This window comes from Sorex araneus, chromosome X, assembly GCF_027595985.1.
Source record: "Sorex araneus isolate mSorAra2 chromosome X, mSorAra2.pri, whole genome shotgun sequence".
NCBI lineage: Eukaryota > Metazoa > Chordata > Mammalia > Eulipotyphla > Soricidae > Sorex > Sorex araneus.
Genome location: NC_073313.1, coordinates 249301929 through 249445018, shown reverse-complemented (window position 1 = coordinate 249445018; position 143090 = coordinate 249301929). Strand labels below are relative to the sequence as shown.

General features: G+C 50.8%; 2 protein-coding genes and 1 pseudogene across 2 annotated transcripts; 2 read left to right on the top strand and 1 right to left on the bottom strand.

Annotated features, from left to right (window-relative positions):
* Positions 1-33246: 33246 nt before the first annotated feature.
* On the top strand, positions 33247-51895 carry IGFBP5 (insulin like growth factor binding protein 5). Its single transcript, XM_055122079.1, has 4 exons — positions 33247-34525; positions 45430-45659; positions 46280-46399; positions 47995-51895. Exons 1-4 carry the CDS (start codon positions 34192-34194, stop codon positions 48124-48126), a joined length of 816 nt encoding a protein of 271 aa, XP_054978054.1. The 5' UTR covers positions 33247-34191; the 3' UTR covers positions 48127-51895.
* Positions 51896-58022: 6127 nt separating this feature from the next.
* On the bottom strand, positions 58023-82725 carry IGFBP2 (insulin like growth factor binding protein 2). The gene is made up of 4 exons (XM_004601438.2): positions 82197-82725; positions 60281-60501; positions 59845-59985; positions 58023-58574 (listed from the first exon to the last, which is right to left on the bottom strand). Exons 1-4 carry the CDS (start codon positions 82624-82626, stop codon positions 58410-58412), a joined length of 957 nt encoding a protein of 318 aa, XP_004601495.2. The 5' UTR covers positions 82627-82725; the 3' UTR covers positions 58023-58409.
* An 8181-nt stretch (positions 82726-90906) lies between these two features.
* LOC129400089 (U2 small nuclear ribonucleoprotein B''-like) lies at positions 90907-91565 on the top strand (annotated as a pseudogene).
* Positions 91566-143090: the final 51525 nt, after the last annotated feature.

Below are 143090 nucleotides of genomic sequence, written 5' to 3'. Positions count from 1 at the left end.
GCTTGCTTTAGGAAATACTTGGCTTAGGAAATTGCTTTAGAAAAAACTAATCACAATCTTTTCCTGAATTTATCTAGAAATAAGCAATAAGCAGACAAGGCAAGAATGTTCATTCTTTCCACTATATTCATTGCAATTCCTGGTCACAGAAATAAACATAAAAAAGATGAAAGGAATTCAAATTATAAAATAAGATAAACTAGGAATGATCTCCTCTGTAATTGCTCACACCTTAACTTAGGGTGTGTAATTCGCTTCTTCTGTTTTTGGTATTCCCTCTTCTCTCTATCCTCTAACTCATATTTCATAAATGAATCTATTTTAGTTGAAAAGAAAATAAGTTAAACAATCAATATTTGCAGCTAACATAATAAAATACATAGAAGTATTAGCTCTCTTGCAAAATAAATAAGCAAATAAACAGACAGTGTTAAGTCAGCTTTTTAAGCACTGAATTCTCCTTTGAGCCATAGTGATTAATTCAAGTTGCACCAATGAGTGACACAAAGGATTAGAGTCCACACAAAGGCACGACACCTATGATGTACCTATGTAGTTGATCTCCATGGGACCCCACACTTATTAGGATTCTGTAATTGGTTGAATATTCTGGTATTGCCTTCTCTGTCTCTCCCTGTCTCTCTCTATCTCTCTATCTCTTTCTCTCTCTCTATCTCTGTCTCTCTCTTTTTCTCTGTCTCTCTGTCTCTGTCTCTGTCTCTCTCTCTCTCTCTCTCTGTCTATCTCTCTCTTTTGGTATTTTGGGTTGCAGCCTACAATGATCAGGTGTTACTCCTGGCTCTGCACTCAGGAATTACTTCAGGCAGTGTTTGCTTAGGGGACTATATGGAATGCCAGGGATAAACCTGGCTTGGCCACAAGCCAAGCAAATGTTCTACCCACTGTGCTATCACTAGCCTTCTGGTATTGCCTTTTTAAAACTCAGTAATTCTTGAATCAACAAGATTCACAAATTTTCTTTTTACACCCCCCTCTCAAAAAGTTTATCACTGGTTCTGCCCAGAACTCCAGATTGTTGGTTGAAGGTAAAGCAGAATAAGGAAGTGAGTAGCCAAGGTTGTCATAGGCCACCATCTTGCATCTAGAAAGAAAGCTAGACTGGAGACAAAGCCAAAACTTAAGAGGAGGGCAGAGCTGGAGAATTACAGGAAATTGAAACTTTGATTGAGTCATGACAGAAGTCTATCACCAAGTTGAACTTCTTGGTTATATAGGCAAAAATTCTTTCTTGGTTTGAGCATATTACAGGGAAATTGGGCCTTCCTATCCATATAATAACCAAGAACAACTTTCAGTATAATGACAAAAACATTTAAAGCAATACCTCTGGAGTAAAAGTGGAGCTTGTCTACCTCCTCTATATACTCTGAAACCTAGCTCCATCTTTTCCAACAAGTCTGACTGACCTACTGACTCTGTCTCTCAGGAGATGCCCTCAACAAATAGTCGCTACTCAATTCAATGAACCTGATGTCCATTTCTTTGGCATGAGGCATCAGACTTCCTCAGGACTGAGCCAGGCTACACCATTGTGTATTTAGTAGCACCTGTTTATACTAGATATATAAACATAAACATTTAGAACCAAGAAGCAGAGTCTAATCTTTTACAGATGGGAACAAAGCCCTAAGAGAAAATGACTTCTCCAAGGACACAAGTCCAAGGCTGATTGAATTCCAGGATTCACCCTTCAGTCCTAGCTCTCTCCACCTACTGTGCCTTAGGAACCAACCAAGCATTTTAACATGTAAGTTGAAAAAAAGGAATATTTCATTCTTCTGAAGTAGAAAGTGCCATCACACTGTAGTCACAGGAGATTGGTGTGCAAGAACTCTTCCAAACCTTCTCCAAAGCTGACATCCTTCAGATATGTACAAATAGTGAATCTGTCGGACATAACACCACCATGATAATGATTGTTCTTCTCCCTGTTGCAATGTTCCATTAACCAGAAAAAAGAAAAAATGTATATATCAACCATTGACCTTTTTCAGTCTTGCTCGTAGCCCCTCCCCACTTTTCCTGTAGTAATCTCTTTTGTTTGGCCTTTTCATCTTCATTGTTGCCTTATATTCCACAAACAGATGGAATCATTCAATATTTGTCTTTCTCTTTTATTTTGTTTTTGCATAATCCCTTCCGGTTCCCTCACCCTGTTGGAATTCAATCATTAATATTCTGGTACTAAATTATCTGAGCTCACTGTGGTTTCTTCCATTTACTAAATCCTGCTTGAGGCAAGTTTTTACACTATTTCTATGTATGATTCAGTTACCTCCTCTTTAAAACAGCATCATTGTTATTATCTCAGAATAGTACATTTCGGTTGAAATAAGTCAGTGAATATAAAAACATTTAGGACACAGTAAGCATTCAATAAACTTTGATAATAGTTTGTCTCCTGATATTGCTCATGGTTCTCTAATATAGACCTTTAACTCTTAAATTAAGGCTTTATCTTTTTTTTTTTCGCAAAATTTATCCTCTCCCAAAAGTTTCTTCATTAGATGGTCCTGCTGTAATTAATTAGCATCTTATATAACACAGAAACAAGGCTCTACATTCTGAGACTGGCCTTTTTTTCTCTCTAGCAGTGGGATACAAGAATCTCCCATCTGTCATCTTTAGAAAATCACAGATCTCTATTGTACAGAATGGAGAATTCAAACCATTAACTTCAACACTGGCTAGTTGAGGAAAGGTCCCAAGGTCTTCCTAAAGTGTAGGAATAAGATGTAACTGAGGATATAAAATATACTAGTATGAGGCTAATATCCAGAGCAGTAGAAACAAGGGCCAGGAAGACTGGTCCATGGTTGGAAACTTGCCTCAAGTGGTGTAGGGAGAGAGCAGTTAGGGTAGAGAAGGGACCACTATGACAATGACAGTTGGAAATGATCACTCTGAATAAGAGCTGAGGGCTGAAAGTAGGTAAAGGGACAAACATGATAACCTTTCAGTATCTGTGTTGCAAACCATAATGTCCAAAATGAAAGAGAGAGAGAGAAAGAGAGAGAGAGAGAGAGAGAGAGAGAGAGAGAGAGAGAGAGAGAAATGCCTATCATAGAGCATAAAGGCAGGCTGTGGGGTAAGGGTATGGTAGGGAAATTGGAAACACTGGTGGTGGAAAATGTACCCTGGTAAAGGGATGGGTGTTGGAATATGGTGTGATTGAAACCAAATCATGAACAACTTTAAAACTGTGTATCTCCAGGCTGAAAATAGACTATAGACTGAACAAGATGCCTATTTAATATCTCTGTAGAAAACCACAACACCCAAAAAGAGAGAGTGAGCAAATGGGAATGCCCTGCCACAGAGGCAGGGTGGGGTGAAGGGGACAGGGTGGGGGTGGTGGGAGGGATGCTGAGACCATTGGTAGTGGAAAATGGGCACTGGTGGAGGGATGGGCACTCTATGATTGTATGACTGAGACGTAAGCATGAAAACCTGTAAGTCTCACGGTGATTCACTAATAAAATTAAATTTTTTTTAAAAAACTGTGTATCTTATGGTGTTTCATTTCTTTAAAAAAAAAAAAGAATGTAATGAGATTAATGGTAAAGTACATGCTTTCACATGAAAGGCCCTGGGTTCAATCCTTGGCTCAGAAAAGGTGGAGGAAGAGGAAAGGGTGAAAGAGAAAGAGGAGGAAGAAGAATATGCAGGAGGAGAAAAGAAGAAAATAAGGAGGAGGAAAGGAGGGAAAGAAGGAAAGTGTCCAGGAAGAAACTTGGGTTTGGGCCAGACAGAGAACAGTCTTACTCTCGGGGACTCTGGTAGACTTCCAAAGAAGGTCATGATGATCTCCTGGATAAAGATGTTTAGAAAAAGTGGACAGCTCTTTATTTTCAGTGTGATTGGCATAGTGTGCTCACCGTGGATAAAGCGACATATGTCTAATGTTCTGTTGCTGGACTGGAGTGGATACAGAGCAAAGACAGGAGAGATTTGGGACTGACTCTAAAAGTCAAAATGCCCACACGCCAGTAACTCCTGCCATAACTCCACACCTGCCAGGGACAATTGCCCGGGACTGACCCCTCCCCTTCTCTCTTGTGTTGTTCCTCCCCTCCCCCCCAAAAAAAAAGCCCAACTAGGGGGAAGGGAGACAGGGACAAGGTTTTGAGCTTTAATGACATCATTTCCCTAAAGCAATCTGAGCTTCTTGGAATAAAGGTGTGGTATAAATACTAGGTATTACTGTTATGAATCAGAAGGTCTTCTCTTTAAATCCCTTCCTCACTTAATGCTCTTAAACATGAACCATTTCTAGGAAAAGGGAACAGGAGACTGGAGAGATGGCTTTCCAATTGAATGGAGTGTTGTGGATGTTTTTAATCAAATTTTTTAACTCCCCCACACCCCACCCAGGATCCAATGTCTTCTACCGACCAGACACTGTTCTGTCTAAACAGGAAATTCCCTGTCCCAGACTCTGACCTTCTCCCCCTCCTCCCCTCTCTTAATTTACCCTTTGACCTGAACATAATATAAATATTTAGTGTCATTTATTACCTGAAAATTATCTGTATTTATTCTGTTTATTTAGAGAGGGTTGCTTAAAAACAAAACACAAACTACAGGATTGGGTCAAACAACCAGTTTGTCTGATTTTTCCACTGAGGTAATCCCTCATGGTATTTAATTTAGATAATTGGCTGGTTGGTCCCCAAACACACTGTAGATTTTCCCAGATATTTTGTTTCTGGCCCTTCCTCACTCCCCCCTTTCTCTCCCTGGTTCTTCCTTACCAGGAAAAATCCCACTCACCTTTAGAAGCCTGTTTCAAGCATTCTCTCCTGGGAAGACTCCCAGTGGTCACTATCCTCAGAGCTGGACTGGCACTGACTCTAGTCCATAGTGCCTTGGGTGACCCTGCATCCTTGGTCCTCTCCCAGGGTTCCTTTCTCCAGGACCTAGCAGGAGTCATAAACAGATGTGGAATCTCCCAGGAGATTCCAGAGTGATACTACCTGATGCCAACTCTACTGCAAGGGTTTCTGGTTTTGAGACCTAAGGCACCTGTCTTCTTTGAGTTTCTCCAGGCTGAAAGGAGCCTCTCTCAATTTCACTTGATAACTTCTGGAAGTGGCTCTGTTATGCAATTTTGAGGGCTAGATAAATAAGGAAGAAACCAGGACTAAATTTAGTGCCTACTAAATTAAAGACCAGGAGTGGGGGAGGAGAAAAGTTAGAAGAAACAGAGGAAGGAACATTTGTTAGGAATGACTTAGCTAGTAAATATCTAATCCCTAAGTTGGAATCCTATACCCCAACCTAAGAGTGTATCTCACCACTGGTGTGGGGGTGTGGGTCAATTTGTTAATGCGCTCTGTGTTCCTGCACATTAGTAAAGACTTCGGATTGGAGTCAAAACAGGATGAGACATGAGAGACATGTTCCCTGTCTCTCTCCTAGCAGAGCACCTCAAATCAGTTCTCTCAGGCAGAATCCAGCTTTGGAACCTTCTCCATGCTCCTCAATAGATCTGGATCCACCTTACCTGGAACTGGAAGGAGCCTGTGATCATGTCTAAGTCTGCTGCTTTGACCCAGTTAACCCCACCTTTCTTACCTTCATCACTCTCCTCTTCTCTGGCATCTGTTTCTCATGAGCTCTGCTGTTTATTTGCTTTTTATCTGCTTCCCCACCAATATGATCTGTGATTGCAGCACTGGTAGCTTGCCCAGTTATAGTCTACATAGCACATGATAAACTCTCAAGACCTGTAGTTGGAACTAAGAATTCCAGCTCTCCAGGTATGAACTTTGTGGCGCAGAAAAAAAAAATGTGCTTTGAACTTGAAACAGCGGGACGCCTGGGCAGTCTTGGGCCGGGGCCGGAGCTTGGGCTCCGGCCGAGATTCGACCCGGGTGGCCATGCCTTTGCACAGCCGAGTGGCTGCAGAACGAGCAGGAGCCAGAACCAGCTATATGATTTGGGGTTCCAGCGAGTGCTTGCAACCATGTATCTAGACTGTAAACTAAGCTTTTGCTCCATGCTGCTCCAGGAAGGGAAATGATTCAATTTCCAACTTAAATCTCCCTGGACTTAATTACTAAAATACAGAAATTGTAAACCGCACGGCGTCTACCACAGCCACGCGACTTTTTATCTCTTCATTCTCGTCAGTGGAAAACTAATTATCAAATATTTCCTTGTCAATAGGGCTATATTCTTGGGGGATAAATTCCAACAAAAATAGTGAGTCTGTGTTGAAACTCCAACAACAATAGTGAGTTTTGTGTTGGAATATGGAATGTAATCAAGGTAAAGAGAAAAGGAAGTGAAATTTATCAGTTACACAGGGGGGGGGTTGAGGGGTGAGGGGTGGGATGTATACTGGGTTTTTTTTAATTGGTGGTGGAATATGGGCACTAGTGAAGGGACGGGTGTTTGAGCATTGTATAACTGAGACATAAGCCTGAGAACTTTGTAACTTTCCACATGGTGATTCAATAAAATAAATTTTTAAAAAAAAAGAATTCCAGCTCTCTTATTCATGGTGACAAACCTGGAGCTCAGATTCACTTTCTCAAAGTCACATGCATGCTTGGTAGACCCTGAATTCACCTCCGCATCTTGCCACTCCCCCATGGAAGCTTCTGTGTCCCGCTATGTTGGTCCAGTAAGTGGCCCCTTGCACTCATCATTCTTCCTAACTTACCCCCAAAGTGGAAAGAGAAAACCTCACCCCCAGGTAAATTCTGAGAGGGGAGGCTTAATGCTGGGAGTCCAACACACAAGGGCACCCTCACTCTAGTAACTTCTTGTGCTGTGTTTGAGCTCTTTCTTGTCTCCTACCACACAGGGCTTCTGAATATGAATGTAAAAGTGCTTTAAGAACACAGGTCAAGGTGATAACAATAATGGATCTTATCCCCAGAAGGTAGTGTGGAGTGGGGTTAGAAGAAATCCTAACTATGAAGAGTGATCAAAACCGAAATGGGTTTTTTAAGACATGACGAACTGTGATTAGAATCCTTCAGAGAAAAGAAAAAAAAATCACATATAATCATTTATGGGCCATTCACATTCATCATTCATTCAGAAAACACTTGCTGAGTGCCTACTGGAGGTTTTTTTTTATTTGGAGGGGGTGTTGGTGGAGGGTGCTTTATTGAAAGAAGTGCATGAGAAGGTTGACCTGTGAGTCCTCAAAACTCCTGAAGTCTTTGTGTAAATTTTCCCCCCCCATTAACCTCTGTATAGAACAGCATCCTCAATGGCTAAAGTCCTGAGTATGGGGGCAAGAAAGAAGTCTCCAACACAGAAAATGACACACTTTTGCTCTTCCTCCGGGCTCTGCTTTGGTGACTTGGATAATGACGATGCTCACAGTATAGAGTCATGGAAGCGGGGCTCCATGACTCATTTTGTCCATCCCCCATCCCAAAGAATAAGCAGTACCTCCTTGGGCCAGGCTGAGGTGGGCCATTCTTGGAACTCCTCCAGCAGATTTAATATTCAGCCTCCTTTGTTCAGTCTCGGGGCCAGCACCAGAAAGAGCCTGAAAGCAGAGCTCACTAGAGAGCATCCTGCTACACTGTGGGGAGTTAATTCCCAAAGGTAATGTCAGCTACCATAGATCAGTCTTCAGATACCAGGCTCCCTTTTGCACCAATCACTAAATAATACATTTTAAAAGGGGCCAGGGAGATAGCACAGGGTTTGGAGATGCATGCTTTATATTCAGCCCATCTCTATCCCCTATCCTAGTACCTCATTGTCCCCTGAGCATTGTCAGGTGTAGAACGAGAAGAACCCCAAACACCACCAGGTGTGGTTCTAAAAAGCCTCAGAGCACCCCAGTGGTCCTACCACCACAGAGCCCAAGCAGTACTGTATTCTTGGACCCTTTTTTTTTTTAGTTTATTTTTGATTAGAGAGTCATCGTGAGGGTACAGTTACAGATCCATACATCTTTGTGCTCATGTTTCCCCCATACAAAGTTCGATAACCCATCCCTTCACCAGTGCCCATTCTCCACCACCAGTAAACCCAACATCCCTCCCCCCCTCCCCAGTCCCATCTCCCCCACCCCACCCTGCCACTATGGCAGGGAATTCCCTTTTGTTCTCTCTCTCTGATTAGGTGTTGTGGTTTGCAATAAAGGTGTTGAGTGGCCATTGTGTTCAGTCTCTAGTCTGTATTCGGCCCGCCTCACCCTTCCCCCACATGACCTCCAACCACATTTTACTTGGTGGTCCCTTCCCTGAGTTACCCAGAATGAGAGACCAGCCTCCAAGCCATGGAGACAATCTCCTGGTACTTATTTCTACTATTAAACTAAAAAGCTTCTGCACCGCAAAAGATACAGTGACCAGAATACAAAGACTATCTACAGAATGGGAAAGGATATTTACACAATACCCATCAGATAAGGGGTTAATATCAAGGGTATATAAAGCACTGGTTGAACTCTACAAGAAGAAAACATCCAACCCCATCAAAAAAATGGGGCAAAGAAATGAACAGAAACTTTACCAAGGAAGAGATACGAATGGCCAAAAGGCACATGAAAAAGTGCTCTACATCACTAATCGTCAGAGAGATGCAGATCAAAACAACCATGAGATACCACCTCACACCACAGAGACTAGCACACATCCAAAAGAACAAAAGCAACCGCTGTTGGAGAGGATGTGGGGAGAAAGGGACCCTTCTACACTGCTGGTGGGAATGCCGGCTAGTTCAGCCTTTTTGGAAAACAGTATGGACGATTCTCAAAAAACTAGAGGTTGAGCTCCCATTTGACCCAGCAATACCACTGCTGGGAATATATCCCAGAAAAGCCAAAAAGTATAGTCGAAGTGACATATGCACTTATATGTTCACCGCAGCACTGTTTACAATAGCCAGAATCTGGAAAAAACCAGAGTGCCCTAGAACAGATGACTGGTTGAAGAAACTCTGGTACATCTATACAATGGAATACTATGCAGCTGTTAGAAAAAATGAGGTCACGACGTTTGCATATAAGTGGATCAACATGGAAAGTATCATGCTAAGTGAAATGAGTCAGAAAGAGAGAGACAGACATAGAAAGATTGCACTCATCTGTGGAATATAGAATAATAGACTATAAGACTAACGCCCAAGAATATTCTTGGACCCTTGTATTGAGCCATTGAACCTGGTTGGCCAAGAATTCCCAGGAGTGGGCCCCGGGATTCCCTGAGCACTGCTTGGAAAACCTCCTCACAAAGAAATGAGAAAGAAGACATTTAGAGGACAAATCCGCCATTAACTATGCACTGGGCATCAACAGTAGGCAAAACTCTGGACTTTGGGCATGGAAAGAGGGTCTGGAGACAGATGTTAAGTTGGCAGCACTGCTCAGACACTTGTGCCCACAAAGGCTCAAGGATTTATCATCTGTAAATGGGGTGAGCCCATTGTTGCTCTATCTGATGCCCCAGGCGGCTGTGCAGCTCAGTCTAAATTTTAATAAATAGGAGCTTCAGAATTTTTAAAAAATCTATGAGCACGTGAGTCTCATGCAATATAATTGGAAGCACATTGAACTTGGAGTGGCAGGGCTGAGGGGGGTCTGACTATGTCTTCCCAGTTCTTTTCATTTGCTTGCCCTGAGACTTTGGGCAGGTCACTAACCTTAGCAGACTTGTTTGTATAAAATGGCTTATTGAGCATATAGAAAATCCATCATTGGCTGCATATATTTGGTCTATCTCTATTCATTCATTTTCAACTGATGAGGGAGGAATAGTGCAAGCACATTTCTGGAAGAGGTTTTTAACAGCAATGAACACCCAGGTTTAACCAGGCCAAAAGGGTCAGACAGGGAGCACTTGAAAATGAGTCAGGAATGATGGTGGAAAGGGACAAAAGAGGAAATATGGATGCCAGATAAAGAAATTGGAACTTTAGAGATTCGATTATGGACATAAAGGCACAATAATAGCTTCAGACCTTCAGACCAGGGAGATCATAGTTGAAATTCTTCACTGGTTGAGAATAAGTGAGTAAGATGAACATGGAACAGAAATGATCTTTGTAGGAAGTGGTTACCAGATGGGAAATATTCTAGAATTGTTGGGAGTTTAACCTTCAGTAAGAAAACTCAGGTTTAGACTTAGTTGCTAAAATACAGAAATCTAAAACCACGCAGCCACGATAGCTATAGATAGATAGGTCTATCTCTCATATCTCTTCACAACAGGTCTGACTCTAGTAGGGAACTCCTAACAATAATGGTGAGGTTTTTGTTGAAATATTGAATGTAACCAAAGTAAAGAGAAAGTAAAGTGAAATTTATCAGTTGGGGGGGGGGGGGCGCGCGCTGGGATGGGAGGTATACTGGGGTTTTGGTGGGTTTTTTTTTTTTTGGTGGTGGAATATCCGCACTGGTGAAGGGATGGTTGTTTCAGCATTGTATAACTGAGACTTAAACCTGAAAGCATTGTAATTTTCCACATGGTGATTCAATAAAACAAAATTTAAAAATTAAAATAAAAAAAAGAACTCAGGTTTAGGGGATCATGGTCTGATTGGTACCTTTTTTTTTAAATTGAATTACTGTGAGATAGAGCATTACAAAGCTGTTCATGATTTGGCTTCAATCACGCATTGTTTCAACACCCATCCCTCCACCAGTGTAATTTCCTAGCACCAATGTCCCCAGTTTCCCTCCCACCCATTCTACCCCCTCCACAACTTTTCACCATCTCTGCCTGCTTCTATGGCAGGCACCTCTTCTCTGATTGGTACCTCGTTTGACATAATCAAACCTCAGAGCCTAAGGAGAAGGATTGGGGGGAAAGAGGGGAAAGGGAGGATCCGAGACAAGATAATGGGGGAAGAGAATGCATATAAGTTGCTTCAAGGGAAATCATACCCCACTCCCAGGCGAAGAACCATCCGTACTCTGTATGTTCTGGAGCTGAGCCAGCTAGACACACAGAGTCGGGACCAAAGAAGGGTGGTCAACACAAAACATGAGGATGACAGAGCCCTTCCCAAGTTGAGCTGGCTGCCAAGTTCACAGGCCCTTCCACTTGACAAGAAGTAAAGTTGTACTTGCCCGTTCCTTCTGCAAACGTATTTCTCCCCTCAGAGAAGGGAAGAGAACAAGAGAAGGAGAATTCGTCTCTGAATCTTTGGAAAAATCAAAGGAGGGAGAAAAGAAGAGGACTCTCACAAGGTTAATTGTTCTTTGACTGAACACTTCTACCTGCTGCACAGGGACCACAAGAAAGTCAGATTCGTGTCTTTTGGCCTCTGTTTTGTCAACTCTATTAAGGATGCTGTGGTGAAGATGGCATCAGAGGGGGCCTGCAGTATTTCTACACCACCAGCTTTTCTCAACTGGGAGGTCATATGATATTCCAAGGGGAGCATAGGTGAAAATCACCTCAGTGTGTGAGGTCATGGCAGGAGAACAGGGGGGCAACACGTATGATGGGGGGTGGGGGACGGCCCACAGGAATGAAAAAAAGTGGAAGGGATATTGGAAAAAGGTCGAGAAACACTATTTGACAAATTAGGCCTACAATAAGCAGGTCATAAATATGAGCCATTATTTCAGTTGCATGGTTTTTGTTGTTGTTGTTGTTGTTGGTTGGTTGGTTGGTTTTTGGTTTTTGGTTTTGTTTTTTGTATTTTTTTTTCATTTTGGGTCCCACCCAGCGATACTCAGGGGTTACTCCTGGCTCTGCACTCAGGAATTACCCCTGACAGTGCTCGGGGGACCATATGGGATGCTGGGAATCGAGCCCTGGTCAGCTGCATGCAAGGCAAACGCCCTACCTGCTGTGCTATCGCTCCAGCCCCGAGCCATTATTTCAATTACCTGCTTCATTCATGGAATACTTAGGAAGTTTTGCAATGCATGTGGCAGCATAGACACTGGACACAGAAGATATATAGAACATTGGTTCTTAGTGAGAGACTAAGAACATTGGTTCTTAGCCTGATGGGAAACACAGCAGAGTCTGTGGGTCCACTTAGGACAGAGCAGAGAATGACAGGGTCTCAGTCTAATTAAACAAGAGTCCCACTAGAACTCACCACTGCCCCTTTTGAAGGAACTAGTGAGAACTAAAGAGGCACTCAATGCAAGTCAGGTCTATATTCCTGCTCTTATCTCCAAAAAACAGGATCAAAAGAGAGTATGAAGGGTTCTGGCTCTTGCCTTGAGTAAGTGACTGACCCTGGCTTGAATCCTGAGTATCATCCATGGTCCCCCTGAGCAGCACCAGAGTTTACTCCTAAACGCTGAGCAAGAAATAGCAATTGAGCACCACTGGGCATAGCCTAGCCCAAAAAGCCACTTCACAATGTCTCCATTCTATCGTTCCGGATGGGAGACGTGTGCTGAAAGTAGAAAAAGGACCAAAAGTGATAGCCTCTCAGTATCTATATTGCAAATTATAATGCCCCAAAGTAGAAAGAGAGCAGGGGGGGAATTGTCTGCCATAGAGGCAGGGGGATGGGAAGGGAGAGGGATACTGGTGACATTGGTGGTTGAAAATGTGCACTGGTGGAGCTATGGGTGTTCAATCGCTGTATGGCTGAAACTCAAATATTAAATCTTTGTAACTGTATCTCACAGTGATTCAAATAAAAAAATGACTTCATTCTGTGAGTTACTCTTACTTTTGTCTTTGCATTGTATCTTTAATATTACATTGTCCATGAAAATAGTTTAAGGTTCTTATGCAATTCTGAAAAGCTAGCAACACATTCCACTGTTTTGTACACTGATTTTTCTATAAACTGAAATAGGGAAAGCATTTTCCATGAAATAACAAAATAGTATTATATTTCTGAGGAGCAGTTATTACTTTTTATTATTATTTTTTATTGGTTGAGATTCCTTGATTTAGAATACTGTTAATAATGGTTTCTCATGCATATAATTCCAACACAACACCCATCCTAATGTACTCATGTCCCTCCTGAATCACCCATATGTCCCACCCTTTCACTCTCCCCCTAACTAACTCAATTGTGTGTGTCACTTCTTCCCATTGTGTTGCCTTTGGTTCTTTGTTGCTACTTTGCTGTGATTCTTTAAGTCCCACATAGGAGAGAGATCATTCTGTATCTATCCCTTTGCTTCTGACTGACTTTACTGAGATATTCTTATTCAGAAGAACCCAAGGCAGTTCTTTCTTCCAACCCTATTGGCACAATTACAAGCAGTTTGTAAGATTAAAGTGGCTGTGTGGCTTCCATTGACTAAGTGTCTGCTGGTCATCCATGAAATACGAATGACTAAGACTACTTGCAGAGCTGCTGTGAAGACAAGAAACATTAATCAATCATGATGTTCCTGGCACAGAGGGATCTCTCCATAAATCAGAGCCATCGCTGTGGGGGGTGGCCAGGACCATCCACAAAGAGAAGCCCTGCACACCAAAGGAAAATCATAGCACATGGAAGAACCTTCCTCAACTCTGTGACCTTTGCTGCTCACGTGCTCAGTAACTGAGCCCTTATTCCATGCCAGGCGCAGCTGGCTGACTCTGTGGGAGAGACAAGATTCCCAAGCCAGGGCCAGTGCCAGCCAGAACACCCCAGGGCCCTTGTCTCTTTGCAGCCACCTCCAGGCAGCCTCGCCAGTCACCCTGCTGTGGTTCAATGCAAAGTCAGCACCTCCACTTTCAGGAGCCGTGCCAACAGGTTACAACTGCAAGTTCTCCCTGGCTGAGGATCTCATCTTCCCCGTTCCTACTGGGCACTGGGTGGAGCCAGCAGGCAGATGTGGCCAACCCTCAATAAACTTACGTGGACTCCTGTACAAAGAGGGAGAACGGCAGCAATATCTCTGTTTACCTCATGTCTGCAGCAATAGGAAGTCACCTGGAGGAGATATATAGCCTTCCATCCAACTAGACAGATAAGGAAACAGGACAAAGGACTAAGGGCCTTGTTACAGTTGCCCAAGCAGCAAACCGAGAATCAAACTTCAAATCCAGTGCTCTCCATAGAAACAAGAGCCAGGAGGACAGGTCCATGGTTGGAAGCTTGTCACAAGTGGTGATGGTGGTGAAGGAGGGCAGGTAGGATAGAGAAGGGACCGTTATGACGATGATAGTTGGAAAGGATCACTCTGGAAAAGAACTGAGTGCTCAAAGTATGGCAAAGGGACAAACGTGGTAACCTTTCAGTTCCTGTATTGCAAACCAAAATGGCGAAAAGGAAACAAAGAGAGAGAGAGAGAGAGCAAGAGAGAGAGAGAAGAGAAGTACTTGCCATAGAGACAGGCGAGTGGAGGATGGAGGGAACCTGGGAGGGACATTGGTGGTGGGAAATGTACACTGATGAAGAGACACGTGTTGGAGCATGGTACGACTGAAACCAAATCATGAACAACTTTGCAAATGTGTTTCTCACGGTGATTCAATAAGATGAATTAAAAATCCAGTCCTCTGACTTCGGAAACCCTGTTCTTCCCCGCCAAAGATGCAAGTGCGCAGCCAGGGGCCTAGAGAGCCCGCAAACCACCCACGCAGATGGCCACAGACCCCCACAGGGGAGAGGAGACATATAACCACAGAGCTATTCTGCCATCTAGGGCTCCATGTGTGGACGGAGAGTAGGGGCGACTAAGCTGCCCTCTTAGGACCCTGGTCACCCTCCCTCCTCCAATCCGGTCTGCTGGTTTCCCCATAGGCCTTCTCTAAGGAGCTTCTGGAATTGCAAATGCAGATAAATCTGCTTTAACCAAAACACTTTCCAGTATCCTCCTGCCAGCCCTGGGGAATGGGTGGTGGGGAGAGAGGGGGGTGAAAGAAGGGAGGGGAAACGCTTCTTAGCTAGGATGCTAGAATTTTCCGGCTCACTCCAACCCCCTCCAGGCAGAGAATTCAAATAAAATGACAGGAGAGAGGAGGCAGGGCTGTCCGGGAAGTTGCTCTCCCCAAACACAGAGTGATGCTTAGGCCTCGTGAGATCTACAGCCCAACAAGTTGCGACTTCACATGCGCGCCATCCCTGCAGCCGCAACCACTAATTATAAGGGGAAGGTTGAAAGAGAGTTTCAAGCAGTTCATGACAATGCTGTTTGCTCTCTTTCTCTCTCCATTCCTGCTCCTCCATATCCCCTTCTTCATTCACTCTTTTCCTTCTTCCTCCTCCTCCTCAGGTTCTTTGGCATCACCCTCCTGCCTACAGGTATGAGCTGGCTGGGCTATGGAGCCCAGAACCACAAGGTGCAAGGACCGTTCAGAGCTTGGAGAACCCAATCCCCATCTCTCACACACAGTGACTGTGCCCAGCCTCGGCGGTCACAAGGCAAGAAGTAGCCTGAATCACTCCTTCTCAAGAGAGCCGTTCCAAGCAATGTTTCCCTCTCATTGTACAAGTGATGTAGATAGACTCAGGCAGGCAAAAGCTACTTAGAAGATATTTACAGTCATCTACTATCCCAGCAACCAGAGAAAATACATGTTCCATATTTTGATGTTCAATAAGCCCTTGCTTGATGCTCCCAATAACTATATCTCAGCATCTTTAAGAACCACCAAATTTTAGAATGTGGAAATGTTGGTGGCCACACCAAAAACATTTACAGTGATTCTTTTTGGTTTGGTTTGGTTTGGGTTTTGGTTTTCGGGACTATACTCAGATGTGTTCAGGGCTTCCTCCTAACTCTGCACTCAAATTGGTGCTTGAGGGACCATACATGGTGCCAGGGATCCACCCCAGGTCAGCAATAAGCAAGGCTCACCTTATCTGTTATAGTATCTCTGCCACCCCAGAGATTCTTAGGCCTAGTCTAATCTGTCTATATACTTACTAGAAAGACATCCTAATTTGGGACTGGGAGTAGAAGGAAGGAAACTAGGGACATCGGGGGTGGGAAGTGTACACTGATGAAGGGATGGATGTTGGAACATTGTATGACTGAAGCCCAATCATGAACAACTTCGTAATTGTGTATCTCGTGGTGATTTAATTAAAAAAAATTTTTTTAAGAAAAGAGATCCTGGGGGCTGGAGCGATAGCACAGCAGGTAGGGTGTTTGCTTTGCATGCGGCTGACCCGGGTTCGATTCCCAGCATCCAGTATGGTCCCCTGAGCACCGCCAGGAGTAATTCCTGAGTACAGAGCCAGGAGTAACCCCTGTGCAACGCCGGGTGTGACCCAAAAAGCAGGAAAAAAAAAAAAAGAAAAGAGATCCTAATTTGAGTCTGGGAGTGAATGAAGTGCCACCCACTTTACAGATAGGGAAAATGAGGTTAAGGAGATACATTCATTGGTCTGTAACCCCAAAATAGTTTGAATCCGAAGATGTAGCAAAGAAAGGTTTAGGCCACATCTATAGAGAACTGGCTGGTTTGTACGTGGTCCAGGAGCTTGGAAATGCAGAGAAAAACAGCAGGAATTTTGTCAGCCTGCCTGTACTAACAAGTTGAATCCTCCAGTTTGACCAAATCTAAGTTTCCCAGGACCACACCATATATATTGTCTGGGTGGAGAGAGGAGACACTGGGGGAGGGACTGAAGGATCGCCCCAGGCCAGGACAGATGTCTCTCTGGGAAAGGAGACATTCTCAGGCTTTTAGCTCTGTATTAGCAAAATAGCGCCAGAGAAGGCAGCCTCCATGGAGGATTGGACACCCACCCTGGAGGCTACAGAAACACTCGGATCCAGAGCAGATGTTTGATCCAGGGAAGAGCTTCCAGGAGCTGGAAATCTAGAACCAGCCCAGCTCCTCCTAGCTGCCCCAAACTTTAATCTTCTTGATCCAGGCAGCTTTCTCCGATAAGTAGCATCAGGCAGTACAAATCTACTTGGACCCAGGGATCCAGACACCTGAGGCTGGCAGTTGAGTCTACACCTCTGTTTCAGGGCAACCAAAAAGCTCTGAGCAATCCTTTGGAGTTCACTGCAACCTGTAAACGGTTTGCCTATCCCTCCCCTGCCTTCTCCAGCACTTAGCCTCGGGATAAAAGCCTTCTCTTGCCACTCCCCTTCCCTCTGCGCAGTCGGGAGCCAGCTGCGTAGAGTCTTCCATCATTCCTGCCTGGGACTGACTTATCCTATGCCAGATTCCTCGTGCCCCAGCCCAGAGCCTGCTCTCAACGCTCCCACAGGCCTTTGCTGGATATCCCCTCTTGAATGCACTGGAACCTCTAGGAGTTTTTTCTTTTTTTTTTTTTCCCTACCACACCCAAGCTCCTACCGCTTCTGTCTTCATGTTTTATTTCCTCAGTGGCTCATCAAAGAGAAGAAAGAGATGTATGACGAGAATACTCTCCCAGTAGGGATAAAAATCAGGAAAGATCTACATACGGCTCTAAGAATCCTTACCCGTTCAATCTTCCACATGACTTGGTGAAGACATTTCATTTAAAAGATCAATTGCCTGGTCACTCAACACCTTTATTGCAAACCACAACACCTAATCAGAGAGAGAGAACAAAAGGGAATACCCTGCCATAGTGGCAGTGTGGGGTGGGGGGAGACGGGACTGGGAAGGGGGGTGGGATGTTGGGTTTACTGGTGGTGGAGAATGGGCACTGGTGAAGGGATGGGTTATCAAACTTTGTAAGGGAGAAACATGAGCACAAAAATGTATAAATCTGTAACTGTACCCTCACGTTGACTCACTAATTAAAAATAAACTATAAAAAAAAATAAAAATAAAAATAAATAAAAAAAAAAAGATCAATTGCCGGCCAGAGAGATCATAGAGGGGACAGGATGCTTGCCTTGCAGGCAGTTCAGTTGAATTTGATCTCCAGCATCGTATAGAGACCCCTAAGTATGCCAGGAGGGATCCCTGAGGACAGAGCCAAGAGTAGGCCCTGAGCACCAGGGGATGTGACCCCAAAACCAAAAAATGAATGAATGAAAAATAAAAGACCAATTGCTCAAATTTCAAGAGGGCCTTTGGAACTCTCCATGGACCTGCAAGATCCTGGGAAGTATTTGGAAAAAGAGAAATAATAACTTTAGACACATCCAGAAAAAAAATTAATAAATAAAAGCACCAAAATGACCTCTGACCCAGATACTATTTTCTCCTAAGATCCAGGGATACTTCTAAATATAGACCCATCCTACTAGTTTTGGTACCCAAGCCAACTAGAAGCAGAGATATGCACATGCTCCCTTCACACCAATCTGAAGTTGCCAGGGTCTGTGTCCACCGCAGGAAGAACTGTCAAAGAAGAATTAAAATATCGGCAAAAATGCAATTAGGTGGTAGAGCATTTCTTTTACATTGTGAGGCCCTGGCTTCCACAAATATGCCAGGCCCCACACGAGTGTGTTTACACAAACACACTCGTGTGGGTGTGTAAACTCATGTGGGTGTATGTGTGTGTGTGTGTGTGTGTGTGTGTGTGTGTGCATGTATGTGGGTGTGTGTAGGGCAGAGAATGGAAATAATAAGACTATAGAACTCCAAGTTAAAGTTGAAATTCAGAAAAACAAAAGCACAATTTCAATGTAAGTATATCTCAAATATTGCACCATATATATTCATACTAAAATGGATTCTTTGCTCATCTGAAATTCCCACTTAATTGGCTATTGTATATTTCACCAGAAATCTCTAACCCTGAGGGATCTTCCTTTTTAATCCCCCATAGAAGTACTCTCACTAGCTCCACATAGACATTCCACTATGAACATGATCCTTCTGGGATCATGGTCATTTTCGTTCCCCTGACCACCACCAACAGGCACTTCCTTCTGTGCTTCCTTCTTCCAGTCACATTTATGAAAAAGAGAATCAGTGAACTCAAACTCACCCACGGGTGAACCTTAATGATTCTGTGTCTCTTACCCTGAGTTGGTCACTGCACCAAGCCAAGAGCAAAGATATAATCCATTGCAACTTGTCCTATTCTCATATGGTCCTTTAAAAATTACAGGTTGTTATCAGGCCCTTCATCATCTGCCTTACTCCTGATCTCACTCAGGAATGTGGTCAGTGACTCAAAGATCAAACTCACAAAATGTCAAAGACCTTTGGCATCCTAGAAGGTTACTAGCTTACTCATTCTAAAACTTCCCTACACCAGAGAACAGATTTGGGTTAAGAAAATGCTGAAAGAATTGGTTCATATGAAGAATTTAATTCCCGGGTGCTAGAGAAAAGCAAAGAAGTTACTTAGATTCTGATTCCCAAGGCAGTATCACAGAAATGTCCTCATCAACAGTGGTGTCAACTTATCAGATGTATTATTAAAAGTCTAGAGATGTATTTTTTGCCTATTAGGAAATGCACCCAGGTCTACATTCAATAGGGAATAACAGTGACTGAGAGTATGGGGTTTAAGATTACTCTAATCCTGCTCATAGCTTAATATAAACTCTTGTGGATGCAACCCCTTTCTAGCCAGCTCAATGTGGAGGTGGGGGAAGCATATGCCAAGTTAGTGGACTCTCCTATTGGAGAAAAACAAGATATCTCAAGTCCCTCTAGGGTCCTTGAAATATCTTTATTGGGAGCCTTTCCCTTGCTGGGCACATGTGGACAAGACTCATGTTTTTTACTCCCCCTAAAATGATCTCTTCTCAACATCCTGGTCACCCTAGCTGATAACTTGGCAAAGAATTTGGTAGGATAAGGGGTGGCAATGGGACAAGAGAGAAAGGCATTGTTCCAGATTTCCAAAGCTTATTTACCTCAGAGTGACAACAGTCTTCCTCTAAGCTTCAATTTCTAGGTTAGAAGAATAGCTAAATTCCCCCATTAATGTCAAGAAGACCAGAGAGATGATATCTGTGGCTATGTGGTAGATTCTCAGAAAGATGAGGTTGAAATCTGAAGTATATGGCATCTCTTAAGGATAGGATATGGTTTAATGCTTTCAAGACAGAGTTTTATATCTCCAGGGCTGTTCCTCTGAGAAATTTAAAGTCCTTAGGAAAAAAAAAACATTTTATTTTTTTCTAAAAAAATAACTTTCTAAAAAAAATTCTAAATAAAAATTTTTTAATAAATTTTTTTTGGGAAAAAAAAAATCTCCAGTCTCCCAGAACTCAAACAATCTGGTGAGAAAGAACTACAAAGCTGCCCAAAGGAATAAAAAGGATGAGAGGACGAGTTCAAACTTTGTGAAGAGGATCAATGCTTGACACCTCACCAGTTTCCTAAGAGCAAGAGATTTCTGTACATGAAAATAGAATTAACACTTAAATTATGCAGCATATTGTAGCCAACAATCCATGAAAATATACAATCCCAGCACTCCTGAAGGTATGAAAAAGAGGACTTCAGTGAGGACCCAACATCATCTAAAATCAGAAAATACATGAAGATGTTTTAATAAGAGTTCTCCTGGCTGAATAGAACAGAAACCCTCTTGGACCAACTCAAAGGAAGTGAGGGTTTGTTGGAAGGATACCAGCATTGTCATGGAATGAAGGGGATAGACCATGCAACAAGAAGTCCAAAATACTTGTGTTCAGGGTCATTGTCAATTGTTTGTAACTTATTGACTTTATCCCTTTCACTTGCTACTGAATATGTTGTTTACCTTGTCCCAATACCTCAGTCTTCTAATACATTTTAGTTCCCATGACCACCACCAACTGCTGCTTTCTTCTGTGTGCCTTTCTTCCAATCACATTTATGAAAAAGAGAATTAATGAACTCAAACGCATGCATGGGTGAACTTTGATGGTTCTGTGTGTCTTACCCTGAGACACTGCAGTAAGCCAAGAGGAAAAATATAATCATTTTTTCCTGGTTTAGAAGAGAAAAAAGAACTTATGGAAGGGAGGTGGGGGACTAAGGCTATCTTTTAAAAAATGAAATACTCTCCACACTCCACAATAAACATGAAGAATTGGGATTTCAGATCAGAAGCCCCATCCATTTGGAGAGCAGTATGCTAGGAATTCTATATTTATTATCCTGTTTAGTGTAATAGGCACATTATCCCATTGATTTTGAGAACTAAATTATTGCCAATGTCCAAATAAGGAAAATAGATGCTCAGTAAAGCAGCTCAGCAAGATCACTGGTGGAGGCAGCTCAGCCACCACACCAGGTTCTCCCTCTGCAAACGAAGCCAAGTGAAACGCAACCAAGTAAAAAGCAATCAACTCCTAATTTCCCCCTCATTGTGGGAGAAAAGGGAAGGGAAAGGAAAGCCTGGAGGGGAAATGGACTGTTTTTTATGAGTAAATGGAAAGGACAAAATGGGAGCAAAGTAAAAGGGGGTGATCTGTCTAGGGACTTTGGCATGGAGGCAGAGGGTGGCAAGAAAAATGAAACCCAAGGTTAGAGAAAAGTACTCACTTTAAAGGAGACTTTTTGTTGCTCTTTGATTCAGTACCAGAAGTTCCTGGAAAAGAAAGAAAAGAAAGAAGGAAAGGGAGAAAGAAAGAAAGAAAGAAAGAAAGAAAGAAAGAAAGAAAGAAAGAAAGAAAGAAAGAAAGAAAGAAAGAAAGAAAGAAAGAAAGAAAGAAAGAAAGAAAGAAAGAAAGAAAGAAAGAAAGAAAGAAAGAAAGAAAGAAAGAAAGAAAGAAAGAAAGAAAGAAAGAAAGAAAGAAAGAAAGAAAGAAAGAAAGAAAGAAAGAAAGAAAGAAAGAAAGAAAGAAAGAAAGAAAGAAAGAAAGAAAGAAAGAAAGAAGAAAATCCCAGCCGTTGCTCCAGCAACAGACAAAACCAAAGCCCTGTGAGGCCTTTGCCAGGTCAAGGACTTTTTTCACTCCTCCAAACCCCAATGTTTCCATTGTCAAGATGAGGGGCAGAGGCTTGCTGAAACACACCACTCCAAAGAGGCAATGCAGCAGACACCCGGCCCTCACTTGAACTAGAAGGGAATTTAAAGACATGCATCAGCATCAGAGTGGGTGGTGGGGGACACTGGGCTCTGCCAGATCAGACCTGCCAGGAGTGGGGAGCAGAATCAAGTACCAACACGAATCCACAGAGAGAGGAAGAAGAAGAGGGACAGAGAGAAATGCTCAAAGCTAAACTACACACACGCCTAAAGACCTAGAAACACACACAAACACACACACACACACACACACACACCATGCAGACTCAAAAACATTCTCATCTACAGACACACACATTAATGCCCCTAAAGGCAACGAAATACACACACACACACACACACACACACACACACACACACACATACACACCATGAAGATTCAAAAACATTCATATACGCAGACACACACGTTAATGCCCCTAAAGGCAAATAAGTGCACACACACACTTTAAACCCAGAAACAGTCAAACACACACACACACACACACACACACACACACACACACACACACACACTCAGAGGAGCAGAGACCAGAGCGGGAGGAAGGCTGTCTTGTTTATTCTTGTGAAAGGCATCTGGATTTCTCTGTCAGATCCTGACTTGGGTCTTTTCTTCATTTTCCAGCAGAACTAAACGGTAAAATGCCTGGCAGCGAGAGGCCGTGAGTCAGCTGCCAACTCAAGTTCGATCCCTCTGCCCCTCTGCTCTGCTCCTTGCCAGACCACACAGCCTTCCACCCCTCCTGCCAAGCATGGCTTAGCTCCCCATCCAGGTAACACCCTTCAAAGGCTTAGGGGTGAGATGGGCTGGGCCGGGCCAACCTCCGGAGGCACGCAGATCCCACTCCCTGCCCAAACACTCCTCACCAGGCTGCTCTCACACGCCTGACACTTTGCATAACCCCTGGAAATGAGGACTGGAAAACCTAATTTTTCACTGCGGCTGTCAGCCACTTTTGCTCTGTGTGACTGTGCGGCTTCATTCTTGTGGGGTTGACCAGATGTCAGCCAACGTTGAAGAACGGTCTGGCAATAACAGAGTTTATGTGTCTTTTTTCTGAAGCTGGTCACACTCCCTACAGCCATCGGAGAGATAAGGAAGTGCTTGCTGAAGTGATCAGAAACCACAGGACATCTATGAAGGTACACTGAAGGATGTCCCTCCCCACCCCACCCCCAGGATGGATCTGCTGGTTCCCAGACTGGTTACCTCTGTCTCTTAATGCTGCTGCCTTGTACTAAAATGTGTTCCATCTCCTATTGAAGACTACAAAGAATTCTACAACCAGGAAATACACTCTTATTATATCCCTGATCACGAAGTTAAGATGGCCAGGATGAGCTCTCGGGGCTCTCATTAAACATCTGTGGATTTGTGTTCCTTTGCTAGGAGCTTTTTTTGGTCCTTTAAGAAAAAAAAAATCACTGCAGAATGTGAGAAACATGAAAACAACTTAATGTTTCATCCTCTCTTAAATTCTTTCTCTCCCGACAATTAAGTCTGTGAACAAAAGTTAGCGTTGGTCCAAGAACTTGGAGTCCTATTGTTTTACTAGTGGGAACTTTGAAGATGACAATGGAATTGACGTGTCCTACACCATGGTAAGCAGAATTCTAAGATGACCCCCAATGACCCACAGTCTTGAACAATCCTTTGGGGATGGGGATATGAAGCTTGGGACATGAAGCTTGCTTTTAACTACAAGAATATGGCAACAGTGATGCAATATTGCCTCTGGCACGATAATGCACTTTTGGGTTCGGTTTGGGTTTTGTTATTTTGTTTGCTTGGATGGTTGTTTTAGTTTGGGGACCACACCCCGCAAGGTCAGGGGCTCCTCCAAGCTCTAAGCTCAGGGGTTGTATGTGCTGTTGCTCAGGGGACTATGTAGTGCAAAGAATCAAACCTAAGCAAAGTATGAAATCAACCCTTTCTCTCTAGCCTTGATTGTGTTATCATATAAGGTAAAGGGATTTTTGCGTTGCATACATGATAAAATTGCATAACTCAAAGCTGCCTTTGAGTCCATCAAAAGATAGCTGTGTTGGGTGAATCTAATGCATTAAACTTTTCTAAAGAGGCTCTAGATCTTCACTGAAGTTAGAAATGCAAACCAGCACCTGTCTCTGTCTCTCTGTCTTCTCTCTCACTCTCCCAATCTCTCTGTCTTTCTGTATCTGTCTCTGTTGCTCTTTCTCTTTCACTCTCTCTCTCTCTCCACTTCTCCTCTCACTCAGTCTGACAGCATGTCCCAGTTGTTTCTTGGTCCTCTCCACACATCCCAATGTCTTACCACATTGAGCAGTCCTTGACCTCCCTCAGCAAGATCAAACCAAACTAGTGTCCTGCCCTGATCTCTCCTCAGCACCACATCTGCTTCCTGTGAAAATGAGTTTGGTTCCTGACAGTACTGTGGACTCTCCACACAATATTGAATATTGAGGTGCTCTTCCCCCCATGACATCTTTCCTCTGAGAGTTAGCATGTCTAATGCCTTGTCTTCATGGGGGAGGCCCCAGATCTCCATTTTCCTAGGCCTTCTGTGCTTTCTGTGTTCAGGAAGTGTGAGTTCTGCATCCTTATCACCTTTTCCCTGTTCTTCCGGGCTGCATCACTCGCCTCCCACCCTCTCCTCCCAGAGAGCCAAAAAGTGGTTGATTCTCTCATACCCACCTTCCTAAAATATTTTTAATGGTGATCAATTTCTTCTTCCATATTATAGAAAAAGTATCCATTATTGAATTATTATTTAATTAACCATCTACTTGTATATGGGAAATGTACTAGTGAATTTTCAGGTGTCAAATGGAAGAATTTCCCAAAACATAATGATAGAGAAAAAAAAAACATGGAATCTGAAGTTATGCCTTTACTATATTTGAAATTCTGGGCAGTAGGAAGGGGAGAAGAAGAAAGGGTATGTAAATGGGGCAGGATGACTGTAGAGTGATGGTTCTTCAGGCTAGCAGGGGATTATGACACTACTCTATTACCTTTGTGTATGAAGAGTCTCCACAATTAAAATATTTTCTTAATAAATAATCAGTTCTGGAGCTGGAGCTATAACACAGCGAGTAGGGCATTTGCCTTGCACGCGGCTGGCCCGAGTTCAATTCCCAGTTTCCCATATGATCCCCTGAGCACCGCCAGGGGAAGTTCCTGAGTGCAGAGCCAGAAGTAACCCCTGCGCATCGCCGGGTGTGACCCAAAAAGCAAAATAATAATAACAATAATAATAATAATAATTTCCATCTTTTTAAAAAAGGGTCAGAGGAGGGTTAACCAATGACTTTTCCATCATCCCCAATGGTAAGAATCAGCTAAAAGTGAGTTGCAACTGCCCCCCTTGAGCCTGCATCTCTCTGTCCCCTGTCTAATCTGCTGTGTCCTTCCGTGTCTGGCCAGAGTCAGTGTGCAGTGTCCCAGAGTTCTAGACCACAGGCAGTTATACAGAAACATCTGTATGCAGATGTCGCTTGCCAAGCACACATTGTGTTTTCTATTATTTCTACTTGGATATGGGGGCATTGGATTCAGACTTCCACAGAACCACTTAACCTGTGAAACTTAAGTGGTTAACCTCTGGGTCTCCAGTACTCAGGGCTTTGTCACCTCACCTTCCATGGCCCACTTCCTGCCCGAGTCCAAGATTTACATAATTTATTAAACTCGACCTTTTTCAGTCTAGTAGTTATTTAACGGAAGCAGACATTGTTGGGGCCTCAGCTGTTTGTGGATCAGAAAGTCATTGTACTTGCTGTTGGTTCTCACATGGCCCAAGAAAGCAAACAATTAGAGATAAGTGATTAATTATCAACAAAGAAAAGAAAATGTGTTTGATTTCATTCCTTTTGCTTTTAATACACTGACAATCTAGGAAAGATCATCAGAGAGCAAGGCTGGTTACTGAGGCAAGGGAGAAAGGAAGGGAGGAAGGGAGGGAGGAAGGGAGGGAGGAAGGGAGGGAGGAAGGAAGGAAGGGAGGGAGGGAGGAAGGAAGGAAGGAAGGAAGGAAGGAAGGAAGGAAGGAAGGAAGGAAGGAAGGAAGGAAGGAAGGAAGGAAGGAAGGGAGGGAGGGAGGGAGGGAGGGAGAAAGGGAGGAAGGGAGGTGGAGAGAGGGAGGGAGGGAGGGAGGGAGGGAGGGAGGGAGGGAAGGAAGGAAGGGAGGTAGGAGGGAGGGAGGGAGGGAGGGAAGGAAGGAAGGGAGGTAAGAGGGAAGGAGGGAGGAAGGAGGGAGGGAGAGAGGAAGAAGGAGGAAGGGAGGGAGAGTGAAGGTGGGAAGGAGGAAGGGAAGGGAAAGGAAAATAGATACAGGCTACTTTCATTCATCCACAAAACTTCACTGTCAGCCACTGGCACATAACTGTTCTGAACTATGGACATCACAATAGTGAACACAACAGTCCAGTTGCCAGCTTTCATGGTACTTTCCTTCTAGACATAATCAAGGACTTGAAAGACAATGAGAATAAAAATGCGGATGTGAAATTTCTGACTAAAACACAACCCTGGCAAGGTGATCCAAGGAGGTTTTACGAATGATTCTTACCATCACCTGAGTGCTTTCTGTGTGCGACAGGTTGGACTGTGTCCCCCTCTGCCCTGTAAGTCCATATATTGAAGTCCCAAAAAGTGCTCTCATCTAGAAATAATGTTGTTATAGGTACAATTAGTTACAATGAGGAGCAATGGGACCCTTGACCCACTCTGTCTGGTGTCTTCATGAAAATGACACATCAGGGACATACGCAGCTAGGGGAGGCATGTACGGAGGGAACTGCAGGGAGGCAAGCCAGGAACTGAGGAGCAAGTAGGAGCTAGGGGAGGCATAAAACACATCCTTCCTCCAGCCTTCCCAGGGAACACCGCCCTGCTGACATTTGAATCTCAGTGTCTTGCCACCTCCGGAAATGTGAGGCAATACATGTCTGCTCTTTAAGTCATTTGCTTTGTAGGACTTTGTCAAGAGACCCTGTCAAGTTCAGATGCTCTGTAATGGGTGTTTTGCTGAGTGATTTAACCGTCACAACCACCCATTAATAGATTCCGTATCCCACTCTGTTGTGTCCCATATCAAAATAAACCTGAAGGTTAGCTGCTTTCATCTCAGAACACAGTGGGACTCAAAGCTGGAATTTGAGGAAATCCCCCTCCACTCTGTACCTACCCTTCCCATGCATCCCAAGTCTCTCTATTCATCCTTTCCATGTTGGCTCCTAACCTATGTTGTCTCTTCAGCTTAGGCTTAAGATGCCTTCTATGCCCTTCTTGGTGTGTGAGTTCTTTACCTATTCTAAGTGGAAGAACCCAGAATTGTTGTGTTGATGCTACTACTGGTACCTACACTCTTACCTCTTCATTTACCAACCAATAGCAGTCAACTCTTTCAGCCTGGTGCCATATCTCTGTACAACCTCCAATGAGCCTCCAACACACACACACACACATACACACACACACACACACACACACGCAGACACGCACGCACACCACAGAACAGTTCATTCACATTCTGCTTAAGTTGCGATGCCGTCTAAGACTCGGCACTCAGCTCATCACTGTGTGCAGACTTCTCTCCTTAGCTCTAGAATATTTTCCAACTTCAAAGGCACAGGAGCTGAGTCTGGGTTCTTTCACTGCAGTCTGCTAGCCCGACATGGGCCTGATGTTGGGACAGCACAGAGGAGCCACATGGAGGCTAAAAGACTTGAGGCTGCATCCCAGGGTGAAGGATTAGCAGGGCTGTTCTGTTTTGCAAGTGATTTTAGGGGTTTACTTGGATAATTTTGTTTATGTTCAATTTCTGGATTCCAAACTGACCTTAACCACGATATAAGCCATGACTCCACTGTAGTTTGTTTTTTTTCTCTACAGTGGGAAAATTAAATCAGCAAACAGGACAACAAATGTGCATGCGGAGTTCAAAACTCTTGGATGGTAACAGTCAAGCATAATCAAAGCATGACTAGTGATTTCTTTCCAGCAAACACCAACCAAACATCAACCAACATGCTAAATGAATGTTGTCATTCTGTGTTTTATAAGGTTTGTAGTTTTGATTGAGCTTATTTAAAGATTTGTTGGATTTTATGGAGTGATAAGCATATGGAGCTTATACCTTAATAGATTTGTACATATTTTGATTATACCCTGAGACATATTTAAGTTCAACTCCAGGACTCTACTGGAATTAATTTTCCTTTAAAAGAGTCCATAGCTGGGGCTGGAGCAATAGCACAACAGGTAGGGCGTTTGTCTTGCATGCAGCCAACCTGGGTTCGATTCTCAGCATCCCATATGGTCCTCTGAGCACTGCCAGGAGTAATTCCTGAATGAATGAGCCAGGAGTAACCCCCTGTGCATCGCCGGGTGTGACCCCCCCCAAAAAAAGTCCATAACTTACCCACATTTGAGCCAGAAAGTGTTGACCCAGCTAGTCCGGAAAGGGGCAAAATTAAAATACATCTGTATGGACATTTCCTATATCAGTCAAAATCCCAGAGGAGTAAAAACTAGAGTTTAGAAAGATACTGGAATATTAGGGAATGATGGTAAATGGCTGTTATTCTAAAATAATTTCAATGTCTTCTATGCTAGGAACTATATTCGTGGCCAATATAAAGGGGGAGAAAGAAAAAATGAACAAAGATTCCAAGATGAGTAAGACCTTGGATCTTTCAAGATTTTACATCTAATGGGAAGACAGAGCAACAGTGGGTATTGGGAACTGAGACCTGGCCAAGTTCACACCAACTGCCTCGTTCACAGCGCACAGCCACCCGATGGGGTGGGCAGTGCTCTCTTTCACTGCTGAGAACACAGAGGACCACATGGGATAAATGAAGCTGTGAAGCTCAGAGCCCTTAGGCAATCACTGGAGTCAGGGAACCCTTCCAGGGTAAGTGCGATTTCGTCAGCATCTTTAATGAGAGCTAGGAGCTCACTTGTTGGCAAGGAGGGGGATAGGCATTCTTGTCAGAATGAAAAGATCCTGCAAAGTCATGGGGGCATTGGGAGAGCAGGTGCCCTCTAGGACAGAGCTCACACCGGTGTAAATTGGCTATGCTGAGAACAGGGCTGGAGTCAACTGCTCCCAAGGAGCTCAAGCCCATCCGTCTACTTTGGCGATGGGTCAAACCAGGCTCTGGACTGGTCCTTTTCACACTAATGAAAGAGAGAGGTTCTGGGACCTAGGGAAATGGCTCATGGCAGGGCAACTGCTTTCCACGCATGTGACCAAAGATTGATTCCCTAGCAGGGCACAGCCCCACAAGCCACACACAATCCCAGCAGTGGCACTGATTTATGATGCCTGGAGTCAACAACAAAGCTGGTCACCTTCTATAGGGGCTGGAGCAATAGCACAGCGGGGAGGGTGTTTGCCTTGCACGCGGCCAACCCGGGTTCGATTCCCAGCATCCCATATGGTCCCCTGAGCACCCCTGAGTGCAAAGCCAGGAGGTAACCCCTGTGCATTGCCGGGTGTGACCCAAAAAGAAAAAAAAAACAAAAACAAAACAAAACAAAGTTGGTCACCTTCTATACCTAGTGTCCAAGTCCCAGGCATCTCAACGAGTGAAGAGAAAGGAGGAGGGGAAAAGTGTTTCAGATGGTTTGTGGTGAATCAAAGGTAGCTGTTATGTATGATTATTTGGAATATAAACACAAGATCTTAATATAGGAAAAAGGTGGGGCTGGAGTGATTCTGCTATGGGTAAGGCTCTTTCCCTAACCCAGGTTAGATTCCTGGCATCCCATATAGTCCCCCTGAGCCTGCCGGGAATGATCCCTGAGCACAGAGCCTGGAGCCAACCCTGAAAACTGATAGATATGGCCCCAAAGCAAAACAATAACAATATACACAGAGAGAAAGAGGGAGAGAGAGAGAGAGAGAGAGAGAGAGAGAGAGAGAGAGAGAGAGAGATTTTGTTTGTTTTAATGCATTTGAAAGACCATGGTTTTTTTTTTGGGGGGGGGTCACACTGGCTCTGCACTCAGGAATTACTCCTGGCGGTGCTCAGGGGACCATATGGGATGCTGGGAATCGAACCCGGGTCGGTCACATGCAAGACAAACGCCCTACCCTCTGTGCTATTGCTTCAGCCCAAAAGACCATGGTCTTGATTAGACTTCGTCAGAAAAGTTTTCAGCCATTTGTTAAGAAACCCAAAGCAATGAAGTTTTAACCCAGCCACCTCCTCCCCAAGGGAAAGCAGTCAGGAGCCGAGTTCCTGATGCAACTTGGGGGCTCTTTGGACTGTAGCTGGGCTGGGACCATCACAGCAAAAATGCCTAGAGCTGTGCCAAGGCAAAAGTGGCTCACAGGTTCCCCCAGGGTGTGTGGGGGAGGTGGGAGTGGGAGGTGAAGAGGTAGGACCCTCCTTGGGGCTTTTGCTTCCCCTTGCCCCCTTTGCTGCTGGGAAAGCCTTCCAACAGCTCCCCTTCTTTCCTTTTGTATAAGGAGGCCCGTTTTCAGCGACGTATCTACCCTGCCACCTAGCCTTCAACTGCGTCACTGCAACCAAGTTGCCCTAAAAAACGCTCTTCCACCTGGAGTTCAGCCTTGCTGCACTTTCTTTTTTGAAAGGGGGACCTGAGCCACAAAGGTACTCTGTTTCCTGAAAGTCAGGATACCTCCGTTTTGACCCTGGACCAGCATGGGTATGCCCCAAGTGTACCGGTCTCTGGGGAAATGACTGATGTCCAGCCCATCCTATCTCCTACAGGGAACCATTACTCACCATGTGGTTTGGGCAAGTCAAGTCAGCCCGAGCACAGTTAGAGTCCCAGAGAGGAGTGAACGGAGTCAGGACTCTTCACTGACATGTTCCCTGTCTCACCGGAGGCTTCCATGACCCTGTGAAGAGTCAAGCGTCCTCGGGCCAGGGTGCCCCCACACCTCCCAACCGCCAAAGCCACTTAGCAGCTCACAGAAAAAAAAAATGATCCTTAAGAACTCAAGTTCTGTCAAAACCAGCTGGCCCCTCTGTAAAGCTGCCCGTGTGACGTCACCCGTCTTGCACTCGGTGCTGTTTCTTGAAACTTGGTTTGGAGGTGCGGTGAGGCAGTGGTTCTAGTGATGGACCGGGGCGGTGGGGGGGGCGAGACCTCTGGGGACAGAGACCCCCCCTGGAGATGACAATGAACTTCTTGTTTTTCCACCAAAGATGTGGCTGAAAGGCATCTGTGTGCCCGAATCAGGGAGCTGGTGGCGGCCAGAGCAAGTGGGCAGAGAGAGGGGGGAGGGACGTGGCCTCTGATACTGGCATCTGGCATGGGGATTTAGCTGCTCCCAAGTAAACCCATTAACACCAACTAGTTTCCTAGAAGCAATCTGCTAAAAGTGATGGTGAACAGATCTGGACCTTCAGAGTGGAAGGGAGGGGCGAGGGGGCTTCAGAAGGGCTCTGAGCCTCCCCAGCACCCAACATCCATCCGCCAGCACACCCAGCCACCCCATTGCCTCGCTTTAATTATAGACTCCAAAGCAAAAGGGGAGGAGTGCGGAGAAGGGGTGCCCCCCCATCTTGGGGCAAAAACACTGTAGACAATCCAAGACCAGGGAATTCTTTCTCCCCGGAAGTCAAGCTCGCCCAGAGAGCAGCCACCCTCCACCCCTCCTCATCTGTGACTGCTTCCCTGCCCAGCTAAAGGCTGGTTGTTAGGGTCAAGGACCCAGCGTGCCACTCTTCCCAACCTCTCTGCTGCTCTGCCATGTCCTCCCCACTGTCGCCTGTTTCTCCCCTCTTCCCTTCACCTGCCTGCAAGCAGTTTCTCGACAAAAAAAAAAACATGTGTAAGTGAAGAGCATCTCTCTCAGGCTACGGGGTGGCTAGAAATCGGCAGACAGCCTTCTGTTTTGCAGAAGGAGCCACACACACTTCATCTTAAACGCTGCACGGGGGGCTCTGGCATCCAAATTTCTATGTATGAATTCCCCCCCTCCCCCTGCCTTGCCGAGCCCTTAGACAGAAGAAGAAGACCAAGGAGGACTTGTTAGGTTGTTGTTTTGTTTTTGTTTTTATTTTTTATTCATTGCACGGCTTTGCCTCCTTCTCCCAAACAACACCTAAAAACTCCTTTAGCAATAGAAAGAAAAACAGCACTTTCAACTCTACCCTGGTTTTAAAATGTGCCTCTCGGCTAAGAGATAAGTGAGGAGAGAGATGGAGATCACAGATTGTTAACAGCCCCACGATGCTGCAAAACCAGCCCGAGAAATATTTTTTCTTCCCAGCCGCTCTGCAGAAAGAATTCTTATCATAGATAAGGGTGCAGTCTAGTGGCAAGCTTTGTGAAATGCAGCCCCTTCTCCACAAGCAGACGAGAGCACTTCCAAAGAGACCGAGGCAAGCGGCAAAAGGAGGTACAATCCCACCCCCAAGTGTTCCTGACGGAGGCACCACAGTCCGAGGTTTCTCCCAGCGGTGAAGTCCAGCGTGTCTGTTTCAGAACAAAACTAAAAATCACAGCTGCCTTCTTTCCAGACTTCAGCATCTCCATTTACTGATGAGAAAAAGGACCCAGTGCTTTTCCGGAGGAATTGTCTGAGGTTTCAAGCAGGGAAACAATGTTTGGGGAGGAGAGCTCTTCAAAGCAAGCCCCCTGGCCCTTGCCAACCCACATTGCCCAGGGTGCCTGTCTGTGCCCATTAACTGTAAAGCAAGGTAGACCTCTGCTCTGACACTCTTTCCCTCCCGGGAGGTGGCCCCGAGCCACGGAGAAGTCCCTTGAAAAGAACAAGGCATTAAAGGAACTTTCCAGGCTGCCCCAAACTCCAAAGTAGGGTACAGCAGTTACCACATAAGCTTTTCACACTTAACATTTTCTCCAAAGAGCCAGGCTTGGTAACACACTGGTTCCTATAAAGCTGTTTTATAAATGTCCTTTCCTAAACACACACACACACATCTTTCATGGTGCCAACTGACCAAACTGACCAAAGATAGTAACTCCACCAGCAAAAGAAACAAGATTAAATACACCCCACCCAGGTTTTTTTTTTTGGGGGGGGGGAGAATCAGTGTTTTTTTTTCTTTTCTTTAATTTAACACATCTCCCATCACTGACCATCCTACACACACACACACACACACACACACACACACACCTTACACAGTAACTTAGACACCAGCAGACACCCCTTTTCCAAAACTTGGGAAGAAATTTCTTGAGCCCTGTATTTATCCAGTGGGCTAACAAGAAACTTGCTTCTCTCTTCAGCCCGGCTAGTCAAGGGGAGACAGTTGCATTGTGTCCATCGGGCTCCGGAGCCCCCCCCCCCCCCAAAGCCCCCACCCCAGTCCCAGCCGTGTTCCCCATGCCCCTTTCTGACATTCCGGGGGGAGGAGGGCATTGTTCAGGGAGCGAATGGGAGCCCCCCCTCCCACTCCCGCTTGTCTCGAAGGCCTCTCCCCACCCCCACCCCGTGTGAGTTTGTACTGCAAAGCTCCTTGGCATCTCTGCCTGGGTTGGGTGTTGGGAGCTCAAGTTGCAGCTGCAAACTGGCTGGTAGCCAGGGGCCGTCTATTTAAAAGCGCCCGCTCGGCCGGAGCCCCGTAGTCTCTTTGGAAACTTCTGCCGTGGGGGCAAAAGAGCTAAGAAGGAGCTGCAAAGCGGTTGGGGGTTTTCCTTTTTTTTTTCTTTTTCTTTTCTTTCTCCTTTTAATTACCCCCTCCGCCGATTGCACCCTTCTCCCGGCTTCACGCAGAACCTGCGAGTTTCCAAGAGGTGGTGGGAAAGTGGGCGAAAGGAGGTGTTAGGGTTGGGGCTGGGTTGGGGGGATTTTTTTTCTTCTTCTTCTTATTCTTCTTGATTTCAGCATTTTCCCCCATCCTCTCGGCAGCCGCCGCCACCTCTTACCTGTTCCGCGGCAGCGCTTCTGCCGCGCCGCTGGCGGCTGAGGCTTAGAAGGTGTCCTTTAGATTTTTCAACCAATTTTTGGACTCCAACCCCATTTTTCTCCACGCCCTCCCCCACACCTCACCCCGCACTCTTCTCCACCGCCTCTGAGCTCATTATTCCTGTAGTGGCTTGGGGCGAACAATTTTTGGGCTCCCCCCGCCCCACCACCACCACCACCACCGCCACCACCACCACCACCCCTGCCATTCTGCCGAGGGCCGGCGCCAGGGTCTGTCTCCCGGGTCTCGCCTCGCTCGCCCTGCACCTGGCGCGGCTCTTTTTCATGCAACCTGTTGCAACTGTTTAATCCTTGCAGCGGGGACTTGCTCGCGCGCACCCCCCACCCACCCACCCACCCACCCCGCCCTCCATCTCTGCCTGCGTTTTTGCAATTGTCTGGAGGAGGGCCACCTGCTCTACCTGTCAGACGTTTGTTTTTCCCTTTTTTTTTTAAACCCTCCACCACCTCCGGGCTCCCCTTTCTCCCCGGCGCTCTCGCTCTCCTGTCCCGCCCCACGATCCAAGGGAGAGACCCAGCGAAGATGGTGCTCACCGCGGTCCTCCTGCTGCTGGCCGCCTGTGCGGGGCCGGCTCAGAGCCTCGGCTCTTTTGTGCACTGCGAGCCCTGCGACGAGAAAGCCCTCTCCATGTGCCCCCCCAGCCCCCTGGGCTGCGAGCTGGTCAAGGAGCCCGGCTGCGGCTGCTGCATGACCTGCGCCCTGGCCGAGGGGCAGTCGTGCGGCGTCTACACCGAGCGCTGCGCCCAGGGGCTGCGCTGCCTCCCCCGGCAGGACGAGGAGAAGCCGCTGCACGCCCTGCTGCACGGCCGCGGGGTTTGCCTCAACGAAAAGAGCTACCGCGAGCAGACCAAGATCGGTGAGCGCGCCCGGGGGGGTGCGGGTCAGGGACCCCGTGCACGGGCGGAGAGGGGACTCGGGACCCGCGGGACCCGCGCGCCTCGCCCGGCAAGTGGCTTAGCGCCGGGGTGTCGCCCGCCAGTAGAGGGGTGGGGGTGGAGGATCCCCGAAACCTTGGAATTAGAGCCCAGACCGAGTCGGCTATGCTGAGCCACTTACTCCCCAACCCCGGTCGGGCCGGAATTTGGCTCCTTCTCGCCCTCCCCGCCCTTTCTCCCCCTCCCCTTTTCTCCCCCCCCCCACCCCCCCCCGCCAGCCCCACTACCCTACCGACCCCTCCCCACCGCTCTGGTCTGACAGCGGACTCAAGATCCAAATCCCCAGGTACTCCATCTTCCAATACGCTTTCTCTGAACTTGGGGAGGGGAGAGGGGGGCGGGGTAGGGGGGGAGAAAAAATACTCATGAAAATAGTGACCAGTAACCGGGGATCTGGAGAGGAGGCTTTACCAGTTTTCGAGGGTAAATTCCACCTCTGCCCCTCCCAGCACCCCTCCCAGTCGCTCCTGACGATTCCCGACCCCCGCGCGCAAGTGCGCGCGCTCATGCACACATGCACACAAGCGCGCGTGCACACACCCTTGGAAGCTAAGGCTTCGGCGGGGGGTGGGGGTGGGGGGGGAGGACGGTTGATACCCTTTCCGACTTGCTTATCTACTGCTTTTGACTCTAAATGATTGTGGTAGAGGTAAAACCTATCCAAATGTACACCACCACTTTTTCCCCCTCCCTGAAAAAGAAAGATTACTTTGGGACGCGCGTCCGGGCGATTGCGGGATTGGGAGCGGGGGCGGGGGTGGGGGGGGAAGAGATTTGGAAGAGTTTGATGTTCTTCAGTTTGGAGCTGTTGCTTCTCCTTCCCAATTCGTTTTTTTGTTTTATTACTTTTTATTTTTTAACCTAGGGAAAGGTGGGAGTGAAGGGGGAGGCGAAATTCAGACATCACAACTTCCCAGCCGGGCAAAAACCTCTCTTCCCCTCCCCTCCCCAACCTCTCTTCCCCTCCCCTCCCCAACCAGATCACCAGTGGGTGTGGTGAAAAGAGGGGGCTCTAGAAACACAAAACGCCAAATGCAGGGGGCGGAGACAGGAAAGCCAGCGCAGCGGCTGGCCCCGCCCCCAGGTCGCCCCGCCCCCAAGCTGCCCCGCCCTCAGCTTTGGGTGCGGAGAGGTTTAAAAGGGTCCCCAGCTCGCCGTGGGCTCCTTTCTCCCACCTCCCCTCCCCGCCTTGGTCTGGGCTTCTTTCTGGAGTTGCCAGCCTTGCTTTTTTTTTTTTTTTCAAATCTGTTTTTGGTGAACTACCCACGAAAGTGTGGGGAGGGGTTCAGACCGCTAAACGGTGTTGACTCTGTGCCTCTTCCTGGGACAAAGGCTCTCTCCCTCACCCCCTTCCCTCAACAGCAATCCAATCGGATTATTTTTTTAACGACACATCATCGTGTCGGACGGACGTTATCTTGTCGGGAGGCGTGTTGAGAAGCGGCCGGAGAGCCGACCCGGGCTCATAGGGGGCCCGCGCACAGCACGTTTCACCTGTAGCAGGCCCCTGTAGCTTAGCGTTACTCCTAACAACAACAAAGGTGTGGAGGAGGGAATGGGGCGGAAAGCGACGTGCAGGCCGCGAGGCCGCAGAGGCAGGGCTGTGGAGGTACATTGACTAAAAGCCCCTTTTCAAAAGCAGTCCAGACCGCCTTTTCCTTGGAAGAGATGGATTTGGAAGCTCTTAGCGCCGGAATAGATATATGCATTATATATATATATATACATATATATATATTATATGAATCAGTTTCCTGACTTGGAAGCGAGCGCTCTGGGTAACAATCTGATCACAAGGCAATCACTCAGCCGCCTTCTGGCCCCACTTTTATTTGCCCAACTGTGCGGTTGGAATGATGTGGTCAGTGCGGCGGGTGCGCGCTCAGGACGCGCGCGCGTGCGCACAGTGGCCAGAAAAAAAGAACCTACCTACCGCCTCCAACTTTCCAGATTAACCCGCTATGGGCACGCGCCACACACACACACACAGAGACGCACACACACCACACCACTTCGACTTTAGTTTCCATAAGATCCCCTCCCCATGCACACATACACAACACACACACACACACACACACACACACACACACACACACACACACACACCACTTCGACTTTAGTTTCCATAAGATCCCCTCGCCCAGCTCCACCCCCGACGCCGGAGACTCCGCCCGCCTTCCGCAGGTGCCTGAGCAGCTGCCTTTGCGGCTTGGCCCGCGTCGACCCGTGCGGGGACTGACGCCTTCCTCCCCGACCCCCGGACAGATAGGGTGGGCGTGGGGGCTCTTGGCCTTTCAGCTCGAAAACCGTTGAGTGGGTACCCCCAACATTGGAGATGGCACAGAGAACGAGAGAACATTATTAGGGAGAAAAAAAATACTGGGGGGCGGGGGCTTGGGGTCGGCTCCTTTCCCGAAAAATTCCTGCTCCCACTCTCCAACACACACACACACACACACACACACACACACACACACACACACACACACACACACCCCTTACTCCACCATGGAAACCATCCTTGCGAACTTGGCTTCGGCCTTCCCGCCCTTGCATGCAGACAAGCAGATGCAGAGTGTACATATTTATACATATGTATCAAACATACGTATAGAGACGGATACAGAGTCGCATTTTTTTAGGCAATTAAAAAGAAAAAGCGCATTAGTGGGATCAGAAGTGGGGAGCGGGGAGAGCGGGTGGCAGGCAGCCAACGCTTGGCGGAGGAGCAGCCAAGGGCGGGCGGGGCGGGGTATTTTGCAACGTATGTTGCTGCGCAACGCGAGCGGGAGAGGGCCGGGCGCTGGGAGCGCCGGGCACTGCATTTTGGCCATTTTGGGGAGCAATGGTAGATATAGAAACTGAGTGTGTGTGTGTGTGTGTGTGTGTGCGTGTGTGTGTGTGTGTGTGTGTGTGTATCCAGGAAGATGGGAAGCAGCGGTTATTTATTGGGCCCAGCTCAATGAACATCAGTGAGCGGGGTGCAGTGAAGAAGGACGGGGCTTTAGCTTTAGCCATTGTTAGGGGGAAGGAGCCTCTGCGGCTTTTGGCGCCGGCGCCTCCACGCTTCCTTGCGGGTCTTGGAGATCTTCCTCTCCCCTCCTCCCCCCCTCCCTCCCCCCCATCCCCCTCCCCCCAGCCTCTGTCTGGGCTAGAGGAAGAAGTGGATCTTGCTTTCAATTCTGAATTCTGTCATTGAGAAACCAGAGAGAAAGGATAGGAAGCATTATAGGAGCAGGAGGGCGGATTTTAAATGATTCAGCCTTGCTTTTTTCTTTGGAAGAGCTTGGCCCCAGCATCATGGCTTCCATGCCAAGGAAGGTCCAAACGCCAGGTGGACATCCAGTCCCAGAGCTGGGTTAGTGGCCTCATTAGGGTCGGGGTTGAACAAAATCATGGAAAACTGAAGGGGCCAGATCTAGCTTCCCCCCAGCCAACCAAAAGGAAGCTGGAAAATCCCTTCTAAGTCCTTTTCCCTTTCTTATCCACCCCCAATCCCCGCCCCCATTCCTGCTCTGCCCACCCCCTAGTTTATCGCCCAGCACCCAAGGAGGCCCCTGAGGGTTAGCTTTCTGCCAGGGGCACATCAGTCCTGCTGGGACTGGATTTGAGCAGACAGGTGGGCCAGCAGCTGCAGAGGGGAGGACCCAGCTGACCCCAGGAGGCAGAGGTCACCCTAGGGGTTACTGCAAAGGGCAAGGGGGGGCGGGGGAGGGGGGGAAGGCGGGCCCTGAGCAAGCCTTAAAGGAAGGAGATTTTGGTTTCAAGATTTTGCTTTGGAGTTAAGGGATGCCTTTGATAGTGTGTGGCAAATAAAAGCTGGGAAATTATATATATATGTATATATATATAATTTATATATTTATATATATAAATATATATTTTATATATATATCCTCTCACCGGGAGCCATCCTGGGCCATTTATTTATTTTTGGTTTGGGGTCCACAGCTGCCAATTCTCAGGTCTGACTTCTGGCTCTGTGTTCTGGAATTACTCCTGGCAGTGTTCCAGGAACCATATGGGACACTGGGGATTGAACCCAGGTCAACTGCATGCAAGGCAAGAGCCTTACCCACTGTACTTGTGTCTCCAGTCCCAGTTTTTTGTTGTTGTTTTTTTGTTTTGTTTTGTTTTTGTAATGTTTGCTCCTGGAATCCAAACGCACTTCCCAGAGACCTGGCTCAGTTTTCCAAAGCCTTCTTATAGATTTGTATAAAGTTGCAAGTCAGTTCTAGGCGTGTATGCCTCTAGCTCCCATAGCTAATGAATCCCCCACTACCAGTACTTGCATTTCCACTTCCAACACTTTCTCTTTTTTGTTGTGGCCTCCTTAACCTTCTTTAAAAAAAAAAAAAAAAACTTTTTTGTTGAATCACTCTGAGATAGACCCTTACATTGGGTTCCAGTCATGCAGTACTCCAACACCCATCCCTCCACCAGTGTCCCCAGGTTCCCACCCATCACCCCCCACCCCCTGCCTGTCTTCATGGCAGGCGCTTTTCTTCTCTTCTGTATGACAATAATAGCTGGGAATGATCACTCTGGACAAGATCTGAGAGTTAAAAGTAGGCGAAGGAATATTCTTGATAACCTTTCAATGTCAATATTGCAAACCACAGTGCCCAAAAGGAGAAAGAGAAAGAGGTATCCTTTTTAAAAAACTCTAGAGGAAGGGTTGGAACTCTAGAATGTTAACACTGCAAGGGACCCACTGGGATGGGACAGTACAGTCCTTATGTTGCTAGGAAGGTGCTGGGGCCAGGTACAGCCAGTGACCAAAGTAGGACAGCTTGGCCACAGATTGGCTAGGGTGGGCTCTTTCTGTGACCTGTCTTTGGGACACCCACCCCACCTTCAAAGACCCCTTCTGGGGTCAAGAGGGAGCAGAGAGAATGGATTAAGAGCTCTGAACTGGGGGGCCCCAAGTAGAAAATGAAACCCCCCACCCTCCATTCTCAATTCTTCTCAGTCTTAAACCTCCTTTTACACTGTTTTAACCAACAAGACAGGCCCAGGTGAGTGGGGAGTGAGGGAGGGGGAGTGAGCAGGTAGAAGGGGGAGGGAGGGATTCAGCCCAGGGTCCATGTGTGAAGCTTCATTTCCTGAATGGATTTGAGGGGGGTGGGGTGGGGGCTCAGCAGATGTGGGGCCCACCCGGTAGAGGGGCTCCACGGCCATCCAGAGTCTCTAGGGTGAACTTCGTCTCGCTTTGGATCCTCCAACCTCAGCTACCACTGCAGCCCCATGCCAAACTCTAAAGCAAGGCCCAGCTGAAAGTCAGATTCCAGCCGCTGTGACATTGGCATGTAAGTGACCTGAAAGTCTTTAGACTGGATCACTTTTGTGTCATAAGATATCAACTCTGCCTGTCACCGCAGCCAGGAAGATCCTTGCCAGGGACCCCTTAGGACAGCACTGTCCCGAGGACATAGGACACAGCCTTCATATTCCACTGCAATTTTTCTTAGGGCCACAGTTTGTCTTGCTAAGGTAAAAGGGTGACATTTTACCTCCCTGGACTTCACCCAGGCCATGGGGAGCCTCTCTCTGGCTTTCCGGGGAAGGGGAAAATTGTCTCCACTCTCTCCTCCTGCGCCCACCTCCAGGAGCCAGAAAAGGAAGCCTGTGCGCCAGAGGCCCCTAAATCCTGCTGGAGCCCCAAGGGGAAGGATAGAGGGTCCTTACCTTCTCTTCAGTCCCGGGCAGTGGGGGGTATGTGAGAGCCCAGATTTTCATGGGGGAAGCCGAGAAGACTCTGCTTTGACACGCATCTACCCTTGGGGGACCGTGCTTCTGGTACCTCTCCATCTTTATGGCAGACACCTTGAGTCCTTGGGCCTTTGTGCAGGGTGAGGGAGTGGGAATTAGAGGGAAGAATTCCAAACCCGTGGGGGTGCAGGGGAAGGGAAGCAGTTTCCCAGGAGGGTTTTGTGCAAAACCCTTTGGGCCTGGAGTTGGCAGTTGGACTCCAAGGAGACCAGTGGTACCCTTTCACAACACCTTAGAGCACACACGTGTGCCCGCCCTTGGAACACAGGTGTCCCACGCCCACCTGGATCAGCTTTGCTGTGCGTCTGAAGGCTCCTGCCCCGGGATTGGAGGGTGGGGGGATGGGAAGGCCACTCAGCCAGGTAAGCCTGTTGCCTCCACCCATCCCTATGAGAATCTGGACCCAGGCTCATCTACGCCCCGCCCCCCACACACACACCTGCAGTCTTCAGCTGCTCTTCCACCCTTCCTTCCGAGGATGTGTGGTGGGTTTTCTGTCCTCTTGCAAAACCCTTTCCCTCTTCAACTTGGAAAGAACCTGGAACAGGCAGGTCTGTTACTCAGCACAGTGGGAAAGGCTGGGGTTTGAGGAGAGGGGCAGGGAAGTCCTCAGGGTAGGGGTGGGGAGGTCTGGGAGTGCAGACCTTTCTCTATATGCAAAGGTACACACATAGCATACCTGAGTCATGGGGTGTCTGCAGCTGGGGACAGTCAGAGGCAGGGAGGCTAAGCCACATCCCAGGGTTTCTACAGACGGCTCGTTGCCCCCCCCCCCACCTCCCACCCCTACCCTTCATCCCCCAGCCTCAGTGTGCAGCTGCGGGCTTTCCAGACTAGGTGAGGTGGGGGGCAGTCTGGGTCTTCTCCCTTTCCTTCCCTGTCCTCTCGGACTTTCTGTGACACTCTCTGTCTGCCTGACCATCCAGTAGCCTCTAGCCATGTGTGCAGAGACCAAAGAGAAGACCCACCCCATCTAGTCCCCCTCCCCCTCTCTCCTTGCTCTGTTCCCCTGAGGCTGTTCTATCCCCTTGCACGGTTTGTGGCAGTTATTAAAGTCAGGGGGCATGGCGGGGATGGTCTTTGGATGCAACCCCCAGAGCGCCTTCTGGGAGCCACACATTTACAGAAATGCTCCTAAACTCCATGCTCTCTGTGTCTTGAGCAGATCCAGGCGTCTCTCTGTTTGAAAGATTATTTCTCGACTACTAGGGAGAGACAGAGATGAATGGGGAAGCTCTGCCCTTCAGAAGCCCAGCTGTTTTAAAATCCACAGGGGGTAGGGAGTGGGGGTGGGGAGTCATTGCAAAGAGAGAGTACAGCCAGAAACCAACTCAGGCTTGATTCCCCGGTACCCCATTTGGTCCGTGGAGCCTGCCAGGAGTAGATCTTTCAGCTCAAAGCCAGGAGAAAGACCTGAGCAGAGCTGGGGAAGTTGGGGGGGGGGGTGTGACCCAAACACCCAAACACACACACACACACACACACACACACACACACACACACACACACGAGATGTGCCGTGGTCATTGGGAGTCCAGCTAAACATTCCCGATTTGCCATCCTTACCAAATGAAGAGAGGTGTTGTATGTGTTTCTCTTCCAGGGATCATTCTCCAGTGGCAGGCTATTATTTATTTATTTATCTATTTATTCAACAGAGTATTATCCAGGGATCATTTTTCCAGTGACAGGTTTATTTATTTATTCAACAGAGTGCTTGCGGGGGGGGGGGGGAGGATGGTTTTTGTTTTATTTTTTTCAATTGAATCCAGTAGGTACACAGAACATTATTCGTCATTGGGTTCCAATCATATAAATTCCAACACCCGTCCCTTCACCAGTCTACACTTCCCACCACCAGTGTCCCCAGTTTCCCTCCCACCCCCACCCCCCCATTCCATGACGGGCTCCAGTGGTTGATTTAAACCCAACCCCCCCTACAGCCCACCTCACCTCCTTTAACCCTTTCGCCTACCCACCTCCTGAGGGGTTTCTCCAGCACTCTTGCCCCTTTCCCTGGCCCTGCCTGGTGCAGGCACCGAGAAGGAGAGGATTGGGGCGGTCCTCGGAAGGACAGGAGCGGTGAGCACACAAAACTCCAGTCTTCAACAGGCTGCCAGTCCCTAGAGAGTAGCCCCCTGGGCACGCCGTGTGTCCTGCGCCACCTACTGGCCACTTGGGGGTATTAATCCTCTGCCAGCCGCTTCCTGCCTATTTATTGGTTTTCTTCCGTGCTCTTCTCCAGAAAATTCTCCTTCCCTCCCACCTGACCCCTCTGCAGCCTCGGCCGATTGGCTAATGATGAAATAGCTCAGGAGTTGCCCATAGACTTTTTTCCTTTCTGTTGTATCCAAACCCGAAACCCTCCCGAAGTGAAAGTCTATTTAAGACTTGGCCCCAAAGCTGCTGGCTTGGGCCTCCCAGCACCAGGCTTTCTCGGGGCCCTTTCATCTGAAGCCCTGCCCTGGCTCCCCTCCAAGTTTCCATGGGCTCCCTGGAGCCTGCAGGTGACCACAAGGCCCTGGTGAGGATCTTTGATACTCCACTGTCCGGCTGCCAAAGTTGCAGGCCCCACGTGGATGAGCGGCACCGAAAGAGGGATGTCCAACAGTTCAGCCTGCCCTTGGAGAAGCCAGAAAGGCAGTGAAGCCAGAGGGGAGACCCTCAGGCCTTCAGGAGCCCTTGGGGGGTGGGGGAGTCCTTTAAAAAGGTAAAAAAAAAAAAAATTCCACACTTGGTGCTTCACTTTTTTTTTTTTTTTTTTTTTGCTTTTTGGGTCATACTGGGTGATGCACAGGAGTGATTACTGGTTCATGCACTCAGGAATTACTCCTGGCAGTGCTCAGGGGACCCTATGGGATGCTGGGATAGAACCCGGGTCGGCCATGTGCAAGGCAAATGCCCTCTCGCTGTGCTATCACTCCAGCCCCTGGCGCTTCACTTTGATGCTTGCCTGACCTCAGGCACTACTCTAACACTTCTTTTTGGGGGGGGGAGGCAACAGAGCCGAGAAAGTCTTTTGTCCCATGAAGTAGGACCACCCAAACAAAAGTATCCCAGTACCACCAGGACTCTGCCTGAGCTAAGAGCTCCGAAACCTCCCAGCACACCACAGGGTCCCCAAACCTGTCTCTCAGCTCCTCTCCCCTTACCACACCCCCCCCACCTCTGGGTATTTGGGGCATTTGGGTCCCTCGACTTCCAGCCACAACCCGAGGGTCCTGGGTGAAAGAGCCATTGTGGGGTGGGGCATTCCACGGCAGGCTCCTTTCCTTTTTTTCCTGGAATTTGAAAAGAAAAAGAGGGACCCCCACCTCTGTGCCTATACTCCCAGGGGACACCTGGGGCCTCGGGGTAGGGTGCACCTCCCTCAGCACTCTGAGTCGGCCTGAGATAAAGGGGTCCCTGTGTCTGTGAGATGAGAATCTTAGGGGGGCTGATTTAGGGGAGCTGAAGTGTTCGGGGGTCACTCCTGGTGGTGCTCAGAGAACTATCAGTGCTAGGGATTGGAACCGGGGTCAGCCAGTAAGAATTTAATGGAGGGGCCAAAGTGATAGCGCAGTGGTTAGGGCGCTCGCCTGCACACAGGTTTGGTCGCTAGCATCCCAGGAATGCAGAGCCAGGAGTAAACCCTGAGCACCGCCAGGTGTGGCCCAGAAAACAAACGAACAAATCAATGGAGCAGGGGGAGGCGGCTGCGCAGTAGAGAAGCTACCCTGCACGTTGGAATACCTGGGCTCAGGCTCCTCCAGCACCGCCAAAAAAGAAAAAAAAAAAAGAGGAGGAGGAGGGATTGAATGGAGGTCACCACCCTGGGGTAGGGACCCGCAGGTGGGATTAGTGGGTGGGCAGACACGCAGAATCCTACTTCCTTAAAGGTCAGAAGTCAGCTAAGAATAGACTGTCGCCGAGTGGCTCTATATTTAACTCTGCGGTACCAGCGGCTCTCCGGGCTCTCCTGGCCCGGGGCTGGGTCTGTGCCAGCTTCCTGAGCCTCACAGCCCAGCGCCAGCCCTGAGCCGGCGCCCTGGGAAGGTCTGGGCTTTCTGCATCCCCGCCCGCAGCCCTGCAGTCTGCCCTCTCTCGCCCTTCCTCCTCACCCCCATCTCTCTGCCAGCCCCGAGACCTCCGGTCCTGACTCCCAATTCCAAGAAAGAAAGTCCCAGCTCCCTCAAATTCAGCCCCGTTTCTTTAACTCCTCCTCCTCCTCCTCCTCCTCCTCCTCCTCCTCCTCCTCCTCCTCTCCTCCTCCTCCTCCTCCTCCTCCTCCTCCTCCTCCTCCTCCTCCTCCTCCTCCTCCTCCTCCTCCTCCTCCTCCTCCTCCTCCTCCTCCTCCTCCTCCTCCTCCTCCTCCTCCTCCTCCTCCTCTCCTCCTCCTCCCTCCTCCTCCTCCTCCTCCTCCTCCTCCTCCTCCTCCTCCTCCTCCTCCTCCTCCTCCTCTTCTTCTTCTTCTTCTTCCCAGCGGGCCCTCAGTCAGCCAGCCCCTTCCCACACGCAGAGTCTTCCTGGAAAGCCCCCGGGAATATCCCCTCCTTCTCAAACATCACCTCCTCCAGGGCCTAGAGGGGCCGTCTGGGAAATAGGACACTTACATTGCCCATGTCCAACATGGCCAGACAGGGTTAGATCCTGGGACACCCCACCTGGTCCTGAGTATAGAGCCAGCTGTGACACCCCGCCCCCAGCCCCACCCGCCAAAACAAGACAGATCCAGGGGCTGGAGCGATAGCGCAGCGGGTAGGGCGTTTGCCTTGTGCCAGCCGACCAGGTTCGATTCCCAGCATCCCACCCATATGGTCCCCTGAGCACCTCCAGGGGTAATTCCTGAGTGCAGAGCCAGGAGTGAGCCCTGTGCATCGCCGGATGTGACCCAAAAGCCAGAAAAAAAAAAAAAAGAAAAACCAGATACAGAACCATCCATCCAACCAACAACACCCCCATCTGCGGCTCTGCCCCGCCCCCCACCCCACCTGACCTCCTCCCCAGTTTCCGTTGATGTGCCTCCTTCGCCACTCACCCCTCTGCGGGCCTCTTCCCTCCACCCCTGCAGAGAGAGACTCCCGCGAGCAAGAGGAGCCCACCACCTCAGAGGTGGCCGAGGAGACCTACGCCCCCAAGATCTTCCGCCCCAAGCACAGCCGCATCTCCGAGCTGAAGGCCGAGGCCGTGAAGAAGGACCGCAGGAAGAAGCTGAGCCAGTCCAAGCTGGCCGGGGGCGCCGAGAACACCGCCCACCCCCGCGTCAACGCCGCGCCGGAAATCAGACAGGACTCTGAGCAGGTGGGGCTCCCCCTCAACACCCCCCCCCACATCCGGGGGCTCTGTTCTCCCCTCACCCCCACCATGCACGCCCCCCCCCCGCCCCCGAGTCCCCACCAAAGCTCAGTGTAGAATTCCCCGTAGATTTCAGGACCCAGCCTTGGGAGGGGGCAGGGGGATGGTTGGTACTAGCACGTGGCCCACCCAGGTTTGATTGCCGGCACCCTAAAGGGTCCCCTGAGCACCACCAGGAGTGATTCCCTGAGCACAGAGCCAGGAGTGATCCCTGAGCACAGAGCCAGGAGTCCACCCTGAGCACTGCCTGGTGTGACAGGAAAACAACAGAAGAACTCAGGCTTCTTGGGTGCCCCCTCTGGGACCAAGGTCTGGTCGGAGCCTCTGGTCTTCCCTGAGAGGGGAAACCAGACCTTCCTTCACACTCTTTCGCACTCAGGGTGCCCCGACAGGGGAGAAGAGGGAGGGGAGAGCCGGGAAGCTAGTGATTAGAACCGAAGCAATGACTTTCTCCAAGATCCTTCGTCCCTGCAGCCCCGCAGACTGGCACCCAGTTCTGTCCCTCTGGGGGTGTGTGTGTGTGACGTGCTGTGTCATACCTCTCCTGGCCTCCTGTCCCCACACAGGGCCCCTGCCGCAGACACATGGAGGCGTCCCTCCAGGAGCTCAAGGCCAGCCCACGCATGGTGCCCCGGGCCGTGTACCTGCCCAACTGTGACCGCAAAGGATTCTACAAGAGAAAGCAGGTACGCCCCCCCCCCAAACCGGCTCCCGCGCACCCCCAGACCCCCAGGGCCAAGGCCGGGCTGCCGCTGCCCAGCAGTGCCCAGACTCACAGTCCTTAAGCAAAAGGTTATTGGCCTCCTCCGTCCCCCACAGCCGGGCCCACCCTGCAGGTCTGCCTGCCCCAGCCCCTCCGCTCAGCTTGATGTGATACTCCATCTTTACTGGGGTCTGTGGGAAAGGAGACCCCACAGGTCTCCTGGAGGGCTGTGCTTTAATTATTTTCCAATAGATGCATAGATGGGTACATGGATGTGACTTAGACTCATCTGAGGCTGATGCTACTCTGGGCAGCTGAGCTGGGACCAGGGGTCAGCTGGGAAGCCTGTGTCCACTCAGGGGGCCTTGTTTCACTGTCACATGTGTCTCCTTTTAACTGTACGGGGCGGGGCTGGGGGGGTCCTAGCACCACCTGGAAGACTGCTTAAAGTGCTGGCTATACCCCCATATCTCCCAGAGAGTCAGATGGGGGGGCCTGGGGACACCCTCGGACTCGTCCCTGTCTATCAAGTTGTGAGATAACCCCAGTTCTCCCTCTGGGCATGCCTTCTCTAAGTTAGGGGACTGGGGCCCCAGGCGTTCGGGGACCTCCACTCTTGCCATGGTCCAGCTGTGTGCCTCGTCCCCATCATTCCCTGGTGCTGCCCCACTTCCTCGTCAGACAGGAAACAGGGCCCAAAGAGATCATACAGCAGGAAGGGCTCTTGTGGATGCATGCACCTGACCCCGGTTCAATCCCCATGCACCTGACCCCGCTTCAATCCCCATGCACCTGACCCAAGTTCAATCCCCATGCAACTAACCCACTTCAATCCCCATGCAACTGACCCACTTCAATCCCCATGCAACCGACCCACTTCAATCCCCATGCAACCGACCCCGGTTCAATCCCCATGCACCTGACCCCGGTTCAATCCCCATGCACCTGACCCAAGTTCAATCCCCATGCAACTAACCCACTTCAATCCCCATGCAACTGACCCCAGTTCAATCCCCATGCAACCGACCCACTTCAATCCCCATGCAACCGACCCCGGTTCAATCCCCATGCACCTGACCCCGGTTCAATCCCCATGCACCTGACCCTGGTTCAATCCCCATGCAACTGACCCCACTTCAATCCCCATGCAACTGACCCCACTTCAATCCCCATGCAACTGACCCCGGTTCAATCCCCATGCAACTGACCCCGGCTCAATCCCCATGCACCTGACCCCAGTTCAATCCCCGGCATTCCCCCCAAAGACCCCCCCCCCGAGTTCGATAGGAATGGTCCCTGAACACCACCAGCCATGGCCCACAAACAAACAAACAAACAAATAGGAAATAATTGCACCTCTTCTTCTCCTGTCATTATTGGAGGCAAGTGATTCCTCTGGGGGGGGGGGAGGGTACTCTGGCCAGGTCCTAACACTGGTCTTAGATCTACACCCCCTCACCTCTTGGCCCCGGGGTTCTCCCCGTCTGTCTCTCACGGGATGAAGGCAGCTATCCAGGCGGGACCTCACCTCCACCCCCCCCTCACCGCCTGTCACTCTGTCACTCTCCCCACCCCCAGTGCAAGCCTTCCCGTGGCCGCAAACGTGGCATCTGCTGGTGCGTGGACAAGTACGGGATGAAGCTGCCCGGCATGGAGTATGTGGACGGGGACTTTCAGTGCCACACCTTCGACAGCAGCAACACCGAGTGATGCGTCCCCACCCCCCTCCGGCCCCCCACCTCGCCCCCCACCCCACCCCACCCCACCCCCCCAGCCGGCGCCTCCCTCCACCCCCAGGACGACACTCATTTCATCTCATTTAAGGGGAAAAAAAAATACTTATCTATTTGAGGAAACTGAGGACCTCGGAATCTCGAGCGAGCACTTGGAATATGGCAGCAGCAGAGGACAAAGCTAAGGAGACACCCCCCGACCCCCAACCCCACTTTTCAATGATTTTTCTTTTTGAGGCAAGTCCAGTGAACAGAGAAGGGAAGAGGAAGCAGGAGGAAAGGAGGGAAGAGGCCCAGCGAGAGGCAGATGGGTTAGGGGAAGGATGGGGCAGAGAGGCCAGAGGGTGGGGTCACTGGGTCCAGCAAGGACCGTGCAAGCGACAGTTGTCGCCCTGTGGTCCAGCCCCAGAAATGTCCGTCAGGGACCCTGCGGTTGGTCCGGCTTAGGGACTGGGCACTTGGGAGAGAAAGGAAAAGGCAATCGGGAATCAATCCTGTCCTCTTTGTCCCCACAAATGAGGCTTGAACGCCGTCCTTCCACCCCACACCGTCCCGGCCAGGGGCTCTGTTCCCCCCGGCAGCCCCGCCAGTGAGGTGGAGAGACAGTGGCTGGGTAGGGCTTCCTATGCCGAGAGTGGCAGGATGGGGACGTGCAGATTTGCCCGAGTCTGCTCCTGGCCCGGTAGTTCGTGGGGGAGATTCATTCTTCCAGGCTAGCCGGAAAGATGTGCCTTTGCCTTCAGCCTCTCTTTTACATTGTTCCACTTGGGAGGGTGAAAAAGAAAAAAATAGTCGACTGGCCATCTAGAGATGGACCAATCATCTTCCCTCTCTTCCTTCCTCTCAGAAAGTTCCCATCAGTTACTCAGAGTAGCCCCGGGAAGGCATTCAGCGGGTCCACGCCCTGGGGGAACCGAGAAAGCCCCTCGCACAGGATGGGAGGGGTGGGGGGTTCTCCCTGGACTCCTGTGAGCAGAGGGTTTCCTACAGGCCACCTGGCCCAGGAGATTTGAAAACTCCGTGGTGCGTCTGTCCCCATTGGGACTCGCACACCCTCTGGAGCAGCAAGTGCCTCCCCTCGGAGGCCACCTGCCCCAGCCTTGCCCTCTCTCCAGGACAGACCCCGCTTTGGGGAAGCCCCTCGGAGCCTGCAGGGAGGGAGATGGATGCCGAGAAGAGAGTCCGGGACAGGGCGGGCGAGAGTGGGCAGGCTCGTGGGAGCCACAGGGGCTGGAGGAAAGGGAGCTGACGGGCCCCCTAGGGGAGCAGGGCGATGCAGAGGGGGACGGGAGGAAGAGAAGAGGTGGTGCAGCCTTGGGTCCCCATCGAGAAGCAGATTCCCGAGGGAGGAGAGAGAGAAGAGGGAGAGGACGAGGCAGGAGAGAGAGAAGGGAGCTGAGCCCAGCCAGAGAGGCGCAGAGGACTCTGTTGAGAAGCTGGACTGGCCCCAGGGGGCCGAAAGAGACCTTGGCATGGAAGGGGCAAGAGGAGGAGGCGCTGGGCTGCCCTGTCCCCGCCTCCTCTCTGGGCGCAGGACGGCCAGGACACTCCAGAGGTGCAGCCAGACGCCGAAGGAAGGAAACCCTCTGCTCCTCTCTCACCTCCGCCACACACCCTGGCCTCAAGGGGCCCCGGCACCCATGTGGACCCTGCCAAGACGCTGTCCGTGCTGGAACCCAGCCCTCTCGCCCCTCCCCTCCCACAACGCCATGAAGACACACCCCCCCACCCCCAGCAACAGCAGACTGGGGGCCAGAGCGGGAGGAGCGCAAAGGAGCAAACCCATTGCAGCTATGGATGGCAGCCTGCAGCTAAGGAACTGGGGGGCTTAGGGGGGTCCCAGACCCGATGCAGACAGATGGCTCAGGGGCGGGGGGGGGGGGAACGTGATCCGCCCTCGAAGACAAAGGAGTCTGATGGGGACAGCAGTCTGCTTGGCCAGCTGGGCCCCCACGCTCTCTGCGCCACGACCCCGAAACCCCCAACTTGCCTTTCTGAGTCTGAGGCCAATAGCTGTTCCTGCATGCACACACATACACATGCACACACAGGTCACACACACACACACACACACACACACATATGCACGCACGCACACCCTCTGCCCAACTCACTGGGCTGCCTTTCCCCCTAAGACAAAGACTGAGCCAGGAATCACGTGCCCTGATGCCCCACCCCTTTCCTGGACCACCACTGCCCCCCACCCCACCAACTGTCTGCCAGGCTTCTGCGGCCTCACCCCGGGCTAGGGGTTGGGGGGGGACCCTTTGTTATCAGTCAGACAGCGGGGAGCTGGTCTGGGTTCACGGGTAGGGTCTGGCCCGCTCACCCGGCATCTGCAGAGGGGGCCGGCCAGGGCTTCTCTCAGACCCTCATGGCCGAGCTGGGGCCCCCAGAGCGGGGAGCAGGAAGAGAGGGAGTATGGAGGGTCCTGGCCCAAGACCCCAAGCCTTCGCCCCGACTTCCTAGCCGCCCCACCTTCATGCCGCCAGCGCCTTCCTGGGCAAGAGGTCTCTGCACATCTCCCACCCCACCCCATGTGGACTCAGGCAGGGAAGATTCTGTCCCTGCCCCCCCCACACCCACCGCCTCACCTCTGCTCAGAGATGCGGGGGCTCTAGCCAGCACCGAGGCTGAGCTCAGAGCTATGCCCCACCCCACAGCAGGCCGGGCAGCCAGGGAGGCAGAGACAGGTGTTTCTGGACCGCCAGGCCTGAACGGAGACAGACGGGTCTGGGATACGCAACCCCGTCTCCCCCGCAGCTCTCCGTGGCTCCCCGGGGACAGGGCCTGTCAGAGAGCCAGAGGGGCCAAGGAGAAGTGGAGTCTGGTCCCACTTAGGGTGGGGGACGAGGGGGAAGGAAGATCCCAGCTGGCCCAGGACAGGAGGGGGCACGACCCCCGGCATCCTACTGTCTTTATTGTTGAAACCACTAACGTGCAAAGCGCTCCTTTTGCACCCTTCGCTTGCTGTTCCTTATTCTCCAGGGACTCCCCGGGGTTTGCCCCCTGGAGTCCTAGTTTAGCCGTTTCCACACCCCCCTCCGGTGAATGCCTTGGGGATGGGGGGAGAGGAAAGGTGGGGGGTGTCAGACAAAGGGGGGGGCGCCCAGGCACCCCTTCCCGCCTCCTCAGCCACCAGCACCATCCCCCGACAACACAGTAGCCCACACGGATAGCCGGACCGACCGTTGCAGACAGCAGCTCTCCGATTCCGAGGTGCCTGCGGCCGTTTATGATAGAAGTAGCCGCCACACGTATTAACACTAGTTCTGTAGTTGACATGCATACATACATACGTAGCACTAGCCTCTCTCTCTTTTTTTTTTGTTGTTGTTGTTTGTTTTCAATTTTTTTTTTAAGTAAGTGCTCATAATCTTGACTGGTGAAAAGGATGGAAAAAAAATTTAAAGAAATAAGCCCACAAACAAAAGTCGTTTGTGAAAAGAAAAGGAACGCGGGAAGAAAACCCAACTCACGAGACCGTGGAAGAGCTTTGTTCCCTGTGTAGCATTTTGTACCTAAGGAAATAAAAAACCAAAAAAAAATAAAAACCCCAACAAAAAAAATAATAAAACACCCCACCTTAAAAAACAAATAAAAATAATAATAAACACAGATCTCACGTTTTATTACGAAAGTGAAGATCGCTGTACACTATTTATTCAACGTATAATTTATGTTACTCTCTGATTTGTCTTTTGTCGTGACAAAGCATTTATTTAATAAAGTGATGCGTTCAGGTCGCCAGCCTCAGCTTCCTCCAAGGGCCCAGGAGAGGATGGAGGGAGAAATAGGCAGAACCCCCCCCCCCCCACTGCCAGCTCTGTCCCCAACCAGCCCACTCACCACGCCCCCGGCGCCCAGAGAGCACTGTCAGCCCCTCCAGCTGCTGTGAGTCTCAGCCCCGCCCTGAAATCCCAACTCCGGCCCTCACCCCTCAGCAGGTGATGGATCTCTCCCTCTTGGGCATTTCTAGAACATTCCTCAGTGACTTGTTCCAGGACCTCTGAGCTCATGGCCCCTGAGGCCCTCCAGCCTAGAAGAATCCCCCCACCCACTGCTCGGACCCCAGCCAGGAGATTCAGATTCGCCCCCTTCTGCACCACCAGCTGTGTGACGTCACATCCGGTGCGTCTCCCACCTCTACTGCCCCCCACCCCGCCCCCTCTCCCCCCGCACCGCGGCGGGCCCTTCTCCCAGGCTCCACACCCCCTCTCCATGGGGGAGCCCCCTGCGCCCTGGCTGCTCCCCAGGAGCCTCTCAGAGTGTTGCCCCCCCCCCATCCCACAGTCCAGTCCAGTGCCCGGATGGCCCCGCCCCCTGACAGCAGGGTCTGCTGCCTGCTCAGGCAGGGTTGGCCTGTCTCTGCGCACTTGTGCAAGGACCGGAACCCTCTGCCTGAGACTCCCTGAGCACCGGGCTCCCTGCAAGGCCGAGAGCCCGACCAGCCAGCCCTCCACCTGCGGGGAAGCCCCCAGCCTTGAGAGTAGAACAGAGTGACCTGAGCCCGGAGGACCAGCTGGGGTCTTGGCCAGAAGGAGTGGAAAGGGAGATGGACAAAGTCCCTCTACATGCGTCGTGCCACACCCAGACCGCACTCTTCCCACTCCTCTCCCGAGAGGCTGCCCCCAGCCCAGCCCTCCACCCTCCGGGCCCATTCCCTCAAGAGCCACACACGCCCACCCCCCCCACCCCCATCCTATCCACTGAATCTCAGGATTCTGGCTTGGCCACCCTCCCCTTGTCCTGCCCTCCGCCCTGGGCAGCTCAGAGGCCATCAGGACGGCCCTCAGGACACCTCCTGGAGGCTGCACTGACTTCGGAATTTAAGACCCAGCAGGATGGCTGGGAGGCACGCAGCCTCGCTTCTAGAAACACTGGTGGTTTCACTCCTGCCCTACCCACCCACACCTGGGGACAGCCGGAAGGCACAACCGGCTGCACCATCTCCCTGGCAGAAATGGTTCTTGATTCTCCAAACAAGGCTGGGGGATAAAGAAATAAATCCCCTGGGGCCGGAGCAATAGCACAGCGGGTAGGGGCGTTTGCCTTGCACGCGGCCGACCCGGGTTCTATCCCCGGCATCCCATATGGACCCCAAGTACCGCCAGGAGTAATTCCTGAGTGCAAAGCCAGGAGTAACCCCTGAGCATCGCTGGGTTGTGACCCAAAAAGAAAAAAAAAAAAAAGAAAGAAATCCCCAAGGTTGAAAATGAAATGTGAGGTTGGAAATACTCGTCTGGACGGTGCCAGAGAGAGATAGTACAGTGGGGAGGGCGCTCGTCTTGCAGGTGATTGACCTGGGTTCGATCCCCAGCACCCTACATGGTCCCAAGCACCACCAGGAGTGTGATTCCTAAGGTCTGGTCAGGAGTAAACCTTGAACACTGAAAACCAGCCAGCCCACAGCCAAAAAAAAAAAAAAACTCCAAAGTAGAAATGTGTCCGGTGTCACATAAAGCCTCCCTCAGAGATCTCAGATTCTGTCTAAAGACACCCTCCCATGCCAGAGCAGGGAGGGCACTTGTCTTGCATGTAGATGACCTGGGTTCGATCTCCGGCATCCAATATGGTCCCCCGAGCACCGCCAGGAGTAATTCCTGAGTGCAGAGCCAGGAGTAGCCCTTGAGTATTGCTGTTGAGTATTGCTGGGTATGATTAAAAAAAAAAAAATCCCAAAGACCCAAAGACATCCTCCCTTTCTCACACACCAGTGAGACATGCACATCATAAGAACAAGAGTAGCCAGTGTTTCCAGGGATGTAGGGGGAAAGGAACCCTTATCCTGCTAATGATCAAAATATGAACACTTCTCAAAAAGCTAAGAAGAGGGGCTGGAGCGGTAGCACAGCGGGTAGGGTGTTTGCCTTGCACGCAGCCGAGCCGGGTTCAATTCCCAGCATCCTATATGGTCCCCTGAGCATGGCCAGGAATGATTCCTGAGTGCAGAGCCAGGAGTGACCCCTGTGCATCGCCGGGTGTGACCCAAAAAGCAAAAAAATGTAAAAAGCTAAGAAGAGAGCTTCCAAATGATCCCGCAATTCCACTGGATTCTCCCAAAGAGCCCCAAAATCCCATTCAGAAAACACACCTGCATTCTAATGTTTGTTGCGTCACTCTTCACAATAGCCCGAATTTGAAAGCAACCCACACGTGTCCAAGAACAAACTGGATAAAGTTGCAGAAGTATATTGCTCGGCTATCAGGAAAGATGAAATCCTGCAACTTGCCCCTACATGGAAGGAACTGGAGGGAATCGGCCTAGAGGAGAAGGACAGATCGGAGTGACCTCTCTCCTCTGTGGGATATGAAGAAGCCTCGCAAGGGACTAACAAAAGCAGCAGAATCTGAGGACGGGTCTGCAGAACGGAGCTTATCCCTTCTGGGTGAAGTGAGGAGGGCTTCAAGGCATAACCCTGAGACAGTCGTAGAGGGAAGCAGTCAGCCAGTTGAGGGTGTGGGGTCAGAACGTTGTATGCATGAGACCTATCACTGACACTACTGTGCATCACTGTGATTGAAATATAAAAAAAAAAAAAATTAGGGCTAGAGCCATAGTACAGCGGATAAGGTGCTTGCCTTGCATGCAGCTGACCCTAGTTCAATCCCCAGGACCCTGAGCACCACCAGGAGTGATCCCTGAGTCAGAAGTAAGACCTGAGCACCACTTGTGTAACCCCAAAACAAAGCAAATAATAATACTAATAATAAAGAAATTAAATAGAAAATTAAAGGCTAACTTTCCTGCAAGCTCAGATACTCAGCTCTCATGCCGTGCAGGGAGTGTTTTAAGATTCCCTGGGATAAATATCATCACTCCCGAAATTCAGAGGCTCTGGGGTCACGTGGCCTGAGCCCGGCTGGACATTTGCTCTGCAGCCACGCTCTTGAAATTCTATATTTCTAAAGAGGGAGAACACTGTGTGTTCCTCTCGCCCTACATTCTCCAAATTAGGTCACCTAGAAATGGATTCTTCGACCACTTAGAATGACCCCAGAGGCATGTCCCTATGCAGGATCCCGGGTTCCTGTTTCAGCTTTTAAAACTCAGACTATCCTGGACTCTTCCCGCAGTTCTGAGGCTTCACGGAGGTCCCCCCGCCACCCCCTACCCCCATCAATTCCCTGGTTCCTGGGATGGGCACCAGTTAAATAGACGGAGACTGCAATTCTCCGTATGGCCACACGATGGCAGGACAGCCCCAGTGTTTGTCGTCAAGCCAAATTCCCAGGCAGGGTCTCCCCCAACCCAGCACCGCTAAGGGCGAGCCCCCACACCCCTGGCCTCCAACATCCTGGCCTCGCAGCATCAGCTCAAAATCCCCCACCCGGGGGCTGCGCGGGGAAGGCGCAGGAAGCTCTGTTGGATGCTCCAGTGGATTCAAATATGCCAGGCCGGGGGCGGGGAGGGGGCTGCCCAGAGACCGCAGCCAGCGGCTGAGCCCAGCTGAGAGGTGAGCAAGGGTGACAGGAGCACCTGTCTTAGGTGGAAAGCGGCTTTAACCTCCCTTAGAGGAACCCGGTAGGGTGCAATTCTCCCTGGACGAACACCAGAGGGCAGTGTGGCCCAGGGCTGAGCCGCATCCACCCTGCATTTAGGGGACCCTCCACCCCCGACCCCCGCCCCGCACTCCAGGACACCTTTATCTCGTCTATAAATCGAATGAATAAGGACACCTCTCAACCTTTTTTTTTTTTTTTGGCTTTTTGGGTCACACCTGGCGATGCACAGGGGTTACTCCTGGCTCTGCACTCAGGAATTACCCCTGGCTGTGCTCAGGGGACCATATGGGATGCTGGGATTTGAACCCGGGTCGGCCGCGGGCAAGGCAAACGCCCTACCCGCTGTGCTATCTCTCCAGCCCCCACCTCTCAACCTTTAACAAGACGTTAGTAATTTCTTATACAAGGTGGAACTACAACTATCTTCACACACTTTCCTCTAAGGAAACATTTTTGGATCATTTTTAGCGAATTATTCATAACAAACAATGCGAAATAAATTATTTAGATCCTGCTTGGGGGCGGGCTTTGGGGGTCTGGGTGGGTAGAAGCCTTAGAAATGGGGTGGTAGGAAGGTTGTAATGGTGGTGGGATTGGTGCTGGAATATTCGATGTCATAAATTATTGTCAACAACTTCATTGGAATAAAATTAAAAATTTTTTTAAAAGGCAAGAAAGAGAAGGGGTGGGGGGCCAGAGAGATAGTATAGTGTATAGGGCGTTTGCCTTGCACATGGCTGACCCGGGTTCGATTCCCAGCATCCCATATGGTTCCCCCAAGCACCGCCAGGAGTCATTCCTGAGAGCTGAGCCAGGAGGAACCCCTGAGCATCCCTGGGTGTGGGCCAAAAGGAGGGGAAAGGCAAAAAAAGGGTGGGGGGTGCCTGGTGTGTAAATGCATGAGAATTGGCTGAATTCATGAGCTGCTGGGTGTTCAGTGGCCCCACCCTCACCCCCACCCAGTGTTGGTGCCATGCTGAGTGGGGTGGGGGACGTTTCTTAGGCTCCAGCGAGAGACCCTCCCCCCCACCCTCTATGTGGCACCCTGAGTCCCTCTGTCTTTCCAGAGTGACAAGCTGTAGAGGCACTTGGCGCCACCCATGGTCCCTCTGAGCAGGAGGGAAGAGGGGTCTTGAGTGGGGTTTGGGGGGGTGGAGAGTGCCCCGAGCGGGGAGCCCCTATCATTTACCATCGGTATGGGGGGGACCAAGTGCCTTCTGTCCTTGGTGCATCCTGTGCAGGTGAGACCATTCACTGCTCTGGTCAAGGGTCCTGGCCACAGCCTGCCCCCGTCTTTCCGCTTCCTCACTTAGCTCCAGCGCTGAGGGCTGAGTTAATGGCCTGTGGTGGGCTGGTGGGCGGGTCAGGATCTCAAGGCCACCTAATGCCAACACTCCTGTGTTCCCACCCTCCCTTTTTCTTTTTCTAATTATTCTTTTTTTTTTCTTTTTGGGTCACACCCGGCAATGCACAGGGGTCACTCCTGGCTCTGCACTCAGGAATTACTCCTGGCGGTGCTCAGGGGACCATATGGGATGCTGGGGATCGAACCGGGTCAGCCTCCTGCAAGGCAAACGCCCTACCTTCTGTGCTACAGCTACAACTCCTATTATTATTTTTTTAGTGAATCACTGTGAGATACAGTTACAGACTTACAAATTTTTGTGATTACACTTCAATCAACAGTCCTGGGATAGCACAGCGGGTAGGGCGTTTGCCTTACATGCTTGGTCGACCCGGGGTTCGATTCCTCCGCCCCTCTTGGAGAGCCCGGCAAGCTACCGAGAGTATCCCACCTTCACAGCGGAGCCTGGAAAGCTACCTGTGGCATATTCGATATGCCAAAAACAGTAACAAGTCTCACCATGGAGACCTTACTGGTGCCCGCTCCAGCAAACCGATGAACAACTGGACGACAGCAGGGCTACATTTCAATCTAACAATGTTTGAGTACCCATCCCTCCACCAGTGCCCTTTCTCCATCACCAATGCTCCCAGTGTCCCTCCACCTTCCCCATCCCTTCCCACACCCTGCCTCTGTGGCAGACACATTCCCTCTTACTCTCCCATTCTGTTCCCCCCTCCCTTTGCAGGGTCTGAGCCCTCAGCGTGAGAGAGGAAGCTAGCGACCCCCCAGACCCCAGCTTTCCTCCCTCAAACCCACATCTAATAGGGACAGCACAGGGGGGGTGGGGGATGGGCATTTGCCCCAGTGGTGGTCCAACAGGAAGAAGCAGATTCAGGTGGGCATCTGCACCAGGTTCGGGTGGTGCTCTGCCTACCGCACCCCCAGTCTGGACCAGGCTGGTCCCGGGCCTCAGAACCTCTTTCCCCTGGGGCCCTCCAAACTCACACCAGACAACACACTTTATTTTTTCCTTCCTTTAATCTTAAGCAAAAGAGACACAGGGGTTCAAAAATAAAAATTTCTTGCACCACCCCTCAAAGCCTTGACCCCAGCTGCACTGAGATGATCAGCCTGGGTCCCCCACCCCCACCCCGCAGGGACGGGGAAGGGAGGGAGGGGGGCGAGGGCATGTCCAGCGGTGTGTGGGGGGGGTGGGGGGTGAGGAGTAGAGAAGGGGTGAGGCATGTGCCAAGGCCGGTGCTGGTCTGTTTCCAGATATAAATACACAGGTCAGCACTCCTGGAAAACCCGCCCCTGCAGCCACTTGATCCGACTGCTCCTCTCTCTGCGGGGGCTCTGCGAGGGGCTGAGGGCAGGGGTGGGCCCGGGCACCAGCCGGCCGGGATTCACTGCATCCGCTGGCTGTGTCCCCCACGAGCCTCCTGCTGCTCGTGGTAGAAGAGGTGACACTCGGGGTCCCCCCGGATGGTGGGGGCGCCCTGGATCAGCTTGCCGGTGTTGGGGTCCACACACCAGCACTCCCCACGCTGCCCGTTCAGAGACATCTTACACTGTGAAGAGAGATGAGGAGACCGTGAAGGACCCGGCCAGGGCCTCGGCCTTCCTGCCCCGGCCGCACCCGCATCTCTGGGCCGGCCCCCACGCTGGAGTCTGCCCTGAACCCCACCAGCTGGGCCCACCAGCTCCGCGGCTGCTGGGGGTGCCCCACCCCCCCCAGGGAGGTCCAGGCTCATGTGGGGGAGGGGCGAGCCCGGTACTGGGTTGAGTCAGAGTGTGGCGGGCAGTGAAACCTGGGCCTCCCCGCGGGCTCTGTGGAAACGGTCCCCACAGCGAGGGGGAACCTCCAGAGCCATGTAACCCTCTTGCCACCTGGGACTTAGTGGCCACCACTGGTGCCCCTGCACAGGCGAGGAGGGGAAAGCACAAAGGGGGTACACCACTTGCCCAAGGTCACACAGCTCAGAAGAGGCACTGCTGAGATTCAGGCCTAGGTAGACGCCTGCCCGGCTTAAAGAGGGGACAGGTATTCATTCTAGAAGGCACCATTCCCCAAATGTACCCGCGTCCACAAACACCACCCTGCACACACACGTGCACACCATGCACACACGCATACATCACCCTGCACACATACATACAAACACCAACACACTCACAAACATGCACACACACACTCACAGTGCACACACACATGCACACATGCAAACACCATCCCAGCACACATGCACACATGCAAGTACCACCCCTACACACCGACAAAAGACACACATGCACACACCCTCTCTGCACACACACACATGCACACACGCACACACATGTATATGTCATCCTTGCACACACATGCACACACGCACACATGCATGTACACATCATCCATGCACACATGCACACACCATCCCTGCACACACATGCACACATTCACACATACTTCATCACTGCACACACGTGCACACATGCACATATGCACACACCAACCCTGCACACACACATGCACATGCCATCCCTGCACACACCATTCCAGCACACACATGCCCACACATGAACACATGCACACACCATTCCTGTACACACACATGCACATACCATACACACACATGCAAACACCACCCTGCGCACACACACACATATGCACCCCCCAGGGCACACACATGCAGGCATGCAAACACCATCCCAGCACATATGCATATATGCACACACGGGCCCATACACATGTGCAAACGCCTGTGCTCACACACCAGCCTCACTCTCCCGCCTCCGCACCCCCAGCCCGGGTGTAGCCATCGGGTGTCTGGGTTGCAGCCCGAGGGCGGCCCGTCTGACCTGCTTGAGGTTGTACAGGCCGTGCTTGTCGCAGTTGGGGATGTGCAGCGAGTACAGGTGCTCCAGCGGGCCGCGCTCGTCCGGGAGGCGCATGGTGGAGATGCGCTCCAGCACCTGGTCCAGCTCCTGCTGGCAGGGGGTCTGGGGGCGCCGGTAAGGGGGGCGCTTTAGAACGGGCACAGGCTGACACGCACGCACACACGGGCGCTGTGCTTGGGGCCGAGGGGTGGGGCGGGGCGGGGCGGGGCGGGGCGGGCGCCCGGACGTCCCTGGGGGGCCGGGGGCCAGGAATGTCCCTGGCCTGGTGACCATGCACCCCCGTAGGCCCATGAGGCACGGCTGGCTGGGGACGGGGATAAGGACGGGGACGCGCAGGGGTGAGGAGCCGCCCGCAGCCCTCCCCGCAGCCCTCCCCGGGGCACCCCTGGACCCTCACCCTGGCGGGCGGCGGCCGCAGCTTCTTGGGCTCGTCCAGGCCCAGGTGGTGCTTGCCGCCCTTGCCCAGCTGCCGGTGCTGCTCCGTGACCTTCTCGCGGAACACGGCCAGCTCCTTCATGCCCGACTTGGGGGGCTTCCGGCCCGCACCGCCCAGCAGGTTCAGGCTCCCGTCCACGTGGTTCTCGGCCAGGTCCCCCTCGGGGTGCTCGTCCGCGGGCTCTGCAGGGCGGAGGAAGGAAGAGCTGCGGGGCGGGTCCCCAACACGGGAGTGGGGGCAAGGGAGCAGGGTGAAGGGCAGGGGCCCCTTTCCAGGGTTAAGGACAAGATGATCCAAATCCAGGCTCAGCCACGTCACGGAGGCCAGGGCTGAGCAGAGAGCGGGGCATGGACATCCAGCAGGACCCACCAAGGCATGCATGGAGAGGGGCCTTTTGGGGGTGCCCCCCACCCTTCCTACATTGCCCCCCTTCCCACCGCTCAGCACCTCCACTCCACCCTCGTGCTCCAGGAGCACCAATAGGCTGCAGGAGGTGGGGTAGAGACGGACCTTCCCAGCGCCTCGCCAAGATCACACACTACACTTGCATCTTCTAAGAGACAGAGCTGGTGGAGGGTCACTGCACCCCCACAGCCGCCCCAACCCCCATATGGTACTCCAGTGCTCGGGGCCCCAAGCCCTCCTTGCTGTCCTGCAGGCACACCTCGGAGCCCTGGGTTTTAGGTCCCCGCCCCCCACCCCACACTACTCCCCAACGCTGAACCCCGAGGTTAGGGAATGACCTCAGCTTGCTTGGTCACTTCATCTTCTTGCACCTGGGGCCCCTTGCCCAGGCACGCCCGCCTGTACCAAGTCTTTCGGTTTCCTCACGAGGGAGGGGGTCTGGGGAGTGGCCCCACCCGGAGGCCCCGCTGCCAGCACCCGATGGGTGAGACAGACAAGGCTGGGCAGGTGGGACGGGAAGGGGAACGGGGGAGGGGGCATTAAGCAAGGAGGAAGGGACAAAAGCCTCCTTGACGCCCTGCCGAGTCCTAGTAGATTCAGCGCACTGGGCCCAAGGCCACCCGCTCAGTGTTGTAACAAGTCTGGGGTTCTCTCACCTCCCTTTCACGTCCCCTCCGAAACTTACAGCCCCCAAAGGAGCGGCTGGAGCACTGCAGAGTGCCTGGACCCCCCACCCCCAGGGAAAGTGAGAACAGCAAGCGGGCAGCCGATGGTCATCTCTGTCCCTGGCGGTGAGAGGCTGGGACACGGGGCGGGAAAGGCACGATCTGGGGAGTGGGCGGGGCACTGGGATGTTGGGAGCCTGTGTCGGGTGGGCAGGCGGGCACTCTGCAGGCACCTACTGGGCCAGGCATGCTCTCCTGGCTGCCAGCGACTGACACTGGGTGGTCTCGGCGAGCAGGGGGTGTTTCAGTGAGTTTCCGGGGCTTCCCACCTCTGCACCCAGGTCTGACGGCTGCAGCGGGCTCCTTTTTATCAAGCACAGAACTTCCGCTCCAGACCAGCATGTGCCGCCCGGGGCGGGGGGGGGGTGCCCCTGGGGGAAGTGGGGGAAACCCCAGCTCAGCTACTTTCTCTCTCCTGCACACGCCTGTCAGGAGGTTTCGTCACCGCCCGTGGTGGGGCCAGAACAGCGGCGACTTCACCAAACCCGTGAGACAGTGTTACAGGTAAAGACGTCGTCGTTCGACCCAGAGCCCAGAAACGCATGCCAGGTCTGTGGTGATGATGATGATGATGAGGAGGAGGAGGAGGAGGACGGGGACAGCTGACCCAGGTATATGCCACCTGGGCAAAGCGAAACGGCCTGGCCCCAGCCCCGGAAGCAGAGTCACAAAACGTCCCCTAGGGTCTGAACAACTTGTATGGTAGTACAGTGGGTAGGGTGCTAGAGTGCTTGCTTTTTGCTTTACACACGGCCAACCCAGGTTTAATCCCTGGCACCCCATATGGTCCCCTGGGCACCGCCAGAACTGACCCTCAGCACAGAGCCAGGAGGAAGCCCTGTTACTCCTCCCTCCAAAAAATATCACTGTATCACTGTCATCCTGTTGCTCATTGATTTGCTCAAGTGGGGCACCAGTAAAGTCTCCATTGTGAGACTTGTTACTGTTTTTGGCATATCGAATATGCCATGGGTAGCTTGCCAGGCTCTGCCGTGCAGGCAAGATACTCTCAGCAGCTTGCCGGGCTCTCCGAGAGGGGTGGAGGAATTGAACCCGGGTCAACCGTGTGCAAGGCAAACACCCTACCCGCTGTGCTATCGCTCCAGCCCCCCTTCCCCCCAAAAAATACTAAAAATAAGAAGACACATCCTTTGCGCTGCAGAGTGGCTGTTGCCAGGTCTATGTGGGCATCTGTCAACTCTGGGTGCTTTCACACACACACACACACACACACACACACACAGAGGCACGCACACATGCATGCGCAAACACACACACACATTTAAGAGTGACCCAGGGTAGGAATGGAACTGGCCTGGCCTGGTGCCTGCATGTCTGGCCTTCAAGGCCATTGCAGAAGAAAATCAACAAACTCCAAGGCAAGAGGCGGTAGGCCCGCTGGCCATGGCTGGGAGCCTCGCAGGGCAGGGCAGAAAGAGGAGAATCAGGGACCCAAACACGAGGTGGAAAGGACCGTCAGAGCCTGGCCGACAGCCCACTCCTCACCCCAGAGGGCACCCACACCCCACACCCCCAACACCAAAGCTACCCCCAAACCAGAGGAGTGTTGATGCCGATCCTGGGACAGCAGAAAGGGAAGGGGAATAAAAGTCAAGACTTCTCCATTTTCAAAAAAAAAAGTTTTTAGGGTGCTGGAGACATAGTACAACGGGCAGGGCACTTGCGTTGCAGGTGGCAGATTCCAGTTGAATCCCCAGCACTTTGAGGGTCCCCAGGAGCCCCTCCAGGGGTGCTTTCACACACACACACACACACACACACACACACACACACACACACAGTGTACTTTCACACACTCTCTGAGCACAGAGCCAGGAGTAAGTCTGGAGCACTTCGGGGTGTCCGCCAAAGACAAAGAGACAAAAAGAAAAAAAATTGTTCCTACCCCAAGTGGTTAAACTTTTAGAAAAATTAAAATTGGGCAATTGCAATGAGCAAGCCCTCTCAGAAGGCCAGAAATTTCTCCCCGCGAGGGCCATCTCCCCAGGGGCTCTGGGTAGCCTGGCTTTTTAAACAAACCAAACTCAGGCTGACCCTATCCCAGGAGCCAGCCTCGGCCCTCCCCCGCCCCCCACTCCCACCCACCAGCAGGAAGGGGGACAGAAGCATTTGCCATGTGCTGGGGAGTGGCCCGGAGCCAAGGCATTCAACCCGTCCCACGGAGCCAACCCAAACTGTCCTCTCTCGACACCCTCCCCCTCTTCCTGCTTTCCTGGGCCGAAGCTGCAGAAATCTAGGACCCCAGCCGCAGGCCCAGACCCCCGCCCCCCGGCTCTGCAGCCCACAGGCTTCCCAGAAGGAGGGGGCACCAGCTTGCTGCTCCCATCTGGTGCAGTACCTCCGGTCACTGCAGTACGAGGCCGCTGATGGGATCCCTGGCACTCTAGAGACAGCCCTCAGCACCTCCAGGTGTGACCGGGGGGCCCTCAGCACTTCCAGGTGTGACCGGGGGGGGGGGCCTCAGCACCTCCAGATGTGACCGGGGAGCCCTCAGCACCTCCAGGTGTGACCGGGGGACCCTCAGCACCTCCAGGTGTGACCAGGGGGCCCTCAGCATCTCCAGGTGTGACCAGGGGGCCCTCAGCACCACCATGTATGACCCAGAGGGCCCTCAGCACCTCCAGATGTGACCGGGGGACCCTCAGCACCTCCAGGTGTGACCAGGGGGCCCTCAGCACCACCATGTATGACCCAGAGGGCCCTCAGCACCTCCAGGTGTGACCCAGGGGGCCCTCAGCACCTCCAGGTATGACCCAGGGGGCCCTCAGCACCTCCAGGTGTGACCCAGGGGCCCCTTAGCACCACCAGGTGTGACTGGGGGGCCCTCAGCACCTCTAGGTATGACCCAGGGGGCTCTCAGCACCTCCAGGTGTGACTGGGGGGCCCTCAGCATCTCCAGGTGTGACGGAGGCCCTCAGCACCTCCAGGTATGACCCAGGGGGCCCTCAGCACCACCAGGTGTGATCCAGGGGCCCCTCAGCACCTCCAGGTGTGACCGGGGGGCCCTCAGCACCACCAGGTGTGACTGGGGGGCCCTCAGCACCTCTAGGTATGACCCAGGGGGCCCTCAGCACCTCCAGGTGTGACCGGGGGGCCCTCAGCACCTCCAGGTGTGACCAGGGGGCCCTCAGCACCTCCAGGTATGACCCAGGGGGCCCTCAGCACCACCAGGTATGACCCAGAGGGCCCTCAGCACCGCCAGGTGTGGCTGTCCGAGTGTCACCAGAAGTAGCCCACAGACCCTCCGAGCACTGTTTCGGAGCTTCTCCCCCCACCATCCATCCTTTTTCAGATGCCAGCGGCCCCAGGGGCAGGAAGTTAAGGTGAGAGACTGTCCCGAGGCTGAGCATTACCCAAAAACCGAGCCAGAGTCAGATGCAGGCGACCTTCACACTGATCTCTGGGCACAAGAAAAGAAGTTGGTCCCAAGAGACATGCTTGCTTGCCCATCTCTCATCCCGGAGGGGCCATCCAAGACCCCGGGTCCCTGTCTCTGTAGACTGGGGGAGGGGTAGGTTGGGTACCATGGGGACAGGCTGTGGGACCATCTGTGCCTCTACAGACGGGGTTGGAGGAGAGGCAGGTCCCACGGGGAGGACAGACCTAAGGACCGTGCCCCCTCTGCCCTTAGGTGGCCTGCTGGCTGTGGGCTAAAGGTCAGTTTGTCCACCCTCAGGGAGGCCACCCAGATTCAAGGCTGTTTTCTCTCCACTCCGTTATCGATCTCCTCCTCACCAACAAACAGGTCGATCGATGAGGATGCGCGGGGGTGCCCGGCGTGCTGACGCACACCCGGACTCCCTTGGGCGGCCATGGGGTGCCCAGGGAAGGGAGCAGAGACAGGAAGGGTGGGCGGAGGCCAGCAAGGCGGCAGGTGGAGGACGGTGTCCCTCTTCCGCCAACACAAAGAGAAGGGGGAAAATAAATTTTAAAAGGTGTTCAGGGGCTGGAGTGATAGCACAGCAGGGAGGGCGTTTGCCTTGCACGCCGCCAACCCGGGTTCAATTCCCAGCATCCCGTATGGTCCCCTGAGCACTGCCAGGAGTGATTCCTGAGTGCAGAGCCAGGATTCAGCCCTGAGCATCACTGGGTGTGACCCAAAAAGCCAAAAAATAAAAAGAGTTCCAGCGCCTAAAGGGAATGACCCGAGGCCATCTCCATCCCTGCTGTACGTACTACTTGGCCCTGCAGCCCTAGAGAAGCGCCCTAAACTCTCAGCACCTCCACTGCTCGTCTGTTAAACACCAACTGGACCCACCTCCCGCCTCGGGCAGCCGGGGAGTTCAGAGATGGTGCATGCATTTCCGGTGCCAAGGGGACACAGCAGGGATGCCCAGGGCTTGCCCTTGGCTGCCAGCAAGTCTCTCCCGGCTCATTTGGCCAAGGACAGGGGTGGGGAGGGGAAACCAGGGAGGACCACATTTCCTCAGTCCCAAGTTCTTCCCGTCCGCTCTCGGAGGGGCAACAGGAGCCGTCTACAGGAAAACATTCCAGATGCAGCACTGAGGCAAGAGATGGAATTTGCCCTGAGAACAAAAACACCAGGCTGCTTTTTTTTTTTCTCCCCCTGCTGAAGAGTGAGGCTCAGAATAATATTTACGAAGCAACCACTTCCGCCTGCAGCTCCACGGGCTGCTGTGCAAAGGTCACTCGAAGGAAAGGTTGTTCGTGGGGCCGGAGACACAGCACAGCGGGGGAGGGCGCTGGCCTTGCACGCGGCCAGGCTGGGCTCGATATCTGCATCCCGTAGTCTGTTCCCTTGAGCACTGCCAGGAGCGATTCCTGAGCACAGAGCCAGGAGTCGCCCCTGAGCACTGATACATTTCCTGGGGGCTTAGCAAGGGGACTTGAGGAATGGGGTCTGCTCTGAGGTGCCCCCTTGAACAGAAATTCGAGCTTTCCCAAAGGGAAGCGGGGGAGAGGAGATGGAGCAATATCAGCGTGGGAGGGCGTTTGCCTGGCACACAGCCGCTGACCAGGGTTCCAACTCCAGGATCCCTTCAGATCACCTGCAACCCCCTCCCCCAACCCCCAGGAGTGATTCCTGCATGCAGAGTCAGGAGTAAGCCCTGAACATCGCCGAGTGTGGCCCCCAAAGCAAAACAAAACAATACACAAGGCAGAATGTCCTCTGCCATGCACCAGGGCATCACCCAGTGCTGAAGATTTGACAGTCAGAGGCACAGGTTGTCCCATTTTGCAGATGGGCAGAGGCCCGGCAGCATGACCCAGGGATGAACAGAAGCACACACAACCTCTCTGCCATCATCAGAGGGGCTTCACTAACAGCATGGGGGCCCGGCCTTACCAACTGAGCCAGGAAGGGCGGCCGGACGTGAATATCCCAGAAGGAGTTTCATGTCTAGCTGGTGCATGCATATCCTGGTTTTCCGCATCTGTCTTCCCCTCTTGAACTCTCCTCTAATTTAACTCTGGAAATTTTGATGAACCCAAACCTGACTGGGACTGACGGTTCTTTGCTTGAAACCTCGGGCTCTGACCTCAGTGGTCCATGTCACAGATTCTGATTCCCGCAGGTACCTACCTCGGGAGACGCCCTCCACACAGCACTGATCTTCGAAGCCCCTGGTCGGGGGGTCTCCTTTCCGGTTTTTTTGGGTTTTTTTTGCTTTTTGGGTCACACCTGGTGATGCACAGGAGTTACTGGCTCTGCACTCAGGAATTACTCCTGGTGGTGCTCAGGGGACCATATGGGATGTTGGGAATTGAGCCCGGGTCAGCCACGTGCAAGGCAATGTGTTGCTATCGCTCCAGCCCCGGTCTCCTTTCTTTATTCCAAACACCTCCCAGTTTTCTCCTTAGCCCACATCATGATTAACCGGAAGCAGAAGAGCTGGAGATGCCATAAGAATCACTTCCTCTATCCCCAAATCTCTCATGGGCCCCCCCTGCTGGATTCATGCTCCATAAACAGGCCCGGGAAAATGGGTTCCTGGTTTTTAGCCTTCTCCCATTCTGAAGAGCTTGCAAAGACTAGAGAGATGATTCCAAAGATAAGTCATTTGCCTAGCATGCAGATAGGATCGCCAGCATCCTGTGCAACCCCCCAGCACCACCAGGAGCCTGCTGGGCACAGAACCAGGGATTGCCCCCAAACAGAAACACAAAAATAAAGACCTTGAGAGCCGCAGTCCTGGACTCCAGCCCATCGGCTCAGTTACAAAGAATGAGGACACAGAATTTGACCTAGGGGTAGGATGACGGGGTGGGGTGTGGGGAATGAAGCCACAGCTGGCCCTGCTCACTTGGGGGTCCTTACTCCCAGTTTCATGCTTGGGGTTGCTCCCAAGGATGTCTTTAGGACCATGTGATGCCAGGATCGAACCCGGGCCTCTTGCATGCAGTACTATGCTTCAGCCCTTTGAGCAATCTGGATATTTTTGTCCTGGTGTTGGGGGGGAGGAGGATTATTTGGGGAGCACACCTGAGCAGTGCTCGGAGCTTACTCCTGGTTCTGTGTTCAGGAATCACTCCTGACCGGGTTTGAAAAACCATACGGGGTATTCAAGTTTTTAGAATTCCTGGAGCGAGATCTCAAACTCTCCACGTTAGTAGACCAGGAGAGGCACACCACACTAGATGGGATGTCAAGTAGAAAGTAACCAATCTCGACTAAGAAAATATTAACACGCAAGGCTAAACCTGAAACAACACACTAGGGAACCTCTTCTACAAGGGCTTAATGGCTCCAGGGTGAGATGCAATCATCTTCACACCCTTTCTTCTAAGGAAGTCTTTTTTTGATCATTTTCAGTGAATTATTTATAACAAGCAATATACAATAAATTATTTAGGGCCTGCTATAGGAGCAGGCTTGGGTGATGGTTGGGAAAGTGGGAATAATGATGGTAGGAAGGTGTAATGGGGATGGGATTGGTGTTGGAATATTGAATGTAATAAATCATCACGAACAACATTAAAAAAAAACCATACGAGATGCCAGGAATCAAACCTGGTTGGCCATGTGCAAGGCCCTACCCACAGTGTTATCTTTCCAGCCCCATGAACCATCTGGATTTTTAAGAACTCTCTTCAAGCCCTGGCACTTCCAGGGACCCTGTTCCTTTGTGATTCTGCTCCTGCCTCAATTTCAAAAAAAAAAAACTCTTTGGGGGTTAGTGGGAGATGCCTTTCCGAGGCCTGTGTTCCCTGGGACACCTGGCAGAGGCAACCTTGCCTCATCTGTCCCACTCACTGCCATAGGAGTTTGAAAACGGACCCACAGAGGCACACACAGAGGTTTCTAAAGTACGTGGTCATGGCACCATCTCAGCTTTCTAAAGTACACGGTCATGGCACCATCTCACCTTCCGGTCCCCATGAAGGCAGAAAGGACAGGACAGAACCTCCGAAGAGTCTGCCCCTGTGGCCCCCCTCAAGGGGCCTCCCCAGAAATACCGCCTCCTTCCTGGAAAAGCAGAGCTGTGAAGGGCGGGGCTGAAGCAACAGTGGGAGAAAATAAGGGAACCAGATTCTGCCACCACGGTCAGGGAGGCTCTGGGGGCAAGGTTGTCCTTGAAGGGTACAGAAACTGGGACTGAGGTGACAAACAGTGCTATCAGCATTCTCTCCTTCCACGGGGCCCAAACATTTCTGCCCTGGATCCCCTCTGGGAAACCAGCAAGGCGACCTTTGTGCTGAAGGCCCAAGGGAGGGGGGGAATGGACTTGACACCAACTTGACCCAGGAGCTCCAGAAGCAGGAGGAAAATACAGCCCCCATTCACTAATAAAAATTTTTTTTAAAAAGAAAGACAGAAAGAAAGAAAAAACAAAATACTGCCCCAGCAGCTTTGCAACATGCACACGTGAGCATGCACACATGCGCACACACACATACATGCACATACACACATGCACATACACCAAAACATGCACACACGCTCGTACACACGCATGCATATACATGCACAGACGCATAAGTGCACACACACATGCAAACACGCATGCACATGCATGCTCACGCACACGCATTCATGCACACTCACACACATGCACACACACACATACACGCATGTGTGTGCACACACACACTCAGTGGCACTGTCTGTAGTGACAAAGGAATACGACTTGCCACCAGATCTAAGTTTGGCATCAATGACTCAGTGATTGGATCGATGAAATCAGATCACAAAGGGGAATTGCAGAGGAAGATGGGTCCAGCCTGCCTCTCTCACCACGGGCAGATCTTAGAAAGCAAATGTCCACAGTGGCGGCACAAGGAAGATTGCAGAATGAGCCCTTTTAGGCATGTTTTCCACTTATTCTTCCAGAGAACCACTGTGGATATTGTTCATCCGTTACAGGCATACACATCCGCTAGGCTAAGAGCTAGCAATGCAGCGCTCGCTAAGAAATCACGCACACACTTGGTGGCTGGCTCTGAGAGGAGGCCACGGGGCAGGGAGGGCCCTGGGGAAGTTGGGAAAGCAGGTTTGAAGCAAATATGGTTAAATACCAGCCACTCTCAGCGTGGGGTGGCAGGCGGGCATGCTGCGACTAGGGGTTTCTCTGCATTTGAAAGCACTCTTCAGTGTTTCCTGCACTGGCTGCCCCATACACTCCTCTCCCCCCATGCCAGGCAGCCTGTCGGGAAACATGGGGGCCCCCCGGGACTCACAGGCTGGGAAGGGAGGAAAAACAATGACATGGAAACCTCACCAATACTCCTAGGAGCCAGTGCAGCAACCCCAGGGCCAGCTGCCCGCCTGTCGGGGCTAACCCCAAGCTGGCCTCCTGATCAACAGGAAGAACTAGGAGTGGGGTCCAAGGAATGCCCCGTGAGGGTCACAGGGTCAGGAGGGGAGGAGGAAGGCATGAAGACAGCACAAGCGCCGAGGCTGGAGAGACGGGAGAGAAGATGGCCCTGGTGTGGTTCCAGGGGCTTGAGGGGACCCCCCCAGTGCAAAGCGGCAGGGGTGCTCTCTGGAAAGGAAATGGTTATTCTGGCTCCTTGAGGACCAGAGAAGAAACAGCCTTAAACAGAAGCAAGAATTGCTGAAGAGACAGTACAGCGGGTTGGGTGCTTGCCTTGCACGCAGCAGACCCAGGTTCAATCCCTGCATCCCCTAATTCCCTGAGCATCGCCAGGAGGAGTAATTCCTGAATGCCAGGAGTCACCCCTAGCAATGGCGGGTGTGGCTCAAAGACTATAAAAAAAAAAAATCACAGCAGGAGAGTTTCCAGTCCCAAGTTGCATAGCAAATCATTCAAACAACTGACCTACGGCCTGTGAGAGAGAAAAATGTCCAGCTTCCCGTGGGCTGGCTCGGGGTGGGGGCGGGGGGTAGGCATGCCAGGTGGCAGGAGGCTGGGCTGACCAGGTGGCCTCTGACGGTGCACGGCCCACCTGCCTGGGTCCAGGAAGGGCATCAGTCCAAGGGCAAAGCAAAGTCACTCTTGCGATATGACAGCTTCCTCCTCGGCTCTCGAATCTGAGCACCTGGGCAGACGGAGCCATATTTCTCCTCCCTCTGCTGAACGGCAGCTCCGGGAAGTCGCACACTGACACCTGACTATTCGCGTGCTCTGGGCCCACATCTGTGTGATCACAAGAGGGCAATCAGGGAGGCCCTCTGGGAGGCAACCCCAGTTGCCTCTTGAGAAATACCGTGGCCTTATCTCTTCCGGACAGTAACTACACCTCAAATGCGCTTCTCTTACCCCGAGATTTTTTTTTTTAAATCCACTAAAAGGATTTTTGTTTAACATCAAGTGTCCCAAAAGCCCAGTTAAAATGGTGAAAAATAAAGCCAAACCCACTCGTTTACTTGCATTGGAATATATATCCATCCCCAAGGCCTTGCATCCTTCAGAGAGAACATGCAAAACTCTTTATATTTGGCTACCTGAGGCTTGGGGGGAAGAGCAAGAAGTTTCTGGGGTGGTGGTGGTGGTGGTGGTGGTTGTTTGTGCTTTGTGGGGTCAAGAATGGAACCCAGGATCTGCTGCCTGCAAGGCATACGCCCTGCTGCCTAAAAATACTCAACATTGCAGGGGTCTTCCCAAGAAGTGCTTAGGGGCCCCCAGAGACACATCTGGCAGTGCCCGGAGAGGGTCATTTCATACTGGGGATATTACTGGTGTTATACAAGGCACGTACTTCAATCCCCCAGCTCCCTTTTTTAATTTGGGGGAGCACAGCAGGAGTGCTAAGGATGGGATGGGTGGGACCACGCCCAGATGGTACCTGTTGGGGGTCATGGGGCATCAAGGTCCAATACAGGCCCAGCACTCGCAATGTCTGCAGGGTACCAGTGCAGCCACGTGGCCACTCCAGGGTTTAGCTTGCTGTACGTGGGCCACACACCCCTGTCTCTGTTCTCGACGATCACTCGTGGCCGGCTCAGGTGTGCCTTATGGAGTGTCAGGGATCGAACCCGCGTCGGCTATGTGGAAGGCCAAGGTCCTACCCTTTGTACTACTGCTCTGGTCCTTAAGACTTCGCTTTTCAAGATGCTCCCAGATGTTCCTCTCATTCTGCTCAGGACATACAGGCGTGCGGCCCAGGTGGTCTCACGGCGGCGGTCTCACCGTCAGCCCCACAGTCTGCGCCGACAAAGGGCTCAGGGCAGAGTACATGGGGCTAACGGAGCCGAGACAAAGCGCATCGACCCGGTAGTGTCCGGCCTCGCGCTTCAGGTCCTGTCCTTGTTGCTGGCTTCTCCCTCCCTGTCCAGGCGCCTCTTGCCACAAGAGCGGCCGGGAGGAAGGAAAGGCAGCGAGCCAGCGGAAGCCTGAGCCCGGGAGAGGAAGGCCAGCAACTGGCCCCACATGCAAATCCGCTGCTGCGCCCTGCAGACCAGCTCCCTGCAGTAAGAAGGACCGAGTCCCCCCCCACACACACACCCCTCACGCCACCCCCCTTCTCCACCCTCTCCAGCCAAAGCTCCCCGCCCCCTCCCCCCCCCTCCATCAGGCCAGCCGCACGGAAGCGCAAAGATGCAAAAAAGCAACGGGAAACCTACAAGGATGTCCGGACACTCAAAGCGGGCCCAGAAGTGTCCTGAATATAAATAAGTGTCTTTAAATAGGTCAGCAGGCTTTCCTGCCTCTTCAGCTCCTGTCTCGAGGAGGAATTCCCATCTCCTCCGTGAAGCCGCCTCGGGCCTCAGGTTCTGGGCTCTGGGTCTGCAAGAGGCAGCAACCCGACCCAGCACCGCCCGGGACCGTTGCCTCACTGCTCCAGCCGGATGGTGATGTGGCCGGGTAGAAGCCAACCAGCAGTGGGGACAAAGGGCACCACACCCAGGGCCTGGCTACTTACTCCCTGGAAGCCCCCGCCAGGCTGCGTGTCTTGAGACTTAGAGAATGCATCCTGGGGGCCAGAGAGACAGGAAGGGGAGCACCTCAGCACACAGGGTCCCCCAAGCACAGAGCCTTGAGCACAGCCAAGTGTGGCCCAAACCCACCCAGCCCAAGCGCCCTCCCCCTTCTCTGCCCCCCTTCCCCGTCCCCCCCTCCCCCAGCACGAAAGAAAAGTAGGTAGGCCTTGCAGTCAGCCGACCCGGTTTGATTCCCAGCATCCCATATAGTCCCCCGAGCACTGCCAGGAGTGATTCCTGAGTGCAGAGCAAGGAGTAACCCCTGTGCATCAACGGGTGTGACCCCAAAAGCAAAAAAAAGGAAGAAAACACTTTGCAAAGCAAAGGCACCCCCACCCTTCTCCACCCCATCCCCCTTTTTCTCGACACTAGGCACACAGGAACCGGGGTCCTCCGCCTGGTTAAGCTCAGCCAATCAGGCGCCATGTAACATCCGAGGGTAACCCTTCTCTCGAGCTTCCTGCTGAGGCCACATCCTCTCCTCTCTGATTATCTGGTTCCCTAAGGCCCAGCCTCTGTGCTAAAGGGCTCCGTGTGTACCTGCCCTTGCCTTATCAGCGAGCACCCCAGCACAGCTGATAAGCTTTATTCTTCTCCCACTTGACCTAGAACCCACTGGCTTGGGGGCCGGGCACACAGGTACTCGGAGGCCAGCGAAGTCCAAGCAGCCAAACCAGCAGCAGCGGGGCCCCTAGAGAAAGACCTGCCACGCCGATGGTCGATGTTGGGGTTTTTCCAGTTTCTTTGGGGGCACCTCACCTTGCCCCCTCTTACTCTCTACAGGCTGGTCACCTACTTTTCCAGGAAGGCAGGTATAGCTAGCCGGGTCCCACATTACCTCAAGGGCTCTTAGGTAGCCCCTTAATCCACCCCCCCACCCCCCACACACACACCTCTAGCCACTGGTGCTATAGAAACTAGCATGTTATCCAGTTGAATGCACAGAGGCCTCTCTCTCTCTCTCTCCCTCCCTCCCTCTCTCCCCCACTCTCCTCCCTCTATCCCTCTTTCTCTCCCTTCCTCTTTCTCCCTCCCTCCCGCTCCCTTTCTCCTCTCTCTCCTCCCTCTCTCCCTCTTTCCATCTCCCTCTCTTCTTCTCTCCCCTTCTCCCTCCCACCTCCCTCCCTTCTCCTCCCTCCCTCTATCTCTCCCTCCCTTCCTATTCCTCCCTCTTTCCCTCTTTTCTTCCCTCCCTCTCCTCTCTCCATCTTTCCCTCCCTTTCCCCTCTCCCCCTCCCTCTCTTCCTCACTCTCCCTCTCCCTCCTTCTCTCCCCGTCTCTCATTCTCTCTCCCTCTCTCTCTCTCTGCCTTTATTAATTTCGAGCCCCACTGGTCTGTGGCCTAGAGGTAACTCCTTGCAGCCCTCCTACATGGCTGCAGAGCTGAGCTCGCGCCCTCTGCACTATGAGGCAAGAGCCAGCACCAAACCCGGGGTATGAGGGACCACACCCCTAGCCCCAGATCAGAAGATCCTAGAGTGCAGAGGCAACGGTCCAGGGGCAGCTCAGCATCTCCCCCTGGAAGTCAAGGTAACAGGCCTGACGGACTTCTGGAGACAGGGGCGGGAAGGAGATTTCTGGGGCAAGGCCGCCCCAACACCCCCCCTGGGGAACAGACAGCAGCTCAGGGGGACTCTGCAGGACCTTGAAGCCCCCGACTCGGCCATGCTCCTCACCTCTGTGCTCCATGGCTCCCATCTGTCACATGGGGGAGGATCCTGGGGGTCCAATAGAGGTGGGGGGAAGGGCGAGGCAGGGCGAAGGCCCAGAGGCACTTGGAGACAAGTGGACAGTGCTAGAACAGAGCAAGCTGATGCTGCAGCCTTTCCTACCCCGCCCCCCCGGGAGACTGACCCACCCCTGCCATCCACCCGGGACCCCCTGGGCTGGAAGCACCTCCTCTGAGACCACCTGCCAGGTCCAGGGAGGGCCCCTGCCCCAGGGCTCCCTGGCCCCCAGGCCCTTAATGAGAAGCCGCCCTGCTGGGCTCCAGCCCACTCCACAGGATCTGCCGGCCAACACCCCGCCCCCCTTCCCAGTGGGCCTCCAGCCAGCCCCTGGCCCCTCACTCCTCCCCTGCCTCCCCCCGGCCAGGAAGAGATGTGGGGCCCACGGCCAGAAGGGGCCCCGCGGCTGCCAGATGCAGCCCTCTCCCCAGACAGAATTCAAAGGGGGAAAGAAAGAGAGACAATCCCTGATTACACGCCACTCCGTTCTTCCCGGGGAAGCCGCCGGCTCTGAGTCCAGCCAGCCCCTTCAGTCCTGACCGAGAGTGTCTGGGTGGGAGGAGTTGGTGGGGGGGCGGCAGGGGAGGGGGGTGGGTTGGGGGGGGATGAGCATATTCCAGTAGGATAAAACTACATCCCATATACTGTCCTCCTGCAAGGCTGGAGCCAGGGACGAAGGGAAGAAGGTGAAAGCCAACCGACATCTCAGGATGGACGATACCCCCGACAAAGGGTGCACTGCCTGTCACCAGCATCTTACAGTGATTCCCACCCACACCGCCCAAGGTCTCAGGCAGCAGCCTCTTTTCTATTTCCTGGGCACCCGCTCACTCCCATCAATGCCCGAGAACGGGCCCTAGTGTCCCTGCTTTCCCACAGGTGCGAACCTTGGGGGTGTGCTTGGACCAGGGATGGATGCAGACTGGGAAGGAGGGAGGAGGTCCCAGAAGGCAGAGCACCACTCACTCCACCCCCCACCCCAGCCCCCTGAAAGTGATGCTGACTCCCCCTGCCCGCTCCTGGCGGGAGTGAGAGATCGACCCCGGAGAGAGCGGGAAGGAAACGTCACTCTGTTGGAGAGAACAGCCCGTTTCTTTGCCAGGATCATGTTCCATTTGACGGGAGAGATCTGAAAGCCCGTCTCTTGGCCGGAGCAGGAAATGGGTGTCCTGGGCGGGGGGCAGGGGGGGTCGTCTCTGGCCAACTCCACTCTCTGACCCTTTCGTCCCCTGAGATGGGGGCTCTGGGCGACCTGCTGCTCTGGCCAAGTGGACAGCGGGGAGTCACCATGAGCAGGCCCTGCAGGTGGGCCTCAGCCCTGGGCCACCAGCTCACTGGCCAGTGAGGCCTGCACAGCAGGCCAGAGGCCCGGCTCTGCCCCGGGGCGGCCCCAGCTAGGCCTAGAGTCAGGTCCCAGCCCCGGCACTGTCTGTCTCAGGTATCGGGCCCCCAGGAACCCTCCAGAGCATGACCTGTGGGCCTCCAACCGTGCTGGTCATCTGGGTTTATTCTCTCTGCAAAGTTCATTCCCCCCCGCCTTTTTTTTTTTTTTTTTTTTGCTTTTTGGGTCACACCTGGCGATGCACAGGGGTTACTCCTGGCTCTGCACTCAGAAATTACCCCTGGCGGTGCTCAGGGGACCATATGGGATGCTGGGGATCGAACCCGGGTCGGCTGCATGCAAGGCAAACGCCCTACCCACTGTGCTATCGCTCCAGCCCCTCATTCCCCTTTTGAACCGCTTCACAGCTGCCGGGAAAGTAGGCCAGAGCAGTAATGGACGTTTCTGTCTTACAGGCGAGAGATGGAAAGCAAATGACTCCTTGCAAAGGAATCTCCAGGGCTTAGAGTTTGTGTGTTAGCTTTGGGCACCTCCCCCCCACCCCAAAACACACACATGCACACACACACACACACACACACACACACACGCAGTTGGTGTTGACAACCCTGATTTGCAGACAGGAAAACCTGAAGCTCAAACTTGGTCTGTGATCAGAAGCCACGTCACCCCCTAAGCACCGCGGGGGACCCCACTGGAGGGCCCCACCTGACTACCCGGTGGCTTCCTTTAGAGGTCCACTCACTAAGGAGTCGCAGAGACACATCCTCTGCCAACAGCAGGCCGCCAACAGGTGTTCCCTACGGTGGACAGGTACTGTCCACTGCCCGGGCGGCCTGCACAAACCCCCAGGCAGGAGGGACAGTCACTTCCCGTGTCCTCCTGGCCATCTGCTAAGGTCTGCTAAGGACCCCCAGGCCACAGAGAGGAGCAGCAAAGGTGGGCTGCTTTCACCCTTGTCTGCTTGCCCCACCCAATCCTCCTCCCGCCGGGGTCCTAGCTGGCTCACGGGGCCCCTTCCCTCTGGAAGTCCCAGGCATCAGGCCTCTGTGAGACGCCGCGGGCACCCAGGGATGTGCACCTGCAGCCCTGAGCCGTGGCCCACGGTTGCCTGCACATGGCCCATGAACAGGAGCTTCCCTGGCTGAGAAGCTCGGAGTCTCTTCCTGCCAGCAGCTCCCCCTCCCTCACCCGGCCCTGAAGGCTGAGGGGTCCTGAAGACACAGAACCAGGTGTCCCCTCATCTCTCTGCTCACCTGCAGAAGCCACACCTGCAGAATGGGGGGAAGAAGCCGCTCTGGAGGCATCAAAGCTAGCACAGAGGTGGGGTTCACAGGAGGATGACGGCCCCTGGCTCCCGCCTGCCCCGGCAGTGTACCATGCCGGCTCCGGGGAGCAGGGACGTGAGGACAAGCGGGCCTGGGACAACTGCTCTGTGATCCCCAGGAGAGATGCACAACCTCACTCCTCGGAGCCCTGCTTGCGGCCTACGCTCTCACAGCCTTGGGGGGAAATGGTGGTTCCTTCTCCACCCACCAAGCCCACCTGTGCTGCCCACTGAGCACCTTCACATTCAAGGTCTGATCTGGTTCCAGCTCTCCGATCCCCAGCCACTCCCGGGGCCTTCCTTCCTCCAGGGGGACGGGATGGGAGTGGACGGCTGGATGGGGGGTTTCTGCTGTGATCTTCTCCAGCTCTGCTCGCAGACTCCATCTAGACCGGGCTAACGGGGTCGGGGAGGTGAGGGGTGAGAACAGGCTCCAGGGGATAGAGAAGACAGGATGGGGAAAGGGGAGACTCGAGCAAGATAACTCTCTGGCAATGGAGGCTTCTTTAAGAGCAAACCCCAAAGAGCCTTTCATGGTGGGGAAGGGGGCGGGGTGGGGGGGCTGATGGTACCATGTTGTAGTATTTGAGAGTCCACCACCAACCCCAGTGTGGGCATCACCTGTATATTTCCGGGCCCTCTCTCCTCCCCCTCCGCCTGCACCCCTGCCTGCTCCACTCTTCTCCCTTGCATGAGAGCCAAGAATGTCCAGAGCTTTGCCAGTGTCCAGATCATAGAAACATGGCGCCTGCCGTGTTCTATGGTGGAGAGCAGCGACTTTCTCCAAGGCGCCCGCGAATGTTTGAAAGTGAGCACACAGGTAAGCGGGTAAGCATCCTCCTAGCAGTACCGAGCTACACAGTCCCCTGACCTGAAGGAATGACTGACCTGTCACTGTCATGTTCAGTGCAAAGGGAAGCTGGCGGGAAGGGACAGCTAAGGTTCCCTTTTCCCTCTGCCTACCTGGACACAATGGTCCAATGCAGCCAAGGGCCACCCGTTGCATGGCCAGGCCCTCAGGACCTCTGTGGATTGGGGGATCTTCCTCCCCCCACTTCCAGAGAGTCCTAAGCCTTTTTTTCTTGTCTCAGATGTTTTGGGAAGATTAGACCAGAAGCATTTCCTCACATCTTCTGAAATATGGAGCCAGAGAGAGAGAGAGAGAGAGAGAGAGAGAGAGAGAGAGAGAGAGAGAGCAAAGCTTAAGGCAATCGCCTTGCATGCGTCTAACTCCAGTTCAATCCCTAGCACCTCTGAGCACAGAGCCAAGGGGAGTTCCTGAGCTCCCCACACCCCCAAATAAGAAACGTGCGCTGTACCTTGTCAGAGGAATGGACTGTTCTCAGCGTTGGAAGATTGAGGGTGCACACACATGGAAGGTGGATAGAGGAACTCATCAGTGACCCAAAGTCCCAGCGCTTCCTGTGGGCAGGACAGCCTGGGGTGTCCTGGGAGGGGGCATCCCTCTAAGCCTAGTGGGCCCGGAACACAAGGAACATACCAGGCTTTTTCCCAGCCAGGATGGCCAGCCCCCCCCCCCAACAAAGCAGCGCCCCCAGGTCTTCTTCGACTCCATAGTGGTGACTCAGGGTAGTGGCTCAGCAGAGCTGGTTTGGGGCGTTCTGTGCAGAAAGGGGGAAGGGGGATGTGCAGGGAGGGGGGAGGGGGGGCGGGACGGATGGAGTCAGACGATGGGTCCCAAGTCTCTTTTATGACTTTGAACTCAGTATGCAAATTTATGCGAGATGAGATGCACAGAGCGCTTTGAGCCAGAAGTCCCCTGCCCCTCCCCCCTGCCCCTGCCCCTCCCCCTCCCAGCAGCGGACATTGAACCACTGTGGATCAGCGCTGCTTGCTTTTGCCCCCTTTCTGCGCTCCCCCAACTGCCAACAGCCCTCCCGTCCCCTGCCCCCTGCCCCCTTCCCCCCTCACCGCCCCCCCCCCGTTTATTTCCCTGGCCCTCCCTCCTCCCCCTCAGCCTCCACCCCCGCACATGTAAAGCTTCCCTCGGTTGGTCCTCCGTGCAGCGGACCAGGCCCCTCCGCATAATTCCAGGCATTGTGCCAGCCAGGAGAGATGCCCAGGGAACACATCCAGCTTGGCCTTGAACCGGACGGGGGGGAGGGTGGGGTGGGGGGTCGCGGGGCTGAATTCAGAAAAGGGGCCTTGCCTGGCGCCCATCTTTTTCCTCTGCTTTCTCGACCAACACCACGCACACTTTTAAGGTGCAGGGTCTGGGGGTGGAGGGTTGTTCCCCAGTTTCCTCCATGCCCAGCCGCTCCTCACCCCTTCCCCCAGAGAGTCTTCTCTGCACCCACATAGTGCCAGCCCGTCCGCCCCCTTGGGATGCGAGGTCAGCTCCTGCTGGCGTGCCCTCCCCCCCCACCCCACCTAACCGCCAGCCGTCCCCAGGAAGCGGCCACTCAGCTCCTGAGTCCTGAGAACAAAGACAAAAGAGCCCAGAGCAAAGCCCCGGAACTGCTGGGGTTTCGCTGCCTGGGAAGAAGAGGGTGTGTTTAAAATTCTCCAAAGCAACCTGCTCACAGAGGAACGCAGGCAGGCCGGGGAGAAGGGGTGTGCGTTCTCCCGAGGGGGGTGGGGGGGGAAGAAGAGAGGGGAAAGGGGAGAAACAGAGGCAGCGCCAGGCAGTCGGGGGCGAAGGTTCTTCTGTGAACTCCCACTCTCTCTTGGGACCACGTGGCGTCCCAAGGCCACGCAAACCCAGCCCTGCAAACCCAGGTTTCTCCAGTGGCCCCGGCGTCCCCCTCCACCCCCCAGCCCTACTCTTGGTCACTCTTCCAGGGGTGATTGAATTCCACACCTCCCCCCAATACACACAGACACACAGACACACAGACACACACACACACACACACACACACACACACACACACACAAACCCAGCGCCTCTTCCCAGTCCCAAAACACAAAAGAAGATGTGGAAGGCAGCTGAGCACAGGGAGACGGCCCAGAAGTGCCCGTCTCAGGCAGGAACTGGGGAGGCATCCAGACTCTCCCGGGAAAGCCCCCCCTGAACTCAAGGAGGAGTGAATGGGGTGGATCTCCCCATCTCAGCGCCCTGCCTCTGGGGCTGGGGTGACAGGGACAGGAAGATGAAGGAAATGAGCAACCCGCAGGCTTTGCCTTTGCCAGGGTGTGCGCGCATGAGGGTATCAATATCCCAGCATGCACAGGGCAGCTGCTGGGTGAACCTGAGTCGCGGTCCCTGGGGGAGAGTTTTGCCCCGTAGAGGGCGACTGTTGGAGGGTCCTTTGGCTCCATGGAAATCTCCGCTTGGTGGGGCGGAGGGTGTGAGGGGGAGGGGAGGAGCACGGGAGGGAGGGAGGAGCCCCTCCTAGTGCATGAAAGGAGCTTGGCTGCATCTTTTTCCCTTGGTGATTATGACTTTTCTTCTGTTTTTTTCTTTTCTTTCTTCTTTTTTTTGGGGGGAGGGGTGGTTTGGGGGCCACACCCAGAGGTGCTTGAGGACTACTCCTGGCTCAGTGCTTGAGTCACCCCCCCACCACCACCACCATGTAGCTGGACAGAGCCATGTGGTTCCGAGACTCGATCTGGACCTCCCGCATGCAAAACCTAGTTTGCAGCTCTTGAGCTCTGGCTGTTATCATTCCTTTCCCAAGGATGTGGGAAGAAAGGGTTAACTAGGCGCAAGCTCCAGGGTGGTGGGGTGGAGGGGAAAGCACTGAGGGGTTCCACTTGGAGACACCCAACCCACCCCAACCTGCCCTCTTGGACCCCTAATTCCATTCCCACAGAGCACAGGGGGGGAAACAATAGCCCGCGCGGGAGGTGGAGGGAAGGACGTGTGCAAGACGGCGGCCGGCTCCCCTCTGCCTCTCCTCTTCCTTTCAAGTTGGAGAAAGTTTGGTCCGGCTGGCTTTCTCCCGCCCTGGCCAGGGCTTTTGGAATGTTTAACAAGTGAGATCTTCATAGAATGGAGTTCCCCCGACCACTCCCCCCCCTAAAAAAAAATAAATAAAAAACACTCGGGAGTGGCAAGGGAGGATCGGAGCCTCTGAACAAAGAAGCTCAGGGGCCCGTTCTATGTGGGAGGGGGGTCCCCCTCAAATTAGGATGGATGGGGGCGGGGTAACGCGTTGGCTGAGCCAGCAGAACCTTCACTGGGAGGCGCAGACTCAACCAACCCAGGAGCGTCGGGCGCGCCCCCGGCCCACCCGGGCCGCAGCCCCCAGGGTTAGGGACCGAGGACCTCCTGCTGCGGTCTCCCGAGGGAAGCCTCCCCGCCCCCCTCGCCTTTTCCATCCATTCGCGGGGCAGGGCCTTCTTGGTTCTCCTCGGACAGGAGCACCGAGTAACTTGGGGAGCTGGGGAGCGCGGCGGGGTTTTCCCCTGCGAAGTTTAAACAGGAGTTTGCTCCCCGCCGCACAACCCCATAAAGGATGGACGGTCCCTGGTAGGTGTGGGAGGGGGGAGGAGGGGTGGGGAGGACGCAGCCTCTTCTGAGCGTGCCTCTGTCCACTCAGAAATCTTCGCCCGAGACGAGGGTGGGGGTGGGGGCCTCACTGACCCTCGCCCCGCAGTGTCCCCCCCCACACACACCCGGATCCTCCAACCAGCCATCACCGCCTTCCAGCTGCAGCCTGAAGTTCCAGCTCCCCCCAGATCCGACCCACGCCCCTGGCCCCAGGAGCCACCCCCCTCCAGAATGCAAGCAGGGTGCGTTCCTTCGGGAAGTCCAGGGGATGTGAAAAGTCTCGTTTCTCCCCTTCCATCCCCGCCCGAGTAACGCGGTGTGGGGGAATATGGGAATATTCCGGGGTTCCCTTCCCTCCCGTCCACCCACCCCTCCCCCAACTCCCACCGAACCAGACAAGCCCCTCGCTCCGGCTGCACTCCCTCGGGCCCCGAAGTCCCTCCGCACCCGCCAGCTGCCCCCGCCGCCAAGTTTCTCCCAACTTCTCGTCCCGGCGGCGGCGGCGGCGGCCGCCCCTTCCTGGCCGTTACCTGCCACTTGCTCGCGGCTGGCGCCCAGGTCGCCCTCGTGGACCTTCCTGCAAGTGCCCTCGCCGTGCATCAGCGCCTGCAGGGGCAGCTCGGAGTCGGGGTGCGGGTAGCAGCGCAGTCCCTGGGCGCAGCGCGGGGTGTACACGCCGCACGCCTCGCCCTCCAGCCGCGCGCACACGGAGCAGCAGCCGCAGCCCGGCTCGCGGACCAGCTGGGCGCAGTGCGCGCGGGGCTCGCGGGCCGGCCCGGACGGCGCGGACGGCGCGGGGGGCTCGCAGGCGGCCAGGCGCTCGGGCGTGCAGGGCGGGCAGCGGAACAGCACCTCGGCGCGCACCCCGCAGCCGCCGCCCGCGCCCAGCAGCAGCAGCAGCAGCAGCAGCAGCGGCGGCGGCGGCGACGGCGACGCGGGGCCGCCGGGTCTCAGCTGCATGTCGGCGGCGACGGGCGAGCGCGACGGCGGCGAGAGCGAGCGGGCAGGTGGCGCGGCGCAGCGAGCGCGGGAGCCGCCTCCTCCGCCGCTTTCTCCTCCCCGGGCCGCCGCAGCCGGGTCCTAAAGGGCCCCGCGACTCCCCGCCCCCTGCCTTCTCCCCTCCCCCTGGCGGAGACCACCCCTTCCCCCACCCCCCACCTCCTCCGGACGCTCCCGCGCGCCCGCCGGGGAGTTGTGCGCGCGTCCACGCGCCCACCCCGCTCTTAACCCGGCCGCTGTCCCCTTCGCGTCCGTCCGGCCACGCGGCTCTCCCCGACTCGGGACGGCAAACTTGGGGGATTGGGGCGGACTAGCGGGCGCGGGAGCCGGGGAGGCGTGCGTGCGTGCGTGCCTTTGTGTCTCGGGTTCCGTTCTGTTGGGAGAACTTCGCCGGCGCGCCGCGCTCACTTGGTCAGGAATGCGGCGGACATAAGACACACACACACACACACACACACACACACATACACACACACGCACACGCACGCACACATACACGTACACGCATGCCGGACTTCCAGGTGGATTGCAGACCACTCCAACACACACACACACGCGCGCGCGCACGCACACACACACGCACACATACACACACACACACTTGCTGGACCTCCAGGTGGATTGCAATCCACTCCAACACACACACACACGCGCGCGCGCACACACACACGCACACATACACGCACACGCACACGCATGCTGGACTTCCAGGTGGATTGCAGACCACTCCAACACACACACACACACACACACACACACACACACGCTGGACCTCCAGGTGGATTGCAGTCCACTCTAACACACATACACACATACACACACACACTTGCTGGACCTTGAGGTGGATTGCAGTCGACGCTAACACACACACACACACACACACACGCACGCACCATACACGTACACACACGCTGGACTTTCAGGTGAATTGCAGTCCACTCCAACACACACACATACATATACACATACACACACACACTTGCTGGACCTTCAGGTAGATTTTAGTCCACTCCAACTTTGGGTTCCACACTCAGCAGTCTCTGGACGGGACCGGGGAGCCACCCACCACCCCCACACCTTAGCGACCCTCCATGGAGGTTTCCCACACCCCTGACACATAACTACCAAAAATACAAAAATAGATTCCCTTGAGAACGGCCAAGGGTGACCCCTGAGCGCAGAACTGGCGGCAAGGGCCCAACCGGACAACTCCACCACCCCGAGCAGTTTCTGACTCTGAGAATCCCTTCCTCTTTTCCTCCTCCCTTTTTCCATTCCCCCATCCACCCCCAAAGAAATTGATGTCTCAGAGACCTCACCCCCACCCAGGAATCTGGAGGGCTCGGCTGATGTAGCACCCTGTGGGGGGGGGGGGCCTGGGGAGGTAGGACCAGCCTGTGTGGAGAACCTTGTGTAGGGTCAGCCCCGTAAGGGGACAGCGCGGTCAGGACGGCCTCCCTCATGGCGCTGAGGAATTTGGTTTACTGAGTTTTCTCTCCAGCTACCCCCAACCCCCAACATTCCAGGCTGGACAGGCCTTAATTATCACCCAATTGCCTGAGTTATGCTTGGAGAACAAAGACCCCCATGCGGGATTCTTTACCGAAGCAGGGGCCATCAGCTGCCTCCAGTCTAGGTTTAATTATCTCTAAATTGGCTGTGCCACCCTTCGCTCCACATACAAGACCCTCCGTACTCAGAGGCACATTTCCAACACAAACACACACACACACACACATACACACACACACACACCCTCCCTCAGAAATAGCTCAAAGGGCTTGGAAGCTCCTGGTTTGTTTGGGACTTTTTGTTTGGGCTCTTTTGTATGTGTGGCTTTTTTTGTTTGTTTGCTCTTAGTGTTGGGGTCACACACAGTGCTCAAGGTTTACTCCTGGCTCTGTGCTCAGGGGGAATCATAGAGAACATTGCCCAAGATTATACGACCCGCTGTCCTCTCTTTCCAGCCCCAAGCTCCTGGTTTTAAGAAACTAACAATCTTATGGTGTGGGGATTGGCTTGGTGAGCAAATCACTAGTTGCTAAGGCTTTGAGAAGGAGAAATGCATAAACAGAAGAGATGAGGCATTCTCGGTGAATCAGAATGAAAGCTGAAGCTTGGAATTCTTTTTTTTTTTTTGCTTTTTTTTGGGGGGTGGGGAGGTCACACCCGGCGATGCACAGGGGTCACTCCTGGCTCTGCACTCAGGAATTACTCCTGGCAGAGCTCAGGGGACCATATGGGATCCTGGGAATCAAACCCGGGTCAGCCGCGTGCAAGGCAAACGCACTATCGGCTGTGCTATCGCTCCAGCCCCAAAGCTTGGAATTCTGTTAGGGTACATGAAGGCACAACCAGGCAGCAACCCAAGCAGAGAACACAGCCAGAGCCAGGACACAGCCACAGAAGAGATGTTTGAGAAAGGGAGTCCACTTTGCCTCACAGGATGTTGAGAATGAGGGGTGACGGAGACAGTGAGCAGAGAGCAGAAGTAGAGCTGGACTCCTTGCGAGCTGCATGAAGATCTTGAGGAAGAAACAGAGACAGGGAAGGCCGCTATCCCTCCTAGCTATACCTGGCATCTTATGACCTACTAGTTCAACGTTTGCTTCTGGTGGTCCACCCACAAGCGTCTGAGTGCCTTTAGAGGAAGGCTATGTCCCTCACGAAACTCTCTGGTGGAAATAAACACATGGGGCGGGGCTGGAGCAATAGCACAGCAGGTAGGGCGTTTGCCTTGCATTCGGCCGACCCGGGTTCGATTCCCAGCATCCCATATGGTCCCCTGAGCACTGCCAGGAGTGATTCCTGAGTGCAGAGCCAGGAGTAACCACTGTGCATAGCCAGGTGTGACCCAAAAAGCAAAAAAGAAATTTCTAAAAAATAAGTTAGCACAAATCCCAAATGTGAAAGTCACAAGTGCAATTTGACAGTTTGCCTTATTTACTTGGGGGGTGGGAGTGGGGCACATCTAGTGATGCTCAAGACTTAGTCCTGAATCTGAGCTCAGAAATTACTTCTGGAAAGGCTGGAGGGACCATACGGGCTGCCAGGGATCCCAAGTGCCTTACCCGCTGTCCTGTGGCTCTGGCCCCATTAATTTGACACTTTCTAGCAACCACGTTAAAGTGTAGCTAAGGGGTCAGAGACCTAGCATGGGGGTATGTAGCTCACCCCGTGGGTATCGCCAGCACCACATATGGGCGTTACTCCTGAGCACAGAGTCGGGAGTAGGACCTGAGCTCCCCTGGGTGTGACTCCAGAAGTAAGATTATTTTTAAAATAATAATAATAATAATAATAAAGTTCTCCATCTTTTGGCCAAGAACAGCAGATGAGCAGGGAAAGGAATGTGTCAAAGATGCTATGAGATTTCTACTTCTTTTTTTTTTTTTGCTTTTTGGGTCACACCCGGTGATGCACAGTGATTACTCCTGGCTCTGCACTCAGGAACCACCACTGGCAGTGCTCAGGGGACCATTCGGGATGCTGGGAATCAAACCCAGGTCGGCTGCGTGCAGGGCAAATGCCCTACCCGAGGCGGTACTATTGCTCCAGCCCCGAGATTTTTACTTCTAATGAGCCTGAAGACATATCTCAATTCTTTTCTCCTCTTTCTCTGTTTAACGGTCCATTTTACCCCTCCTCTCCCTCCCCCCCACACACGCACGCACTACACACACACACACACACACACATACACACACACCAACAATCCTGCCTTTCTTTTTTTTATTATTTTATTATTTTTCAAAATTTTGAGATAGTTACAAGCTTTCATGTTTGGGTTACAATCTCACAATGACCAAACACCCATCCCTCCACCAATGCACATTCCTCACCACCAATATCCCCAGTATACCCCCCCTTTCCCACCTTCCACCGCCTCCATGGCAGACAATATTCCCCATACTCTCTCTCTACTTTTGGGCATTATGGCTTGCAACACAGACACTGAGAGGTCATCACGTTTGGTCCATTATCAACTTTCAGCACACATCTCCCATCCCGACTGATTCCTCCAGCCATCATTTTCTTAGTGATCCCTTCTCTATTCCATCTGCCTTCTCCCCTCCACTCATGAAGCAGGCTTCCAGCTATGGCTCAATCCTCCTGGCCCTTGTATCTACAATCCTGTCTTTCCTAATTTGTATTAGGCTTCTTTGAACCTCCGCGGGTATAGCTCAATTCTACTCCTGCAAGACTGGCTTTGCTACAGCTTCAGTCACAGAACAGCTTCCATCAGCTGAAGCCTAGAGATGCCCAGCTTGACCTGTGCCAGGCCAAGTCACCAGCTGGCTTGAACGCCACCATTGTGCTCATCACTGTGGTCCCAGAGCCTGGAACTGAGCCCGTCACATTGAAATTCCATTAACTACCCTGTGAGTGAATCCGACATCTCCATCCGGGGCCTCCTGCTTTGCCCTCTGCACCTGCAACATTCCTTGCTTTAAATTTCCCAAGACTCAGTAGCCTTCCAGTTCCCGGACACCCTGTCCTGGGACCGCCCAGACTAGATGGCCACTTTGAGCACTGAGTCCTTCATTTTCCAACCTGCCAGCTCGTTGCCAAGAAAACCGCTTCTCAACCCACCCAGAAAAATAACAGTGCTCGGAAGACACCATGTTGAGTGAAGTAAGCCAGAGAAAGACAGATGCAGGATAGTCTCACTTGTTTGTGGCATATAGAGTCCTGGGTGAGGAAATGTACTGTAAGTAAAAGGGGGATGTCTAGACCATCCTTGACCTCAGCGTTTAGAAGGAGCAGGACAGAGAAGGAAAGACATCAAAGGGGGAAGAAGAGAACAGGAAGTGATGGGCAAACAGACATCAGGGCTTCAGTTACGCCAGTCAATGTGGGGGAGTGTTACAGCCACATATCCAAAACTCAGACTCAACAACACCGAAAACATGAGCTCTAAGCTGTAACCACTGGAACTTTGTCACGTGCAGGTGTTGATGGGGTGGGGGTTGGGATAAGGAGGGAATATGGGAGCACTGGCGGGGGGGGGGGGGGGAAGTTGACACTGGTGGTGAGATTGTTGTTGAATTATTATGTGCCTAAAATTCTACTATCAAGAACTTTGTAAATCACAGTTCTTTAGTGAAAAAAAAAATAGAGTGAAAGGAAAATAACAGTTCTGATGAGGAAAGGATCTAGATGTCCTTAGGACACAGAACCATCTGTGTGGGGACGGTGGGGAGTATCTGAGAGACGGGGACTGGCTGAAACTGTTTTTTTTTTCTCTCCCCCCCCCCTTAATTCCTGCTATATCCATCTATAAAGAATTTCACAAACTTTTAAACCAGAGTTTACTGTAAGTAAGTACTCTACTTACTTTGTCTGGGGGAACCTCACCTGGCAGGGCTCAGGGGCTACTCCTGATTTAGTGCTCAGGGGGTCACTCCCAGTGATGCTCAGGGGACCATGCAATGCCAGCGATCAAACCTGGGACTGTCTCATGCAAAGCATGTGCTCTAGTCCCGTTGGTTTATGGGCATGTTCGGGGGGGAGGCTACTCCTGGTTCAGTGTTCAGAGGTTGCTTCCAGTGCTGCTCAGGAGGGGCGAGGCGTGCAGTATTGACATTTGAATATGAAATTCAAACATGCAAAACAGGGGCTGGAGCGATAGCACAGCGGGGAGGGCGTTTGCCTTGCACACGGCTGACCTGGGTTCGATTCCCAGCATCCCATAGGGTCCCCTGAGCACCGCCAGGGGTAATTCCTGAGTGCAGAGCCAGGAGCAACCCCTGTGCATCGCCAGGTGTGACCCCAAAAGCAAACAAAACAAACAAACAAAAATGTACTCGAGTCCTTTGAGCTATCCCCTCAGGCCGCTACAATCTATATAATCTTTGTAAATGTAAAACAAGCCATTTTTTCTCTTTACTTAAAGTTACTTTTCAGAGAAACTTTCTATCATGCCTATAAACAGGAAAAAATCAGTATTGAGGGCTGTATGTAGATAGCAACCATCCAAATAAACACCAGGAAAATGGAACCATGTTATTAATTCTCTGGCAACACTTGTATACTGAAGCTCCTAGAGCCTGGCTCACTCCGTGGTTACTAAAGGAAAAAACCATCTAAGGGGGGCTGGGCGGGGGGGAGGCAGGGAGAGGCAGACCAGACCCACGCTGAGATTTGCTCCATGAAGTCTTCAGCAAGAGAGGCATCTTTTTAAAAGCAGTTTATTGAAACGCAATATATACGCACAAAACGAAACCACCTCTCATAAACTTGCTGAATGGCCACACGTTTCCTTCCCTTCGCATGGGTCCTGGATGAAGAAAGAGCAGTGGTGGCACCTCAGGGAACCTCTCAGCAAGCCCTTCCCCGGGGGGACCATTGTCTTGTCTTCTCCCAGCATAGATGAAAGAGCCTGTTTGTGCATGTCACATCGATGAAAATGTACAGATGCCCTCTTTTGTCTTTGGCTTCTTTTGTTCAAGATGCTGCTTACGAAACTCACCCATGTTCCCGCTGGCCGCAGTTAAGTTCCAGTGCATTGTCTTGTGGTGTCACAATCTCCCACTTCTGCAGTCAATGGGCATTTCGATGATTTCCAGAGGGTTTTGTGTGGGTTTTTTTTTGCCTATTTCTTTTGTTTTGTTGTTGTTGTTGTTTCTTTCCCTTTGTTCTTGTTGACTTTGAAGAGGGCAGGGCTGCTGCACGCTTATTTGTGGCAGGGATCATACCAGCAATGCCACTAGGGATCCCTAGGAGATAAAGGGCGGTACCAGGAATCGAACTTACTATCTCTCGTCTACGTACGAGGCAGGCGCTGTGCCACTGAACCATATCCGTAGGCTCTGGTTTCCAGTTTGGGACTGATATGAACATGGTGATGAATGTCCCAGATCGTATTATTTGTCCAACCTGTTTCCATTGGGTCTTTTCCCGGGATGTGAAATTTCTGGGTTTTTTTTTTTTTTTTGCTTTTTTTTGGGTCACACCTGGAGATGCACAGGGGTCATTCCTGGTTCTGCACTCAGGAATTACCCCTGGCGGTGCTCAGGGGACCATATGGGATGCTGGGAATCGAACCTGGGTCGGCCGCAGTGCAAGGCAAATGCCCTACCCGCTGTGCTATTGCTCCAGCCCCCGGGATGTGAAATTTCTGAGCCACAGGGTATGTGTGTGTCCAGCGTTAGTTGGGACGGCGTTAGCTTTGGCAGGGCCCTGCCCACTGGATGTGGCGAAACTGAGTTGGAAACTGGGGAAGCTGTTTCCTAAAGGAGAAATTCACCAAGCTCTGTGGGAAAGGCGGGAGGGTCCCCAAGGGTGTCGGGTGGCAGCAGGACGGGGCTAAGTGGTGCACAGCACTTCCAGGAAACCTACTGGAGTCTGAAGAATCCTAAGAAAGAAAGAACAGACATGGGGACGCTGGCTTGGGAGAAGGTGTGGAAGGAGAGAGACTACAGAACGTAAGGCTCTTGCGTTGCACACGGCTAACCAAAGTCCAATTTCCACCACCCCGTATGGTCTCTGGAATCCTGAGCACAGAGCCAGGAGTTAACCCCGAGCACTGCAAGATGTGGACCTCAAACAAACAAAAAAAATGGTGAGGAGACTCCTGTTTGACTCAAAACAGTGCTCCAAAACAGATGACTGGTTACAGAAACTTTGGTACATCTACATAGTGGAATATTATGCAGCTGTTAAAAAAGATGACGTCATGAAATTTGCATATAAGTGGATCAACATGGAAAGTATCATGTTAAGTGAAATGAGTCAGAAAGAGAGAGAAAGACATAGAAAGATCGCACTAATCTGTGGAATATAAAATAACAGAGTGGGAGACTAACACCCAAGAGTAGTAGAGATAAGGACCAGGAGGTCTGCCCCACAGCTGGGAAACTGGCCTCACATGCTTGGGGGGAAAGGCAGCTCAGATAGAGAAGAGAACACCAAGTAGAGGATGTTGGGAGGACCCATTCGGGTTGGAAAATGCAAACTGAAAGTAGACTATAGACCGAACATGGGGGCCACTCAATACCTCTATTGCAAACTGCAACACACAAAAGGAGAGAGAACAAAGGGGAATGCCCTGCTGCAGAGGCAGGGTGGGGTTGTGGAGATGGGGTAGGGGTGGTGAGAGGGATCATTGGTGGAGGTGAATGGGCACTGGTGGAGGGCTGGTGAATAATCACTGTATGAGTGAAATGCAAACACAAAAGCTCATAAGTGATGCAACTATACATCATAGTGATTCTCTAATAATTTTTTTTAAAAAAAACCATGGATATCAAACCAACTCATACAATTTATATCAATAATATGAATGACAAAATTAAAAAAGAAGAGCTAAAGAAATCCCTATATGCCCTGTTTTCTCAGTTTGACCATGTGGTAGAAATTGTGGCTTTAAAGACCGTGAAGATGAGGGGACAAGCTTTTGTTATATTTAAGGAACTTGGTTCATCCACTGATGCCTTAAGGCAGTTACAAGGATTTCCATTTTATGGTAAACCAATGCAAAACCAGTATGCAAAAACAGATTCTGATATAATATCCAAGATGCGTGACACTTTTGCTGACAAAGAAAAGAAGAAAGTAAAGAAAAAAAGCCAAAACTGTGGAGCAGACTGCAGCAATTGCAAACAAGAAGCCTGGTCTGGGAATACCAAATTCAGCCAATACCCAAGGAAATTCAGCACAAAATCCTCAGATTCCTGGTTACCCTCCAAACTCTATTTTATTCCTTAATAATTTACCAGAAGAGACTAATGAGATGATGTTATCCACGCTGCTTAATCGAGTCCCTGGTTTTAAAGAAGTACGTTTGGTACCTGGAAGACATGACAAATAATGATCAGGCCGGAGTTGCAGGGGATGCCTTACGGGGATTTAAGATCACACCGTCCCATGCCCTGAAGATGACCTATGCCAAAGAATAATATTTGAGGTTGTTGTCTTTAAAGGACTAGGTGTTATTTATAGTGGTGTTTTGTTTTGTTTTGTTTTGTTTTTTTGGATAACGTTTGTTCTGGGCATTGTGGTAATTGGAGAATAAAACTGCACCGTAGCACTGTTGTCCCATTATTCATGGATTTGCTCGAGCAGGCACCAGTAACATCTCCATTGTGAGACTTGTTACTGTTTTTGGCATATCAAATATGCCATGGGTAGCTTGCCAGGTTCTGCCATGCGGGTAGGATACTCTCAGTAGCTTGCTTGGCTCTCCGAAAGGGATGGAGGAATCGAACCCTGGTCGGCCGCGTGCAAGGCAAATGCCCTACCTGCTGTGCTATCACTTCAGTCCAGAGAATAAACGGAAAAAAGAGAAAATGGTGAGGAAGCCAGCACAGAGATCCAGAACCTGCTCCTTGCTCTGAGCTGGCTAAGAGCAGTCAGCCCGAGCACAGACTTTTACAATGCTACCGTATTGATCTCTGGGTGCCAATGAGGCCCAGAAAGGCAGATTGGCTGGTCTATGATCACACAGCCAGTATCAAGGGCCCAAACACCAAGCCCTTCCCTCTCCACTGCCCCGGGGCCTACCTGCCTACCATCCCTACTCCTCATGACCACGCGGGAGCTTAATGCATGTCAGAATTTAACTTAATGGATTACTGCCAGAAAAGTAACATTCAAAAACCTGCTGGGAGGGGACTGGAGCGATAGCACAACAGGGAGGGCGTTTGCCTTGCATGCGGCTGACCCGGGTTCTATTCCCAGCATCCCATATGGTCCCCTGAGCACTGCCAGGGGTAATTCCTGAGTGCAGAGCAAGGAGTAACCCCTGTGCATCGCCAGGTATGATCCAAAAAGCCAAAAAAAAAAAAAAACCTGCTGGGAATTTCAAGCGTGGGTCCTCATCACTCAGTCCCCTGGGCGCTCAGAGGCCAACCCCTTGTCCTGGTTAGTTCCCTCCCATGTCACCCCCAAGCTTACGTCTGGAGTCCTCTGCATCTTCTCTCTGGGTGGTGTGGGAGAATGGGGCTCAGCTGAAGAAGGTGGCACGTGGCTAGGGTAGACTGTGTGTGTGTCGCCTGCTCCCCCACCCCCGCTGTGGTGACTGGGTCCAGGAAGGAAAAGGAGCAGGGGCTTCTCAGCATTCTAAAGGCGGAAAGAAAGTATGGAGCAATCCTCCAACACCTGTCTTGTGTGTCTGGGTTCGATCCCCTATATACTCCCCAGGGTCCCTGAGCCCTGCCAGGAGTAAGCCCCGAGTAGGGCGGGGCCGGTCCCCCAAACCCAAAGCACAAACACAGATCAGGGGAAGGCTTCCTCCTCGTTCTATTGTTGAACAAGGACCGACCAAGCCGTGTTCAAGCGGGTAGGAGAGAGGGCATGAGGGACCCGGGACCACGGTGTGGAAGGCACAAGAGCTCCAGAGCCATCCCCTTCAGCAACACCCCCTCTGCTCCCCAAACTGCTGATCATTTCCTGGCCCCCAGTGCCCCTGGCCAGAGGCAGGCTGCTATGAATGAAACGAACCCAAAGCTGACCTCTTTCTCTTCTCACCTACTCCTTCCTGGCCCCTGAGGCTCAGTCCCAGGGGACCCAGCAGGTTCCAAAGCCTTGGGCCGAAGCACCTCACTAGATCCCAATCCTCTGCCTCCTCCTCTGCAGAGGAGTGCTGGGTCCCCTCTGTGAGTTCAGGACCCTGAAGGCCAGGCGAGCAGAAGGTCCTTTGGGCTGCCGTTCGCCTGGTCAGGGCTGGCTGAGCATTTTCAGAGAAAAGACCCGCTGGTGGATATTTCACAGGAGGTGGGTTTCATGCATATGGCTCAGCCGGTGGTGGTCACCACCGTGAAAGCAGCCATTAAGGCACTTAGGCAAAGACACGTGCCTGTGTCCCAGAACCAGGCCCTCTCTGCAAGCAGACGGAGGCCGGAGCTGGTCCCAGGTCTGGGTTCCCAGAACTTCAGAGAGCCGGCAGAGTCGGGCAGATGTTACACACCCGGTGTCACTTTGCAGGTTCCCAGTAGTGCCCCATGAGCAATGCCAGCAGGGGCCTGGGGCAGGCCCCCGCCCACAGACCACATCACCCTCCCCGCTCTCCCGCTCTCCCGTCTCCTGTCCCACACCCAGGACCCCCCCCCCCCACACACACACACACTTTCCTTTCGTGCTGCAGCTTGCTGGGTCCGCCCGCCACGCACCCTGGGGCAGGCAGAGGACTTGGTCTTGAATTGTGCACTTGAGCATTCTGGTGGCAGAACACATTTCTCTAGTGACAGTGCTCATGATTTTAGCCCTGCTAAAATCTCAGGGCTGAGCAGAATAGAGACATTACTGGTGCCCGAGCGAGTAAATCGACAAACAACGGGGTGACAGTGATAGTGATACAGTGATAGTGCTCACGAGGGTGGGGGGAACAGGGAGAGGCCAACTTGGGGTGGCACTCACCCCAGGGCAGTCAGAAACGCTCTCTTACTGTGCCAGGGAGCATAGACGGTGGACAACCAAGCAGGATGGCACTCCTTATGCTTGCGAGTGGCACTGGGGATCAAACGGCCTGATGCAGAGACTCAGCATGAATCCTGGTGGACAGCAGCCCCCTGCAGATCTCTCCGGACCCCGTGCCAAGCTGATTTCACCGGGGCAACTCAGATGGAGCGGGTGCCCTCTCTCAGCCCACTCCAAACGAACCCTGGTGGCCACAAACTTCAGAAGAAAAGTCCAGGTCCACAGGACCAGGGTCTGAAGACTCCAGGCCACATGGCTATGGCAGGGCACGGCCGTCCCTTCCCATCTCCCCGCTTCCCCGCCTCGTTGGGGTCCTGGCTGTTACCCCATGAACTGTCTCAGGGCGCCATTCAAGCCTGTCAACGACCTAGATCCAGAGACTCACAAAGGAATCTCAGAATGGATTAGCCTCCTACAGACATGTCTCCAAACCCCAGTCATGTACAATTTTAGAATTCCAGGAGCACCTGGCCACTTTGGTGACCAGGCGACCTCTCACGATATTCATAATAAGCAATAGAAAGTAAATGATCCTGCATCTGCCTGTGGCAGGCAGCCTTGAATGGCGGTGGGGAAATGTGAAATAATGGGGGTGAGAAGGTGTCATGCTGGTGGGACTGGTGTTGAAATATGGAATGTCACCAATATTTGTGATAGTGATAATTGATTAATGTGAACAACCTCATGAAAATTTAATTTAAAAATTAAAAAAAAAACCCTCGAGGACTTGCGAGGTGGGTATTTTAGCCACCGCACCATCCCCTGGTTCCCTCTGTCGTGTTCTTCACAGTGACACCAGACACCCTCTCCCCACTCTATTACCTCCCAGAATCTCAGAGTATTATCTCATGTCACCAGAAGAGTCTCAAGCCAACCTTAAAAAAAAAAATTAAAACAAAAAAATTAGCCTGACCTTCTGCCTGCTGCTCCACTACTTCAGGTGAGGCTCACCTCTGGCTGCTACCATCACATGCATGAATCTGGGCATGTTCTGAACAAGGGTTGGAGGTGGGGTGGTGGGTGGGGGGTGGGACACAAGGGAGGCTACAGCCAACCTGTCTCATATTAAGGGCTCACACCCCACTTCCTTCCCGACCGTCTGCTTGCTGCCCCACCAGCCCAGGTGTCAGTTTGGTTTTCCACCTGTCAACAGGACGATGTGTGACCTTCCCTACTCCCTCTCTCTGGGCATGCACGTACTGGAGTGCTTGCAGGGAGCTGACGGGCAGGGGTGTGAAGACTGCGGCTCATTCTGAAATCATTGCCATCTCCAAAAAGCCCCGAAGTCATCAAAGGTTCCTTTTGGATACCAGAGGAGAACACAGCCCTATCTGTTTCCTTGCTAAAAATCCAAGTCTGAAATAGACTAAAGAAAAAAAAATTTTTTTAATTGAGGGGCTATAAGAAATAGTACAGTGGGTAGGGCGCTTGCCTTGCATGCTGGTTAGATCCCCAGCATCCCATATGATTTCCAAAGTTCACCAGGAATTCTAAGTGCAGAGTCAGGATTAACCTCTGAGCACTGTTGGGTGTGGTCTCCACTTTTTTAAATTGTAATTCAGTGATTTACAATGCTGTTAATAGCAATTTCTCATGTACATAATTCCAACATCACACTCATCACCAGTATACCCACTTCCTCTTCCTCTTCCTATAGTGACACTTAGTAGAATAGCCAAACTATAGAAACAACTACAAAATTCCCAACTACAGATGAGTGAATCAAAAAGTCGTGGTACGTTCCGGGGAAAGGTCAACTCAGAGAAGCGATCACCAACTACATTGTAGTCGAAGGCCATGTGGGGGAAGGGAGTTGCGGGCTGAATGAGGGCTAGAGACTGAGCACAGCGGCCACTCAACACCTTTATTGCAAACCACAACAGCTAATTAGAGAGAGAAAACAGAAGGGAATGCCTTGCCACAGTGGCAGGGTGGGGTGGGGGGGAGATGGGATTGGGGAGGGTGGGAGGGACGCTGGGTTTACGGGTGGTGGAGAATGGGCACTGGTGAAGGGATGGGTTCCCAAACTTTGTATGAGGGAAGTATAAGCACAAAAGTGTATAAATCTGTAACTGTACCCTCACGGTGATTCTCTAATTAAAAATAAATAAATTTAAAAAAAAAGTCGTGGTATGGGGGGCTGGAGCAATAGCACAGTGGGTAGGGTGTTTGCCTTACACATGGCTGACCCAGGTTCGATTCCCAGCATCCCATATGGTCCCCTGAGTACCCCCAGGAGTAATTCTTGAGTGCAGAGCCAGGAGTAACCCCTATGCATTGCCAGGTGTGACCCAAAAAGAAAAAAAAAGTCATGGCATATATACACAGTGGAATACTATACAGCTCTAAGAAAGACCAAGTCAACCTTTGACCAAGCATTGCAGATCCTCCTGGGCAGGGGAGCAAGACAGAATTGGGGAGGGGGCTCCCTACGACTTTTAGGGGGATGGTCAGCTGGTCAGACAGCAGGAGAAGGCACATCACATGCATGAATCTGAGCAGGAGAAAACTGATTTTGCAGAAAAAATTTCCCACATCTGCAGTGATGTGTGCAGGGCCAGTGCCTCCCCAGACAGACCTGCCTCCCTCCCTCTCACTGCAGCTTTGCTTTCTTTTTTGTTTTGTTTTGGGGCTCTCCCCGGCCATGCTCGTGGCTTAATCCTGATTCTGAGCTCAGAGATCTCTCCTGGTGCGCCTAGGGGGTGGGGAGGTGGAGTGGGGGTCATATATGTGGTCCCAGGGATCAAACCTAGGTCAGCTGTGTGCAAGGCCGGCACCCTACCCACTGTGCTATCTCTCCAGCACCCACTGCAGCTTTTCTTTTGAGAAACAAGACTTCATCTACTTGGCAGCGCTCTGCGGGCTGGAGCGATAGCATGGCAGATAGGGCGTTCATTTTGCATGCGGCCGACCCGGGTTCGATTCCCCCGGCCCTCTCAGAGAGCCTGGCAAGCTACCAAGAGTATCTCTCCCGCAAGGCAGAGCCTGGCAAGCTCCTTGTGGCATATTCGATATGCCAAAAACAGTAACAACAAGTTTCACAATGGAGACATTACTGGTGCCCGGTCGAGCAAATTGATGAGCAAGGGGATGACAGTGATGCAGTGATATACAGTGGCAGTGCTCCGTCTGGAACCATTCAGTCAACCTTTCAGGGATCTCCAGCCAGTCGTACTCCAATGAGGGTGCGCCTAAAACATGGGCAGCTTCTTCTCAACCAACCCCAAATCTGCTAGCAGGCAGATTCATCTCTCCCCGCTTCTAACTCTAGATTCCCTCGCCCCACTTCAGGGCTCTAACTGGCCTTGGCCTCCTCTCTCCTCTGGCACATTCTTGGTCTTGAGCCTTGACCTTGACTTTTGAGCATTGTGCTGGTTGAGAGTTGTTTTCCTCTCTCTCTCCCCCTGCCCGAACCAGCTCCTCTGGGTGGAGGAGAATTGCCCTCTCCCCCATTTTTGGCTCCTTGGATCTCAGCCACACAATACTGCCGCGCATACTTGCCCTGCACCACCCTTCCCTGATCCCCTCCTACCCCTCCTACTCCCAACGATCTTGTCTGAGAGGCCAACGAGAGAAAAAAAAAATAAAGCAGGGACAAAAAAGCAAGTAACATAGAAGCTTCACAAATCAAGGGTGCTAAAGGGCCCAGTGCCTTTTCCAAAGGCCCCCAGAGGTAAAAATCTCAAGTTTGCTCCCTGAAACTCCCCTACTGCCTCCCCTCCCCCGTGGGGGACCAGCCACGCCCCCCAGAGTCACAACACAAAGGACTGAGCCTCTCCTAAGGGTGAAAATCTAAGCCCACCCCACTGGAAGGCTGCAGCACAGTGCTCCCCCCCCCCCACCCTCCATACCAGCTTTCCTTTCTCCCTTGGCTGACTTCCCACTGGGAGCCTCCACCCCCCAGCCAAGCCCTGGCGCCCCTTCCCAGAAAATCTATGGCCTCCTCCATGGAGAGCCTGAGAAAGCAAGAAACTGCTGTCAGCCTTTGGGCTCCTATAGAGCTGCTCCTGGGGTATTGGGCTCAAGGGACAGTGCTTGGTTCTCTGCCTGCCTGCCCAGCGCAAATTAATAGGGACTCCACACCTGATTGGTTGATTGATTGATTGATTGGTTTGGGGGCCACCCCTGACAATGCTGAGGGGTTCCTCCTAGCTTTGCACTCAGGAATTACTCCTGGGGATGCTCAGGGAACCGTATTGGATGCTGGGGATTGAATCCAGGTCGACCACATGCAAGGTAAATGCCCTCCCTGCTGTACTATTTCTCCACACTTTAATGGGGAGGCTGGTTTCTCCTTTGCTCTACCTCTCTCTATGCAGAAACCTATTGGTGGGGTGAAGGTTGGGGGACTGGATTCAGAGAATGAAAAAAGACAAAAAAAAATTGTCATTTGTATAGTCAGTTCTGGGGCACAAGAGACCCTAAGGGCTGCCTAAAACCTCGTTGTCCTGGCAGAGTCCTTTGTAAGGTGTGTGTGGGGGGGGAGGTGGGGTGGGCAGGGTCTCTGCTGTGCGGATAGGTTCTTGCCTCATTCCTGAGAAAACTCTGAAAGCCAGGAAGCCCCCAACCCAGGGCTCTGGTCAACCCCTCCAAAGTACCTCCCCCATGTCCCCTGGACCTCCCCGACTGAGTGGTGACTCTGAGATGCCCACAGATGCCAGCAGGTCTGACCTAGGTTGTCCTAAGTTGCTAAGGATTTTTGTTGGGTCCTCTCTAAAGCCCTGGTTAGGGACTAGACCTGGGCAGGGACTATCTTCTCAAATTCCCATGTGTCCTGCACCACCCGAGCTCCTTTCCCCCTGCAGGTGACCATGACCTCTTCTCTCCTCATTGCCTACAGGAATGACCTGGTGAATGGCCTCGCAGAAATGGGAGAGCTGAAGCCTGATGTAAAAAATTATCTTCTTGGTCTGTCAAGATCATTCAGTGGTTGCCTGTTTCAGACCCCAGGACCGCCCCACACCCACCCCCTTTCTAGTCCCTCCACAGAGACTAGAGTCCCAACACGAAGCTGCCACCAAGCCCTATTTCCTGCTATGGGTTATTTGAAAATGTGCTCCCCGTTTCTGCTCTATCTTCTAGCAGTTTTGATTGTCATTTCCTTGATTCTTACTTCCTTCATGTTGATCTTCGGTCCACTTGCTGCTTTTACTTACACAAAGTGTTGCAAGCAACGATATGCCTGAAAGTACAGCTTCAATAGAAGGCTTTCCTGATTACGCGTGAAAACAAAGTGTCTAATTTATCATCTAAGAGACATTCTTTGGAATGCCACCCCGGATCAGCTGGTGTTCTATCCTTGGGCACAAAAGGCGGAAGGTGGTTCCTTGTTTTGTGTTTGAGGCCAATCGCTCAGGCAAAAATCTGCTTATCTCTAAAATGAGGATCTGAATGCCTGCTCGGCCTTCCTGAGATAATAGGCCTCCCAACCCTCATGAAGGGTTATGGGCAGTCGAATAGGATGGGAACTTTGAGTAGAAGACATGGCCAGGAGAAGAGCATCCAATTAAACGAGCATGAGAGGGGCCGGAGCCATAGTCCAATTGGGTAGCGTCTTGCATGTGGCTGACCTGGGTTCGATCCCTGGCATCCCATATGACCCCCAAATCCTGCCAGGATCCCTGAGCACCAACCCAGGAGTAAGCTCTGGGAACTGCTGAGTGTGCCTCCCCCCGAACCCCCCCCCTGCTCCCAAACAAAACAAAATAAATAAATAAGCATGGGAGTCATTTTTCTTTTTTTGTTTAGTTTTTCTGGGCCACATCCGGCGATGTTCAGGGGCTCACTGTGCTTCAGCAATATCTCCTCCCAACAGTGCTCTGGGGACCCCGGTCAATGCCAGGGATTGTGCTAAGGCCAGCAGTGTGCAAGCAAATGCTTAAACCCCGTCCTATCTGTCGGCTCCGCAGGGTAATTATTTAAAGTATAAGTTGCTAAAAGAGAACGAAGCAGAGAGTGCTTTTGCATACTCAAAAAACAGGAGCCCTACATCAGCTCTCACAGAAATAGTGGAGAGATGTGCAGACTATTAAAGGCAACAATACCCTCCCACGGGGAGGACGTCCATCAAGAGCCTATAGGGATTGATTATAGCTGGGGTTGTTACGCTCCGCACCGGGCGTGCAAAGCCGAGGAACTGGGGGGGCTTCTGGAGCTGAGAGGTGGGCCAGGAAGGCTCCTGGCGGCAGTGCAGGGACTCGGGGCTCTGGCCTCTGAGCTGTGAGGTTCTGCTGGAACTCTTCCTCTCTCCCACTTGGCAGCTCCACAGTCCCCAGGGCTGTCAGCACGCACAAGTGCAGGTGCCTGCAGGAAACTGCTTTTCTGGGGGCCGCCGCGGGTGGTTGGCAGGACATCAGGGCCCTCCTGAGGCGCAGCGTGATGTCTCGGGAGGCGGGTGTGTGCCTGGAGCACTCAGCGCCTTCTGCTGCTCGGAGTCCGTGCCTCAGTCCCCACGCCCCCCCTCAGCCCCCACCCCAGCCTCCCCAGCGCAACTTCTTCCCACTGGAAACTTCCAGGCTGCCGCCTCCAGGGAACTTGTCTTCCTCGCTTTCCCCGAAGTGTTCTCTCCTCTGCTACTATTTCTATCTCTTGTTTGGTTGTTTCTCTGCCTCGCTGCAGCTGGGCTCGTGCTGGCCTTTCTCTCGCCCTCCTCTTCATTATGGTTCTTCTTTGGGGGGAGATTCCACCTCACCTACAAGGTCTAGCGGGGCAGCTAGAAGCCTCTCTTCTAGTATCTCCCCCTTTCCTTCAAGCCGGACAGTCCTGGAGACTGGACTCAGTTCTGCTTTTTTTCTTTTGGGGATCATACCTGGAGATGCTCAGGGGTTACTCCTGGCTCTGCATTCGAGAATTACTCCTGATGGAGCTCAGGGGACCCTATGGGATGCCGGGGATTGAACCTGGGTCAGTCGCATGCAAGGCAGCTGCCCTCCCATCAGTACAATTGCTCTGGCTTTGGACTCAATTTTAATGCTAATCACTATATTTATTAATCAGCTAGGGGACTGGGGACTCAAGTATTTTGGGGGATTGGGAAGTGGGAAGGTTTAGTCATCATGAATTCTCCCCCTCCACCCCAACACACACACATGCATACCATATACAAGACACACACACACACACACACACACACACACACACACACACACCTGCTCACATACACAGACATAAACCCCTCCACATACATACATAACACTCATACACACAGGTGCCCCCAAGCACACAATCCTTATACACATACACACAGGTATAAACATACGCATGCACATACATATACACATATGCACAAGCAACCATTCACACACATTCACATACATACAACTTTCCTACACAATGAATAAACACATACATGCATTTTTACACATACAAACATTCACACAACACTAACACGCATAGACACATGCACACATGGGAAATTTTCCTACTAATAAAAACCCAAGGGGCTGGAGCAATAGCACTGCGGGTAGGGCGTTTGCCTTGCACGCGGCTGACCCAGGTTCGATTCCCAGCATCCCATAGGGTCCCCTGAGCACCGCCAGGGGTAATTCCTGAGTGCAGAGCCAGGAGTAACCCCTGCGCATTGCCGGATGTAACCCAAAAAGCAAAATAAATAAATAAATAAACCCAAGGTTGGGAAGGTCTCCTGGGTAAAATAAGTTTAGCCCAGTTTAGGTAATGGCAGCTGTAAATGTGCATGCAGCCAAGCAGGAAAGGTCTTGCTAGGGCCTAACAGGAAGTTACCATAACTTTAAAGCCCCACACTAAAGGTATTTGCTGATTGCTTATCACCCGGCCGCCATAGCTATGTAAATAGTTCAGCCTATTTTAAAAACTATTTTTATTTGATAAAGAACCAGGCTTTACAAAGTTATGATAGTTGAGTTTTAGGCATACAGTATTCCAACACCAATCCCCTCACTGGTCAGTTTTCGTCCCTCCCACCCGCCACCTTGACACGCACAATTCACAGCTCTGTGGTGGTACTGTAGATCTCATGACTTCAGTGTTGTTGCGTCTGTGCTTTGGGTATAGAGCAACCCCACTGTGCCAGAAGACCTGGTACCGCCCTCAGTTTCCTTTCTCACAAGGTGGTCAGTTACTGGGGAGCCCCAATGCCTGCTCTGCCAAGTGACGTTTTTGCAAGCCACCACATTGCCTGTGTCTTAGTTTCTTGTTTTGGTTGGTTGGGGCTATACTCAGTGGTAGTCAGAGCTTACTCCTGGCTTTGCGCTCAGGGACCACTTCTGGAGGTGTTTGGGGAGATGGGACCTGGGTCAGCCACCAGTGCCAGGCAAGTGCTCTACCCTCGTTGCTATGGCTCCATCCCCAGGAAGCTTTAATTTTCTTATCTGCCATCTGGACTAAGACTACCCAGCTTCAGGCTTCCCTCGGTCTGAGGGGGATCATCCTGAAGGCTGCTGATGAGGCAAGTGGGACGAAGGGTAGGTGAAGTCCAAGTTTGCCAAAGTCCGGATTCGTCGAACTGCTTTCCCATGAGACCCTAACCTCCTTGGTCATGTGACTTTGCTTTTTTTTTTAAATTATTTTTATATGAATCAATGTGAAATACAGTTACAAAGTTTTCATATTTGATCCACCACCAAACCCCCGCATACCCCCCCTCCCACTCCCCCTCTGCCTGTGTGGCAGACATTTTTCACTTTATTCTTTCCTTACTTTGATTACATTCAATTTTCAACAGGAATCTCACTATTATTATTTGGAGGTTTTCCTCCAACAGTCAGACATGGTAGATGGCATCAATAGATTGTATGTTTTCATTTTTCAAAAATGGTCACGCAGGGCCGGAGCGATAGCACAGCGGGTAGGGCGTTTGCCTTGCATGCGGCCGACCCGGGTTCGATCCCCGGCATCCCATATGGTCCCCCAAGCACCGCCAGGAGTAATTCCTGAGTGCAGAGCCAGGAGTAACCCCTGAGCATCGCTGGGTGTGACCCAAAAAGCAAAAAAAAAAAAAAATGGTCACGCGGTTTGGAGATGTCCCAGTCCCGCATCCCGGAGCCATGTTAGTAGCTGCTCAGTGTCGCTGGGGCTCCATCTGGAGAAGGCGTACCGGCTGTACCTCCTCCGTCTGGCTCCCCGGTATTGCTGGCCCGGTCTGGGGTCCGGAGCATTCTCCGGCCTGCATGGCTTACCAGAACGCCTGGATTCTTCTCTCAGTCATTTGACTTTGGAAACTGAGATTCATGCACCACATTTGAAGGGATTCAAAGTAGGAGGCAATGAATCTTAGGGGGAAATATACTTTTTCCGTTTTGCTTTGGGGCAGGGATTGGGGTTCAGGATGGAAATACCCGAAATATGGTGGTGGGAAGATGTCATGGTGGTGGGATTGGTGTTTGAATAATAAATGTAATCAAACATTGTGAACTACTTTATAAATTTTTAAAAATAAAATAAATAAATGAAAAGCTAAGCAAGAAAGAAAAAAAGAAAACTAAGATTCAGAATGGGGGCTGCCAGCACTCTCCTCTGGGAAGTGGGATTTCCAAACAGCACTTCTGTAGAAGCTGACCCCTGCACTGTCTGACCTACTTGAGTCAGGCCTTGGGACAGGCCCTGCATTTGAGGGGGAATGACATTGTCCTGGGGACCACTTTTTTGATCCTCTAGAATTGATATTTGCTGCGATAAGTGATAAGTGCTGTGCCAGGAAGCTCGCGTGGGCAGTTATGACCCTGCCCCTGTGCCATTGGGTGCCAGTATTTTCTGGGCCATAGGACAGAAGAGGGGCTGCACAGACTCAACACGCTGTTAGATTGTGAGGTCAGGGAGGTAGTCTTTTCCTTTCAACTAAGATTTTCTGTTTCCACTTCACATAAATATGCCTGAAGAGATTTTCCACCAAAAAAAAAATGGGGGGGTTGTGGGAGGTTACTTCAAACCACTCAACTTAAAATATAGGTTTTGTAGGGTATGCCAGGTTCCCTGTGAAGTGGTCTGGAGGAAAGGCAGCCCAAGGGCTGGGCAGGCAAACACTCTCCCCTGCAGCTACTGATGGGAGGCAGGGAGGCCAAAACGATATCGGATTCCAAGGAACATGAGGCTTGTAGGAAGCCATAGAGGCTGGAGCAAACAAACATGATTTTTAAATCAGACCCCAAACCAAAAGTTGTGGGGCCTGCATCCAAAGTTGCAATTGAGTTCCTTCTCATGTGGCCACGTCTGTGTAATTATAAAGGAGTAGAGGCAGGGACTAATTTATTTCACCGTGATTTATGGTTTTCGGGAGAAATATCAGGGAGGCTAGCTAGCTAATAATCTCAACAGCAGCAACAAGACAGGAGACAAATGAGGAGGAGAGATGAGCAATGGCCCCGTTGGGTGGTCCACCAAATACCAGCCTTTTAACGAAGCGGCTTTTGGAAAAATGATCTGAATCCATTGCCCTAGTTTTAGCAGTTCTTACCCCCACATTTGAGATAAGAGAGAAGAGGCTCTGAGGAGTTAGGGGTTTGCCCACGGTCATGAAGCCTGCAGGAGGCAGGCACCAAAGGAGATCTGACTGACCTTGATCAGAGGACGGATTTCCCACGAATATATGCTGGGCAAGTTCCGCTCTGTCCTGCAGCTCAGTGGCCTGAGCTGCCACCGCTAGTTATTCCTTCAAGGAATCTTCTTTCTTTGTTTTGAGATAAATGAGCCCTTGGCTTTGCAGAGCACCTGCAACGAGGCCCAAGACAAGTTGGTTGGATGGGTTGATATCTGAAAGGACAACAAAGATGGACCTAGAACATGCCCTGATGCCCCTGAAGCATGTGGACAGGTGGAGGCATCCAGGGAGGACTCTCACCCACAGCACCCTGCATCCTGTACTTAACTCTGATCTTCTCTTCTGGTCCGTAAAAAGGGAGAAGGGTGTGGTGCCTGTGCTGTCTAAAATCAGTCAGAGCCATGGGGGCGGAGCGATAGCACAGCGGGTAGGACTTTTGCCTTGCACGGCGGCCGACCTGGGTTCAATTCCCAGCATTCCATAGGGTCCCCTGAGCACCGCCAGGAGTAATTCCTGAGTGCATATGAGCCAGGAGTAACCCCTGTGCATCGCTGGGTGTGACCCAAAAACAAACAAACAAAAAAATAAAATAAAATCAGTAAGAGCCCATCACTTCCGGCATTGATGTGTAAGTAGAGGACAAAGACAGACTGTTTGGGTCTGACTTGCATTGCATGTGGTTGCAACAGCCTAGTTCAAAATCCGCATGACCATTTATGATCCCCTTTATCACCAGGGATCACTTCTGAGCACAGAAACAGGTCCCACCCAGCCTCTGAACCCTGCCCGGTGGGACCCAAAGACAAATAAACAAACAAAACGGACAAAATGTTGGAGGACTGTAGACATCACTCAAAGGGCTAAGCACATGCCTGGCGTGTGAGAGGCTAGGTTTGATGCTCAGCACCGCCAGGAGCAACCTCTAAGCAGGAAGCCTGGAGCAGCCCCCGAGCATTGCTGGAATGATCCGAAAACCAGACCAACAAACACGAAAGACGCTGTATGAGCTCAGGGCGGCTGCCCAGGCAGTTGTTGGGTCACTGCACCTGGAGGAAAAAGGAAGCCAGAGCAAGGTGAAGTATGGAGAAGGGAAGGCAGGGAAAAAGCACCCATCAAGCCATGCTAAGCAGAAGCCCACCAGCCTCCTGAAGCTTCACTGGCCTCTGTATGGAACAGAGTAGGATGGGGTTGTGAGAACTTTCCCAACGAGAGGGACACCCCTCCCTCGGGCATTCCTTCAACATACATTGGTGAACCCCACCAGGCATGGGAGCATTAAAATGAGACAGACTCACGTGATTCTCATTCTCCAAGACCTCCCCCTTTCACAGGCATTTCCTCCAGCCAAGAGGCCTTCCTGGAGGTGGCAAGACTTAAAAACAGACTTGGTTGGGGTATACCAGGCCCTAAGAACCACAGTACCCTCTCATTGTCAGACAATGGAGCCACTGGAAAGTATGAAATAGCAGAGTAACAGCTTAAAGGAGAACTGTAGGCAGAGTCCAATGTGAGGGGGAAAGGTTTGGAGAAGATCAAGAAAGGGCAGAGAAGCTGGTTGGGAAATTATAGCAATGGGTCAGAGGCAGAACTCAAAAAAGTGGAATGCATACTTTGTATGTGGCATGCCCAATTTAGAACTCAGCACCAAATAATCCCCACAATCCCCACCAGGAGCTATCCCTGAGTACCCAACTAGGAATACTCAACTAGGCCCCTCGAGTGTCACTGGGCAGGGCCCAGCTCTCCATCCAAAAAATTTAAAGAAAAATAAAGGGTGCTGGAGTTCAGCGGGTTGGGTGCTTGCCTTGAACATGGCTGACTCAGGTTCAATCCTGGGCATTCTATAATGTCCCCACAGCACCACCAGAAGTAATTTCTGAGCTTAGAGCCAGGAGTAACCCCTGGACATTACCGGATGAGAAAAAGAAGAAGAAGAAGAAGAAGAAGAAGAAGAAGAAGAAGAAGAAGAAGAAGAAGAAGAAGAAGAAGAAGAAGAAGAAGAAGAAGAAGAAGAAGAAGAAGAAGGAGGAGGAGGAGGAGGAGGAGGAGGAGGAGGAGGAGGAGGAGGAGGAGGAGGAGGAGGAGGAGGAGGAGGAGGAGGAGGAGGAGGAGGAGGAGGAGGAGGAGGAGGAGGAGGAGGAAGAAAAGAAAGAAAGAAAGAGAGAAAGGAAGGAAGGAAGGAAGGAAGGAAGGAAGGAAGGAAGGAAGGAAGGAAGGAAGGAAGGAAGGAAGGAAGGAAGGAAGGGAGGGAGGGAGGGAGGGAGGGAGGGAGGGAGGGAGGAAGGAAGGAAGGAAGGAAGGAAGGAAGGAAGGAAGGAAGGAAGGAAGGAAGGAAGGAAGGAAGGAAGGAAGGAAGGAAGGAAGGAAGGAAGGAAGGAAAAGAAAAGCTTTGGCCATGCATGCACAGAGAAAAGATACAATCATGACCTTGAGCTGGAGGGAGGTATGCTAGCAAGAGGCTCAAGATTCAGGAATCTGTTCTTGGAAGAAGTAGGGTGTAATAAACATAACGAGAACAGTTTCCATATTCAGAACTCCTTTGACATTCCAGACATCCTGGAGAGCTTTTTATACATTTTTGGTAATTTTTTTGGTATTTATCTAAGCAGATAGGGGACCCAGAACGAATAAAGACCTGAAGGCCTTGGGACTCTCTGAATGTCTTAGAAATGTTCTACAGATGCCAACTGGGCTGAGTTGAGGGAGGAGGATAAAGCAGAAGGTGGGACAGAAAGTAGCATGTCCTGAGGATTCTTCTTTTTTCAGGGATCAATCCCAATGGGTGTTCAGGGGCATATTCAGTGCCAAGGATCAAATCCAAGTTGGCTGCATACAGGGCAAGAGTCTTAACCCTTCTGGTCCTCTGCAAGGATTATTAAGAAAAGAATTTGATTGGGGATACTGTGAAAGTTCAAAGGTTAGACAAGGTCCTGCAAACTCAAATGAAGTTATATAGGCAGAGGGCCAGACAATTGGGAATGGTGGGGACCTTGCCAAAGGAAGCTCGGGTGACATCCAAAGTGACCCACCTCATCTCTGTTGAAGCTGATTGTTGTCACAGAGGAACAAAGGTTTCATGAACCTAATTTGTCCAACTTCTAAGTGAAAGCAGTCCTGTAGATTTTTGCATGAAACCTTTCCATTTGAAAATCACTGTATCACTGGAGTGAGATACTTTGTATCTCAGCCAGATACCCAGCTCTGGCCCAAAACTCACTGTCACTGTCACTGTCATCCCTTTGCTCATTGATTTGTTCGCACGGGCATCAGTAACATCTCCACTGTGAGACTTGTTGTTACTGTTTTTGGCATATTGAATACACCACAGGTAGCTTGCCAGGCTCTGCCGACATTTGAAAATATTGGTATCTATTTCAAAATTTAGAAAATCAAAGAAAAACACTCTACAAAGCACTGCCAATATGTCCATAAGGGAAGTGCAAGTTTGGGACTGGCCATGTGGGTGGGCTGGTTCAGATCACATCCTCCACAACTGTTATACAAAAGAAAGAGAGAAGCAAGGGGTTGTGCAGAGGTGGACCAGTGGACCCGGACCAACAAAGGCTCCCTGGGGGCTGGAGATAATATAAAGAGTAGGGGGCTTGTCTTGTATGCAGCTCACCTGGGTTTGATCTACAGCATCCCATACAGAATCCCCCTCAGCCCTGCCAGGAGTGATCCCAGAGCACAGAGTCAGTAATATGTTCTGAACCTAGGTGGGTGTGGTCAGAAATAAGTAATAAATAAGAGAAATAAGAGACTTTTTAAAAAAAAATTTAAGGTATCCTGGGTCCCCAATATCTGCCAATCTGTACATTCATGCAACACACACACATACACACACACATCATTTGGAGGAACAGGTATACTAATGCCTCCTCCCATCAAATGACAGGATCTGAAAGCCCTCTGTTAGGGTTGGGGATGTGGATTCTGCATCCTTATGGACAGGGAATCAGTCTAATATTATTCCCAAAGCACAAGCAGTACATGCTCAGCAGGGGGTCATGAGGGACCTGCTGCCCCCTCCCCACAATCCCCTCACTCCTGGCCCATCCTCTGCCTTCTGAGGTGTCTCCTCTTCTCCACCCCCATTCTGTGACTTCCCCACCCACCCACCCACCTCCCTCTTTCCTGCTCCTCCGCAGACCAGGAACAGGTCATGGCTCCCATTCCCTGCTCCATCCTGGCCTCCTGGACCACATCCAGTGTTGACCCACTGGTCTGGGTGGACTAGCTACTTTCCCAAAGTCCAATTCCTTAGTCTAGGGATTAGAGGGAAAGGGTGGTTGTAGAGAAGGTGACTGCTTTCAAGAGATAACCTTAATATCAAGAATGACATCAGTCTAGAGACATGGCTGCAAGCAGTTGCTGGGACCAAAAGTAGTCTAGCTGGCCTCCGGATCGTGGATGATCAGCAGCAAAGCGGCCGCACAAAAGTGTGGCCACCCAGGTCGAATCTCGGTGGAGCGAGAGCCAGTATCGGCCCCAGCCCGAGACTGCCCAAGCATCCCGCTGTTTCAAGTTCATAACACTTTTTTTTTCTCCTTCCCGTGCCACCAAGTTCATACCTGCTTAATAGTACTCATAATATGGCGGACACCACGCCGATTCTCCCCGAAAAGGGGGAAAAAACCGACAAGGAAAGATACTTCCCCTCCTCGGCCGGGTGCAATTTCTAACATAAATCCCCCTGGACTAAATTACTAAAATACTAAAATACAGAAATCCTAAACCTAAGACTGCATATCTCTTCATTCTCAGCAATGGAAAACTAATTATCAAATGCTGGGGGGGGAGGGTGGAACTCAACAACAATAGTGAGTTTTGTGTTGAAGTGAAGAGTAAAGAGAAAGGTAAAGAGAAAATGAAGTGAAATTTATCAGTTATGCAGTCGGGGGTGGGGGGGTGGAAGGTGGGAGGTATACTGGGGTTTTTGGTAGTGGAATATGGGCACTGGTGAAGGGACGGGTTTTTGAGCATTGTATAACTGAGACATAAGCCTGAGAACTTTGTAACTTTCCACATGGTGATTCAATAAAATAAATAATTTAAATGAAAAAAAAAAGAAAGAATGACATCAATAGCGGAGTGGGGATGGATACCAGTTCTGGCCTCAGAGAGCCCAGAAAGAAATCAGTGCACTGAGCTTTTAGCAAGAGAGCCAGCCTGAATTAGAAGTGTTGTAACCAGTGTTGGCTTAACCACGCGCACAGAGTCAATCAACAGGGGAGAACAAGGAGATCTTTATTCCACCATGGGTCTAGGCTAGACCAGCACCTGCAACCTTCGCTCAGGGGCCCAAGAGCCCTGAGTTGCTTTTTTTTTTAATAGGGCATTACTGAAAACTCACTATTACTATGCTTTATCCTCAAGCAATGAGGAGACATAGTAATCCGTATCTTATCAGTAGGGTTGCAGGGAGTTTTCTAAAATCAGCATTTTCTTAGCTTGGAATGGGGAAGTTCAGCCCAAGTGCAGACAGGGTGGGTATCTTTGAAAACTTTCCACCCACAAGCAATCATCTCTTTCAAGTGCATGCTATAAATCAATTCTAAAATCAAAGACACAGATTGTAAATTTCTTCATAATAGGAGCATCCAGAAATGAAGGGCTTCACCACCTTTACCCCTCACCAGTCTTCAAGCATTTGTTTGTTTGGGTATGTTTTCACTTTGTTTGGGGGCCACACCTGGTGGTACTCTGATTTTACTTTTGGCTCTGCATTCAGGAATCACTCTGGGCAAGCTCAAGGGACGCTATGGGATGCTAGGGATAGAACATGGGTCAACCGCATTCAAGGCAAGTGCCCTCCCTGCTGTACCATGGCTCTGACGGCGAGGCTTCAGGCATTTCTCAGGGCTCCTACCATGAACTTGGAAATTCCTCACAGGAATTTCCCCTCAGAGGAGAAACTGAGAAGCAGAGAGGAAAGGCTCTGCCTTCAGACATTTCACTGTTTCCCAGCCGGGACTCAGCTCCTCAAATGGCTTCCGCTGAGAGACCCAGTTTCCCTCACTCCTACCCCGGATTCATCACAAACCAGCCCTTCTGCAAGGGACAGCAGTCACCTGGGCGCCTGAAAAGGATCATGCACTGGGACGGTCAGGTCCGACAGTGGCAAGCCACTCAGAAGGCTCCAGCTGGGCTAGTCATTGAGATGCATGGCAGTTGATCTCAATGGGGGTGCTGGGGGCCCTCCGAGCTTTGCTCATCCATCTGGCTAGACATCCGGCGGGCGGCTGTACTGGGGATGCAGCACTAGAAAAGAAACACTGGTCTGGTATTATTATTATCATTGTTGCTGTTGTTGGTTTGGCCTCCATAACTGCTCAAGGGGTACTTCTGGCTCTGCTCCACCCTGGGGTGGTGGTGGTGGGGCCGGGTGGGGGGGGGGCGGAAATGTTCTTAGTGATGCTCAGGATATCATATAGTGCCGGGGATCCAGCTCAAGCCTTGTCCTGGCTATTACTGTAGCCCAGAATCAAGGATCTGGATTCAAAGGTCGTGCAGATCCACCCAGTTTAAGGAGAAACTAGCTCTGGGGGAAGAGATTTTGCTGCAGGGTGGAGCAGAGGCTCCGCGTGCAGGAGGGCCAGGTTATATACCCAGCACCTAGAAATCCCTAAACATGGGCGAGTGTAACCCCCAAATTAAAAAAAAATTTAATGGGCCAGAGAGATAATGCACAGTGAATAGGGCGCTTGCTTTGCCCACGGCCACGCAGGGTTTGATCCCTGGCGCGCGTAGATGAGGGGAGCACCCCCAGGAGTGATCCCTGAGTGCAGGGCCAGGAATAAGGCCGGAGCAGCGCTGGGTGTGGCCCCAAAACCCAAGAGTGAACGAGACCGAGAGGGTCTGGGCTACGACAGGACCCCTGTAAAGTGCTGGAGTTCACTCCCAAGCTCCTTCTCCAACCCCAGGCTAGGATTCTGGCTTTTTTTTTTTTTTAATCTTTTTGCAGCAACCCCTGTCCCCAAGAACAGCCCCCAGCTCTGCAAAAGAGCTCGCGGCGCCAGCTGTTTTGGCCCAGGCATTCATTAATAGAAGGAGAGTCTGCAAACTAGAGCCACCCTTTCTTTCCTTTGTCAGGACCTGAAAGCGGGCAGGGAGGGAGTCGAGCCAGCAGACGCCGGCGACGTGCGGAACGTGCTCCGGGAAGGACTGAGCGCGCCACGGCCCGGGACTGAAGGCAGGTGGGGGCGGGGCGGGGCCGCACCTGAGAAGTCACCGCGTGGAGGAGAGGCTGGCGCAGAGAGTAAGGGTCAGGGGGTGGCTGCAGGAAAGGGGGGGTCGGACTGGGCTGAGAACGGGGGGGGGGGGGCGTGCCGCGGGGAAGAGGGGGGGGAGGGACACCTCAAAGAAGTGCTCAGCTAATCCGGACCTGGTTTTGACCCCCTGGGGATTGGGCGCGGGGGAGCCTGCATCACGGATGCTCAGGCTTGCCCTGACTCAGACTTTAAAGAAGGAATTTGGTAACTTGGGTTAAGGGAGGGACCAAGGAGCCCAGGAGCTGGGTTCTCCTGCAAGTGTGCCTGCATAACATACGAGGCAAGGGGAGAATTTGCTCTTCTGCTTAATAATTCCCCCCCCCAAATTATATATATACATCTATCTATCTATCTATCTATCTATCTATCTATCTATCTATCTATCTATCTATCTATCGAGAGCATTAAGGCAGCTAATCCCGTTCCCATCCACGGCACATAACAAGCACCCATAGGAGTGCTCCCTGAGCACAGTGCCAGTAATAACCCCAGAGATTAGCCAGGCTCTCCCCACCTCTCCCCAAAAGAAGCATATGAACAGGGGCTGGAGCGGTAGCACAACGGGTAGGGCGTTTGCCTTGCACATGGCCGACCCGGGTTCTAATCCCAGCATCCCATATGGTCCCCTGAGCACCACCAGGAGTAATTCCTGAGTGAAGAGCCAGGAGAAACCCCTGTGCATTGCCGGGTGTGACCCAAAAACCAAAAAAAATAAAAATAAAAATAAAAGAAGCATACAAACAAAGGTACAGGGTTTAGGGCCCCCTGCTGAGCTTAACCTCTGATCACATAGCCAGCTCCCCCTCCCCCCTCCACAAAGAAGATCAAACAGCCTCAAATAAAATGCTCCCCTTCCCCACCATGCACCAAGAGGTAGTGCAGTGGGTAAGGCCTAGTAACTGGCAGACTGGCAATTCTCAGCACCACATATGGTCCACCACACCACACTGGTGTGGCCCCACCCAATTTTTTTTTTTTTTAAAATGATTCCAATGGTAAATTCTGTTCGGTGCAGTTTGTCAGAGTAAAAAATAAATATCGAAGTTTACTCACTTCACCTGCAATTTAAATTTAACCAGTGCCCCTGGGTTTTCCTTATTAAACGGGGTATCCCTGCCCTGCCGATAGCGGAAGCTGCAAAGAGGTCAGGGGTTCTGTCCAGAAGGGCTGGAGCTTCCAAGGAGTCCGGGCGGCTGCAGAGCGATGGCCGGAAGTGGAGCTGAGGAGGGAGAGGTCCCTTTCTCTCCCACCCTCCACGGCCCAGTGCTTGGGAAATGTTGGTGCAGGGAAGAGCTCCCAGATGAAGAGAACAGTGATTGCAAAGACCGAAGACAGCCAGGCAGCCCAGGCCCAAGGGCCACAGATCCCCGATTTGCTCCGTCCACTTTGCAGTATGAATGAAGCTTCGGAGGTCCTGCACCCACTCTCTTGATGGACGAGTGTGTGGCTCCCATGGCCAGCTGCCCAGCTGCGGACAAGAGCACATTTGTTGGAGCATCTTCAAACTTGTCACCGAGAAGGATGCTTTGCATTGGGAAGTAGAGGATATGGTGCCCCCCGCCCCCGCCCCAACTCCGGTCCTGCAGCTGGGCCCCCAAAGTCAATTCATTCCTTTATCCAATGTCCACCCAGGAGACAGACGCTGCCATGGCAATTGAAAGTATGGCAGCAAGTTAAACAGACCCAGGACGTTCTCGAGCTTCCAGGCCGCCGGGAAGATGGTATTCAATGCATTCAAAGAGCCCATTGCGTTTGACAGGAACGGCGCGCTCAGACGCCAGCTGGGAAGGCTAAGTCGAGAAAACATTCCGTACAAAATGACAAGGCAGCTCAGGATGAATGGACGGGTCCTGGTCAATGTATTGTAGGCACAGAAGACCCTGTATTGATTCAGCCCATGGCCCCCTTTTCAGACCAAAAAAAAAAAAAAAAAGGACAAGAAAATAGCAGTCAGGGGCTGGAGCGATAGCACAGCAGGTAGGGCATTTGCCTTGCACACAGCTGACCCGGGTTCGATTCCCCAGCATTCCATATGGTCCCCTGAGCACTGCCAGGAGTAATCGCTGAGTGCATGAGCCAGGAGTAACCCCTGTGCATCGCCAGGTGTGACCCCAAAAGCAAAAAAAAAGAAAAGAAAATAGCAGTCAACCCTTCAATGGCACCTGAGACTACTTCCGGCCCCTGCATCAATTCCAAAAGGCCCTCTTGAAAGGGGGAAAGCTCCGCCCACTTTGGTGAACACTGAGATGTAGGGTGTGACCAGTCTGGTGTTGGGGGCTGAGGGTCCCAGAACCCTAGTGCAGGCTGGGTTTTATGCCTCTCTGAGAAATCACGAAGGCCCAGACCATCACTGATATTTGTCCGCCATCTCCTGGCTTCTCATCCCCCGGCAGGGAGACCACGGAGGACGGAGGCAAGCAGATTCCATTGCCCAGAGCAACTGGGCTTCCGCCAAGCTGGGCCTCCAGCCCCGTGGGTGCCTGGCCTTAGGGTTCCAGTCCTGGAGAGGGTCACCCCCTGACCTGCACTCTGCTCCATGTTCCTTCTTCTTTGTTTGGTAACTGCATCCCTGCTCTTACCTGACAACCACCCCCTCCCCCGCCCCCCAACACACACACACACACACACACATACACACACACACACACACACACACACATACACACACACACACACACACACACACACACATAGGGGAAATGGTGGTGAGGAGTAGCCTCTCTCGCTTGCAGCCCTGAGAGCAATGCTGGGCTCAAAGGGACAGATGTGACTCCGTGGTGAACCTTTATCTTTTCCCCCTTGTGCCCAAGTCCCCCGTGAGATTGCCTAGGGTGGAATCCCGGCTTTTGCACTGCTGCCCGGGCAGAGCTTGAAGCCCTTGGGCCGTTGCTTCTCCCTGTGGAAATCGGAAATCCCAATGATGTCAGTGGGCCCCACGGGTGGCTCATGTGGAGGGGAGAGAAGAATGATGGTCACTTTCTCCCGATTCGCCTCTGCCACCTGGGACCCAGGGTTACTGGGTTCTTGTCTCGCTCCCAGAAAGGAATTTCAGGAGTAGATGAGCAGGGATGTCAAACAGATTTTATTTGGAGGTTTTTAAAGGTGTGGAGGGGAAGAGAGAATGTGTGCAGGGAGAGACAGAGACAGAGACAGAGAGACACAGAGAGAGACAGAGGCAGAGAAAGAGACAGAGAGACACAGAGAGAGAGAGAGAGTACTGCTTTCAAGAGAGAATGTGGGCTTCTGCAAGGGTGGAGGGAGCCCCTACACACACCCCAGCATTAGACATGAAAGCACCAAAGTACACATCTCAAGAGAGGAAATGCGGGTGACACATGTGCTCAGGCACCACAGGTGCTCGGCCATATGGCCTTGGGTGGCACATGCATGCCCTTCCTTTGTTCAAAGTGGCCCTTATAGGGTTTCTTCAACCTGCTCCCAGCTTCTACCTAGGCAAAAGTCCATTGCTAAGGAGGCTACCAGGGGGGTTGGGAATGGTGATGGTCTTCTTTCAAATTCCTTTCCTGGCCTTTTGATCCTGTGAAAGCTTCTTTTGGGTCTGTTGCTGATGCCAGGTGAGGATCTTATCAGGCCTTAGTTCTTGTTTTTCCCTGTTTTCTGCAGCGTTGGCTTTTGCCGTTGCCTTGGGAGGGGCCTTCCCTGTCTACCTGCCTACATCACCAATAGGACCTGGGAGATTGGTGAGAGCCAACAGGCCTGGAGATTGGTGAACGCCTGCGAAGCTGCCCAGAGCCTGTCCATGCCCCTTCTTACCATGGTTGGGAGTCGCTTTGTGGGCCAAGAAACCAGTCATAAATTCCCTCTCAACCACCTACCTGCACAGCACGGCTTTCCCTGCAGAACTCTGAGTGGTTGCAAGATCCCTCTCATGGGTCTGTCGTTCATTAGAATAAACAACTGATTACAATTTTTGCCACAAAGACAAATGCAGGGAAATAAAGGAAGCCATTGGGATCAGCACATCACACGGAATAAGGGGAACTCTTATTCTGTGGAACCAGGATGGGGTGTGTTCCTGTCATCAGCCTAAGCATTTGAATGCAGTGCTTTAGGTTCAATCACCTGTTTGTGATTCTGCCCAGGTCTTGACATGCCCTTGATCCTTAGGATATTCAGACCTCCTCATATAAACTTCCCTTTCCTTCCCCCTCAGGGCCCCAGGCCCCTCCTTCCTCTCCCTGCCTGTCCTCAAAGTCACATCCCTTTCCCAGGGTCCCTTCCAGTGAGAATACATGAAGGTGTTTGGGGCCAGAGCAATAATAGTACAATGGGTGCCTACCTCTCGGAGAGCCTGGCAAGCTACCGAGAGTATCCGGCCCACACAGCAGAGCCTGGCAAGCTACCCGTGGTGTATTCCACATGCCAAAAACAGTAACAACAAGTCTCACAATGGAGACGTTACTGGTGCCTGCTTGAGCAAGTCAATGAGCAATGGGATGACAGTGTTACAGTGCTACCTTGCATGCAAGACCTGGGTTTGATCCCTAACACCCCATTTGGTTCTATAAGCCTGGAGATCCTGTCAGGAGCAATCCCTGAGCACAGAGCCTGGAGGCAGCCCTGAACATTACAGCTCTGGCCCAAAACTGTCACTGTCACTGTCATCCAGGTGCTCATCCATTTGCTCTAGTGGGCACCAGTAATGTCTCCATTGTGAGACTTGTTGTTACTGTTTTTGGCATATCAAATACACCATGGGTAGCTTGCCAGGCTCTGCCATGCGGGTGCGATACTCTTGGTAGCTTGCCAGGCTCTCAGAGAGGGGCGGAGGAATTGAACCTGGGTTGGCCGCATATAAGGCAAACGCCCTACTAGCTCTGCTATCGCTCCAGCCCCCCCAAACTCACGTGAAAAAAATATTAGTATTTGGGGTGTCAGACAAGTGGAAGATGGTGTGTCCACAGCACTGCTGGTCCAGACCCTCCCTCGCCCACCCCCTCACCCCCCAACTCCCTGCAGCAAAGCAGGAGGCTGTCATGAGGCTTGGCTCTTTAAATTCCAGTGAACAGGAAGGAGGCAGGCTCTGGGGTAAGTGACACACCCCAGGAAAGGTAGGGGTGCTGGAGCAGCTTGGAGGGAAGAGGCATTCCTGAGGGAGGAGGGGGTTCAGCTGGAGGAAAGTGACTTGGGGAGAAAGAGCTGGAAAGAATTCCTGGAAGGAGAGTCTCCCCGGTAGGGAGTCTCGGAGGTGCTGGACAAGGGCAAGTTGGAGCAGAGAAGTAATCTACCCTGGGGGTAGGCGAGGGAGAGTCTGGGAAAGGCTCAGAACCAGGACTCAGGAGCACAGGAGCTCAGCCCACCTTTGCTCTACCCAGCAGGGCTGGGGGGGAGGGGGGCTTGCCCACACCTAGATCTTCCAGGTCCTCCTTTCCCCCCTCTCCCTGCTCTGTCCCTGCTTCTGTTCCTCCCCTCTTTCCCATCTCCCTCCTCATTTTCGTCCCCTTCTTCTCTCCAAGACCACCCTTCCTCCCTCTTTCTTTCTTCCTTCCTTTCTTCCTTCCTTTCTTTCTTTCTTTCTTTCTTTCTTTCTTTCTTTCTTTCTTTCTTTCTTTCTTTCTTTCTTTCTTTCTTTCTTTCTTTCTTTCTTTCTTTCTTTCTTTCTTTCTTTCTTTCTTTCTTTCTTTCTTTCTTTCTTTCTTTCTTTCTTTCTTTCTTAAGCTTTTTGGGTCACACCCGGCGATGCTCAGGGGTTACTCCTGGCTCTGCACTCAGGAATTACTCCTGGCAGTGCTCAGGGGACCATATGGGATGCAGGGAAACGAACCCAACCCGTCAGCCACATGCAAGGCAAACGCCCTACCCGCTGTGCTATCGCTCCAGCCCCTCCCTCCTTCTTTCTTCTCCTCCTTCTCCCCCCTCCAGCATCTCCCCCCTTCTTTTCCTTCCTTCCTCCAGGTCTCCTCTTCCTCCTCCCTCTCCTGCACCCTTCCTTTTGAACAAATAGCCAGTTTGCTCAGGGGTACCCTAACTTCCCTGCAGTGATCACAAATAGCCAAGTCCCAGACCTTCAGGTGCCTCTGACCAGCTGGAGAACTCACTTTGCAGGAAAATTCCCCCATATTTCTGGCCCTCTGGAGCACAGCCTCCCATCCCAACCCTCCCCTCCTCAGCGCATCCTTGACAGGGTGAGAGCAGAGAAAATGACCAGATGGCGCCTATTCACCAGCCAGTGCTCCTGGGGCATCAGACCACCTGACCCAGAGCTTCTTTCTAGTGTCCCCAGTTGGAGCAGACCCCCTAAGGCCACTTAGGGATCAGGCAGGACCTCAGCCTCAAAAGCTTCTTCAAGACTTCACATAAGGCCAGGTGTGACCCCCCCCCAAAAAAAAAAAGACTGCTCATGAGTCCCGGATGGGCTCATGACAGTCTTGGGCTAAGGGACGCCAGTCCCCAAACCAATCCCTTTGCCTTTCTCCATCAAGAGAGCAGATCTAAGAAGTCCCTTAGAGGGAAATACTTTATTTTATTACTATTTTTTTTCTTTTGGGGTCACGCCCGGCGATGCACAGGGGTCACTCCTGGCTCGGCACTCAGGAATTATCCCTGGTGGTGCTCAAGGGACCATATGGGATGCTGGAAATCGAATTCAGGTTGGCTGCGTGCAAGGCAAATGCCCTACCCGCTGTGCTATCACTCCAGCCCCAGAAATATTCTATTTTTTAATATTTGAGGGCCACCTATAGCTGGAAGCCTGCTTCATGAGCGGAGGGGAGAAGGCAGCTGGAATAGAGAAGGGATCACTAAGAAAATGATGGCTGGAGGAATCAGTCGGGATGGGAGATGCATGCCGAAAGTAGATAATGGACCAAGCATGATGACCTCTCAGTGTCTGTGTTGCAAGCCATGATGCCCAAAAGTAGAGAGAGAGTATGGGGAATATTGTCTGCCATAGAGGCAGGGGGAGGGTGGGAAAGGGGGGGTATACTGGGGATATTGGTGGTGGGGAATGTGCCCTGGTGGAGGGATGGGTGTTTGATCATTGTGAGATTGTAACCCTAACATAAATGCTTGTAACTATCTCACGGTGATTCAATAAAATTAAAAAAATTTAAAACAATATATTTGAGGGCCACATCCAGTGATGCCCCTTGCAATGCACTCACAGATCACTCCTGGCAGGCTCCAGACCAGATGGGGTTCTGAGGTATTGTGTGTGGGGGGGAGGGGGCTTGGGCCACACTTACCGGTGCTCCAGGGTTACTCTCACTTCAGTGCTCAGGGCACCCTGCAGTGCTAGAGTTAGAACAGGGGCTGGCTACCTGCCGGGCAAGTGCTTTCACCCTTCTACTCTCTCTCTCTGACACTGACATTAAGATGATCACACACACACACACACACACACACACACACACACACGGTTTGTGAAGCAAACCCCCTCACCGCCAGGTGTGCCTTCCCTGCCTAAAACCCCACAAAATCACTCCATAAATCAGAGCATAGAACTTCCTGCCTCCCGACAGGGGCCCAGGAAGAGGGAGGAACAGAGGTAGCTGGCAGTTGTGGGCTCCGGGTCTCAGAAAGAGGGTTCGAGTCCTCAGGCTTCTTCCCTCTAGGAAATCTGTCGCCAAGCTTCTGGGTTTCCCAGCAGAGGAACTGGAAACACTGTTGCTGGCAGGGCTGCAGAAACTGCTCCTGCTTACTAGAAACCATGGACCTTCCTAGGCAGGGGGTGAGGCTAATGGCACGCAAATCTCACTTCAGGAATTATTTAAGAAGCAGAAACATTCACCCCTAAAGAGGATGATCTTTTGAACCTTGAGCTTTAAAGAGTTTTGCCACAGAATAGCCTAGAGCACTTCAGAAATACCTAGGGTGAGGTCCAAGGAATGCAGTAACCACTGTGGAGAGTAAAGCTTTTGAAGAACACGGTGAAAACAAAGAAAAGTAAATGTTCACTGAATGCATGTGAAAGTCTTCTCCTATTCTTCCTTCCTTCCTTCCTTTCTTTCTTTCCTTCCTCTTCCTTCCTTCTTTCTTTCTTCCTTCCTTCTTTCTTCCTTTCTTTCTTTCTCTTTCTTTCTCTCTCTCTCTCTTTCTCCCTCTTTCTTTCTTTCTTTCTTTCTTTCTTTCTTTCTTTCTTTCTTTCTTTCTTTCTTTCTTTCTTTCTTTCTTTCTTTCTTTCTTTCGGAAAGCAAACTACAAAGCTATGTCTAAAATGTCAGTTTTCGGGGCTGGAGAGATAACACAGCGGGTAGGGCATTTGCCTTGCACGCGGCCGACCTGGGTTCAAATCCCAGCATCCCATATGGTCCCCTGAGCACAACCAGGGGTAATTCCTGAGTGCAGAGCCAGGAGTAACCCCTGTGCATCGCCAGGTGTGATCCAAAACGCAAAATAAATAAATAAATAAATAAATAAATAAAATAAAATGTCAGCTTTCTTATAGGTAATGCACAGGTTTGTGCTGAGAGGATAATCCCAACAGCTGGAGTGTATAGTGGCTAGACCATCTAGGGTTGTACAATTACACTCATGACAGTCTCTGTACTGTTGCCACAGAACAGGCTTCTCCAAAAGTATATATGGTCTTTAGGCAATTCATGACCGTGTGTGTGAGTAGGGAAGAGATACAGAGAGATAGACAGAGACAGAGAGAAACAAAGAAATGAGAGAAAAATGAGAGAGAGAGAGAGAGAGAGAGAGAGAGAGAGAGAGAGAGAGATCCCAGTATTAACTATTAACTCTGGGTACTAGGGTTACGTTTTTTAATATTTTGGGTTGGAGCAATAGCACAGCAGGTAGGCTGTATGCCCTTCACACAGCTGACCCAGGTTCGATCTTCGGCATCCCATATGGTCCACTGAGCACTGCCAAGAGTAATTCCTGAGTGCAGAGCCAGGAGTAACTTCTGAGCATTGCTGGATGTGGCCGCAAAACAACAAGAACAAAAAGTTTTTTTTAATTCCCAGGTTTTTGATATTCCAAGTCTTCAACAATGAATATTAATAGGAAAGAGACTCCATTAGAGAGATAGGCACCAAGTAAAACCTATGAAGGGTAGAAAAAGAGAAGTGGCTAGAAGATCACTTAGCATGACCATGCATATTATGCATAAGATGAGGAGAGAGAAAGAGAGAAAGAAAAAAGGAAAGAAAGAAAGAAAGAAAGAAAGAAAGAAAGAAAGAAAGAAAGAAAGAAAGAAAGAAAGAAAGAAAGAAGAAGAAAAAGAGAGAGAAAGAAAGAGAGAGAGAAGGAAAGAAAGAAAGAAAGAAAGAAAGAAAGAAAGAAAGAAAGAAAGAAAGAAAGAAAGAAAGAAAGAAAGAAAGAAAGAAAGAAAGAAAGAAAGAAAGAAAGAAAGAAAGAAAGAAAGAAAGAAGAGGAAGGAAAGAGGAGAGGAAGGGAGAAGGGGTAAGGAGGGATGGAGGAAGAAGGAAGAAAGGAAGGAACGAAGGAAGGAAGGAACGAAGGAACGAAGGAAGGGAAGAAGGAAAGAAAAGAGGGACGGAGGGAGAGAGGACGGGGGGAGGGAGAGTGGGAGGGAGGGAAAATATTCCATCATAAAAGCATAGGTTATCACATTTTCCTCTTTGCTTATCTACATTTTCTCATTTTCCACTTTTAACATGAATTATTTATCTTATGAAAAGGAGACATAAAATCTTATAAATCCTTGGCACTATGATGTTGTGGATTACTTTCTGCTTTTTCATGGACTATTTCATTCCTGTTTTTCCACTGTGAAGATTTAATTTAGTTCAAAAATTCCACAACTATTTAAGGAACGCGCGTGCTGTGCCAGACACTGTCCTAGGCACGGCAGGAAGTGGAAAGATTAATGGAGCTTGACCACATCTTGTTCCTCAGGGACCCGTCCCACCACGCAAGCCACTGCGGGGACAGACACAGACGTGAAGATCCAGCCTCCCCAGTGGCTGTGATGACGGGCAGAGGTGGACCTGAGGCTGTGGGTGAATTGTGCCTTAGACAGCAGAGATGTCTTTTATTTTATTTTACTGTTTGGGGGCCACAGCCAGTGGTGCTCAGGAACTACTCTTGGGTCAGTACTCAGAAGATCATGAGGTACTGGGGGTTGAACCCCAGACTCCAGCATACAAAACATGTGCTCAGTCCATTGAGCTATCTCTCTGATCCTACTTTTACTATTTTATTATTTTGGTTGGGGGCCACATTCAGCTGTGCTCAGGGCTTACTCCCGGCTCTTCACTCAGGGGTCACTCCTTGTGGGGCTCAGCAGACCTTAAAAGATTATGGGGATCAAATCCAGGTGAACTGTATGCAAGGTAGGAGGCTTACCCACTGTACTACCTCTGCAACAACTCCTATTTTAATTTTATTCATTTACTTTTAGTTCGGGGTCACTTTCCCAGAGATGCTCCCGGCTCTGTACTCAGGAACAACTCCTGGCTGTTCTTGGGGGACCATAAGGGATGCCAGGGATTGAACTGGGTTGACCATGGGCAAAGCAAGTGCCTTACTTGCTGTACTATTTATCCAGATCCTCCTATTTTTATTTTTAAATATAAAAGTGTTTTGTTGTTCTGAGGCCACACCTGGAAGTGCTCTAGGGTGTCTTCTATAAGTGTTCAAGCGCCCACGAGGTGCCAAGTAATGAACCTGGGGACCTCCAGTGCTTTGTGTTATCTTCTCAGTCCAAAAACGCTTTTTAAAGAAATCTTTAAAAAGTTTTCAGTTTTAGTTGTGTATTTATAGTAGTGTTGATATTGCTAGTCTTGGTCTACAGAGTACCTCACCACCCATTAAGTGCCCAAAGACCACCCCCTCCCTTCATGCCTTGATAAGACTTTCATTGTCCCTCAATCTGATGCTCTCAGTTTGCACTCCCATACCAGTTTTCTCATCAGTTGATATTGTCCCCACCTTTGCTTTGTTCCCAATATTCCAGAGTCACCCGGTGCTTATGCTTCTCCTTCTGACTTATTTCACTCAGCATGACACTTTCCATCTTCACCCAAGTTGCATCCAAAGATGCTTTTTGAAGGAAGGAAATTCTATCCCATGCATTTTTTTTTTACCAAATTAATCTTGCTCGCCTTACTAGGTTGCCAACAACATACAGCTTTCCAAGGGCCTGAACTACATGTGTAAACGCTTTAAAGAAGCTTGTAATCACTGAGCACTGCCGTTCATTGCATCCTCAGCTCTTCTTCAGGTAGAGCTGGACGGTCTTCAAAATAAGGAGTGGAGGTATGGTGGCTGAGAGAAGACCAGATTCTAGGGAAGCTGCCTGGATTCCATTCTAGGATCTACTGCTCACTATTACATAATCTCTGGTAAGTTCTTCTCTTTTCAAAAAAATATTTTCCACTTTATTTAAACACCATGATTTACAAGGTTGCCCATGATGCACATGTTACAGGCATTCAATATTCCAACACCAATCCAAACACTAGTGTGACCTTCCCTCCACCACTCTTCTCATTCTCCCGACCATCCCCCACAAGCATGTCCCCTTAGGAGGCCCAAAATCATTTATTTTATGTTACTTGTCACAATTAAATGGTTCATAGAATTGTCAAAAAAAAATACTTCAGTAAAAGAAAATTTGTGAAAAGGGTTACGTCTCACCACGGGACAGTAAGTCCTTATCTGAATGTTTACAGTGCTGTTGTTGCTAGTTGAACCTTTTGTGTTAATGTTTTTATTGAGCTTAGTTGTTTTCGATGTTACTTCTCCATTAAATTTGGCGTGCTCCTACTGGGGTGTCATGACTGTAGAGTTTGGAGATATCCAGTGGCCACAAATGCGGCTACGCACTCCAGAACTCCGGAATATTTGACTGGGCAGTGAGCCGACATTACGATGATGGTGAGTTGTGGGTGTTGCTGCCCAAACTTCTGGAATTAGGGGGAGGCTGGACACCCCTACTCTGAGAAGACCCTAGAGTTCTCAGCCAAAAGACCTGTGTACCTGGAATTTTCTGCAGTTTGACATATCTGCAGAGCTTAGCTGTGAGGCAATGGAGTTTGGCCATTGGCATGGCAGCAGCTTTTGGGATGCGAGTGCAGCTGCTGGGATTTCCCAGAGTTCTCAGCTGGTACCAGTGTATCCATGTAATTTTTCTTACAGCTACCTGATCTCTTCCATGATTTAATCATGAGTCTGTAGAGCTGGGCTGATGGATGAGCTTGCATGGTGGTAGTTGTGGGATGTGGGTGTGTTCTGGCAAGTTTCTTAAACTCCTTGTGCCTTTGTTTCTTCCTCCATGAAACGGGTATAGTAATAGCTTGCAACTCACTGGATTTGAGGCAAACACTAAACATATCATCATTTGTACCAAATAATATACCTTACTCAGATAAAGTATACTTGAATTTTATTATTTTATATTTACATCCCAGCAATCAATGCTGCTCTTACCATTTATTTTTTAACGGTTTGGGTCACACCTAGAAATGCACAGGGGTTACTCCTGGCTCTGCACTCAGGAATTATTCCTGGCGGTGTTCAGGGGACCATATGAAATGCTGGGAATCGAACCCGGGTCGGCTGCGTGCAAGGCAAACGCCCTACCCACTGTGCTATCACACCAGCCCCACCTTTCTTTTTTTTAAGGCAATGTTTCTTCCCACCCTCTGTCATTGCCCCTTCTCCCCCCACCCACTTACTCTCCCAAGAGCCATTTGACAACAGAGACTCAACACTCGTCTGTGATCACCTACTGTGTTCTTAACCCTGTCCTCTTTGCTGGGGGAGCAAAGGGGGAACAGACACAACCCCAGCCTGGCTGATACTGGAGAGACGCAGACAGGAATAACAGAGCAAGTTGGGAATTAAGTAACAGTGGTTGCCGCAAATGTTCCAAAGCTCCAGAAAATCTCCCTCCCTCCCACCCCACCCCCCACCCGCCTCTCTTTGTGTGTCTCTCTCACAGTTCAAATGTGGTTCCCATTAGTGTGTTTACAGTATTTGCTTGTGAAGGAAACAAACATTCCTTGGGGGTTTGTGTATGCCAGACGTGGTGGGATGAACTGTAAGAGAGCAGAGACTCTGCCCCGTGTGGAACAGCATCACACATTGTCCTGTAACCCATACAATGATGAATGTGACTTCTCTAGATACTCCCAGCTTCATTGATTTAATTATAGTCCCTCTGCCTGCCCCCACTCTCTTCAGGGCTGTCGTTGACATTGTGTGTATGAGAGGGTGAGGGTTCGGGATTGCATCTCTGCCCGATGTGCTGCCAGCACTGGAAGTTGTGACTTTGGCACACTGGGTCACAGTAGTCACTGAGGTGTGCGCCGTTGGTGATGGAGCTGCTATACCTGCTCCCTATAATTCTCCTTTTTAGCTGAAACACATATTAGAGCAGTGGTATTCATCAGGGGTCCCCGTGGCGCTCACACACATGCTTGTGAGAGACCCAGGGATGCTTACACGTCTTTTTAATTGTAGTGTTTGTCAGGGTCGCATCCCCCACCCCCACCTGTTTTTGGCAGTGCTCTCACGTGACCTCACTGTGGTGGAAATTGCTTCCGGTATCTGGGATTGCCAACAGCAGAGCTGCCTGGTCATCACACGTGAGACTCCAGGGCTTTGAACTTAAGATCATCCACTTGAAACTCAGGTGCTCTAATCCACTGCACTCTTCATCTGTTTATTGCTTGGTTCTGTTTCGGGGGACTTGCCTGGTAGTGCTCAGGGACTACTCCCAGTTCAGTTCTTCCAGCAGTGCTCAGGGATTGAAACTTGGCCTCCTGTAAAGCGTGCACGCTGTTCTTTGTGCTTTCTCTCCTGTCTCCTCTGGGTCTTTTTGACCTTATTTTACATTCAGGGACATGAGGGCCTAAACTCAAAGATCAAGGATCTCCCCCTAGGTTACACCACTAGGCTGTGGCAGCCAAGACTTGAAGCTAAACCGTTGTCTCAACACTCCATGCTAACTTCTTCCAAGGAAATCTTTTCTATGTTACCTAATTGAATTCAAAGTTTGCAGGGCTGGAACAACAGTACAGAGGGTAGGGTATTTGCCTTGCCCATGGCCGACCCAGGTTTGATTCCCAGCATCCCATATGGTCCCCTGAGCACTGCCAGGAGTAATTCCTGAGTGCAAAGCCAGGAGTAACCCCTGTGTATCACCGGATGTGACCCCGCTCCCTGTAAAAAAGCAAAAAAAAAAAAAGTGACTGCAGAAAACACTCTGATGACCTTTTTATTTTTTTTAATTTTCTTTTTCAGAGAACTATGGTATCTTTCAAAAAATTTATTTATTTTTTAATTAATGAGTCACCGTGAGGGTACGGTTACAGATTTACACATTTTCGTGCTTGTGTTTCCCTCATACAATGTTCGAGAGCCCATCCCTCCACCAGTGTCCATTCTCCACCGCCAACGAACCCAGTATTCCTCCCACCCCCCAATCCCTTTCCCCCCACCCCACCCTGCCTCTGTGGCAGGGCATTCCAATTTGTTCTCTCTCTCTCCTTTTGGGTGTTGTGGTTTGCAATAGGAATATTGAGTGGCCATCTGATGACCTTTTTAAATATCTGTCACTATCACTGTCATCCCATTGCTCATCAATTTGCTTAAGTGGGCACCAGTAATGTCTCCATTGTGAGACATTTTGTTACTGTTTTTGGCATATCAAAATTGCCAGGTAGTTTACCAGGCTCTGCCAATGCGGGCAAGATAGTCTCGGTAATTTGAAGAGCTCTCTGAGAGGGGCGGAGGGATCAAACCTGGGTTGGCCTCATGCAAGGCAAACTCCCTACCGCTGTGCTATTAGAAAAGTAGTGTTCAAGTTTTTATTATTTGTTTATCTTTGATCTCTGACCCCACCAGATAGTACTCAGGACTCACTCCTGACTGTGCTCAGGGGACCATCGATGGTGCCATTGATTGAACTGGAGTTAGCGGAATGCAAGGAAAATGCCTTAAGTCTCTGTACTATCTCTCCAGCCCTGATGTTCAAAATTTTAAGTGATCTGCCCAAGACCAAAGTTCATAATGGACAAACCTGGTGCCTCCATACCTGTGCTCTTTTTCCAAGTATTTTTAGCCTCTTATTTCTTCCTGTGTGAAGCCTGGATTTCCCCCTTCCCCAACCCCCTATGCCCAAGTCCTGTAGAATAACACTCTGCAGAGCAATGAAAATTTATCTCTATTTTTGCCCTTTATTAGCACAGTGTGTCCTTGAACAAGTTGTTTTCCCTCTTAGGGCTGTACACCCTTATCTGTCAATGGATAATTTAGGGCTCTCACTTCTTCACAGAGAATATTACAGTAAAATAGATTGAGAGTGAGTTTCTGCAGGAATTCCATCTAAGGGGGTCATTGGCCAGTGCTCGATGAATGAAAGATTCTCCAACGGTAGAAAGAACTGTGCACCAGCCATCTGTGTGAGAGAGGGGTCGCCAACCTCCTGTCTTCGGAGAGCAGGGTGTGGGAGAAGCATGCATTCTTCTTCAGCACTGACTCCAACATGGGCTCTCATCCCTGGCAACCACAGCAACTGTCTGTGATCTTTGTTTTGTTTCGTTGTGTTTTGTTTGGGGGGTCACACCCAGCAATGCTCAGGGGTTATTCCTGGCTCTACACTCAGGAATTACTCCTGGTCGTGTATGGGGTACCATATAGGATGCTGGGGATTAAACTCTATTGACTGTGTGCAAGCAAGTGCCCTACCCGCTACACTATCTCTTCAGCCCTGTCCATGGATTTTGATATGTCCAGGTCAGTCTTATGAAAGAAATAGCAAAGTCCTAAAACAGAATCGGGGCTCATAGGAGTTTAGATAGAAAGCAGAGCTGAGAGAAAATATATATATATATATAAGGGTGGAATAAGAAGGTCGAGGAAATGCGGTGTCCTGTGCTAGAGGAATTCTGGAGGGCACGACTGCCAATGAGATTATGTGAAGTAAATTAGTAGATCAGTCGCTTATAGTGAGGTACTGCACAATGAGGCCAGCCATAGGGAACTTGAAACGCAAGAATTCAAAAAATGGAACCCTAGAGAATGCCGTGGTCAATCCAGACGTATCCCTTAGCATTCCAAACGGTTCCTAGTACCCCATTAAGAGTAGTTCCCTGAGCATAGAGCCAGAAGCAAGCCCTGAGCACCACTGAATGTTGCCCCCAATTCCCCCCCACAACACACACACACCACCACCACAAACTGTTACTGTCACTATCATCCCGTTGCTCATCTATTGGCTCCAGTGGGTACCAGTAACGTCTCCATTGTGAGACTTGTTGTTACTGTTTTTGGCATATCCAATACGCCATGGGTAGCTTGCCAGGCTCTGCCATGCGGGCGGGATACTCTCGGTAGCTTGCCAAGCTCTCTGAGAGGGGTGGAGGAATCGAACCTGGGTCGGCCACGTGCAAGGCAGACACCCTACCCACTGCGCTATCGCTCCAGCCCGCCACCACAAAAAAAGAATTCAAAAACTGTTTTTGTCTTTTTATCCTCATAGAAATTTGAGCAGAAGAATAATTGAAAAACAAGGCTTGGCAATATTATCTAGAACCAAACATGGCTCAGAGATTGAAATAAGGAAAAGCTAACAGTCCAGAAAGCTAGGGTGAGGACAAGCAAAGATTTGGAAAATAGGGGTGCACAGATGAACTTGTAACACTCTCGGGGGTTCGCATCCTATATGGTCATCTGAGCACTGCCAGGGGTGATTCCTGAGTGCAAAGCCAGGAGTAGCCCCTGTGCATTGCCAGGTGTGACCCAAAAAGCAAAAAAAAAAATTATTATTTTAGGCATTGCGATTTGCAGTACTACTAACGAGAGGGTTTTATGCATGCAGTGATCCAACACCACACCCTCCTCCAGAGTCTTCTCTGCCTCTTCCATTCCCCTCCACTACCAAAGCCCCGGAGAAAAGTTAGTTCTAGAGATCAGACCTCAGGTTTTGTTTGGCCATTTTTTATTACCTAACTTAGCTTCTTTATATCCCACCTATGAGAGAGATCATTCCGTATCTGTCCCTCTCCTTCTGACTAACTTCATTGAGCACAATGTTCTTCATTCATATAGCAGCAAATTACAATTTCATAGTTTCTTATAGCGGAATAATATTCCATTATATGTATATATATTATATTTTCTTTATTAAATCATCTGTTTTTATACATTTGGGTTGTTTCTTGTGGTTATTTGGTGATAGTGCTGTAATGAATATTGGAGTGGAAACGTCTTTTATTAATAGAGTTTTTGGTTCCATTGTGGTTCCTAAATGCCAAAAAGTGAACTTGGCGGATCACTTGGAAGTTCTTGGTTTCTGGAGATGTGTCCATACTGTTTTCCAGAGAGTTTAGAACAGTCAACATTCCACCGCAGTGCATAAGAGTCCCTTTCTCCCCAGCATCCATGCCAACACTGGTTGTTTTTGATGTGTGCCAGTCTCATTAGTATGAGGTATCTCTTGTTTTGATTTACATTTCCCTGATAATAAGTGATGCTGAGCATTTTTAGTATACCTATTGATGAATTGTATATCTTCTTTAAGGAAGTTTCTCTTCATCTCTTCTCCCCATTTTTTGATGGGGTCAATTGTGTTTTTTTGGTTCAGTTTTACAAGTGCTTTATATATCTTGAATAATTGCCCTTTGTCATATGTGTGGTGAAATATTCTCTTCCAATCTGTGGGGTACTTTTAAATTCTGGTTGTTGTTTCTTTTGTGGTATAGAAGTTTCTTAATTTAATATTATCCCATTTATTTGTCATTGCTTCCATTTGCTTGGCCAGTGGCACTGAATCATTGATGATACTCTATACCCAAAGTCATGAAAGGTTCTGTCAGTGTTTCCCTAAATGTAATCTATATACTCAGTTTTCTATCAAGGTTTCCAATCCCTTTTGAGTTAACTTTTGTGCATGGTGTGAAGTAGTCTGAGTTCATGTGTCTAGCCGGTTTTTCTAGCACTGTTTGCTCAAGAAATTCTCCTTATTCCATTTCATACTTTGTAAAGATTGGTAGTCCAGTGAGCCTGGCGCATTCTCTAAGATAGACCACATGCTGCATCACAAAACATAACTCCATAAAATTAAAGGGTTAGAAATTATATTAACTATCCTCATAGACCACGGCGCTTTGAAAATGGAACTTAACCATACAAAGAAACAACTTACTACTGAAAAACCAGTGGGCCAAAGGGAAAATTAAAGAAGAAACAAAAAGTCTCCTGGAAACAAATGAGAATAAAGACATGAATTAAGTCTTTAAGATCAGAAGATAAGTGACACAGCAAAATTGGGGTTAAGAGGGAAGTTCAGGGCTGGAGCAGTAGTACGGAAGGTAGTGCACTGACTGACCTTGCACGAAGCCAACAAGGTTCAATCCTGGTATCCCATATGGTCCCCCAAGTCCTCCAGCAGTGATTCCTGAGCACAAAGCCAGGGGTAATCCCTGAGCACAGCTGAATATGTCCCAAACACCCACCCACTCCCCCCAAAAGAGGAATGTTCTTAGCAATTTAAATATCCATTAAGAATCAAGAACGAACTCAAATGAATAGCCTACAGTACAACTTAAGCAGCTAGACAAACACCAACAAGGTGAGCCTGATGCATGCGGGAAGGAAATAATACAACTTAGAGCAGATATCAATGAAGTTAAAAAATTTTTGAAATTAAAATTCTGTATAAATTCAAAAGATTAACAAAACCAAAGATTTCTGAAAGAAAAAAACAAGATTGACACACCATTAGCTAGACTCACAAAGGAAGAAAGAAAGAAAGAAGGAAAGAAAGAAAGAAAGAAAGAAAGAAAGAAAGAAAGAAAGAAAGAAAGAAAGAAAGAAAGAAAGAAAGAAAGAAAGAAAGAAAGAATTCTTATAAACCAGATCAGAACTGTGACACAGATATCACTGAAATTCAAAGGATCATCAGGGATTATTATGAAAATATTTATGCCACAAAATTGGAAAGCTGAGAAGAAATAATTTTTTGACTCATAACTTTCCAAGGCTGAACCAATAGGAAACAGAGCAACTGAACAGACCAATTTGTACCAAGGAAATTAAAACAGTAATGAAAAGTATTCCCCAAATCAAAAGCCTGGACTCAGATGGGTTTACTATCAAGTTCTTCCAAACCTTTAAAGAAGACCTACTTCCAATCCTATTCAGGCTCTTCCAGAAAGACGAACAGAATCCTCCCTAAAAGTTTCTATGATACTGAAAGTATACAGAGACAACACTAAAAAAACAAAACGTTAGATCTATAACTCTGATAAATATAGATGCAAAGATCCTTTTTATTTTTTTTTGCTTTTTGGGTCACACCTGGCAACGCACAGGGGTTACTCCTGGCTCTGCACTCAGGAATTACCCCTGGCTGTGCTCAGGGGACCATATGGGATGCTGGGATTTGAACCCGGGTCAGCCGCGTGCAAGGCAAACGCCCTACCCGCTGTGCTATCTCTCCAGCCCCAGATGCAAAGATCCTTAACAGAATATTAGCACACTGAATTCAACAATACATAGGAAAAAATCATATGCCATGACCAATAGGATTAATCCCAAGGAGGTAAAAATGATTTAATTCATTCAAGTTAACCAGCATAATACACAATATCAATACAAGGAAAAATAGGAATCAAAAGATTATGTCAATAAATTCAGAGAAAGTATTTTGCAAGATCTAAATTCCAGTCATGATAAAAACTTTCAATATGCTGGGCTTAGAAGGAATATTCCTCAATACAGTTAAAGGCATTTACCACAAACACACAGCTAACAACATAATTTTTAGTGGTGAAAACTTGAAAATCTAAGTTCAGGGCTGGAGCTGTAGTACAGAGGGTAGGGCGTTTCACTTGGGTTCAATCCCCAGCATACCATATGGTTCACCAAGCACCGCCAGGAGTAATTCCAGATCCAGGAGTAACCCCTGTGCATTCTCCTGGTGTGACCCCAAAAAAGAAAAAAAAGAGAAAGAAAGTCTAAGTTCAGGAACAAGACAAAGCTGCCCATAGTCACCACTATTATTCAATACAATATTGGAAGAACTTTCAATAGAAATTAGGCAATACAACTTTCAGAACTCAATAAGAAGTGCAGGTATGCTGGTTCAGTGGTGACAAACTCCAAACCTCAAGAGAGAGGGGATGGGCCAGTCCTTCTCAACCCCTGGTCCCCCATGGGATCCTGGCAATCATGCCCACAAACTGTCTCTGGCTGCTACTTAAGCTCCTTGGTGGCCATGATACAGAGACACACAAAAGAATCTTTGAACAGAGCAGCTCGCTGCAGAGATTTCTCCAGACCCTAATTATCTGGAATTTGGAGTTCCAGGACTGTGAAACATCTTATGCTAGAGATCAGGTAAGTAGAGATGAGTTTTGTATTATTCTCTCCTTCCTTCCTTCCTTCCTTCCTTCCTTCCTTCCTTCCTTCCTTCCTTCCTTCCTTCCTTCCTTCCTTCCTTCCTTCCTTCCTTCCTTCCTTCCTTCCTTCCTTCCTTCCTTCCTTCTTGATGAACTGCAGTGCAAGGGGTGGATGCTGAAGGAACCATGGAAAGGAACAGGAGGTTGATGGGAAGAAATGTGCCCTGGGGAACAGCCGGCAGCAGATGTTGCCAGTGCATGCATGGTCTCCCTCCTCTTTTTTTCTTGTATTACTAGTACTTTGGTTTTGGGGTCACACCCAGTGGTGCTCAGGGCTTACTCCTGGCTCTGCGGTCAGGGAACATACTTGGTGCGTTTGGGAAACCATATGGGATGCCAGCCATCAAATCCAGGTCAGCTTGGCAAGTGCTGAAAAGCAAGGTAAGTGCTCTAGCCGCTGTACTCTTGCTCCAGCCCTAATTCTTTTGTAAATTTTGTTTTGCTTAAAATGGGTTTGGGGGCCAGACCCCGAAATGCTCAGGGGTTACTCCTGGGTCTGCATTCAGGAATCACTCCTGGCAGTGTTCAGGCAACTATATGGTATACCAGGGATTAAACCTGGGTTGGCCAGGTGCAAGGCAAGCGGCTAGCTCCCTGGCCCCAGCATGTTCTGTTTAATTTTAAATAAATGTTCCTAGCCTTGCAGGGGACCTCAGGTCTTGGCCAGAGAGCACTGACCCATCTGTAGTGTGTAGCTACAAGCAACCCATGGTGTACTGCACCAGGGGACAGAGAGTCCCCCCTGACCCTGTGGACATATGTTCTCATTTCTCTGCTCCATTGCAGCACTTCCTGCAGCCCCCCTGAGCTCCCCAAGGAGAGCAGCTGAAGCTGGCATGGCTGCCTTTGCTTCCAGCCCCAACTGACTCTGGAAGCGTCGGCCAGGATGGGGAGAAACGTGGCACATCCTCCGGGAGCACAGTGTTCCCAGAGCCCCGGTGGACTCCCACGGCCGCCACGTCAACATTATTTTGAGCCCTAGGATTTCAAGTCTAAGTTAATTTGGGAGAAAGGAAGCTTTTGTCCTTAAGGAGCTTCAGCCAGAGAAGAGCCACACATCCTGTAGCTGTGACAAAGTGAAGAGGAAGAAAAAGAAAAAGAGAGAGAAAGAGAGAGTGGTCTTCCAAGCAGGGAGTTGATTTCTACACTCCCCAGAAAACTGAGATGGGTCTCGGGGAGTGAAAATGCGGAGAGCCAGCAGCGTCCCAGGCTGAGAGCAAGAGACTCTCTAGAACCTGCTTTGGCTGGTCCATGCTGAAGGTCAGAGAGGAGTTCCAGTGTGCCCTGGATGTGTGGAGGTGGGAGATTCCGTCTCCTAACCCACTGTTGGGGCATTAAGGCCCCATGAATGAATGAGATCAATTGCTCTGGTAACATGCGGGGCCTCTGATCTTCCCTGGGACTCAACTGAAAGCCACAGCAATAGTATCAGGTTAGGGAATTTGCTTTCCATGTGGTCATTGCCAGTACCTTCCCTCATACCACATACGGTCCCCCCAGTATCACCAGAAATAACCCCTGAGCACAGAACCAGGAGTAAACCCTGAGCACAGCAAGGTGTGACTCAGCCCCTTTCCTGCCCCCAAAACAAAATGAAACGAAAAGAATGGAGAATTGAAAAGAGTGATGAGCTAGAACCCGTTCCTCCCCACATTTTCCTGATATCACCACTGACACCAAGAAGATCCAGTAAACTAAAATATGATAGCATTCGGCATTGTTGAACTTGGTACAAACACTTCCTGTGTTAGCAGGGATAAGGGATGCACTTGGGTGGGTAAGAGACAAAGAAATGAGCTCAGAAAGGATGGGCTTTGTTTGGTTTTTGATTCACAGAGCCAGCCTGCACACAGTTTCCCACCAAGGCTGTGAGCCCCTCTGGCGCACAGGCTTGGCAGAGATGAGTTTCTCCTTCAACCAAAAATGAAACTGTGATTTCAGTCACTTAACCAGTTCTTATTACATGGTACAAGATGCAGAGCACAGATTGGAACTCAGGTCTGATTCTGAAGCGCCTTTCTGGCACATGGTTCTCATTTATGGTAGGGGGGCTACTCTCTGGAGCAAATGGGCTCAACCCACTCAGCATTTCTGAGAGCTTTCTCTTTCGGTTCGGGTAACCACAGACTAAATTTGGTCTTGCTTTGGGTGGACTGTGAAGACGCTTTTGTTTTTTGCCAGGGGACGGATGAGGGATGTAGAGCCACACCTGGCCATGCTCGGGGATACTCCTGGCTCAGTAGTCGGGGTCCTGTGAGGGATTCAACCCAGGCTCTGCATGTAGAAAATGCTCCCCATTGCTTTAAACTATTTCCCTGGGGCTGAAGCGATAGCATAGTGGGTAGGGCGTTTGCTTTGCACACAGCGACCAGGGTTAAATCCCCAGCATCCCATATGGTTCCCCAAGTACCACCAGCAGTAATTCTTGAGTGCATGAGCCAGGAGTAACCCCTGTGCAATGCTGGGTATGACCAAAAGAGCAAATAATAATAATAATAATAATAATAATAATAATAATAATAATAATAACACAACTATCTTCCTGCCCCAAAGGTTGCTTTTGGTTTTATTATTTTTTAGTTATGGAAGGAAGGAAGGAAACTTCTATATATTCTCCCACATTTTTTTTACACCTGGCTCTGCACTAAGGAGTTACTCCTGCTGGTGCTCGGGGGACCATATGGGATGGTGGGAATCGAACCCAGGTTGGCCGCGAGCAAGGCAAACGTCCTACCCACTGTGCTATTGCTCCAGCCCCCTTCTCCCACATTTATCTACCCATTCATGCCTTCTCTGTGGACCCATGGAAAGGCTGCTGACCTCCTAGATGGCTGCTGTCCCCTGCTGCTATGTCATCCCGCCCTGGCCCGGGCTTCCTCAGTGCAAGTGAGCCCCATGGCCACGTCCTGCTGTATCCGTGCCCCAGGAGACTCTTCTCCCTCTCTCCTTCCAGCGTCTCTTCCTCCCTCTCTGTTCTCCAGTCCCTGCAGCTGCTTTCTTTGGAGGCAGAATCCACCCACCCTTTTTTTCCAGAGCTTGGGCCAGCTGGCCCCCGAAACTAATCAGTGGCCCATCAGACACTGGTTAGCCGCTGTCACTCCCATCATGGAATTTAGGTAAGTTCCCAAGGGTCCTTCAAGCAAACATTTCATGAGTCAGTTTGGCTGCACTTCCGGCCCAAGTTTTGCCCGGCGGCTTTATCTGCTTACCCATCAATTTCTGCTCTATGGATATGGGCTTGCTTTGTTTCCTTCCCTCTCCTTCACCTCTGTCCCAACTATTTTTGTTTGTTAGTTTAGACTCTGCTGCCAGCTTTTCCAGGAAACAGTTGGAGCTCCTGTCTCTCTGCTCTCTCCACTTTACCATCTTTTCACCGATCTCTCCTCCCCATATTTTATTCTTGTTTTATTTGGAAAGGGAACATTCCAGTAATCAGGGGAAAGGTGGGGGGCACTCCTAATGGGTCCCAGCTTGGCCATGGGTTGCTGCTGATGGTTCAACGCTGGACTCAGCTATGCAGTGCTGCCCGGGTCCCAGAGGTGCTGAAGGCCACCAGGGCCACATCACGTTGGGGGTAGGTAGGGGTGGGGGGCTGTGGATCAATCTCAGGTCTTGTGCGTGATCCTCCCATGCTCTCTTCCCTTTATTGTTGGCATTGGGTGTGATGACCAGGGGGTTGTACACACACCTGCCAGGGGACTTGCAATGCAACCGGAAATCACTTGCATTTCTAGGGCATGTAGACAGCAGAGCTGCTTAAACCATGGGAAAGACATGTGGAAGACCAGGGATTTAAACTCGCTTTGGAGGCAGATATGCTAAGTTTCTGTGTTATTCCTTTGAGTCCATCCTTCACATGCTGTTTGTGTTATCAGGCTTTAGCACTCTCCTGCTGAGCCACATTCCAGCTCGAATATTGTGTCTATCAACTTTATTATGCTTAACTTTTATCTTATAAGTTCCAGTGTCATAAACAAAAGGACATTGGCATATTCTAGTGTCATAAGTAAAAGACTATTCATGTACTGACCTAAAATAGAAGATACTCATATATCTAAATTTAGCAAAATAACAATGATATGAAAATCTAGCCAGATACCTTTGCTGAAAACTTGGAACTTGCACTTTCTGTAAAAAGGGGGAAATTAGAAATTAGAGAGTGGGCGTGAAGAACTGAGTGCATACTTCATATGCTAGAGCCCTGGGTCCAGTCCCAAGTACAACCTGGACCCTCAAGGACCACTAAGAGCATCCCCTGAGTACCAAACTGAAATGAGCCCACTACCATGTGCAGCCCAAAGTCCAAACAACAACAACAAAAAACCCATAATTAATTAATTTAATTAAAAGTTAACTTAGCAAATATTAAAGACTTAAGCCTGATCTGAGACATCCTTTTCACTGACTATAGGAAAACACTGGCCACTATCCCTTTCAGTCTCACTGTGCCCTGCTCACTGTGGACCCAGGAGCCTTGTGTTTATGAGATTGCCTGTTATATTTGGGGAAAGGCAATACCTCAAGGCTAGGAAGCAATAGAGTCAAGGTTCTCAAGACCTCTAGCACAATTACAAGAAACTTAATAAAGCTCACACAACCCAGCTCCAGTATTTTTCATGGACACCTAGATCAAAAAATTCACATCAACTTCTTTTTTGTTTGTTTGTTTTTGTTTTGGGTCAACCAAAACCAGGGTTGACTCCTGGATCTGTACTAAGGGACCACTCCTGGTGGGCTCAGTGGACCATATAGGATGCTGGGAATTGAACCCAGGTTATCCACAGGCAAGGCAAGCATCCTACCTGCTGTATTATTGCTCCCTCCCCCACCTCAGTTTTTCCTGTTTGTTTTGGGGCTAAACTTTGTGATACTTAGGAGTTCCTCCTGGTTCCGCACTCAGGAATTATTCCTGGTGGTGCTTGGGGAATCATATAGGATGCCAGGTGTTAAAGCTGGGTTACTGCAATGCCACTTCTGGGGATATATCCCAAGGGTGCAAAAAAGCACAGTAGAAATGACATCTGCACCCGCATGTTCATTGCAGCACTGTTCACAATAGCCAGAATTTGGAAACAACCTGAGTGCCCAGGAACAGACGACTGGTTAAAGAAACGTTGGTACATCTGCACACAGTGGAATATTATGCAGCTGTTAGGAGAGATGAAGTCATGAAATTTTGCTTATAAGTAGATGGTCATGGAGCGTATCATGCAGTATCATGCTAAATGAAATCAGTCAGAAAGAGAGGGATAGACATAGAATGACTGCACTCATTGGTGGAATATAAAATAACATAATATGAAACTGACACCCAAAGACAGTAGACACATGGGCCAGGAATATTGCTCCATAGTTGGAAGCCTGCCTCATGAGCTGGGGGAGAAGGCAGCTGGAATAGAGAAGAGATCATTGTGTCGATGATGGTTGGAGAAATCATTTGGGATGGGAGATGTGTGCTGGAAGTAGATAAAGGAACAAACGTGATAGCCTCTCAGTATATATTGCAAACCATAATGTCCAAAAGTAGAGAGAGGGAGAGAGTATGGGGTAAATTGTCTATCATAGAGGCAGGGGGAGGGTTGTGAAGGGGGGAATACTGGGGACATTGGTGGTGGAGAATGTGCACTGTAGAGGGATGGGTGTTCAATCATTGTATGACTGAAACTCAAACATGAAAGCTTGTAACTGTATCTCACAGTGATTCAATTAAAAAAAATCTGGGTCAGTCATGTGCAAAGAAAGTGCCCTTCCTCCATCCCCCCCCCATCACCACATCAACTTCTTTTTTTTTCTTTTTTTGGGTCACACCCGGCGATGCACAGGGGTACTCCTGGTTCTGCACTCAGAAATTACCCCTGGCGATGCTCAGGGGACCATATGGGATGCTGGGAACCGAACCCAGGTTGGCCGCATGCAAGGCAAACGCCCTACCCATTGTGCTATCACTCCAGCCCCATCATCAACTTCTTAATAACAATTTGCCTCTAAGGAGGAAGATGAGGAAAGGATTGTGGTCAAAACTTCTTCAATAATAGTTACAACATTTTATTCTTCAAAGGAACAGGAAACTAGTCTTATAGTTGGGTTGGGGACCACATCCAGTAGTCCTCAAGGTTTACTCCTGGCTCTGTGCTCAGGCATCACTCCCTAGTAGGGCTCGGTGGGTCATGGGTGGTGCTGGGGATAGAATAGGAGTCATGCAAACATGCAAAGCAACTACCTTACTCTGTGTACTAACCCTTTAGCTCCAGTGAACTTCTTTTAGGTGAATTACCTATTCAAAGACCCTTTCTCCAAACACAATCACATTATGGGTTGCTGGAGACTTAGACTTCAGTATAGACATTCAGGGAGACTGGATTCAGTCCAAAGCAGGGACTTTGCCTGACAACACTGGATGACATTTCTCCTCCTTCAGGTATCTCTTGCCACCACACAGTTGTTGCTGTTCTCTCTGTAATCTTTACCATTCTCAGGCCATAGACTGTGATCAGCACCCTATCAACTGTACATAGAGAATTGCCGGGGCCCCAAACACAATCAAGTGTGCATCCCCCCCATTGTTGCAATAGCAAAGGGAATAGAAGTAGAAAAAATGTCTCTATCCTGGGTTCGAGTGATGGGACAGTAGGTAAGGCGCTTGCCTTGCATGTGGCCAACCCAGGTTTGATCCCGGCATCTCATATGGTCCCTTGAGCCCCACCAGGAGTGATTCCTGAGTGCAGAATAATCCCTGAGGATCACAAGGGATCCTTCCACCAAAAAAAAAAACCCACAAACAAAACCCCAAAAATCTCTAACCTATCTCTGTCTACCTGTCTGCCTGTCTGTCTGTGTGTCTCTCTCTTTGTCTCTCTGTCTCCTGTGTGTGTGTGTGTGTATTTGAAACTGTCCCCATAGGAAATGGGAGAGCCAAGAAATATGACAAGGCATAAGAAAAACATAAATGGTCCTTGTGGACAAGGGCATCAAACCCAGGGTCTTACATGCTAGAGGCACAGGTGCTCACACTGTGTCAAGTCACAGAAGCAGGAATGGTGGAGCAAACATAGGCTGCTCAGGAACCTCTTCTGCTGGCCAGCTAGCTCCTAGCAGTGCTCAGAAAACCAGGCTAAGGATCGAGGATCGAACCTGGGTCTCCTACATGGCAAAGCATATATTCCAGCTATTGAACGATTTTCTCCTTCCCTGACGACACTGAGTTTGACCCCAGGTTTCCACTTGAGATTCCTCAGGGGAAATTTTGTTTTGGACCCACACCCAGTGGTAATCCTAAGGGCTACCCTTGGCTCTGTGTCTGATGCTCATTCCCGGCAGCTCTTGCTGGTGGGATGGAGCTAGACCTCCAGCATACAAAGCACGTGCTCATGCTTTCTCTCAAGCTTGGAGGACCTACTGTCTTCTTTTCCAGGAAATAGGGGTTTCTCCAGTGTGAACTTTCAGTGCTTTGAGGGGGAGAGTCCATCAAACCAGGGTGAGCTGTCACCCTACCTTCTCTCTGTGCCTATAATGAGTCCCAGCCCCCTAACAACGACCCATGTGTCCACTCCTCTGACTCAGCACAGAAGCCTCATGGAATTCCTCATGGACTCTGACTGCCCTGTAGGCTGTCTCTTTTTTGGATACATTTTACTTACTTTTTAAAATTATTACATTTACACCATGTTTATTACTTTTTAAAGACCCTCTCCAGCCTCAACCATTGAAGCAGAACCACCAGCAGTCTTGGCCTTTTGCACCTGAGACTGTCTGCAAAACCAATTCCCATTTCTTCCCCCCCCCCTTGGGTCACATCCAGTGATGCACAGGGGTTACTCCTAGCTCTTCACTCAGAAATTACTCCTGGAAGAATATCAAGCTAAGTGAAATGAGTCAGAAAGAGAAGGACAGACATAGAAGGATTGCACTCATTTGTGGAGTATAGAATAACATCACATGAGGCTGGCACCCAAGGACAGTAGATACAAGGGCCAGGAGGATTGCCCCATAGCTGGAAGCCTGCTTCATGAGTGGTGGGGAGAAGGCAGCTGGAATAGAGAAGGGATCACTAAGAAAATGATGGCTGGAGGAATCGATTGGGATGGGAGATGTGTGCCAAAAGTAGATAATGGACCAAACATGATGACCTCTCAGTGTCTGTGTTGCAAGCCATAATGCCCAAAAGTAGAGAGATTATGGGGAATATTGTCTGCCATGGAGGCAGGGAGAGGGTGGGAAAGAGGCGGGGTTAACCGGGGATATTGGTGGTGGGGAATGTGCACTGTTGGAGGGATGGGTGTTTGATCATTGTGTGATTGTAACCCAAACATGAAAACTTGTACCTATCTCACAGTGATTCAATAAAATTTTTTTTAAAAGAAATTACTCCTGGCGGTGCTCAGGGGAACATATGGGATGCTGGGGATTGAACCCGGGTCAGCTGCATGCAAGGCAAACACCCTACCTGCTGTGCTATAGCTCCAACCCCACCGATTCCCATTTCTCTGAGTCTGAGACTCCTGTGGCATTTGGTTTTTAGCAATCTGCTTGACTTCAGGTATGAATTTCCAGTCTTACCCTCAGTGGCTGATAATAAAGTTGTACCACCACATTGGATATGTAGCTTGGCCTGTCACATTCTACCTGCCAAAGCAGGTCCTTTCCTTTTGGAAAATAAGTATATTTCTGACTCCCACAGCAGAAGGGGGGGTCTCAAAATTTTCCATTCTCTATGGATGGGAAATTAAGGGAAAGTGTTAACCAACCTAAACAAACCCAACTTCTGAATAAAATGCCATAGCAGTTCTTTGGGGGCAGGAAAACTCTTACCTGGCAGTTTTATTCTAACTTATTGAGTCATCCCTTCTTTGTGATGAATGCCTGCTCCATCTGGAGAATAATCTCTTTTCTGTCTGCATTTCATAACAGAACCTGTTCCTGAAATGTCTTGCCTTGTCACTTGTAAATTTTTAAAAATACACTTAATGCAAGAAGACAGTGCTTCAAAAGGATCAGCACAATTGTGTTTTCTCTGAACATAAACCAGGCTAGCCTTGATGTCATAACTGTCAATTCCTAGAGCAGAGTTTCTCAATGCTGATGCTGTTGATAGTTAGACCAGAAAACTGTGTTGAGGGGTAAGGGTTGGGCTGTCCTGGGCATTGTATCATGTTGAGAAGCATCCCTGGTCTCTACCCAGTAGATGCTAATAACTTCTCTCCTCTTTTTTTTTTTTTTTTTTGCTTTTTGGGTCACACCCAGCAATGCTCAGGGGTTACTCCTGGTTTTGCACTCAGGAATTGCTCCTGGCAGTGCTTGGGGGACCATATGGGATGCCGGGGATCGAACCCGTGTCGGCCGCATGCAAGGCAAACGCCCTACCTGCTGTGCTATCGCTCTGGCCCAAACTTCCCTCCTCTTTCATGGCAATAAAAAAAAAGCTGTGGATGTTGAGTCGGAGAGATAGTACAAGAAATAAGGCACTTGCCTTGCATGCAGTTTCTATGGTTGCAATCCTGGTTCAAATCCCAACACCACATATGGTTCCCCTGAGCACCACCAGGAGTCATTCCTGAGCACAGAGCCAGAAATAGCCACCCCCTCCCCACCTACCACCACCAGGTGTGACTTTAAAATAAAGCCTCTGACTTGCTATAAACAAGCAAACAAGAAAGATGGGTAGAAAGATAGTAACGGGGCTAAAGAGATTGCCTTGCATGAAGCCAATCCCAGTTTGAACCCTGGCACAGCATAACATTTTCCACAGTGTCACCAGGAGTGATCCCTAAATTCAGAACCAGGAGTAAGACCTGAACACCGCTTGGGGGGGTGTGGGTGGCAAAAATCTCTGCTGGAAAATGATGCAGATGTTGACAAATGCACCCTTGTTCCTCTCTGGAAGAATCTCTTTGCTCTGTTCATTAAAGATTAAATACTTTATAGGCATGCTTTTGGAGTTCTCTGATGAATAAAATAGAGGAGCAGGGGGCGAGTAGGCAGGGAGGAGAATACAACTGACACACTTCAAACACACACAAGATGCACATCTCTCAAAAGACATCTTACAAAGTGGGTTTCTGGTCACCACACGGTGAGTTTCCCAGGGGTAGTCTAAACTGTGTGACCACATGCGGCAGGGACAGGCTGTTTGTGAGACTGCGTGCTTCTGAAACGTGACTGCTCTCCACGCCTTGGAACCTGCTTCCATAAAGTATCTGCTCTGATTCGGCTTCTCTGCAGAGAAATAAAAAGTTTCCATTGTAGAAACGACTCGGGCTGGAGCGATAGTACCACAGGTGGGGCGTTTGCCTTGCACTCGGCCGACCCGGCTTCAACCCCCAGCATCCCATATGGTCTCCCAGGCACTGCCAGGAGTAATTCCTGAGTGCAGAGCCAGGAGTAATCCCTGAGCATTGTTGGGTGTGACCCAAAAAGCTAAAAAAAAAGAACTACTCTCCAACTTATGGGAAATGTGTTGAGGCCTCAGAGTGTATAAAAATGGTGTGGGAAGCTTGGGGCAGGGCTGGAGTTGCTGGGCTATCTCCGGAACACAATGGACTGACATTTGTTCAGCTGGGACTGGGAGCCTCACTGGGCACCGTAATGTGCTTGAATCTCCAGCACCGTAATGTGCTGGAAGTTGAATGATACCTTAGAATAGCTGGTTCCCAGGCTTGGTGTAAAGGAGCTCTGATTTTCCCTTTTCCAGTCTCTTGGTTATCATCTTCTAGAATCTGACAGTTGTCTTCTGTGCTTGATGGATCCAATAATGACCCCCAATAAATTATGCCTCCCCTAGGCCCACTTCTCTTTCCTGGGGTCCTTCAAAGATGTTCCCAGTACTGAGAAGGTGACCCAAAGGACTGGAGCACATTACTTTTATGTGTTGGAGCCTGAGTTTCACTC

Excerpts from the sequence above, each read along its gene's own strand:
- IGFBP5 (XM_055122079.1), top strand. The coding sequence starts at position 34,192 with ATGGTGCTCACCGCGGTCCTCCTGCTGCTGGCCGCCTGTGCGGGGCCG. Across the intron at positions 34,526-45,429 it reads CCGCGAGCAGACCAAGATCG|AGAGAGACTCCCGCGAGCAA; the intron begins GTGAGCGCGCCC and ends CCACCCCTGCAG. Across the intron at positions 45,660-46,279 it reads TCAGACAGGACTCTGAGCAG|GGCCCCTGCCGCAGACACAT; the intron begins GTGGGGCTCCCC and ends GTCCCCACACAG.
- IGFBP2 (XM_004601438.2), bottom strand. The coding sequence starts at position 82,626 with ATGCAGCTGAGACCCGGCGGCCCCGCGTCGCCGTCGCCGCCGCCGCCG. Across the intron at positions 59,986-60,280 it reads TGCGGCCGCCGCCCGCCAGG|ACCCCCTGCCAGCAGGAGCT; the intron begins GTGAGGGTCCAG and ends CGGCGCCCCCAG. Across the intron at positions 58,575-59,844 it reads GCCTGTACAACCTCAAGCAG|TGTAAGATGTCTCTGAACGG; the intron begins GTCAGACGGGCC and ends CTCTCTTCACAG.